This window comes from Molossus molossus, unplaced genomic scaffold (assembly GCF_014108415.1).
Source record: "Molossus molossus isolate mMolMol1 unplaced genomic scaffold, mMolMol1.p scaffold_m16_p_22, whole genome shotgun sequence".
Lineage (NCBI taxonomy): Eukaryota > Metazoa > Chordata > Mammalia > Chiroptera > Molossidae > Molossus > Molossus molossus.
In genome coordinates this window covers 21,415,325-21,557,957 of record NW_023425358.1, presented here as the reverse complement: position 1 = coordinate 21,557,957, position 142,633 = coordinate 21,415,325, and the positions used below count along the sequence as shown (strand labels likewise).

The 142,633-nt window shown below is 45.5% G+C and overlaps 3 protein-coding genes across 14 annotated transcripts in view; 1 reads left to right on the top strand and 2 right to left on the bottom strand.

The window, feature by feature from the left end:
* The window catches only part of THOC5 (THO complex 5), a 36,998-nt gene extending 6,456 nt beyond the window's left edge, over nt 1-30,542 (bottom strand). The window contains exons 1-18 of one of the 2 annotated variants that reach the window (XM_036276416.1): nt 30,432-30,533; nt 29,455-29,571; nt 28,022-28,153; nt 25,966-26,109; nt 24,954-25,067; nt 24,727-24,824; nt 20,885-21,031; nt 17,785-17,899; nt 15,848-15,980; nt 12,859-12,936; nt 11,909-11,949; nt 11,567-11,666; nt 9,135-9,243; nt 4,068-4,169; nt 3,396-3,492; nt 2,467-2,581; nt 1,460-1,563; nt 1,243-1,330 (exon numbers count right to left, since the gene is read on the bottom strand). In XM_036276416.1, the coding sequence (XP_036132309.1) occupies nt 1,243-1,330; nt 1,460-1,563; nt 2,467-2,581; nt 3,396-3,492; nt 4,068-4,169; nt 9,135-9,243; nt 11,567-11,666; nt 11,909-11,949; nt 12,859-12,936; nt 15,848-15,980; nt 17,785-17,899; nt 20,885-21,031; nt 24,727-24,824; nt 24,954-25,067; nt 25,966-26,109; nt 28,022-28,117 (1,681 nt within the window). In that variant the 5' untranslated portion in view covers nt 28,118-28,153; nt 29,455-29,571; nt 30,432-30,533. Of the gene's footprint in view, nt 1-1,242; nt 1,331-1,459; nt 1,564-2,466; nt 2,582-3,395; nt 3,493-4,067; nt 4,170-9,134; nt 9,244-11,566; nt 11,667-11,908; nt 11,950-12,858; nt 12,937-15,847; nt 15,981-17,784; nt 17,900-20,884; nt 21,032-24,726; nt 24,825-24,953; nt 25,068-25,965; nt 26,110-28,021; nt 28,154-29,454; nt 29,572-30,431 lie in introns of both variants that reach the window. The other variant, XM_036276418.1, reaches the window with a different exon arrangement.
* A 1,168-nt stretch (nt 30,543-31,710) lies between these two features.
* Nucleotides 31,711-47,763, bottom strand: NIPSNAP1 (nipsnap homolog 1). The gene is made up of 10 exons (XM_036276441.1): nt 47,641-47,763; nt 40,305-40,432; nt 40,072-40,117; nt 39,727-39,821; nt 36,497-36,567; nt 36,221-36,361; nt 35,870-35,901; nt 35,457-35,551; nt 34,290-34,373; nt 31,711-32,846 (listed from the first exon to the last, which is right to left on the bottom strand). The coding sequence occupies exons 1-10, from the start codon at nt 47,736-47,738 to the stop codon at nt 32,782-32,784; spliced, it is 855 nt and encodes a 284-aa protein (XP_036132334.1). The 5' UTR covers nt 47,739-47,763; the 3' UTR covers nt 31,711-32,781.
* A 15,723-nt stretch (nt 47,764-63,486) lies between these two features.
* NF2 (neurofibromin 2) lies at nt 63,487-140,329 on the top strand. Of its 11 annotated transcripts, none has more exons than XM_036276423.1 (17): nt 63,487-63,963; nt 92,269-92,394; nt 94,478-94,600; nt 96,270-96,353; nt 107,070-107,138; nt 108,233-108,315; nt 110,414-110,489; nt 111,769-111,903; nt 115,065-115,139; nt 118,195-118,308; nt 121,001-121,123; nt 121,934-122,151; nt 123,448-123,553; nt 125,066-125,193; nt 127,807-127,972; nt 129,398-129,442; nt 139,930-139,988. In XM_036276423.1, exons 1-16 carry the CDS (start codon nt 63,850-63,852, stop codon nt 129,431-129,433), a joined length of 1,776 nt encoding a protein of 591 aa, XP_036132316.1. In that variant the 5' UTR covers nt 63,487-63,849; the 3' UTR covers nt 129,434-129,442; nt 139,930-139,988. The 11 variants fall into 11 exon arrangements, with proteins under 11 accessions (XP_036132316.1, XP_036132317.1, XP_036132315.1 ...); XM_036276430.1 differs by lacking the exons at nt 63,487-63,963; nt 129,398-129,442 and adding exons at nt 80,056-80,140; nt 80,264-80,339 and having other exon boundaries at nt 139,930-140,325; XM_036276424.1 differs by lacking the exon at nt 139,930-139,988 and having other exon boundaries at nt 129,398-130,267.
* The last annotated feature ends 2,304 nt before the right edge of the window (nt 140,330-142,633 follow it).

Sequence of the window (142,633 nt, the reverse complement as noted above, 5' to 3'; positions counted from 1 at the left end):
AATCAATCAATAAAAAAAATTTTTTTAAAGCAAACACACAAATTCTAAATAGTAATCACCTACCAGGAGGGAGGGCATAAAGTAGGATTGGGGGGGCCTCAAATGTATCTGAAATACCTCATTTCCTCAGAATATATATTTTTTTGTTCAGATAGAGTGGGAGGGAGAGAGAAGACAAGAGAGAGAGAAACATCGACGTGAAAGGGACACATCGAGTGGCTGCCACCCGCACAACCCAACCAGAGCCAGGGACAAACTGCAACCAAGGTACGTGCCCTTAGCGGGAACTGAACCCGGGTCTCTCTGGACCGCAGGCCGACGCTCTAACCGCTGAGCCAAACCGGCCAGGGCCAGAATATTTTTTATTTATTTATTTTTAATCTTCACTCAAGGATATTTTTTTCTTTATCTTCAGGTACAGTGGGAGGAAGAGAAAGGGAGAGAGAGAGAGAAACATCAACGTAAGAGCGACACATGGACCGGTTGCCTCCTGCATGACCCTGAGCAGGGCTGGGGACAAACCGCAACCCAGGGACCTGTCCTTGACCAAAATCAAAACCATGACTCATTGGTCCACAGGACGATGCTCTACTGATGAGCCAAACTGGCCAGGGCTCCTCAGAATATTTTTAAAAACACATGAAGAAAAAGAGAAGGAAAGAAAAAATGACAAAGTCCCTTGACCCTGTGGCCATAGTACCAAGCCTATGGAGGCTGAGGCGGTATAATAGCATCTCAGAGAGTATCTGGTGGCTCAAGCAGGAAGCCCTGGCACATCAGATGCCAGGACACCTGTGAGGAATCAGTTTTTGATGCCTCTAAAATGAGTGCAGAAATAGCAGAGAGGAAGGTCCTGCCACACTGCACTTCACAACCTGAGAGGAACATATCAGCCCTTCTGTGAAAAGGAGGGAGAACGAGTATCCAATTCTAGACAGCAGTAAAGCCAAGGGCTAAGAGCTCAGGGTCAGAGGTATGTGATTAAATCTTAACTTCCTCACCTATAAAATGGGAATATGACCACCCCTAGGACTGTCATGAGGATTAAATGAGATCAAGCACTGTATGTGACTATGTTGCAGATCGAGTCCTCTCCAAACAGTGGTGTTCACATTCATTACTATTTGCTAAATCCCTGCAGCAGGATTCCAGACCTTTTGCTTCTTTGGGTAACTCCCAGGAATGTTTTCTTCTCAGCCACTCCCCTTGCCTAACACCACTGTTATCAGCAGAACAAATTACCTGTGCCCCTTTCCACGAGTGCCATGTAGTAGAGATTGGTGTCCCCAGCCAGTCCTGCCTCCACAATATCTTTGGTGAAATGCAGCTCCTGGAAATCACCAAGGACAAGGAATGAACTACTGGCTCATCTAGTCAAACCTCCTGCCCTTCTTCTGGTGGAGGGGCAGGAACTGGAGTCCCCAGGACAGCAATGATGACCTGTCACTCCTCTACCTACCATGTAATCTTCATGGGGGATCGTCGCCCACTTCACCAGGCGAGAGACAACCTTCGCAGGGAAGAGGTACTGGCAATCGCTAGTAACTGGTACAATGCCATGTTCTAAAAGAGAGCAAGAGAGGTGGCGTCACAGGTAGAAATCAGGTGCCACAGCTAGGTAACTAGCATCCTCTAGAGAGCTCAGATGGCCCTAGCAGATGTCCAGGTACACCTGGCACTCAGTAGGTGCCCAGGTCAGCATATGCCAGGAATGCAAGCACAACGTGACCTTCACCTAGGGCTACGTGCTTGTGACCAGACCCAGCACCAGCATTCATGGTGTTTTATCCTTAATGCAAATGATGGTCAGCAAAATAAGAACCCCCGGCAGCTAATACCAGTGACAGCCTCTGCAGTAGTGACTATTAATTAGATCAAATAGCCGAGAGGGCTGTGTTTTCATAGCTGACCTTGATGGAGGAAAAGACTGAAGTGTTCTGTGTCAGTTCCTCTAAGGGAGAAAGGCTGGAGAATTGCTCCAGCATAAATTCCTGCTGGCATTTCAATAAGCAAATATGCCAACACAGTAAACACTGTCCAGGATGACAATCATCCAACCTTGAGACAAAACTAATTCAGCAATGCTGATGGGGAGAAAGACCTGATGGACAAACAATGCTGCCATGGAGAGAGAGGGTCCATATGGAACACAAGACTGAACCAGAGGGGCAGGGTCTCCAGATGGGTCCTGGAAAGCCAATGAGCTGCTCCTGACCAACCTGTGGCACCAGAAGGCTTTGGGTCTCCTCTGTGGGCTGGAATAGCCCTGATGGAGAGTGCAGGTCTCTGCTTGGATGGATCTGCAGCTCTCTCCAATGGCTTGGCCAATATCTCTGCTCAGCAAGAGACTGAAATCCAGCTCTCTTTAATTCATTGTCAGGATTCAAGACATCTAAGTGAAGAGCTAAGTTGTTTTGTCCCTGTGTTCTATGAATAGCTCTCAAGCCACAGCCCTTACCAGCTTACCCAGGGACGCAAACTGTTTGTGGAGAGCCAGGCGGGACTGCACTCTGGTTTTCAGCAGTTTCATGGTGGCCTCCATGTGGCTGGAGCTCAGCGAGTGGTCAGCAATCACCGTGTGCTGTGGATGACAGCAAGGGGCACACCTGAGTGCTTCTTGTCCCTTCCTCCAGGCACTGCCTCTTTCCTAGGACCTGCCTGCCTGTGGCAGCCAAGATCACCCATGCCCTGAGATGGGCATTTTATGGGAAAGGCAGGGTTTACCTGCTGTGACAGGCCAGATGCTGAGTCCCAGCAGGAACGACACAAGTTGCTGGGTTCTCAAGAGGCTGTAGCCAGCTCCTGAGAAAAGGAAAGCTTCTGCTAAGGTGCCAGATCCCCTGGGGTTCTGCTTATACTTCATTTTTGGCCTCTTTGTACTCAAGACCAACGGGCAGCAGAGCCTAGAGTTGTGCTGCACCAAGAGGAAGGACCTGTTACTTTAATCCAGAGGGTTTCTAGATCAGGGAGAAGGCAAAGGAACCTAAACATTCATAGGACTTGGACATTTTAGTGTCCCGAGTAGAGGGAGGATAGATCACATCCCCAACAAAAAGCATGCTGCTAGTTTAAAGCCCCCAAAAGCCATCAGAAGCCTTTCTGGAGTATATATAGGTAGAGCTCTCCAGCCCTTCAGCTAAATAGACGGGCCCAGCTGGTGTGGCTCAGTGGATTGAGCGCAGTACTGTGCACCAGGAGGTTGCTGGTTCAATTAATTCCCAGTCAGGGCACATCCCTGGGTTGCGGGCTTGATCCTGGTAGGGGACATGCAGAGGAGGCAACCAACTGATATTTTCTCTCATTAATGTTTCTATCTCTCTTTCCCTCTCCCTTCCTCTCTCTCTGAAATCAATAAAAACATATTTTTTAAAAAGAGACAGGATCAGTATACATACCTGGGGCTGCTCTTTGGGAAAGTGGAGGCCACCCAGCTTCTGAACCCACAAATAGGGGTGACCTAGTTCAAGTACATAGTCTCTCAAAGTCAGGATGCTGCATAAAAGAATAAAATGATTTTATAAGTCCTTTCTGCAATGGTCCCAGGATATAGCCTTCCTCCTATCCACCCCAAACAGGCCGATCCTGCACGCTCAGTCATGCTTATAACCAGGCTGCCAGCAAAGCCTCTTGACTTCATCGGTTTCCCACTATAAATTTCATCTCTGCTATGTTCACTTTTCTTTTTTCCCCTTGATATCCCTCAACTCATAAGCAAATTTCAATAAAAAAGCAGTGTGTTTGATCTCCTTACCAGATTACCAACTTACAAAATATTTTTAAATGTTTTTAATTCTCAGAGAATTAAAATGTTAAACATTTTTATTATAGCATGTGTTCTTATCATATTCCCTAAGTTCTGATCCACCCTTTCCCACCTGTCTATGATCTCCATATGCCTCATAAGCAGGAAAGGTCATGTGTTCCCTTCTCTCGATACAGCATTCTCCTCTGGTCCCCCTACCCTCGTAGAGACCGCTGACCCTACCAGTTATCCAGCATTGGACTTGAGCCACAAGAGCAACTCAGAAGCAGATAATTGGAGAGAAGAGGAAACACTGCTGACTCACCCAACTTTATCAAACTGGTACTGATTGGCTGGATTCGGAGTTTTCTTTCCATGATCCCCAGGATACAAACAGCTCAGGACTGAGTCAGGAGAGAGCAAGTCACTGAAAAGGGAGAAGACTGCAGTGAGAATGCCGTCCAAGCACCGTCTCCAGGCAGACTCGGGCATTCGGGGATGGTAATGCCACCTCTCACTGATGATCAATGCCACCATTTATTATGACTATTATTGTTATTATTTTATTTTCTTATCTTTATTGTTGAAAGTATTACAGAAGTGCCACCATTTATTGAATGCTTTCTGCAGGCCGGACCCTTTAGATGCTTAAGGTCATTGGGTCTTCATAACCCTATGAGGTAAGGGGTATTATCATTTCCATTTTATAAAGGAGAAACTCAAGGCTTTAAAAGATATGATCTGTCCAAAATCACACTGCTAGTAAGTGCTGGAGCTGGTATTTGCACTATCTAATCAAAGATAGTAGCACATTTACCCACTAAATTAAAATAAAATATCTATTCTTTCAAGGCTTATGTGGTGACCAGGGCCTTACCTAAGGGGAACAAAGCCCTATGACATTGGAAACAGAAATAAACAAACTTTTTTAAAAATCCTCACCTAGGTTATTTTTCTATTTATCTTCAGATAGAGTGGGTGGGAGAGAAAGGGAGAAAAAGAAATATCGATGTGAGAGGGACACATTAACTGGTTGCCTCCCGCACAACCCCAACCAGGACTGGGGACAAACCGCAACCAAGGTAGTGCCCTTGACCGGAACTGAACCCACAACTCATTGGTCTGCGGGCCGACGTTCTACTGCTGAGCCAAACCGGCCAGTGCAGAAATAAACATAATTTTTACAGGAGCGCAGAGATTCCTTTCTACCCCAGAAAGTGTGCAGCTTTGGTATTGTGTCTATCACTTTGACCAAATTTCATGCTACTAACAAAAAAGGTCCCCTTTATATTTTCAGAAAAAGACAATACCACATACACTGCAGACAAGGTGACCCAGCACTATAAGCAGATAGCGATGCCACTGCCACCCACCTGGAATGGTTAGGGCACAGCCCATAATTAAACGTGACAAGCAGAGAAGAGACTGGAGGGTGGGAGTTGGAGGAGATAATAATGGAGTAATCTAATCACAAGGACAACAGGGCCCATTCTTTCCCGCAACCAGCATAGAGTTCTCCATTTTTTCAGGAACAGCATCAGGAACAACTCAGGCAGAAGAGCTGATCCTGCAGCTCTGAATCCCATCCTGCTGCTCTGAGCCCCCGGCATGCCTTTGGGACTCAATACTGGGGCAGTGGCAGCTTTTGGCTCTTCTGTTTTTCTGTCCCTCCCAGAGTCTCTCTGTGTCCTGCCTCCCAGCAAGGGTCTGTTCCCTTTCACTGCCTCACATAGAAAACTGGCTAGAAAATAAACAAGAATCACCAGTCTTTCGGCCAATATTTAGTCACTATTACCAACAGAATAAATCAACCAAAATAAAACAGAACAGCTAAAACTGCACACAATAAGAGTTTCTAATCAACAAAAGTTGATGGAAGAATCAAATCTTCTTGACAAGCCCTAGCCAGTTTGGCTCAGCGGTTAGAGTGTTGGCCCGCGGACCAGAGTCCCAGGTTCGGTTCCCGCTAAGGGCACGTACCTCAGTTGCAGTTTGTCCCCACCCCGGTTGGGGTCGTGTGGGTGGCAACCACTGGATGTGTCTCTCTCACACCGATGTTTCTCTCTCTCTCTTCCCGTCCCTCTCCCTCCTGCTCAATCTGAAGATAAATGCAAAAATGTCCTTGGGTGAGGATAAAAAAACAACCAACCCATCTTCTTGACAAAACTTGTATCTGTAACATGCATCTCAAGACAACTGACTTTGGTAAAAACAACAGCCACAAAAGGGGAAGTTATGTATATAATCATAAAACTACAACACAGCCCTGGCTGGTGTGGCTCAGGTGGCTGAGCGTTGTCCCATGTATCGAGAGGTCACAGATTTGATTCTTGGTCAGGGCACATGCCTGCAACCCTATTAGGGGATCTGAGAGATGAGCAGGCATCATGCTTGATCCCCAGTAGGGGGTGTGCAGGAGGCAGCCGATTGATGTTTTTCTCTCATATTGATGTTTCTCTCTCTCTCGCTCTCCCTTCCTCTCTCTAATAAATCAACAAAAACATATTTAAAAAAAAAAAATACAGCCCTGGTTGGTATGGCTCGGTAATGAGTGTCAGCCCTAGCACCAAAGGCTCCCAGGTTCAATTTCTGGTCAAGGGCATGTACCTGGGTTGTAGGCTCAACCCCTGGCCCCCGTCTATCTCTCTCACATCAATGTTTCTCTCTCCCTCTCTCTCCCACTCCCTCCCTCCCATCCACTCTCTCTAAAAAAAAAAGCATAACCTTAGGTTAGAATTAACAAAAATGAATAAATAAATAAATAAATAAATAAATACACCACCCAAACAAAAAGCGATTCAATTAGTCAAATCTTCATTATAAAATTTTAATAGAAAATGAATTTTAAAAACTTTGGTAAAATAAAATTGGAAAATGATTAAAAATAGTTTAATGGCTTAATGAAAAATTAATGAATTAAAACGCCCCAATGGAGATCATTCTAAAAATTATTTCTTGAGGAAAATTCAGCAAGGCTGGTATAATTCTGATTAAAATGTTTATATTAAGAACATTAGCCCTGGCCAGTTTGGCTCAGCGGTTAGAGCGTCGGCCTGCGGTCTGGAGAGACCCGGGTTCGGTTCCCGCTAAGGGCACGTACCTCGGTTGCAGTTTGTCCCCGGCCCTGGTTGGTCGTGCGGGTGGCAGCCACTCGATGTGTCCCTTCACGTCGATGTTTCTCTCTCTCTCTTTTCCTCTCTACCTCCCACTCTATTGGAACAAAAAACGGAAAAATGTCCTTGGGTGAGGATTAAAAAAAAGAACATTAATTCCCTAGTGAATTAATAAACTCTGGCAATAGTCATTATTATTAACATTGCATAAAACAGAGATAGCCCAGGTTTTCTGATTGAAGCACTCAACAATGCCTATGACACGGTCCTGCCCGCCCCTCTGTTCCCCTCCAAAAAAATCAAAATGCAATTTTATCAAGTCTCTAAATCTAACTACAATTTATATGAAATATACAGGGATGGCATAACCCATAAAATTGTACTGCAGGGATGTAATTATCAAAATCTAATTCTGGAGGAAACAAACCTAAGAGCAAACAACACACTTTCTCAATAAATCAAAAGATGGCAGAGATATTCAGATGAAAAGATGGCTGAAAGCGTCCCCCAACTGCAACATATGGACCTTATAGAGATCCTGAGTCAAATCCAAACTGTAAAAACAACTGACAAAAAAAATGAAAAAACCAGGAAATTTTGAACTCTGACTGACTACTGGGTAATATTAAGGAATTAGTGTAATATTGTGATGTAAAAAAAAAAGAAGATAAAACTATACATCAGGCTGGTGTCTACAGGGGCCAAAGCAGCCTGAACTTGAGTAAAGGACTCTGGACTTGGAGTCTGGTGCTCTAGGCCCAGGGCTTCCATGATCAGATGCCCCCTGGACCTGTTTCTCCATCTGAATAAGGAGATGCGCTAGACAACACCTGAAGGCCCATAAAGATCTAATCATGGTTTTCTCCCTCTTTGGGGGCCAGGGCCCACCTGGCAATGACAGCAGTACTGTACAGTGGTGCACAGGCCTGTTTCTTCACCTTGCAGAGCTTTTGTAAGAGTTAAATAAGTTGATGATGATAAACAGTTGTCATTTACAAGGTACTTCACCTATGCTAAGCACTTGACCTGACTCTTTAAAAGCTCCTAGAAGGGGATATTATAATTAACAACCACAGAATGAGAAAACTTGGCTAAAGGTGCACACAGAGCTATAAGTGGCAGACGCGGACTCGCCAGAGCTTATAACCAGTTTGCTGCACTGCCTGAATCATTGCACTTACACAGCTTAAGGAGATGAAGTTAAGCATGCTCTGAGGTCAGCCTGCAACCCTATTAGGGCATCTGAGAGATGAACAGGCAGCATGCTTGTGACAAGATCTGCCCTGGCCAGAGCCCTCATGGAGCCCTACTGGACTGACAGCTCTGGTTGATCAGTGTCACTGGGTGCTCTGAATAAGCAAACTCTGGGCTCCCTCTGCTGGGGTCAGGGGGAATGAAGTCGATTTCATCCAGAGTGCCCACAGGTGGTCAAACACTCAAACACAGGGACCAAGGCCATAGCCTGAAAGGGACGTGAACTGTAAGTGCTAGGTAGAAAATAAGGGGACACCATCAGGCAGCCATTAAAAGGGCCCCTGCCCCATTAGGCACCAGACTTGTACCTCCTTCAGTGGTCTTCCTATAGCTGACATGAGGACTCAGTGGGACCAGGTAAGGGCAGGGGCAGAAGTGGTGCAAGGCCAGGGCAGTGTTCTTGTAAGAGAGGCTATTTCACTCTTAGGCCCTCTAGGTCCTCCCTTCTTCCTGCTTCTGGCTGTGGAACAAGATTGCCATGATGAGGGGCTTCCTAGGGATGCTCGACCTATGTCTATCATTACCGTGCCTCTGCTCACCTCTTCAAAAATCCCACAGGGTCCACCACAGTCCTTCCCTCACCGCCCAGGTAAGAACAATCTGGGATTGAGCTGAGTTCTAAAGTAAAAACCCCAGCACCTTTGGACAAAAAGAGAAAGGAAAAGAGAGTGGCCTAAATCTGTCAACCTGATAACGTCTGCCAAATCTCATTTTTACATTCACGTTCTTTCCACACTGGTTATAAAAAGTTGGTACTCTGTCCTACCTACTCAACTTCCAATATGCTCTGGTCACATTCATCATCTGCTGTGTAGGAGGAGGACTTCACCAATTAAAGTCGGTGAGTGATTTCTAAATACCAGTGATATGCCAGAACTTCTAGGCCAAGTGGACATGACAACAGAAGTCAAAGTAGCTGTGAACCTCTCAGAGGCAGATGAGAAAGAAACTGAGAGCAGCCCAGCACCAATGTTCTCGTCACAGCCCCCTCCCTTGTCCCACTCTCTGCAACGCCTGTTCAATACCCTGCACTGATGGGGGTGATCAGCTCTGTTGCGGTTGTCACTTTGGCTTTTACTGTCATGATGTTGAGGTTCATGAGATAGTAGAAAGTCAGGTGAAGCACACTGTCATCTGGATGGGGAGGAAGAAAAATAACTATGAGTTAATCATGAGTGCAGAGTCAATAGTTTTATAGAAAGGGCAGTCAATGAGGCTTTAAGATATTTTACTATAAAAACAAAAACTCAATGAAAATTTAATGTTGAAAAAAAAAGCAGTTGTTTACAAATTTGCTACTACTCCCTCCAAAAGGTGGAACTCTATTTCCCTTCCCTTGAGTGCGGGCTGGACTTACAGACCCTGCTTCTAAGAAATACAATATGAGCCCTGGCCAGTTTGGCTCAGCGGTTAGAGCATCGGCCTGCGGTCCGGAGAGACCCGGGTTCGGTTCCCGCTAAGGGCACGTACCTCAGTTGCAGTCTGTCCCCGGCCCTGGTTGGTTGTGCGGGTGGCAGCCACTCAATGTGTCCCGTTCACATCGATGTTTCTCTCTCTCTCTCTCTGTTCCTCTCTCTCCCTCCCACTCTACCTGAACAAAAAAATGGAAAAATGTCCTCGGGTGAGGATTAAAAAAAAAGAAAGAAATACAATATGAAAAGGAAGCAATCAAGCCAGGCCAGTGTGGCTCAGTGGTTGAGCATCAACCTATGTACCAAGAAGTCGCCAGTTCGATTCCCAATCAGAATACATGCCCAGGTTGTATGCCAAATACCCAGAAGGGGGCATGCAGGAGGTAGCCAATTGATGTTCTCTGTCATCAATGTTTCTCTCTCTCTCCGTCTCCCTTCCTCTCTCTCTAAAATCAATAAAGGGGGGAAAATTAAAAAGAAAAGGGAAAAATCAAGTGATCACCAAGTAGATCCAGGTTTACAACGCAAGTAATAAGACACAATGATACCATGTACCTCTTACATGACATGATAATGATGACGACATCTATGGTCTTCCTCCCCCAATCCAGAAACCTCAGTCTAACCAGAAAAAAACACTAGACAAGCCCAAATTGAGAGATTTTCTTTTTTTTCTTTTATTTATTTATTTATTTTTTAAATTTTTTGGTATGTGCCCCTAGCAGGAACCAAACCCTGGACTCTCTGGTCTGCAGGCTGACGCTCCAACCGCTGAGCCAAACTGGCTAGGGCTAAATTGAGAGATTTTCTACATACTAAATAGAACTTGTGTTCAGAAGTGTCAAGGTCATAAAGGACAAGCAAAGACCGAGGAACTGTCACAGTCTGGAGAGGACTAAAGGACATGACTAAATGCAATGTGAGATCCTGAACTGGACCCTGGAAGAAGTAAAGGACATTAGAGGGAACACCAGGGAAATCTGAATAAATCCTGTAGTTTAGTTAATAGTGTTGTACCAATAAAACTAACACTAGTTTTGATAATTTTACTATGGTTAAATAACATGATGAAATTAGGGGAAGTCAGGTGAAGAACCTATGAGAACTCTCTGTATTACCACTGCAACTCTTCTAAGATTAGTTCAAAACAAAATGCTCTTTTTTAAAGACAAAGAAAGGACCAGTGTGTAGAGTATGTTTCCATTCATGTAAAAGATATCATGGGAGGGGATATACACTTGTATAAAAGCCTCTAAATGCATAGACTATTTCTAGAAAATACACAAAATCTGTCATGACAGTTGTATGTAAGACCAAGGACCAGCCCTTGGTTTGGCTCTGCGGTTAGAGCGTCAGATTATCCTCATTGTTTTGCATGGAGTTTGATTGTTTTTTTTTTTTCCTAACTCATACAATAACAATAGACACATAAGGGATACTTGATAAAACTATGCCTCTTTCTCAATTTTAAAAGTCAGATACACAGAATAAGTTGTAAGAGTATGCAGGAGTAATTTGACCAATGTGCTTAATTTAGTATGTGTGAGTAGGATTTTTTGTTCTACAGAGAATATATATTTTGAAATTGGTTTGGTATGGATAAAGGAGCGTGTGATAAAGCATTCAGCAGTGTAAGAGTTGACAGTCAAATGTAAGTGTCTCTCTCACCCAGACTCCCAGACTCTGGTTCTTGGACTTTCTTTTTATCCTCACCCGAGGACATTTTTCCATTTTTCCAGAGCAGGAGGAAGAGAGAGGAAAAGAGAGAGAAACATCGACATGAAAGGGACACATCAAGTGGCTGCCACCCGCACGACCCAACCAAGGCTGGGGACAAACTGCAACCGAGGTACATGCCCTTAGCGGGAACCGAACCCAGGTCTCTCTGGACCGCAGGCCGACGCTCCAACCACTGAGCCAAACCGGCCAGGGCGGAGGCCTCTTTTAATATCATCCTCAGCATCCTCAGCTTGCTGGACCCTGTGCACCTGCAGCTGGCTGAACTTGTAAGTGCTATGGGATTCCCAGAATAAGGGGAACCAGACCTTTGCACTTCAGGTCCAGCATGACGGACAGCGGGTGCCTCTTCAGCATCTCCTTGCGTTTGTCATCCAACTGAACTCCCAGCGTGGGTCGTCGGCGTTTCTGGACAAAGGAAAGAATGAAGATGATGAGCACTGGTCATACAAATCTCTCCCTTCCTTCTCCCTACAAGCCAAGGCCTCAGCACTGCTGCTTGGGACCTGATGCTTCAGCTATTCAGCTGCCAGGCTCCCAGCAGCCCTTTCTTTCAAACCTTTCTTCTGCTTCTAGGAAGGATGGCACCTGCCAACTAGCAGGCCCCAGTGCAGCTGCTTGGCACGCCCACTTGAAGAAACTGCTCTCACCGTGGTCTGCTCCTCCTCAGCATCCGAGTCGCTCTCGTCATCTGCAGCCACAGAGAGAAGACATCGAGAGTGGAGGGGGTTCCCAGTGCTCCCTAAAGCACCTCAACCCAGGATGTAAAGGGGCCCAGACTCTGTATCATTTGTAAATAGTTTTTAGAATAAGTAGTAAATTAATTTGCTCCTGTGTATTCAGTATAGAAAACATGCTGATGCAAGAAAAATAGAAAAGAGAAATGACCTATAATCCCACCACCAATCTTTTAGTGATTTTTGTTTTTTACAAGCCTCTCCTCTGGTTGTGGTAGCAATAACAGTAATATAAATAACAATAACAGCAGCTCATACAATTTGAGTGGTTGTTATATGCTGAGGATGATATTAAAAGCTTTTACATTCATGACCTTGTTTAATTCAAATAATTCTACTTGAGGTATTACTATCCTCTTTTGACAGGAGATAAAGCTGAGGCTCAAAAATGTTAAGAAAATTCCCTTGCCATGGCCGGTTTGGCTCAGCGGTTAGAGCTTTGGCCCGCGGTCTGTAGAGACCTAGGTTCGGATCCTGCTAAGGGCATGTACCTCGGTTGCAGTTTGTCCCCGGCCCTGGTTGGGTCGTGTGGGTGGCAACCACTCGATGTGTCCCTTTCACGTCGATGTTTCTTTCTCTCTCTCTCCCTCCCACTCTATATGAACAAAATATCAAAAAATGTCCTCGGGTAAGGTTAAAAAAAAAAAAGAAAAGAAACTTCCCTGGAATCAGTGAGCTAGTGAGGGGCAGGCTGAAATCCAAAAGCAGTGCTTTCCCTGTCTATGCCTGAACATAAGGTCAATCACCCTGTTAAACATAACTAGCGCAGCTGATTTCCAAAGGACCAGTACTTCCCTTGGGTGGTGAGCATCCCTGGAACCAGCTAAAGAAAACTTGGAGGAGGATCCTGACCAGCACATTACCTTGGGAGTCCTCGTGAGGCTTAAACAGAGCCTTGGCTTCGTCCACACTGCCTTCGATCGCCACAGACAATGTCTTATCTGGGAGCAAGAAAAAGCTTTGTATGATAGCCACTGAGGGAAGGGGCTAAGTTCACAAGCAGGCCAGCTCTGGGACTGCACTTCTGCCTTTGTCACAGCTCCTTACTGACTGGGATGGGAGGACAAAAGCCCTTTCTCTAGATGAAGAGAAAGAGGTAAGAAACTTAAGGGTTTTTTTTGCATCGTTTACTGAGAACAAAGAACCCAAAGTGTAGATTCCTGGACAAGTATCAGCTGAGACTAGTGGTGAACACCTGTTTTCAGGCTTATACCAAGGTACAGAAATCCCAGCCTCAGGCCTAATGCTACATGGTACTCCTCTGCTAAATGTCTTAAAGGTTCTCATGCAGAAGCTCCTAACTGTCACATCCCAGAAACAACAGCTTTCACCTAAGTGCTCATTCTCAATGCCACATTACACTAAGCACTTGACTGGCACTGGCACATTTAACTGGGAAGCAGGAAGACAGTGGGTAGAAACTTGAACCCTGAAATCCAGTCTTAGGCCTGAATCATGGCTCCAATTCCAAAACATATGACCTGGAGGGTTATGGAAAGTGACAAATGATAGTTGCCCTGCCCAGCCAGTGTGGCTCAGTGGACTGAGCATAGTCCCATGGACTGAAAGGTCCCAGTTCGATTCCCGGTCAGGGCACATGTCCAGGTTTCAGGCTCAATTCCCAGTATGAGGTGTGCAGGAGGCAGCCAATCAATGTTTCTCTCTCATCGCTGTTTTTATTTCTCTCCCCCTTCTTCTCTCTCTAAAAAAATCAATAAAAACATATTTTTAAAAATGACCCTAACCAGTTTGGCTCAGCGGTTGAAGCATCAGCCTAAGGACCAGAGTCATAGGTTCGATTCCAGTCAAGGGCATGTACCTCATGCCCTTTGGTCCCCAGCCCAGGTCGGGGTCATGTGGGAAACAGCCAATCAATTTATCTCTCTCACATTGCTGTTTCTCTCTCTCTCTCCCGCTCCCACTCTATCTGAAAATAAATGGAAAAAATATCCTCGGGTGAGGATTAAAAAAAAAGAAAGTTAGCCCTAGCCAGTTTGGCTCAGCGGTTAGAGCGTCAGCCTGCGGTCCAGAGAGACCCGGGTTCAGTTCCTGCTAAGGGCATGTACCTCAGTTGCAGTTTGTCCTCGGCCCTGGTTGGGTCATGCGGGAGGCAGCCACTGGATATGTCCCTTTTATGTCGATGTTTCTCTCTCTATATCTCTTCTTCTCTCTCCCTCCCACTCTACCTGAGCAAAAAATGGAAAAATGTCCTCGGATGAGGATTAAAAAAAAAGAGGTCACCAGTTCAATTCATGGTCAGGGCACATGCCTGGGTTGTGGGCCCAATCCCCAGTGGGGGGGCATGCAGGAGGCCGCCAGTCAATGTTCTCTCCCATTGATGTTTCTATCTCTCCCTCTTCCTTCCTCTCTCTAATATCAATTAAAAAAAAAAAAAAATTAATCTCCCTGGCTGGTGTGGTTCAGTTGGTTGGAATGTTGTCCCATACACCAAAAGGTCATGGGTTCGATTCCCAGTCAGGGCACATACCTAGGATGCAGGTTGCTTGGTTACAGGAGACAACCGATCAATGTTTCTCTCTCTCCCTCCCCCGCCCTCTAAAATCATTAAAAACATAAAAATTTTTTCAATCTTCACAACAACCCTATAGGAGCAATACTATTATACATTTTATACATTTACAGATGAGAAAATCAAGGCTTAAAGAAGTTTGATACAATAGCCAGGAAATAGATAAGCTAGGTCTACTCAACTTGAGCTGGCATCTCAAGTGAAAAGCTAAGAGGCCTGTTCCATGCACCAGGCCTGATATCTTCCTGAGTGATGCCTGGGCCTGCCTTTGTGGAGCCCCAGGTCTAGGGCTGGGAGGTCAGACAAACCACCACCCCTCCTGCTCCATTCAAAAGAGTATACAGATTACAGATAGACACAGAAGCCTAAAATGAATTGCCCAATTGTATTAAGGAGAGATGGCAAACTTCCTCCAAGTGGCAGATCACTTAGACAATATTCCTAGGTAGCCGACCACTAATCTCTCTCTCTGACAACGCTGCATGAACCATCACACCTTATCCCAAATAAGATGGATGTCCCCATCAACCACTGGCAAACTTTTGGGTAGTATAGTCCTAAAATTCTACAATAAAATGAGAAGGAAAACAGGTTGGGATTCAAACATAAAAGAAAAATTACTCACCCTGTCTAGGGGGCTGGGAGGATTTCATATGAGCTGATGATGGAAACAGGAGGGAGAACAAAGGGAAGGGAGAGGACCAGAAGGACCAAGAAGACATAAGAAAAGAGACAGTAATGTGTCGGTGCCTATGGCTGGGAGGAGAGGCATGCACTGGTAGGGGTGGGGAAGAAACTTTAGGAGCTGGGTGAAAGCTGCAGTAAAGCAAGAGGCAGGGTCTCTAAAAACTTCTCAAAACCCTAGTGGAGTAAAGGGCTCCCTTTAAGCTTAATAAGGACACATCCTTTCACTGGGTAATTCAGCATAATGACATGCAGCCCGTTTGGGGCGTGGAAAAGCCTAGGAGAGCTGGCTGGGATCCATGTTCACAAAACCTTCTCTCTGAAGCAGAGCAAGAGGCATCGATCCACCTGCCAAGCGTGCTTTGTGCTGTCTAGGCATTGCACCCAACAGCCGACCAGCCAGGTTCATCAAAATTTCAAAGCCATCCATTCTGAAATGCCCATCAGGTTAGTCCAGCCTCAGGCCAGCTAGTCAAAACAGCCATGCTGGGTGATGCAGAGGGGAGGCAGTTTTTGTCACCTGAGGCTTCGGAGCAGGGCCTGGAAGCTTTACTCAGCAGGCAGTGCTTCTAAATGACTCAACCAGCCACAGTTGCTGCTCCCACAGCCCCTCATCCTCACTCGGCCCCCATACTTACCACAGGCCTGCCCATATGCAGTGGCTTGGACAAAGAGGACATAGAGGGGAGGTGGCAGGTGTCTGGCTGTCTCATACTGCTTGTGAGCCTGGTCGAAAGGCATGAACAGGTACTCTTGCACCGGGAGGGAAGCCTGCATGCAACAAAAGGATTTTTATTTTTCCATTTTAGGCAGTCCACATATGAACATGTGGCTGTTTAGTTATAATATATCGTTTATTTATCTAAGTTATACATGATAAGCAAACAGAACAAATAGGTAGATAAAAGGTCAATATAAAAAGAATCCATTGTGCCCAACCAGCGTGGCTCAGTGGACTGAGCATCATCCCATGGATTAAGAGGTCCCAGTTCAATTGCTGGTCAGGGCACATACCTGGGTTGCAGGCACAATTCCCAGTAGGGGGTGTGCAGGAGGCAGCCAATCGATATTTCTCTCTCTCTCTCCTTTTCTCTCCCTCTCTCTCCCTCCCACTCTGTCTGAAAATAGAAAAATATCCTCGGGTGAGGATTAAAAAAAAAAAATAGAGTAACAATATCAGGTGTTAATGAGGATCAGGAGCAATTAGACCTTTCATATAAGGAAATTTCTGTAAATCAGTACAATCACTTTACAAACCTAAATATATACACAGTACATTTTTTTAAAATATTTTTTTTCTTTATTAATTTGAGAGAGAAAAGAAAGGGGGAGAGAGAGAGAGAGAAACATCGATGAGAGAGAACATCAACTGGCCACCCCCTGCATGCCTCCCACTAGGGATTTGGCCCACAAGTTGGGCATGTGCCCTGACCAGGAATCGAACCGGCAACCTCTTGGTGCATGGGTTGACTCTCAACCAGTGAGCCACACCAGCTGGGCCACAATACATTTTTTTTTTTTAATCCTCACCCGAGGACATTTTTCAACATTTTGTTCAGATAGAGTAGGAGGGAGAGAGAGAGAGAGAGAGAAACATCAATGTGAAAGGGACACATCGAGTGGTTGCCAGCCACACGACCCAACCAGGGCCGGGTACAAACTGCAACCGAGGTACGTGCCCTTAGCAGGAACTGAACCCGGATCTCTCTGGACTGCAGGCCGACACTCTAACCGCTGAGTCAAACCACCCAGGGCCACAGTACATTTTTTTAACAGGAAAAATTAAGTGCTGCCCAAACTCTTTTTTTTGTTTCCTTTTTGTCCCATTATAAAGTGCTACTGGGGATATTTCTGTTAACAATTCTAATTCTATGCTTAGAGTTGAAGGAAGGAAATGTAGATCTTGCCAAATCCCAGAAAAGAGAATTTATAATTTCTCTAGGGTCCTTTTGCAAAGTTCCTTCATATTAATCATATACCCTGCTTCATTGAACTATAAGGATTTAGACTAAATCTGGTTTCACAAAGAAAACAAAATCAGGTCACCTATATAGAAAGACCTTACATTTTACAGGTAGAGTCAGGACTTTTCTTCCTAGGGTACCTAATGCTTTCAAATATGAGTCAAATTCTTTTCAGAGTGTGTAGATCTGAAGATCTGCCCCTGAGGTAGTCAGGGGGATGCAACAAATACCCACAGAAGCACAATTAGATGCCTAGAGACTTCAGGGGCTGGTAAAGACCATGCACGGGGTAAACTAAAGAGTTTGCAAAAGTGTTTTATCCGGATGAGACTCTGGATGAAAAAAAAGGCCCCAGGTAACTCCATGTATACATTCCTGAGTCCACCCAGCCAGCTTTTCTTCTACCCAGAACACACCTTATCGTACCAGCTGGGTAGGACTTCAGCCAGGACCATCCTCACACTAACTCTAAGACAAATTAGGGTAACAGACCTGGCAAAACCCAAAGGAAGACATGGCTGCTGGCAGCTCAGGTCAGCAAGGTCTCAGTGGTTCTTTAGTAACGGCAAAGCCAAGGCTGAGGGTGTGAGAGTTTAGGGAGAGACCCTCACCTGCATGATGCTGTTCAGGCGAGGCTGGAGGCTGCTCAGGTACTCCTTCTTCACCTCGATCTCCTTAAGGATCTTCTCCTTGTTGGACAGGCACTCTCGGTACTTCTCTGCCAGCCTGTTGGGAAAGGACAAAGCACTGTCACTAGATGTTCTCCACAGATAACCTGTCACATCTGTTCACTGTCAGAACTCACCTAATAATTAATGTCTACCTAACACTTATTATGTGCCAGGCCCTTTGAAGAACTCTTTATAAGCATCACAGTATTTAATCCTTATAAAAATCCTGGATGATAGAGGCTTTTCTTATCCCCAAAGGAGGAAATGAAGGCTCAGGGAGGTAAGTAACTTGCCCAAGGTTATCCATTTAAGAGCAAGAACACAGCTGGGGTCCGGCAGGCGTGGCTCAGTGGTTGAGCGTGGACCCATGCACCAAGAGGTCACTGCTTCAATTCCCACTCAGGACACATGCCCAGGTTGTGGGCCTAATCCCCGGTGGGGAGCATGCGGGAGGCGGCCATTCAATGTTCTCTCTCATAGATGTTTCTATCTCTCTCTCCCTCTCACTTCCTTTCTCTGTAAAATCAATAAAGGAAAAAAAAAGAACAGAGCTGGGCTTTGAATCCATGCCTGTCTGGCTCCAGAGACTCTGTCTATAAACTTTAGGAAAGCCCTGGCCGGTTTGGCTCAGCGGTTAGAGCGTCGGCCTGCGGTCCAGAGAGACCCGGGTTCGGTTCCCGCTAAGGGCATGTACCTTGGTTGCAGTTTGTCCCCGGCCCTGGTTGGGTCGTGTGAATGGCAACCACTTGATGTGTCCCTTTCACATCGATGTTTCTCTCTCTCTCTCTCTCTCCCACCCACTCTATCTGAATAAAAAATAGAAAAATGTCCTCGGGTGAGGATTAAAAAAAATAAACTCTAGGGAATACCCGTGTCATCTGCTTCATTTCTTGTCTCTGGAGGCATAACCTAAACTTTCACAAACATGTGGACCTAACAGCTACAGGACCAAAACGAGGCCACAAAGTGGCCTGAGTGGGGCAGGATGGGAATGGATTCCAGACCAGTGCCACAGGAATGCAATACTCCCAGTTTAGCTTGGGCCCGGGCACAAGGGAGTGACAGGCCAGTCCTCTTTGCTAAAAAACTGGCAGGAGCCCTGGCCGGTTTGGCTCAGTGGTTAGAGCGTCGACCTACGGTCCTGAGAGACCCGGGTTCGGTTCCGCTAAGGGCGCATACCTCTGTTGCAGTTTGTCCCCGGCCCTGGTCAGTCATGCGGGTGGCAGCCACTCGATGTGTTCCTTTCACATCGATGTCTCTCTCTCTCTCTCTCTGTTCCTCTCTCTCCCTCCCACTCTACCTGAACAAAAAAATGGGAAAATGTCCTCGGGTGAGGATAAAAAAAAAAAAAAACTGGCAGGAATTCTCTAAAAACCAGACTTGGTGCTTATTAAATTTATAACATGAGTCAAAGGCACAGAGTATATTCTATAACAGAAAAAGGCAAGGGATAAAAACAGCTGCTTGTCCAATGAACAACAGAGCAGATGTGCCAACCAAAACCCTAGAATTCTTATACAAATATAAAAGGGAAAAAGTTACCATAATGATGCCTGGGCTGGTGTGGCTCAGCAATTAGAACATCAGCCTGTGGACCAGAGGGTTGTGGGTTTGATTCCAGTCAAGGGCACATAGTCATCCCTCACTACTTTGCGCTTCGACTTTCACGGCTTCACTCTATTGCAGTGATACAGTGAAGCTGCGAAAGTCGAAGCACAAAGTGGCAACGGACGACTGTATATAAATAAAGAATCCTACTTCACGGAAATTCATTTATCACGGTAGAGTTTGGAACTGATTAACCGCAATAAACGAGGGTGGACTGTACCTGCATTGCAGGTTCGATCCCCAGCCCTCGGCCTGGGTTGTGTAGGAGGCAACCAACTGATGTGTCTCTCTCACATTGATGTTTCTTTCTCTCTTTCTCCCTCCCTTCTCTCTTAAAAAAAAAAAAAGTTACCATAATGAAAGAGATGCAGCCATTAAAAATTAGGTCTGCCCAGCCAGTGTGGCTCAGTGGTTGAGCACTGACCCACGCACCAAGAGGTCACCAGTTCCATTCCCAGTCAGGGCACATGCGCAGGTCATGGGCCCAATCCCCACGGGGGGGCTTGCAGGGGACAGCCAATTGATGTTCTCTCTCATCGATGATTCTCTCTCTCTCTCTCTAAAAATCAATAAAGAAAAAATAAATAAAATAAAAATTAGGTTTGCATGGTCGGTGTGGCTCAGTGGTTGAGCATCAACCCATGCACCAAGAGGTCACTGGTTAGATTCTAGGTCAGGGCACATGCTCAGGTTGTGGGCCAAATCCCCAGTAGGGGGCATGCAGGAGGCAGCCAACTGATTTCTCTCTCATCCATATTTCTATCTCTCTCTCCTTCTCCTTTCTCTAGCTCTCTAAAATCAATAATAAAAAAAAAAAAGTCTACTATGAAAAATAAAAAAAAAACAACCATATTCTTAGAAAGACCTCGACTAAATTACACAGTATAGACATTCTATTTATAGTTGACACCCAAAAGCTCTTTATTAGTACAAGAAAGTTTTACATGTAAAGGCTTGCCCTGAAGCATTATTTATGATAGTAAGAATGGAAACAACCTAAAAGTCCAATCCAATAAGGGAACAATTATATGAATTAGAATTTGTCTACACACGAAATGTTGTACAACCTTCTAGAATAATGTTTACAAAGCTTTGAAATACCACAGGGATATTCTTATAGGCAGGAGGAAAAGGCAAAATCAAAATTAGATTTATGGTACAAAAGGTATTTAGGTCTCCAGTGTTAAATTTTTAAAAGGATTACTCCAACTTTCTGTTAACAGTCTTATGCAATTCCAACCCCATTCTTGATGCGGCTGGTGAAATTTGAACCATCAGATGTGAAGTAATCACAAAATAGGATTTGGTCTTAGAGACTATTCTGCTGATTGCACAGAGCTTTGCTGTCTGGCTGGGGATCATAACAAAGTCCTATCCCCCATGGTTAAAGGTCCGAGTCTGCACAAAAAGGTCAGGAAAAAGAAAACACCACCTTTTCCGCTGCTCCAACTCCCAATCCAGACGTGCAAGGGTTTGCTGATGAGGGTCTCCCATGGTGATTTCAGCCTTGCTAATATCTGGAGGAGCCTCTTTATAAAACTCCTCTAAACTGACCAGATCGATTTCTTCATGCTTTGACCTACAGACAAAAACAAATGTCAAGCTGCTGTTCTTAGGAACCCAAACTGTAGCTTAAGCAGGCCCATAGTTCTTCCCATGTATGCTCACTTAGCCCTGGTCTACAGCTACCCAGGGACATGAAATCCAGTCTTTTCAGCAAATGCTCATTAGTAGATGTTTCAGTTGAACAGAGGTATTTGGTGATATGCCACAGGATTCTTATCCATGCTGTCCAACCTTCTTATGCATGAATTAGCTAAAGACCTGGAAGGAATGCTTATCAAACCTACAGATGTGTCCAAGTTGAGCAAGAGAGCTAAGAGCTTAAAAAGTCAAATAAAAACAGTATGGTCTAGACCTAGACTCTCAGGTTAAAACCAAGAAATATCATTTAACAAGAACAAACATAAGGGTGTGCACTTAAGTTCAAAACATTAACTGCGTAAGCATGGGGTGGGGAAGATCCAGCATGGCACAACCAGAGAAAAAGATCTAGAGGCTTTCATTGTTGCATGTACAGTGACTCATATGTATAAAAGAAAAGAAATCCAATACTCTTTATTGCATTAATGTAGTAATGCAGAGGTCATGAACAAATGATGGTACTAACAACAGCTACCATAGATTAAGCACCCACTGCATGTCATCCTTACTTCACTCAATTCTCACAATAACTCTGAAATAGAAATTTTTATCTCTATTTTTCAAATGAGATGGAGGTTTCCATAGTTAAGCAGTTTTCCCAAGGTCACACACAGCTACTGAATGACAGAGCTGAGATATGAATCCAGGCTGTCTCACTCCAGGGCCCACTGTGGCCACTGGCCTCTCCAGGGGCCCAGTTCCACCGTATTTTGGGTTTGTCAGCTTTCAATTGAGCAATGGTTATAGGTCGGGGCAAAACATTCTTTTACTTTGTTTTTATATCTTTTTTTTTAATCCTCGCCCGAGGATATTTTTCTATTTATTTTCAGATAGAGTGGGAGGGAAAGAGAGAGAGAAACATCGACATGAGAGGGACACAATGACTGGCTGCCTTCACATGACCCCAAACAGAGCCAGGGACGAATTGCAAATGAGGTACGTGACCTTGGCCAGAATTGAACCTGCAACTCATTGGTCCATGGGCTGACGCTCTACCACTGAGCCAAATCGGCCAAGGTCTATACCTTTTTTAAAAAAAAAAATGTTTTTATTGATTTTTAGAGAAAGAGGAAGGGAGAGAGATAGAAACATCAATGTGAGAGAGAAACAACAATTGGCTGCCTCCTGCACACCCCCTACTGGGGATCGAGCCAGCAACCCAGGCATGTGCCCTGATCAGGAATCAAACCAGGACCTCTCAGTCCATGGGACGACGTTCAATCCACTGAGCCACACTGGTCAGGTGCACTTTTTTTATTTTTAAATAGTTTAAGACACATAAGATGTTCCAAGAGTACTGAGAGAGCCCTGGCCAGCATGGTTCACTGGTTAGAGCACCAGCCTGCATACCATAGGGCTGCAGGTTCGATTACCAGTCAAGGGCATGTGCCTCGGTTGCAAGTTCGATCCCTAACCATGGTCGGAGTGCATGCAGAGGCAACTAATCAATGTGTTTACATCAATGTTTCTCTCTCCCCTACCCTCCTCCCTTCCACTCTCTCTAAAAATCCATGGAAAAGCCCTGGCCGGTTTGGCTCAGCAGTTAGAGCGTCGGCCTGCGGTCCGGAGAGACCCGGGTTCGGTTCCCTCTAAGGGCACGTACTTCGGTTGCAGTTTGTCCCTGGCCCTGGTTGGGTCGTGTGGGTGGCAACCACTCAATGTGTCGCTTTCACGTCAATGTTTCTCTCTCTCTCTCTCCCTCTCACTCTATCTGAACAAAATATCGAAAAATGTCCTTGGGCGAGGATAAAAAAAAAAAAAAATCCATGGAAAAAATATCCTCTGGTGAGAATTAACAACAACAAAAAAGAGTAATGAGATATTATTTCCTCCACATACCCTTCCACTGGGTTCCTCCAATATCTTATCTAAACAGTACAAAGTCAAAACCAGAAAAGTGACAATGATACAATACTATTAACTCAGGTACAGACCTGATAAGGATTTCCTATTAGTATTTAAGTATTAATATGTGATAAATTTGTGGAGCAGATAAAGATGCCTCTCAAAAATCAGCATCAGCCCTGGCCAGTTCGGCTCAGTGGTAGTGTGTCGGCCTGCAGACCAATGAGTCCTGGGTTCGATTTCTGCCAAGGGCATGTACCTTGGTTGCAGTTCATCCCTGGCCCTGGTCGGGATCGTGTGGGAGACAACCAGTCAATGTGTCCCTCTCACGTTGATGTTGCGTTCTCTCTTAATCTCCCTCTCTCTCTACCTGAAGATAAATAGAAAAATATCCTCGAGTGATGAATAAAAAAATTAAAAAATTCACTAGCCCAGGCAGTATGGCCCAGTGGTTGAGCACTGACCCATGCACCAAGAGGTTGCCAGTTCGATTCCCAATCAGGGCATATGCCCAGGTTGTGAGCTAAATTCCCAGTGGGGGGCATGCAGGAGGCAGCCAACTGATGTTCTCTCTCATCAATGTTTCTCTCTCTCTCTCCCCCTCTCCCTTCCTTTCTCTCTAAAATCAATAAAGGAGAAAAAAAATACACTAGACCCAATGTCTATTATGTCCACTCAACCAAGTTTATTACAAATAAAACCTTTCAGTTTGCACAAACAGGTCTGACCAAGCAGGAACACGTTCCCTTCTCTTCTACTCCTTCCCAAGAGGCATCATTACATTTTAAAAAGAATACTACCAAACTCTAGTTTGTTCACCTGAAGGCATCTAAGCAGCAAGAAATTCAGGTTCCAAGTCATTTGCAAAAATGAACTGTTGGAATTTTAGAGATGAAAACTGGGCCAAAGGTTAAAAGGACATGACTGGAAATGAGTTGTTCCTGCACACGAAATCAAACTGGTAATGAATGTAAAGGCCACTAGGGAGAGACAAATGCTTCCGAAAAGATGCAGAGCTCAAAACTCAAAAGGGTCAGCCCTGGCTGGTTTGGCTCAGCAGGTAGAGCGTCAGCCTGCGGACCAGAGAGTCCCGGGTTTGGTTCCTGCTAAGGGCACGTACCTCGGTTGCAGTTTGTCCCTGGCCCTGGTTGGGGTCATGTGGGTGGCAACCAGTAGATGTGTCTCTCTCACATAGATGTTTCTCTCTCTCTTTCTTCCCCCCTCTCTCCCTCCTGCTCTATCTGAAGATAAATGCAAAAATGTCCTCAGGTGAGGATGTAAAAAAAAAAAAATCTCAAAAGGGTCAGACAGGTTTCTGAGTTTCTTTGTACAGCCTGAAACTCCAACTTTCCCACTTGAAGTGATCTATTCACCCTTTTCCCTGCTCTCCACAATCATCTGATTTTTTTTTTCCTCACCCGAGGACATTTTTCCATTTTTTATTCAGATAGAGTAGGAGAGAGAGAGAAACATTGACGTGAAAGGGACACATCGAGTGGCTGCCACCTGCACGACCAACCAGGGCCAGGGACTAACTGCAAATGAGGTACGCGCCCTTAGCAGGAACTGAACCCGGGTCTCTCTGGACTGCAGGCCAACGCTCTAACCGCTGAGCCAAACTGGCCAGGGCTCATCTGATTTCTTTTTAAGGAGACTAGCTCACACAGAGCTATGTAGAAAAAGCAGTTACCAACAGATCATCTTGCTCTGTCCTCCAAAACTCACTTAAACTCCAGACATTTTGTGATCTCCTTCTGCAGGTGCATCACCTCATACAACAGGTTTTGGAGCTGCAGGTGATAGGCATCTACTTTCTGCTTGGCCTGAAAGGAGGACAAGGTCAGAGGTGAGTAGAGCAAGTCAGGGTGGGGCAGAGCAGAGTGACAACAAACTCAGAAAAAGGGGTTTAGGAGATAGAGAGAGAAGGAAGATTAAAATGTCTTAACTCCTACCTCGTGGGTCTGATCTCTTCCTTTCTTCAACCTGATGTGGGCCAATCGATTAAGCTTCTTTAGAGTCATGAAATGCACACAGCTCTGGATCCTGCGATCTTCAATCTCAACTGACTACGGGCAAAGAAAAACTGGTAAATACCTCAACAAGTGCTGGCTCAGCTTCCTTCAGCTCCAAAATAAGGCACAGGAAGGAGCTCAGGACCATGAGAAGAGTCCAAGAGAAATGAAAGTATGGCTGTACAAGGGAAATGCTTAAGGTTCTCAGGGCAAAAAAGCAATTTCTGCTTGAACCAAAGTAATAGGAATTAAACATGGAGCAACTTACAGTCAACGCACAATCGTTGGCCCTACATATTGCACACAGAGATCCTAATGATAGCAGCACCTTGCTCTGCAATTTGACTTCTATAAGTAGCATTATAGAATAAACAAAAATAGCAGAATTATAGCTGTTAAGCTTGACTACCTTTAAGAGATAAGATATAATAATCTTAAATATATTGGCCAGTATAAGCACAAATAAGTGAGATTCCTGGAAGAGTATGGGCTGTTTTGTTTTGAACTTGTCCATCTAGTTTGTAGTTACACTGTTTAGTTTCTCTGCTCAGAAGCCTGGTTTATTCATTTAGGATTAATAATTTCATTTTTGGTCTCTATGATTCACTTATATATATCCATCCTTATAACAGCGAGGGAATTTAAATGTATTGTCATTTCTCAACACCTAGCAATATGCTTAGCACTTGATAAATATTAGTTGGATAAATTATCAAATTATAGTTATGAAAACAATTAATTATCCTGTACTTTCATTACTGTAATTTGTGACTGACTGGTGATGAAAGGTTCCAATAAATTAATAGATAGGTCTCTAGAGCCCTCAGACCCCAACTACCTATTCATGGCTAGGATAGGAGACCAAGATTAGGAAGGGCTCTCTTTGGTAGGTGCAAAATAGGCCCATCAGTGCAGATCCACCAGGTTCATGTTCGTCCAGTCCATTCCTTACCACATCCTTGCCTCCCCTGCTCTTCAGGTCCTGGATCTCTGCCATGAGCCTCTGCAACTCCTGGCATGTGTACTTGTATAGCTCATAGTCTCTTCCAGGGTCCCGCAGGTCCACCTCAGCCTCCTCACTGTAGTATTTACCTTCCTGTTAAGAGGCAAGAATAGAGGCCTTGAGTAGGGAGATAAAGTCTCCCAGTCAGAACCAGGGACATGGGCTGAGATCAGTAATAATGAAGTCCCAAAGCAGGTCTCTAAAGTATCTGGTCCTTAAATCAAATGTTTTTCTTCTTTTCAAAATGGAAAATAATTCCTCTCTTCAGATTATAAAGTAATGCATGCTTAGTGACAGAGATTCAGAACATAGTGAGGAGTATCAAAAACAAAATAGCCCTGGCTGGTTTGGCTCAGCGGTTGGAGCGTCGGCCTGCGGTACAGAGAGACCCAGGTTCGGTTCCCGCAAAGGGCACATACCTTGGTTGCAGTTTGTCCCCGGCCCTGGTTGGTTGAGCGGGTGGCAGCCACTCAATGTGTCCCTTTCACATCGATGTTTCTGTCTCTCTCTTCCTCTCTCCCCCTCCCGCTCTATCTGAACAAAAAATGGAAAAATGTCCTCGGGTGAGTATAAAGAAAAAAAAACAAAATAAAAAATTGTCTGTAATTTCACTTCCCAGCCTGAAATAACTCCATTGTTAATACTGTGGATAAATACAAATTTTTTTTTTTTTTAACAAAATGAGATCATATTATCCAAGCTGTTTAGTGCAATTTTCCATCCCAATAAATACAGATCTCCATCAAAATGGTTTTATGATAGACAGTCTAATATATAAACCAGAATTAATTTAACCAAATTCCTATAGATGGATGTTCAGATGGTCAAATCAAGTTTTAGCAAAGACTAAAATACCATAATTGGTTTCCTAGCCTTTGGAGTAAACAGAACACATCCCTTTAACAGAGAGTTAATTACACTGTATTGCATATTTGAAAGCTACTAAGAGGACAGATCTTAAAAATTCTCATTACAAGAAAAAAAATTTTTGTAACTATATATGGTGACAGATGTTAACTAGATTTACTATGGTGACAATTTCACATCAAATATCAAATCATTTTGTTGTATACCATTTTTTTTTTTATCCTCACCCGAGGACATCTTTGCATTTATCTTCAGATAGAGTGGGAGGGAGAGAGGGAGGAAGAGAGAGAGAAACATCGACGTGAGAGCGAGACATTAAGTGGTTGCCACCCACATGACGCCAACCGGGGCTGGGGACACACTGCAACCGAGGTACGTGCCCTTAGCGGAAACCGAACCCGGGACTCTCTGGTCCGTGGGCCAACCGCTGAGCCAAACCAGCCAGGGAATTTGTTGTATACCTTAAACGAACATATTGTATGTCAATTATAATTCAATTACAAAAGAAAGTGAGAATCAATGCCCCCAAAAGGATAAGGCTCTTCATTAAACTTGATTTCCTAAGTCTGAGGAAAGTATCCTTTTTTTTTTTTAATTTAAGCTGGTATGTTTCTCTATTCTAATTTTAAAAACAAACAAAAAACATAACCAACCGAATAATCGAAACAGTTAAGTAATAAATCAGCTTGACAGATTCAAGAACAGAGAAACAGCAAAAGGAGAACCTGCTGACCACATGAGTTCTCAGACCACAGAAGAGGTTTTGCAGGCTTGTGACTCTGGTACTGTCTCAGTAGCAGACCAGAGATGGCACATCTCCAAAGTTCAAGTAGAGTGCTGCAGATGGATTGCCTCCTTCTGATCATCAGGAAAACTGGAAACACACACCAAACTTGAATGCATTCTCTGTTCAGTCATTAATCATATCTAATATAGGCTTGTTGGTTCTTGCGATGCTGCAGCTACAATTGATGTGAATACTCAGGCTTTGTAGAGCAAAGTAAATTCTGGGAACCTTGTTAAATGGAGGCCACCTGGGAGGTTGTTCCTGTGACCTTCAGCTGCTACAAACCCACAGCCAGGTGCGTGGCCACAAGCTGTAATTTCTCAGCAGCATGGCAGCCCTGGCTAATCTCACCTGCTCAGTGTCAGAACGATTACGCTTCCCTTCAGCTGGAGCTCCATCACTTCGAATCACTTTGGGTTTCCGTTTTTTGCTCGATTCTGATGACATGGTTGTTTGGTGAGGTCAGGAAGAAATAGTAGAAACCTGTTAAGAAGAGAAGGCTTTTGAGATTTTCCTGGAGTTATAATACTGAAGTCTAACTAGCAGTTCTGGTCATTTATACCCTCAGTAACTCAAGAAAAGACTCAACCCTTCAGCCCTGGCTGGATTGCTCAGTTGGTTGGAGCATCATCTCATACACCAAAAGGCTGCAGTTTTGATTTCCAGTCAAGGTACATTACCTAGGTTGTGGGCTTGATCCCTGGTCATGGTAGGCAACCAATACGATCATTTCTCTCTCTTTCTAAACATATCCTCAGGTGTGAATTAAAAAAAGGACAATCGGCCCTGGCCAGTTTGGCTCAGCGGTTAGAGCGTCAGCCTGCGGTCCGGAGAGACCCGGGTTCGGTTTCCGCTAAGGGCGCGTACTTCGGTTGCAGTTTGTCCCCGGCCCTGGTTGGTCGTGCGGGTGGCAGCCACTCGATGTGTCCCTTCACGTCGATGTTTCTCTCTCTCTCCCTTCCTCTCTCTCCCTCCCACTCTATCTGTACAAAAAATGGAAAAATATCCTCGGGTGAGGATAAAAAAAAAAAAAAAGGACAATCGTCCAAAGCCGAAGTTAAATCCTCTGTATAAGAGGGGTGCGGAGAATCATCTCTCAGCCCGTCCAAAATAAACTCATCTTCTTCACTTCTACCCCCTTTAGAGGTACCACCAACCACACCTCTGATCCAACTCCTCAGCCTGGCATATAAGCACATATCTAATACTACTGATTGATCCCTGTGTGCTAGACCTTGATCTAGCACTTTATGGGTATGTTCTCATTTGATCTTTACATACACTTTTCAGATAAGAACAAGTACCATTTTATAGATGCGAACACCGAGGATCAGAAAGGTGAATGACTTGCCCAAGCTTACATAGCTTGTATGCTAAAGCTTGGGTTCCTCTGATGCCACATAAGTGCTCTTAACAACTACATCATTGTGCCTCCTAGTCTTGCCACCATCTCATCTGGGGATGCCACCAACTCCCTGGTTAACTCTAAAGTTTAAAAAAACAGAGCCCACGTTTCATGGTGCTTTTAGGTCACAAAGCATCCTCCCTCTGCGAACTCTCCTGATTGTCACCACAGTCCCCTGAGGTGTGCAGCACTATTCCCCTTACCCCAACAAATCTGTCACCAACAATTACTGAGAGAGCCAATAGCTCATAGTAGAGTCAGAGAAGCCCTAAGTTGAAGTCTCCACTCTACTATGTTAAGGCTGAGTCCTCCGACAAGTCACTGCACTTTCCTCTGGGCCTGTTTCCTCACAGATCAAATTAAGAGTAAAAGTCCCTACCTCAGGGGTTGTTGTGGACATTAACATAGGAATGTCCTCCACTGGGGAAGGTGATGAAGATGATCTGGGAGTGGGGCTTTAGATGGTACATGCGTGATCTTAAATGACGTTGAACACCTGAGGAGAAAGTTATTCTCTTTTCAATTCTTAGAAACTTCTGATTGCTTCAAGGGGAGTCTCATTTCCCTAGTTTAACAGCTATGAACACCAATGTTCCTTTGTTAACAAAAGGTCTCTATCTCAGAGCCTTAGACAAGGAGATCTAGCCAGAATGATTAACAATGATCTCTTTTCCTTTTGAATATATTATTTTTTATCATTACCTTCTGCATATGACAACTAAAAGAAGTTTATGATACACTTAACTTTTTTCTTTTAAAATAAATTTAAACTTTAAAAGTGACTCAATTAAGCCCTGTCCGGGCGTCTCAGCTGGTTGGAGCGGCCGACCTCACGCGCACGAACGGGCTGCGGTTCCATCCGGGTCCGGGCGCGTACCTAGGCTGTGGTTCCATTCCACAAGGGGTGTCTAAGAGAGGCGACCCACCTGTGTTTCTCTCTCATATCTGTGTTTCTCTTTCTCTCTCTCTCTAAAAAATCAATAAAAACGTATTTTTTAAAAAGTGACTCAATTAAAAACCTTTAGTAAAAAGTCCTACATAGTAAGTTGATTCGGCCAAACTCACAAAGGTAAGAGCCACAACGGTAAGACCTGAAAGGCTTAAACGTGAGAAACCATGCCTTGGCTAACACAATAAACCATGTCTGGCACACAGAAGCGCACAACAATCTGAGCTGTTAACACCGACGCCGCAGTCAACATTTTCCACACGAGGAAACAGCGCGCAGCGGCCGGGAACCCCGGGGAGTGAGGAGGAGACTCCGGCCCGAGGATGCCCTGCGGCCGGTCGGCACCTCAGTCCCAGAGCACCCGGCCTCGCCCTGCCCCCCTTCTGCGACCCCGATCTCCTACTCACCGCACGGTGCCCCGGACCTGTGCCGGCGAGCGACCCAACTCAGGCAGCCCGGAGACTGTAGCCCGCGCACCATAGAGAAACAGAAGGAAGGAGCGACCAGCCGGAAGCGAGGCGCGGAGGCCGGAAGCGAAGCGCAAAAGCCTGCGACGGCCGCCTTCGGCCCAAGCAGGCAGCGGCTGGGTGACGTGGTAGTCTGGCGCCGTGGCAACTGGCTTGTCATCACCCTCACGCCGCCCTCTGAAAGCAGGAAACTGAAGCTGCGAGGACAAAGACTTTTAAAGTGTTTTCTTTACTCTTTCCCCAGCGTCTTAAGTCTAGCAACTAATAGGCTCTCTGCCAAGCATTTGTTGAATGAGTGGGTCTTATGCCCAAGATAATACAAGAGTGGGGTTCTCAACGTGTGGGTCGTGACCCCTTTGGGGAATCCAGTGACCCTTTCACAGGGGTCGCCTAAGACATAACAGTAGCAAAATTACGGTTATGAAGTAGCAATGAAAATAATTTTATGGTTGGCGGTCGCCACATGAGGAACTGTGTTAAAGGGTCACAGCATTAGGAAGGTTGAGAACCACTGGTGGTAGTGTCAAGCCCTGGCCGGGTTATTCAGTTGTTTAGAGCTTGGGATAGCCAACGTTATGGGATCCATCTTGTTTAGGGTACATTCAAGAACCAACCAATGGATGCATAAATATATGAAGCAACAAATCGATGTTTCTCTCTCCCTGATATCAATACATTAAAAAAAACAAAACTTGTAGATGTGGTAATGTCAAGATTTGGACCCCTGTGGACTTGCCTCCATAACCTGGATTCTTAACCACCGTCATATTCATCCTAACATCCCACACTGGAAGGGGGGGTAGGTAGCAAGTAAGGAAGGGCATTAAACCAATCTTCCATGTGTTTTACTCATAGGTGCATCAGTAATTCCCCATCTTGGACCCTATTTGCCTAGGGGTGTCACAATTCTAATGCAGCATTTGACAGCTTCAAATGTTTTATAACTCTGGTAGGAATTATACAGGAAGGGCTCAGGGCTTTTGGTATAAATCCTTATCTGGAGGTAGAAACAATGATGTCCTGAATCCCTGGTTATACAGGCAGTTCCTTCTGCTATGGGGGAGGCCCTCCCTGACAATAACTCAAGGAGCACAATACCATACAGGGAGACAAATCAGTAGTTTGGACTGGGAAGCTGGCCCTGCCTTGGGCACATACCAAAGTTCCCTGAAGATGAAAAAAAGGCACCATGGTTTATAGTAAACATTTAATTGGTTCCATCAGCAATTCCAGCACAAGTTTTCCTGAAAGGGAGGCAGAATCAATCTACCCAGAGGTTCATGAAGTATGGGGTGGAGGGGTCATTGAGGAGGCCCCCAAAGTCACTAACCCACTCCACACACCCAGGAGCCCAGTAGAATGAGGGTTGGGTTGACCAAATGCGAAGAGGGAGAAAAGGGATGCAGAGTATGGGAAATACAGGCCTTGGCCCATATCTTTGCCTACAGAAAGGAAAAGGGAGGGCAGGATTCCCTGCGCAGAAGGGCTGGAACTACATATTCATATGTTCAACCTCATTATGTAGAAGTAAACAGATGAGTCTCTTTCCAACTATCTTGCATTAGGAACTCCTCCCAAGTGGTCTTCTGTCACCTCTATTCTATCTTCCCCATTCTGTATTTCAAGTCCTGCAGTTCAAACTCAAGTTCTGAATTCTAAGTTCTACCTTCTGGGTTGCTGGCTCTGGGTTGTTCTTCCTGTTCCATTCTGCTTCCTAACCCCAGATCCCTTTTCCTAGCCTTTCTGGGTTAATTAGGTGGATCTCCTGCTGACTTTGCTAACTTGAGGGTTTTCCTTTACTTCCTGAGGTGGTTCTAGGCCTTTCCCTAGCAGGAAGAACTTGGTACAGCGAGTGGATGGCTTAGTGAAGACCAGTGAATTGCTGAGAGCCTGGACTGGTTTGACCTCTCCCCTTCCCACCCCACCTCTAACCACTAGACACACTACCTTTTGGGCAACTAATGCTAAACTGAGGTTTTCCATGGTGATAACTGGGGACTGGTGGCCTTGAGATGAGGAATTTTAGGGGGAAATATGAGAAGACATAAAAGGTGGTTGTTCTTCAGAGAAATTAAAAACTGCTTCCAGCACAGGGGAAGGGATGGGCAGGGCAGGCAGAGCTGTAAGTCCTCAGAACTCTATCATCCTTCAGCTCCCCATTGTCTGAGCGGAGCTCTAGCCCCAAGAGTCCTCCCAAATCTGAGAAAAAACCAAGACAGCAGGACTGGGAGCTCCACTGTCCGTGGCTGCCCTGAGGGAGAAGGGGAGTGAGGTGGAGGCAGCAGCGGCATCACTGGAGAGGTGAGATCTTCAAAGGGATCATGATCCGAGACTCCATGTGTCGCACCAGGGGGACTGCAGAGAGAGGAAGGGGTCACAGAGGTGAATGAGGCGAGCTAACCTGGAAACTAGCTTTTGAAGAGGGAGAATGCGTGGGATACTGAGACAGGAAATGCCCCACTGCCCTTCTGGAATGGCCCTTGGAGAGCAACAGGTCTTCCAAACTAAACTATGGAAGAAGAGGGGACTTAGGCGGTGATGAAATGTAACATTTAAATTTTTTTCATAATTATATATATTATTTTCCTGAGTTTGTGAAAATAAAACAACAATAAAAAGCTATCATAGTAAAAAGTAATTTCACAGATACTATTGCTTAGGACAATGCTATGTAAAGAACAAAGTAGGGAGATGTAAAGAAAAATACCAAGAAAATAATTGTAGCAGTTGTCTACTGGTAGGACAAAAGCTCTGAGGGGGGCCCTGGCAGGTTTGGCTCAAAGGTTAGAGCATCGGCCCACGGACTGAGAATCAATGTGTCTCTTACAGCAATGTTTCTCTTCCCCTCCCTCCCTTCCACTTGGGGGAAAGAAAAAAAAAAGTCAATGGAAAATTATATCCTCGGGTTGAAAAACAGAGTTAGTTCAACTGTCTCATTTTACAAATGAGGAGGCTGCAGCCCATTTGTCACCCAAAGTCACCAAGGAGGTCAGACTCCATCCCACTCAGAGCTATTGGAACATTGCTGTGCATACAAATTACCTACAATTCTTGTTAAAGCACAGATTCTGATTCAGTGAGTGGGAGAGGGGTTGAGATTCAGCATTTCTAAAGGTTCCAGGGGATGCTGACACTACTGTCATTTGGGACCACACTTTGAAAAAGGAGGCTCCTGTTAACACCTTCAGGAGTTGTATTCTCCCCATACTAGTTGGTTTAAGTGTGGAAGCCCAATTGTAAGCTCCTCAAGGGCAGGGACAGGCTCCTCTTCATTCTGGAACCCCAGCCACCACCACAGTCCCTAGTATACAGCGAGGGCTCAGTCAACAGCTACTGAATCCAGGTGGTTCTAGGAGGCCCAGAAAAGTGACAAACAACTTGTTGGAAAGTATTTGCTGCATGCTTTCTCTGTGCCAGAATCTGGGTGAAGCACTTTTCATAAATTAGCTCCTGGAATCCTCCCTCCAGGTACTATCACCATCCCCATTTTATAGATGAGGAAAAAGCCTCAGTGAGGTGGAGAACCATGCCTGAGATCACAGGGCAGACTGAACTACTCCACGTATCTGAAGCAGGGACCTCCTAGTTGTTATATCATCCCCTAGATCACTCACTTAGGACTGCCTGGATCATGTGGAATGTGCCACCAGGATAGAAACCCAATAACTCATTGTCTTAAAAGCAAGTTCCCCATCACTGGAAGTAATCAAGTGAGGCTAGATTCCATCCTCAGATAGAGCTCCTAGCAGATGACCTCCAAGAGCCCCACTGACCCCTCCCAAAAGAGGAGGTACTCACCTGTGTAGTAGACATTTTCATCCCAACCCCTCTTTCTCCAAGCAGCATTTCTAGTCTCTTCCCGAGACTGCAGGTCTTTGTAGGCTGTGGGAAAGGCATAGCCTCATTCATTGGGTACTGAGAATCTGACCCTGTACCCAGCACAGGGCTCTCCTCTCACTGCCCCACACCCTGCCCTGCTGTCTTCCTCCCCGATGCCTCAGACTATCCGTAAACACTGTCTACTTTGACAGTCTCATCCAATCAGTACATTCTCTCAGCCTCCAGACTCGTTTAGCCAGTGCCCACTTAATCTCCACTTGGATGTATCAGCATCTCAAGTGTAACACTTTCGAGAACCAAAATTAAACTCCTGAACTGGCCAACCTGCTCCTCCTAGGGTCTCAGTGACACACAGCTGCTCAAGCATGAGTCTGGGAACCCTGGAGTCCTCCTCTTGCTCCACATAGACAGTTCATCCACAGTCATACTGGTTCCACTTCCAGACTAATTAGTCTGAACTTGTCAGCATCCTCACTGCCACACTTTGGCCAGGCCACCACCTCTCCTGCCTGAACTAGTGTAACTGTCTCCTGGTACCCCACTTCCTCTCTTGTTCCCCTATAAAGTGCTGTTGGCATAGCACATAGCAGCCAAAGGAATCATATTAGAACACACATCAGGCCATGTCATGCTGCTTATAATGCTACAGTAGCCTCTGGCTGCATCTAGGATAAATCCCAACTTGTCCCCATGGCTGCAAGGCCCAGCCTGATCTCCACACTCTTCCCCACTCTCTCCACACCAGCCTCCTTTGCACCCCTCAAAATCCTGAAGGTCTTTCCTGAGCTCGTGGCCTTTGCACACATTGTTCCCTCTACTTGGAATGCCCTTCTCCCCTCACCATTCACGGCTGGCTCCTTTTCATCCTTTGGCTGGGCTTACATTTTTACCTGCTCGCAGAGGCCTTCTTTGTCTATTCTAGTCAATGTAGGTTCCTATGCTTTTCTTCTTCATTTCTCCCTGTCGCTCTTATTCATAACAACCTGAATTTACCTTTATTAGTTTAAGTCTGAGGTGGTGTCTCCCTCTGTTAGAACTAAAGTGCCCCAGGGTGCTAATGTATTTGCATTGTCTACATGGATAACAACGATGTAAGAAAGGGGACTAGAAGGCTCCCCAGCCTACCCCAGAGATGGTGCACAACGTAGAGCTCTCCTATCTGTGAGAAGAAGCCGCCTACTGCCTCCTGGTTCTCTTGTCGGTACTTGATGGCCCGAGCCCTGCGAGGGCAGAAGAGTGGGGGGAGAGGCCAGAGCTGGTACAAAGGGCCCCCTGAGGTGTCCTCAGGCTGCCACAGCTCAAGGGAGAGGCCTGAGGCAGGGCCCCCAGCTCTCAGATGGTCGGGGAATGGGGTGACGGAAGTACAGCTGCTAGCTGGATGTTCTTCCAGGGGATCCTCTAGAAGATGCTCACCTCTGAGTTGGATCCTTCTATAGGATCCATGAGGGGCAGAGGTTGCAGGGTTCCCTGCCATATGGCACTGGGCAGGGCAGGTGGGCAGGGTGTCCCCAACCCAAGCCCCTGGCACTACCACTCACCAGTTGTTCCCCCACTCGATCATGGTTCCTGGCTGAAAGAGAACCAGAAGAGAATTGAATGAGCCTCACCTAGGATTGCCAGCATCACAGCTGGGGGAAGATGGGAAACGACATGTCAAGTCTCCCCAGCTCCAGGGGTCACTTGGCCTTATTCAGGGGCCCTGACTCGCACCTGGGTGTGCATGTGCACATAGGTGCGCACACCTGTGTTCTGAGCCCAGAGGGAGGGAGAGGCCAGAATCCCCAGTCTAGGTGCTAAGGCACAGGGCCCACCCACCTTGGGGCACCTGTACAAGCTGTACCGTAGCACCGAAGGCGGGAGCAGACAGGGATCTGGTGGGAGGAAGTCACCTTGAGCTTGTATGTCCTCAGCTCATAGATGTTGGGACCTGCTCTGGGCTGTGGCTCATTCCAGAAGCTGAACTCAAGAAGCATCTGATTTCTCCTGGACAGCAACATCTGGCTCCGCTCCTTTCGAAACTCCAGGTACTCCTGCAGGTATGGTGATGAGGGCATGACAGCTAGGAAGCACTACACCCTTCCCCTGCAGTATGTCCCATGGGGTGGTGGACAGAGCTGGGCCAGAACCAGTAAGCGAAGAGCTTTGAAAAGTGGATACCAACACACCTTGTTGTTCTTTAGCTTGTTCATGCAGTCCATGAGGGCTGGGTAGCCGCCTGAGAATCGCCACAGGTGCACTGTTGTAGGGTGAGAGATTCCAGTCAGGGGGCCCCTGAGCCCCTGCCCTGCTGACCCCCAAATTAGCTAAGTGTGTATATAAGGGGGTGGTCTCCAGCCTGGTTCTGTTGTACCAGGACCCTCTTGAGTTTCCTTTGCCTTGATGGGGGGCAGTGCTGAGCAGGGGATGACCCCAGACACACACCCAGAAACCTAGGTTTGAGCTCCAGCTCTGCCAGGTGGCCTTTGGTTCCTCTAGGTTTCGATGTCCTCATCTTGAAAATGGCAATAATGTTCCCACCCAAACTTCCTTAAACAGATGGAGACCCAAGAGATTGAGACAGGAGATGCCCCAGGAGCCTGGGGACTGCAGGCAAGAAGGAAGTTTACTTTTCACTGAAAGCTCTTGTCCTATTTGAAAATTTTATTATAGCCTCTGTACTGGGTTAAATATTTCCCCTATCCCCAAGTTCATGCCTGCCCAGAACCTCAGAATATGACTTTATTTGGAAATATAGGGTCTTTGTAGGTACAATTAAGCTAATATTAGGTCATATTGGGTTGGTTTTAAATTCAGTGATTAGTATCCTTATGAGGGAGATTTGGACAGAAACAGAGAAAGGGTACCAAGTGAAGAGAGACACAGAGAGAACGCTCTGTGCCTAAGGAGGCAGAGACTGGAGTGATGTAGCTACAGGCCAAGAATTTCCAGCAACCACCAGAAGCTGAAGAAGGCAAGAAAAGATGCTCCCCCGAGAGCCTCCAGAAGGAGTGTGGCACTGCCCACACCTTGATTCCAAATTTCTGGACTCCAGAACTTGAGAGGACAGATTTCAGTTGTTTTAAATTACCTAATAGTTGGAACTTTGTTATGGCAGCCCCAGGAAAGAAATACATCTTGAAATGATAAAGAAACATAGTCACTGTGGAAGCGAAGAAAGGAAACAGTCTTATCATCCTTAGGAGAAAAGAAACAGTCTTACCGTCCTTGGGGGAAAGGAAACAGTCTTACCGTCCTTGGGGGAAAGGAAACAGTCTTACCGTCCTTGGGGGAAAGGAAACAGTCTTACCGTCCTTGGGGGAAAGAAAACAGTCTGCCATCCTTGGGAGAATGGCTGGGACACGGGAGGAAAGCTCCCAAAGGGTCAATGGGCAGGCTAGAGCTGAGGGTAGTTAGCTAACTAGCATTTTGGAAGCTGAGACTCTTGTTACTTCCCATCCCCAGCCTGTCCCTCACCTGCCTTTTGACTCCATCTGTCCCTTGGTTTTTCCCATCTGCAAAATTGCCTGACCCTAAGGTTTAAAGGCCCTTTCCAAGGGGGAAACAGCAAAAGTACTGTATGGACAGAAGTCTATCAAGACCAGAAATGCTGACCTAGGGAAGAGGAATTAAGTTAATACTGGGGGCAGGGGACCAACAGGGAAAAGTTACAGGCAAGGCATTCTAAGCCCATGAGAAGAAAGAATTTTCTAACAATGAAAGTGTTTCCTCCAGAAGATAGACTAGTGGTTCTTACAAATTCATTAAAATGTAGATTCCTGAGCCCTTCTCCTCAAGGATGTCTCAGAGGGTCTTCTCCCCAGCTGATTCTCAGCAGGAGATAACACTTCAAGATACACAAAATGTAGAACATGCTTTTCCTCAAAGTTCATTTCCCAACTAGCAAACACTTAGGAGAATCCAAGGGATGCTGCTGGAGCTAAGTTGTACCTAAAATGGGAAAACTGCAAGGGCTAGAAATGAAGACAGTTTGCTTTTCTCTCATCTACCTTTTGATGTATCAATGACTGTTACTGAAATAGAATAAATGATTAAGAGAATCTATCTGCATATCAGATTTATTTATTTTTTCCCTTTATTGATTTTAGAGAGAGAGGAAGTGAGAGGGAGAGAGAGATAGAAACATCGATGAGAGAGAACATCGATTGGCCGCTTCTTGCATACCCACACTGGGAATCCGGCCCACAACCTGGGCATGTGACCTGACTGGGAATTGAACTGGCAACCTATAGGTGCATGGGTTAACGCTCAACCACTGAGCCACATCAGCCAGACTATCACAGATTTTTTTAAAGACACAGTTATCAGAGCTATGAAAGGATGAGATAGGCTGGCTTAAATGGTAATGAGCTTCCCATTGCTGGGAGTGTTCAAGGGAAGCTTAGAGAACCTTCTTTTGGGGTAGGTTCAGAGGAGTTCCCTGTGCTGTGTAGAGTCTAAATCAGCACTGTACAAAAGGACTTTTGACTACAATGCAAATGTTCTATAGCTGTGCTGTCCAACACAGGAGCCACGAGTCACATGGGTCTATCAGCGGGCACTCCAAATATGGCTGATGTGACTAAGGAATTGAATTTTTCATTTCATTTCATTTAAACTTAAATAGTTACATGTGGTTAGTGGCTACCTTCGAGGACAGTGTAGATCTAAATGCCAAGGCCCCTTTGAATGGCTGAGATACTGTGAGTCCATCAAACCCATGTGTGGCTCCTACCAGCTGGTGCCAACTGAGGTGGGTAAGTTGGGGTGGGAGGGAGCATGCTGAGGGATAAGGAACCAGTTCAGACAAGTGCCCCTTTTATTCCATGAATATGTGCTGCATACTGGAGATTCAGTGGTGAAGAAACACAGGCAGAGGCCCCGCCCTCCCAGGACTCACCACCTACATGGGGAGACAAACAAGTACACTACAGGGTACATGATCAGGGCTGTGAAGAGGCAAATCCTGGAGGCTGGGGAACCAGGAGAGATACCTCACCCAGCTTGGGCAGAAGGAATCAGGGAATGATGTCTATGCCGAAATAAGAGATAAGTACAGGAATAAGCCAAGGAAAGTGGGCAAGGGAGAAAGACTGCTTCAGGCAGAGGAAACATCAGGAACAACAGTGTGGAACAAGAGGGCGAAACTGTCGCAGGTAGGACAGCACAGTAAGCAAAGAATATGTCCAGAGACAAGGCCAGAAGCTGGGCAGGAAAGGACTCGCAGAGCCTCATGGGCCCCCCAAGGGCAGAAGGGAGCCACCACAGGTGTTTGAGCTGGGGAGTGAGCCGATGAGGATTGCATTTAGAAAGAACCCTCTGTATGCTGCTGTGGAGAGGGAGTGGAGGGCAGCCAGGTGTAAGAGGTACCAGGGGCCTGGGGTGGGCGGCAGTGGCACTGGAGAGGTGGGCACCTCACCTGCCTGGTCCTGCTCCCCATACCATGTGTTCCAGTTGCCCACGAGCGAGCAGGGGTAGTCCTCATCCAGGTGCAGCTTGGGCAACACAGCCTCCCTGTGGGAGGGGCATAGAGATGGGAGAGGGCTTATACCAGCTGCCAGGGCCCCTGAGATAAGTGTTTCCACTCAGGCCCTCAGGGCTGGGTATCAGTCTCCCCATCTCTAAGATGCAGATGCTGGACAAGACATCCTTAGGACTCCTGGCTCTGAAAATTATGTCCCTGGATTTCTGTAAGGAGAATGGGGCTGGGATACTGTCCCCACCCAAATAGGCACTGAACAGGTGGATGGAGGAAGATGCTCACGTCAGGCTGTTGTAGGCATCCAGATACTCGGGCTTCACATTGTGAACTGCAATAGAGGATAGAGAGTGGGAGGTGAAGCAGGGTGGGTGTGTGTCTGCGGGGAGCTAGGGTGCGGGGAGCCCAACAGGGCCAAGGCTCCCAGGACAGCTCAGGATATCCCAGCCCCTCTCATCTCCCAGCCGAAGCCTTTGGGGCCCTGGGACAATGGGCTGGTGGGTGCAGCAGCCACTCACACTGGATTTTGTACAGGCTGCTGGTCTCCTTCTTGGACAGCAAGGTAGAATGGGCGTCCTTCCGAGGATCTACCTTGTGCACAAATAGCGAGCGAAACCAGCTGCCTTCATTGTCCTTGGAATAGAAGCTGCAGGACAAAGGAATTCAGAAGGATATGCAGAGATATGGGGAGCCTCAGCCCTTCCATATGCTCAGACAACCCACTCCCCTAGGCTGGACCCACATTTCTGGGAAGAGGGCCATGGAATCCCATGGCAGCTCCAGAATGTAACGTCACTGGAGACAGCTGAGCAGACCTGGTCCCTTCTACAGAGATCCTGGCTGCCCAGTTTGCTTCCTGAATCATTGAAGAGCCTCAGGAGGCCAAGAGAGGCAGCCCCACCTCCCATCTCTCTCTCTCCAGCCGCCCTGCCTCCACTTCACCCCCTTCCAAGGGGTTCTCCACTTAGGCACACAACTGCAGCCCCTTTCCAAGAGGCAGACAAACCCAAACCCACCTACTGGAAGTCCAAGGTCCTTGACAGTCAAACCTATATTGTCAGCCTCCCCACAAGTGTGTACCCGGCTCTCCAGGTATGCTCCTCCCTAAACACACCAGGCTCTTTTACTCTGTGCTTTCTTTGCAAGTTCTGTCCCCTCTGACAAGAATGCTGCAGTCACTGCCCTTCCCAGTGCTCACACTACACTTGGCCTGTGCCCCTTCCCAGTCCCCACAAATGGACAGCCAAAGACAAATAAGCTTTGTCTCTGAGGAGGTCACAGCCGCTGGAAGAAATGAGCTTTGGGACACAATTACAGCTGGAAGTCTCTGGGAGAGCCCAGGTGAGTGAGCCTGAATTTAGCCTCTGGCAATCTGGGCAGTCTCTCCAGAGGAGATGATCTGGCCAGTCTCCAAATCTCCATGGCTGATTTGTTAGATTGAGGGAGTAAAAAGCACTGCAAGGCAAGATTCATTCATTCATGCAGCCAACACTTAATTGACAAATATCTGCCTTGTGTACCTCGCTAGGGTGCTGTGAGAATGAATGAATGAATGAATGATGTGCCTTGTTCAGAGCAGAGGGACCATAACTGCATTCCCCACACAAAGTCCTCGCAGCTTCTAGCCAGGCCTGAAAAGCAAGTCTCCCGCTGGATGACTTCTGGCAGTGGAGGCCATGTTAGCAAGTCCTCCCCTTTTTCAAGCCTTGTCTGTGGCTAGAATAAATGTCTTGTGAATTCAAAATATTACATTTTTTCCCTCAAAAATATGGAGCAACCACTGGGACAGATGAAATTTAAACAGCATCTTGGCCTGGTGGTTGAGCATTGACCAATGCAACAAGAAGTCGCCAGTTCGATTCCCACTCAGGGCATATGCCCAGGTTGTAGGCTAAATCCCCAGTGCAGGGCATGTAGGAGGTGGCCAATCGATGTTTCTATCTCATGAATATTTCTATCTCTCTCTCTCCCTCTCCCTTCCTCTCTCTCTAAAATCTGTAAAGAAAAAAAAAATTTTTAAACCATCTTAAGCCCTGGCTGAGTGGCTCCATTGGTTAGAGTGTCATCCTGCACACTGAAAGGTTGCAGGTTTGATTTCCAGTCAGGCCACATACATATGTTACATGTTCAATCCCTGGTTGGGGCATGTTATATGAGGCAAGCAGATCAATGTTTCTCTCTCATATTGATGTGTTTTTTTCCTCTCTCTCTCTCCCTCCCCCTTCCTCTCTCTCTAAAATTCAATTAAAAAACATATCCTTGGGTGAGAATTTTTTTTTAAAAAGTATCTTAAAATAGTGATCCAGTCCTGGCCAGTTGTGCAGTGGTTAGAGCATCAGCCTGCAGTTCAGAGAGACTCAGGTTTGGTTCCCGCTAAGGGCACATACCTCGGTTGCAGTTTGTCCTTGGCCCTGATTGGGTCATGCAGGTGGCAACCACTCGATGTGTCCCTTTCATGTCGATGTTTCTCTCTCTCCCTTCCTCTCCCTCCCTCCCACTCTATCTGAACAAAAAATGAAAAAATGTCCTCGGGTGAGGATTTAAAAAAAAAACAAAAAAGTGATCTAGTTGAACGAGCACAGAGAAAAGTGAGTAAGAATATATCCCAATAGCTCTCCAAAAAGGACATACAAATGGCCAAGGGACATATGAAAAAAATGCATAATGTCACTAGTCATCAGAGAGATGCAAATTAAAACAACTATGAGTATCACCTCACACCTGCCAGAATGGCTGCTATCAACAGATCATCACACAAAGTGAGGGTGTGGAGAAAAGGGGACTCTAGTATACTGCTGGTGGGAATGCAGACTGGTGCAGCCACTATGAAAAACAGTATGGTGTTTCTTCAAATAATTAAAACTTGATCTGCCATTTGACCCAGTGATCCCACTTCTAAAAATATATCCTAAGAAGCCTGAAACACCCATCAGAAAGACTTTATGTACCTCTATGTTCATAGCAGCACTATTTACAATTGCTAAGATCTGGAAATGGCCCAAGTGTCCATCAATAGATTAGTGGATTAAAAAGCTGTGGTACATGTACACAATGGAATACTATGCAGCTGTAGGAAAGAAAGATCTCTTACCCTCTGAGATGACATGGAGGGACCTGGAGAGTTTTATGCTAAGTGAAATAAGCCAATCAGAGAAAGGCAAGTATCACATGATCTCACTTATTTGTGGAATATAATGAACAAGGTGGGCTGATGAACGAAATAGACCCAGAGACATAGAAAGGAGTATGGTTCAGACTGTCAAACCTCAGAGGAGGGGGTGAGGGGGATGGATGAGATGAAACAAAGAACTTATATGCATGTATGCATAACCAATGGACATAGACAACAATTGGGGGGGTGGCGAGATGGGGAGAAGGGTGTCTGGGGGAGGGGGAGGCATCTGTAACAAAAATAAATTAATAAAAATTGGAAGGGCCCTGGCCAGTTTGGCTCAGTGGTTGAGTGTTGGCCTGTGGACCAGAGAGTCCCAGGTTCGGTTCCCACTAGGGGCATGTACCACACAAAAAAAAAATTGGAAGAAAAAAAAAAAAAAGAATTCATCCCAAACTGTTAATATTGCTTACCTGGGAGAGGGGTGAGGGAGATGGTTCAAGTTTTTTATTCATTATAATTTGTAAAGCTAAAAAATATTGTTTTAAGTGTTTCTGAATTCATAGGCCTTCTGTTATCGTGCATATAAAAAAACCAAAAATACAATTATCACCAGATGGGTGGTGTGGTCTATGAAAATTATTGATCAGAATAAGGGAGTCTCACTATAGATAACATTTGCTGATGACATCCTCTGTGCCAGGGATCTGTGATTGACTTTTCAGTAGCATGATACCACTGAACTGTGTATTGATGTTTCAGTGTGGATACTATCAGTGTCCCCATTTTCGAGACGGGAAAATAGAAGGGCAAGGAGTTTAAGGAACTTGCCTGAGGTCAAATAGCAAGTCAGGGGCAAATCTCAGGCAAGGACCAACCCAGAGCTCTTTCTGTTAAAGCCAGCCCCCACCTTGGGTCAGGCACTGACCTGCAGAGCACAGGTGAATTTCAACAAAGCCACTGCCAGAGTGGATGCTTCTTCTGGAAGGGGTGGAGGAAGGGAGAATATCAGCTCCTCCAATTTGTCAACCAAGACCTTTGCTCCAGAACTGGACTCCAAGTAATTTATTAACACCAGTACTGACCAAGATAAACAGCCAAGTGGCCAGCCCTGGAGAAAGAGCTTCGCATCTGGAGTGCTGGGAAGCGGAAGAGAGCTCCAGGAACTCATGGGCTCCCATGTCTTCCCATCACTCTCTAATCTTTCCTGTCTATGGGCTTCAGTTTCCCCATGTGTCAAAGGAGCAGGGTGGAACAGCCTATCTGGAAAGATCTTTTCTAAAGGTAAAACCCAAGAAGGGACCTGTCCAAGATCTTAGGGCAGGATCTGAACTGGAATCCAGCATTCTCAGACTTGCATTTCTAATTTCATTTTCTCAGTGAAATCACATTTTCTTATCCTTGAACTCCCCTTGAGCTCTCTAACCTTTCTATTTTTTCTAATATACCTTCTGTTTGTTTGATTATGTGACTTGTTTATTGCCTCCTCGCTAGAAGTAGCCCCATGAGAACAGGGATGCTGTCTGTCCTATGTAGCCCTGCTGTCTTGCCCATGCCTGGAACAAGCTGGGCACATGGCACATGCTTAGTCCGTGTTTGGGGAATAAAAGGAGTAATCAGGGAACTCAGACAGAGCTGCAAGAAAATGGTGAAAGGGCCCTGGCCAGTTTGGCTCAGTGGTTAGAGCGTCGGCCTGCGGTCCGGAGAGACCCGGGTTCGGTTCCCGCTAAGGGCACGTACTTCGGTTGCAGTTTGTCCCCGGCCCTGGTTGGTCGTGCGGGTGGCAGCCACTCGATGTGTCCCTTCACGTCGATGTTTCTCTCTCTCTCTCCCTCCCACTCTATCTGTACAAAAAATGGAAAAAATCCTCGGGTGAGGATAAAAAAAATAAAATAAAAAGAAAATGGTGAAAGGTGGAAAGCAAGAAAACTTTTTTGAGATGGGGAGGAGGGTGTCTGGGGGGGGAGACATCTGTAACAAAAAAAAAATTAATAAAAGTTTTTTTAATTAATAAAAAACTTTTTTATGTAGTCTCATTAAACCATCCCAGAAATGCCAAAGATTCTGTTATCAAAACTCTATTAAGAATGCCTCTTAGTCCCTGGCTAGTTTGGCTCTGCGGTTAGAGCGTTGGCCTGTGGTCCAGAGAGACCCGGGTTCGATTCCTGCTAAGGGCACATACCTCGGTTGCAGTTTGTCCCTGGCCCTGGTTGGGTCTTATGGGAGGCAACCACTTGATGTGTCCCTTTCACATCGATGTTTCTCTCTCTTCCTCTCTTTCCCTCCCACTCTATCTGAACAAATAAATGGGAAAATGTCCTCAGGTGAGGATAAAAATAAAAATAAAAATGCCTCTTAGACCTAGGAAAACACAATATAGCTTTGTTCAATCTGCGGGAAGGATCTGCCCCAGCTGGACCAGTTCAGCCCTTCCACAAAAACACCTCTCATATTTCCCCCTCAGCCCTTTCATCATTTTCATATGAATATGTCTTGTCTCCCCAAACACACTGGAAGACACTAGCCAATATCCTCCTATCCCCTAGGATACCTATAGCTTTTAGCGTCAGAATTGCTCAATATTTGTCCCAGATGAGAACTTTTCAGTAGATGACACATTTACACTCTTACTAGTTATTACTAGCCTTTGCCCATGAAACTGCTCCAGAATGTTTTATTTATTTGCTAGGAAGCTGGGGTCTATGCACATTCTGAAACATTCTTGTTTTAAGTTAGCTGACTTTAGAGAGGGCCACATTTCTGCTTAATGTTCCAGAAGCATGTCCCTAGAAGACACATTAGAAGAACTAGCACTAAAGATCTGTTAACCGGATTACTGGTGCAGTGATAACGATAACTATTGTTTACTGAACACCTACTATGTGCTAAAAGCTAATACTCACAATATGTTTTTGAGAAAAATGAGACTTGAAGATGCTGCATGCCTTATTCAAGGACCGTTAATCAATGACCAAGAGGCTTCCAATCCTGGTCGATCTGTTTTCAAAGCCCACAAACCTGAGAGGCCAAAAGGGCTGCTGCTGTCCCTCCAGTGACTTCAGAGAGGTGGAGTAGACTGAGTGAGGGTGAGTGGGGGTGAGTGGGGATATTTGCTAGTATCAAAGGTGGGACCAGGGAGTAAGTAACCGAGGGACCTGGTAAGTAGTCATCCATGTGTATTCACAGCAATCCTGCAAAATACACCTAGCAGGGATCACCATCCCCACTTTACAGAGAAGAAAACCGAGGTTCACAAAGGTTCAGTGCCTCTCATCCAAGGTCACTGAGCAACTGAGGAGCAGCAGGTGGCCTCTGGATATTTGCCCTACAAATGGCTTCTACCACCAACTGATTCTGTAACCTTAGGAAATTGAGGTCCTTTCCCCAGTCTTTATCTCTTCATCTAGAAAATAAGGGGCTCATAGAAGATGATCTCCCCAAGGCCCTTTCTGCCCTAATATTATGAGGGGTCATACAGAAATTGCTTGAGATATAGGCTTGAGCAAGAAGCAATATCTGTTGTGTTTCACCAGGGACCATCAGTCTCATATCATGGCCTTTTCAATCCTCAACAACTCTATGAGCTACATACTATTTTATCACTCCCATTTTAAAGATTAGGAATCTGACACTTCAAGAGGTCAAATGACTTGCCCAAGGTCAACCCACCAAGAAAGGCTGAAGTTAGATTTGCTAATGGCAGGCAAACTCTAGGCTCTCTCCATATCAGCTTTCTCCCCAGATATTGGGCAGTCAGGTGGGGGTACATGCTGGCTCCTCTTTCCCAGCTGCCCCAAAACCCACTGCACAGCACTCTAATATCTAATGGCACATGGAGAGGTCTAAAAAACTGCAGCTTCACAGCTGGGCAGTTGGGCAGGAAGGACCCCTACCTCCTTTCCACAGCAGGGGACAAGTGTGTTTATTTCTTACCAAATGTTCTTGAGCATACACTGTCCTGAACCCTGTGCCAGGGGCTGGGAAAACAGAAAAACGAGGTGCCAGTCTAGTAGGGGAGACAGGCAAGTATATACAGGGTGGTAAGTGCAGAGATGGGGGAAGTACAGGGAGCTGGAGCAAGAGGGAGGGGCAGCCCAGGACCAATCAGGGAGGCCAAACCCTGGCCCAGAGCAGGGCCCAAACAAAAGCCCAGCTGAGGGCATGGTCCAGCAGCCTTCCTTTCCCAGGAGGCCACCAGTTGTGGTGCAAAGAGCACTGGGTGTCAGGAGACCAGGGTCCAGACCCAGTGCTGCCACTGAACGGCAGGGGGAGTGACCTTGGGCAATTCCCATCCATTCTCAAGCCTCCTGTGCCCACCTGTACTGTTCAAGGTCTGGGCAGCAGTGGCTCTTGGGAATCCTTCATTGTTCTCCTTATGTCTATCCCAGAGAACTTCCAGAGGGGGAAGCTGCCTCTCCTAGAAGCCCTCAGTGGATGCTATCTCACGATCACCGCAAAGGCCTGAGGAAAAGGCCCTCTTCCTGCTCCAGGGCCCAGGACCTGCCCCTCCCATTCACCCAATCTTTCATTCTCTGCCACGAATCAGGCACCCACTAGGACAAAGACCCTGCACATACCACCTTCCTCATTCTTGCGCAGGGCTCTACTCCTGGCCTAGATTTTGCCCCCACCTCTAACCCAGAGATTCCAAGACGGGGTCTCTGCCCATCTCCAAGCCCAGACCCTGGCCCCCGCCCCTACACCTTCCCGTGCACGCCGCCCCTACCCCGCCGGGCTCTCACCGCGCCGCAGACGCAGCCGCAACGTCCGCGTTGCTGGGCCGAGGGCCCCCCAGCAGCAGCCGCGCCGCTGCAGAGATGCTGCACAGCCGCGGAGCCATGTTGGAGAGAAGCAGGTTGGAGGAAGGCCCCGCCCCCGAACCCCGCCGCGGAGGAGCGTGAGTAAGTCCCGCCCCCTTCGGCTAGCCCGCCTTCTTCAGCGCTCGGCCAGGTGGGCGTTGCCACCATGCATCCCCCAATTCCACAGAGGCTGGGTGGAAGGAAGTCGAGGTTCTTTTCCTCTGAGCTGTGGACCACTGCTACTGACTTACTCTGTGACCTTAAGAAAGCCCTTTGCCCATTCTGGGCCTCAGTGTCCATTTCAGTAAAATGGGAGCGCTGAACAATGATATCAGGGGTTCTTAACTGGGCAGTGAAGGATGAGAACCAGAGTAAGCCCCGTGAAAGTGTACGTTTTTCTGGGGATGAGAGGAACCACAGGCAGTGTTTATCCCACTGTCAAAGAAACAAAGCCCCTAACAGTTGACTGATGCACAAGACTCTGGGCCGCAGGGACGCTCTCTCTCCATCATCTCCTTTCCTCTTCCCATCCCCATTTACCATTTCTGCCTGGGCCTCCTGGGGTCCTCTACACTCTTCCTGCCCTGTCCAGTTCTTTTGTCTGCTTTACAAACTAATTCCTGCTCAGCCACAATCCCCCAGATCACAGACCTCAGCAGAGGCAGAGAGCCTGTAGACCCCACCTGGGGGCCCAGGGACCTAATGGCTTCCAAAGGGACATAGAAACATGCATGCACACACGCTAGAAAAATGGCCACCACCGACAGGTGGCTCTATCCTGGTATGCTTGCAGTTGGGGAATGTAGGGCAGGCTCTAATTTTTATTCCTTTAGCAAATATTGAATCTGCCTGGCTAGTGAATGTGCTAAGCTCTGAGACACCAAAGGTAGGCAGAACAATAAGCTCCCAGCCTTTTGGGGACTTAAGGGTGGTAGGGGAGACAAAATCCAATTGGCACTGACTTTGAGCCCCTCCAGAGCAGGTAGGCACCTTAGGCCTTTCTCCCTTCACTGCTCCTGCCTGGCACCTGAAATATTTATTGAATAAGTGAAGAATGTAACAAAAAATATTTTTGCCAATTGCAATAGAGGTTGTGAAGTATGGGGAGCTATGAGGACTTATAATGCGGATGAAGAGAAAAAAGGAGGTCCTATATAGACTTTGAGGGTCAGTGATGACTTCTATAAGAAAGTGAGGCTCGCCCTGGCCGGTTTGGCTCAGCGGTTACAGCATCGCCCCGCGGACCGGAGAGTCCCAGGTTCATTTCCCACTAAGGGCATGTACCTCGGTTGCAGTTTGTCCCCAGCCCTTGTTGGGGTCGTGTGGGTGGCGATGTGTCTCTCTCACATTGATGTTTCTCTCTCTCTCTTCCACCCTCTCTTCCTCCCGCTCCATCTGAAGATAAATGCAAAGGGTGTCCTCAGGTTAGGGAAGGAAGGAAGGAAGGAAGGAAGGAAGGAAGGAAGGAAGGAAGGAAGGCTTATACTATGACTTTCTTCCTGTGTTTTCTAAAGTTGCTACAATTAACATGTATTATATGTGTGATTTATTAAAAAAAGGAAACTGTATATCATTATGATAAATGGAAAACCTGAATAGATTGCCATAAACAGGTAGAACCATCAAATTAGCAATGAAAACAACAGTGTGGCTGCTGCCTTGTAACTCAGGCAGAAGGCTGTGAGCCTGAGGTCTGCTCTCTGTGTTAACAAAGAAGAGCATGGAGAAGGGTTAGAGACAAAGCTGGGCCTGGTCGCTCCTTAGGGTTATCAGAGGGACCAAAAGGGAATAAGCTTCTCATTCAGTCAGGGTGATTGGAGGGTTCCCAGTCACAGCCACTTCAGGAAAAGCCCAGATGAGTACATGGATGTGCAGCAAATAAGGTGTCACTGGTATCATGTGGTGGAGCTGTCCCTCCCTTAGGATCTGAATGTGGCAGGCATGGAGGGGTGGAAGTGACCACCTCCCTCATCTCACCTGACTTTGGACCTAAGCTTTAAAGGATGAATAGGGAGAGTTTGCCAGGAGCAGGGATCAAAGCAAGGAGAACCTTAAGCAGAGGAAGCAGTGTGTGTACAGTATGTGAAAGGGTTGCCAGGAAGAAATGGGTCCAAATTGTTCAACACGATCCAATATAATTAAAGGGTGGAGATTATGTGGAGGCAGCTTCTCACTCAGTACAAGGAATACTTTTCTAACAATGGTGTGGGCAATCTTGATGACCTGTCACTGGATATGCCAACAGAGGCTGCATAGCAACTCATTGACCATATGATAGAGGTCCTCTGGCAATGAAGCCACAGGAAGCCAAGACCCTTGGACAGGGAGACAATGGTCCTCCTGGTCTAGACTGAGAGTCCTCACCAAATTCTTGGTGTTTCTGGCTGCCTCTGCTGGGGAGAAGGAGGGAGGGCTGATCTGATCTGCAGCCTTCTCACACTGGTCTAGGCATTTCCAAAGAGGGTTTTCCCATCTCTCACCAGTCAAGTGGGGCAGGAGGATCAAATGAAGTGGCTCCAGGAGCATGCTCCCACCCCTGATCCAGAGCGATGGGAAATGGGTGTCCCTCCCCATGCCACATGAACCACAGTGTGGCAGCTCACATTTTTTTAAAAAAAATATGTTTTTATTGATATTTTGAGAGAGATAGGAAGGGAGGGAGAGATAGAAACATTGATGTGAGAGAGACATCTATCAGCTGCCTCTTGCATGCCCCCTACTGGGGATCAAGCCCACAACCTGGGCATGTGCCCTGACTGGGAATCGAAATGGCACTTCTCAGTTCATGGGACGATACTCAGTCTCCAAGCCACACTGGCCGGGTGGTAGCTCACTTGTTATGCAGCTTTGAGAATTCCATCCCCACCCCAGCTAGAATGATCAACTCATCCCAGTTTACTGAACTGCCTTAATTTTATTGCTGAAAGTCCCCCATCCCAGGAAACCCCTCTGTCCCGGGGAAACCGGGAGGTTTGGTCATCCTAATTGTGGCCCTCTCCCTCTCTCCAGGACACACACTCACTCCATCCCAGAATCTTTTCTTTGCTGAACTAACTCCATTTACCCTGCTCGAAAGGGGGCTCTGTTCGTGGTTCTTGGTGATGTGCAATGCCAGTTAACTGAGCAGCTGGTTTGAATGGGTTCCTGCCCCATGGACCATGCATTCTGGGCAGCAAAGCAGAGAAATGTTGAACAATTCTACAAATAAGGAATCAGGCCATTTACAATTACTGTGGAACAAATTACCCCAAATTTTAGCAGCTTGAAACAATAAACATTTATTATCTCACATGGTTCCAAATGGGTCAGGAATTCAGGAGTGATTGGTTAGCTGGGCTGATTCTGGCACTGAGTTTCCTGCAGTGTCACAGTCAAGATGTCAGCTTGGGCTGTGAAGGCTTCACTGGAGCTGTAGGATCGACTTCCAAAGTGGGTGCTCACACACCTGGCAAGTGAGTGCTAGATGTTGGCCAGGGGCCTCATTTCCTTGCCACATGGGCTTCTCTAGGCACTGTGTGGGGGTCTTCACCACATAGCAGTTGGCTCCCCCCAAAGCAAGTTATCCAAGAGAGACTAAAGTGGAAACTTCAAGAACTTATATAACCTGGTCTTGGAAGTCACACTCTGTCATTTCTGCATATCCCACTGGTTATATGTGTCAGCCCTGCTCAGTGTGTGTGTGTGGGGGGGGGGGGGGCTTTACAAAGGTGTGAATACTAACACTCAAGATCACAGGGGTCATCCTGGAGGCTGGATACCACAATTAGGCTTTGCACTAGGCCCAACTTAATTATTAGGATTGAACTCAGCTCTTCAAGTAGTTTCCTATGAGCAGGCCTCCCCAGCACTATTGTTTTCTGTCCTAGGATTTTTCCCTCCCCTTTCTCTCTGAGGTTCCTTCCTGTCCACCACTGAGTCTGTGACATCTCTTTCTCCTGCACCTGTCCATCCCTCCCCTCTCTGCAGAGGGCTGACCCATCTCTTCTCCCTCTCTTCCTTCCCAAAGCTGCCCTCATGGAATCTGCCTTCATAATTCATTGCCAAGGCCTTTTGCCCAATTTGTGAAATGAAACGAGAGGAGCCAAGGACAAAGATAAATGGGCAGCACTGGGTGGAGGGGAGCAGGCAGGTTCATAAGTGTAAAATATGGACGAACCTGCCATTATCTATTCTCTAGGACAAATAGATCATCACTGAATGGGCTGCAGAATAGCAAAGAGACAAATTACCCAGCTGTGGCAGTGTCACCCACTCCTTATTGATGGGCTTTTATGCTTGGGCCCAGCTGCTCTCAGAATTGCATTGCCCAGCTCCTATGGGACCCCAAACAGGAGTGACAGGGACAAGACAGCTTTTCTGTCTCGGCTGGGGCATGAGCCACACTGCTAAGTCCCAGTCTTTCTGTGGTATACATCATATGCAGATACGAATTATGTGACTTTGACACAATGCCACATAAAGCCATTAACAAAGTGCTGCTTCATGTATAAATTAGAAATCATACAAACATCAGAGAAAGGAAACATTTTAACTCATTAGGTATGAAACAATTTCAAAGCTTAGGGACGGAATGAATTATACACTGTGTTTATTCTACTGCCACAAGGTGGTGCCACTGTAGCCGGGTAAACAAATTACCATACTGCATCATTATGGAGCAAATCACACTGTTGTTAGCATGCTTTGGACTCTCACAATTGCTTTTTGCGACTATTCAGCTGTTATTTTCCCATTCACAGTCATTTCAAACCACTTTAAAGAGATATAACAACATTTTTAATTTTTATTTTTTATTGTTGAAAGTATTACAGATGTCCCCCCCTTTTTCCCATTGACCCCCTCATTCCCGCTCCCACCCTCAATAACAACATTATTCATGGATTCACAAGGTAGTGATGCTAGTGCTGTAAAACAACCCCCCTCCACCCGCCCCAGTCAATATCTTTGGAGTGGACATTGGACACGATGAAACACCACTAAGAAGACTGAACCACTTCTGTGACAGGTGGTGCTGTTAATTGAGGAGTGTGCCATAGGGTAGAGATAATGCTGAAAATATATAAAGCAGCATCAAAAGCAAAAATATGGAAGATGGTTATAGATTTATGAGCTGTGTGAGCTCATTTGATCACCTACTTTACATTTATTCCTGTGGGGGGACAAGGCTCTTAGAATACAAAGTTTTGAATCAGGTGAAGTTTACAAAAGGCATCCTTCCTGAAAAATGTAACTTTCCTGGACCTGTCCAGCTATCCTGGCATAAATATGGCTCCTGAAGCCTCCTCCTGGAAGAGGAGTGTTATGGGTTGAATTGTGTCCTGTGAAATAATAGAAATTATATATTAAGTCTCTACCTACAGTTCCTGGCACAGAATCTTAAAACCCTTGTAATTCACTAAGTGATAAGAGTACTAGGAACATTTTTTGTTAAAATATTTGGTCTTTGACCCTGGTTCATGACACAGAGCTCCTAAATCACTTAGAATTTTCTGGGTGATAGGAACATCTTTTGTTCTAATGAGGTGATGCTTGGTGGGATTCTGGATGGGAGCTACTCACCAGAAAGACTAAGTCATCACTAGAAACTTGGAACTTTTAGCCCCACCTCCTAGAAGGGGAGGGTAACTAGAGATGGAGTTAATGATCCGTCATGCCTACATAGTGAACCTACATAGTAAAAGCCCAAAAAGTATGGGGTTCCAAGAGCTCCCAGGTTGGTGAACATACCCAAGTGCTTGGAAAGTGCTGCACCCCAACTCCACAAGGACAGAAGCTCCTGCTTCCTGGATCCTTCCAGACCTTGTCCTATGTATCTCTTCATTTGGCTATTCATCTGTATCCTTGATCATATAATAAACCCATAAACCCAAGTGTTGCCCTGAGTTCTGCGCGACGTTCTAGCAAATTATCAAATTCGAGGAGAAGATCACGGGAACCTCAATTTATAGCCAGTCAGTCAGAAGTACAGATGACAACCTGGACCTGTGATTAGCATCTTAAAGGGAGGCAGTCTCATGGGATTGAACCTTTAACCTGTGGGTTCTGCACTAACTCTTGTTAGTATCAAAATTGAATTGAATTATAGGACACCCTGCTGGTGTCACAGAGAATTGCTTGGTGTGGAAAATCCATGCATTTTGTTTCAGAAGTATTATGAATGTAAGAGTAAAGGAGAAACATGAGAGTGCTTTCCCATACATGTCTCCTAAAAAAAAAATTGATTTCCTAACCTCAGTACATCAGAATGTGACCTTGTTTGGAAACAGTCTTCTCAGAGGGAATCAAGTTAAAATGAGGTCATTAGGGTGGGTGGGCCCTAATCACATATGACTGGTGTCTTTATGAAAAAGGAAAATCTGGCCCAGCCGGTGTGGCTCACTGGTTGAGCGTTAACCCATGCACATGCCCAGATTGTGGGCCAAATCCCCAGTAGGGGGCATGCAGGAGGCGGCCAATTGATGTTCTTTCTCATTAATGTTTCTATCTCTCTCTCTCTCTCTCTCCCTTCCTCTCTCTAAAAATCAATAAAGAAAAAAAATTTTTTTTTTTTAAGAAAAGAAAAAGGGAAATCTGGACACAAAGATAGACAGACATGAACCGAGGGAAGAAGATGTGAAGACACACAGGGAGAACGCCATGTGGAGGTTGCAGTAATGCTGCCATAAGCCAGCAACCATCTGGGGATACCAGAAGCTAAGAAAGGCAATGAAGGATGCTCCCCAACAGGAGCCTGCCCCTGCTGGCACCTTGATCCCAGACTTCTGGCCTTCAGAACTGTGAGATAATACATTTCTATTGTTCTAAGCCACCCAGCTGGTACTTTGTTTTTTTGTTTGTTTGTTTGTTTGTTTTTTTAATCCTCACCCGAGGATATTTTTCCATTTTTTGTACAGATAGAGTGGGAGGGAGAGAGAGGAAGGGAGAGAGAGAGAGAGAAAAACATCGACGTGAAGGGACACATCGAGTGCCTGCCACCCGCACGACCAACCAGGGCCGGGGACAAACTGCAACCGAAGTACGTGCCCTTAGCGGGAACCGAACCCGGGTCTCTCAGGACCGCAGGCTGACGCTCTAACCGCTGAGCCAAACTGGCCAGGGCTGGTGGTACTTTGTATGACAGCCCTGGAAACTAATACAGAATGTCAGCTCAAGACCCAAAGTTATCTACTACAGTAAAAAACACAGAAACAGCAGCAAATTGCAAATCAGGCACAAGCATGAATTTTAGGCCAGAAAACAGTCATTTCTTAGTGCCTTCTGTAGACAAGGACCTTTGTTGTTGGAAGACAATGGGCTCAGAGCTAGACACCTGGGCCAGGTGACATTGAATGAGTTGTCACTTTCCTGAGCCTCAGGCTGCAGAAGGCTAGAACCTTAATTTGCTTGGTTTCTATCTCTATCCCACTCTAAAGAGAATGTGGTGCAGCTTATGAAAATACATCTAGAACATTAGTCCAATCATGAAAAAACATAAGACAAAACCAAACTGAGAGACTTTCGACAGATACTTAGTGGATACTCTTTAAAAGTGTCAAGGTCACCCTGAAGGTTTTGGCTTAGCAGTTGGAGCATCAGCCTGTGGACCAAAGGGTTGAGGGTTCAATTCCGCTCAGGGGCACATATTTGGGTTGCAGATTCAATCCCCGGCCCTGGTCCATGTCGTGCAGGAGGCAACCAACTGATGTGTTTCCCTCTCATTGATGTTTCTATCTCCCTCTCCCTCTCCCTTTCTTTCTCTCTAAAAAAATCAATAAAAACATTAAAAATAAATAAATAATTAAAAATAAAAGTGTCGAGGTCATGAAAAAGAAGTCCTGGATAACATCTCAGAACAGAAAAAGACAGTAGTGGAAGCAGTGGTGAAATTTTAATAAGGTCTTTACTTCAGTTAATAATATTTGTATCTGTTAATTTCTTGATTCTGATCATTGTACTATGATTAAGATGTTAACATCAGGGGAAGTTGAGTGAAGGACATACTAGTAGAGAAACTCTACCACTTTTTCAAACTTTAAGTCTAATATTAGTTCAAAATAAAAGTTTAAAAATTATATATATATATATGAAACACTTTGTTATATAAAGTACCTAAGAAAACTAAACAAAAAGCCTTTAAGTAAGGGCTCCATAACCATGTAAAAAGAAATATAGCTAGTGCAAAAAAACACGGTACTCGCCTCCTCCCACAACCACATCAGAACAACCATCATTCAGAACCGCCTGCCATGGAGCTGAATGGAAGTCCTACAACTACGGAATTAAAGAAGAAACCACATCGAGACTGGTAGGAGGGGTGGAGGCGCAGACGGGCTTGTCCCACACCCAAGTATGGCGGATAAAAATCAGGAGGATACCTCAGCTGTGAAGGTCCTCTCTGAGGAGTGAGGGGTCCTTGTCCCACACCAGGCCGCCAGCTCAGGGTTCTAGTGCCAGGAAAAGAAGTCCCCAGGCAGTTCCTCTTAAAAGGCCGGCACAGACTTGAATTCACTCCCTCTGAGTTCCAGCCCAGAGGGATGGCAGCTAGAAAGGCACCAGAGACAAACGGGGAAGAACTGAGTTGTTTGGCATCAGGGTGAGAGCTGGAGAGGCAGCCTGGACAGATGTGCTGGCAGAAGTCAATGTTCCTTTGGTGAGCCCTTCCCCCATGAGTTGGGCAGATGGTGGCATATCTGGGACTCCAGCAACCTGGCTCACACTATGTGCCCCACCCTGGTGATTCCCTGAGGCCCTGCCCCACCCAAGCTGTTTCCAGTGGCTTTACCATAGGATTGGCCGTTTTTTGTTTTTTTTTATTCTCACCCGAGGACATTTTTCCATTTTTTATTCAGACAGAGCAGGAGGGAGCGAGAGGAAGAGAGACAAAGAGAAACATCGACATGAAAGGGACACATCGAGTGGCTGCCACTTGCATGACCCAACCAGAGCCAGGACAAACTGCAACCTAAGTACATGCCCTTAGCAGGAACTGAACCCAGGTCTCTCTGGACTGCAGGTCGACGCTCTAACCACTGAACCAAACCGGCCAGGGCAGATTGGCCTGCTTTGACTCCCACTTCAGATTTTCCTAAATTTTCTGAAACAAGTAGCATCTGGCTACAGCAAGCCCAATACCTCTCACTAAGTAACCCCAGGCCTCGTACTAGAAGCAGCCAGCCTTGGTTCACAACTTGGCTTCGCCTGGCCACCTCCAAGCCCAGCACAAGAAGCAGCCATCAGCTGATTGCTTTGTAGCTCATGCCTGGTGGCCCCAGATAGAACACAGGCAGTGGATGACCTTGCCCCAGAGCCAGCACACCCAGTGGACAGCTTCAGACCACATCGAAGCACCACCACCCAACCACCTCCACAAGTGACACACTCAAGGAATGGACTCAGTGGGTACCAGAGCCCTACTGAAGTAAGTCTTGCTCTGTGTGGTGGGCCCCTGAACAGCTGATCATCCAAGGTAGTCAGAGGTCAGTGGTCTGTGGGTATAGCCAGTCCTTGCAGCTTATCAGCCTGAGTAAAACCCTCCCATTGATGTGCCAACATCAATCAAGACTCAATTACAACAGAAAGGTGTAAAGTCCACATAAGGGGTGCACCTCGAGGGCCCAGCTGGGTGACCAGGGAGGCTGTGCCACTGGACTGTTCAGGACACCTACTATAAGAGGCCACCCTAGGAAGCCTAGGAGACATAGCAACTCTACTTAATACATAGAAAAAAACACAGGGGGGCAGCCAAAATGAGGAGACAAAGAAACATGTCCCAAATGAAAGAACAGAGCAAAACTACAGGAAAAGAACTAAACAAAATGGAGATAAGCAATCTAGCAGATGCAGAGTTTATATATATATATATATATATATATATATATATATATATTTGGCATGTGCCCTTAGCAGCAACCGAACCCAGGACTCTCTGGTCTGCAGGCTGATGCTCCAACCGCTAAGCCAAACCAGCCAAGTCCAGATGCAGAGTTTAAAACACTGCTTATAAGGATACTCAATGAACTTAGTGAGAATTTCAAGAAACTTTGTGAGAACTTCAAAGAACCTAGTGAGCCCCTCAAGAGCATAATAAAGGTCTAGTCAGAAATTAAGGATGCGCCCTGGCCAGTTTGGCTCAGCGGTTGAGCACTGGCCTGCGGACCAGAGTCCTGGGTTTGGTTCCTGCTAGGGGCACATACCACACACACACAAAAAAGAAATTAAGGATGCACTAACTGAAATAAAGAACAGCCCTGTCCAGTGTAGCTCAGCAGTTAAAGCATCAGCCCGTAGACTAAAGAGTCTTGGGTTCGATTCTGATCAAGGGCAGGTACCTCAGTTGCAGTTCATTCCCTGACCCTGGTCGGGGTCGTGGGGGAGGCAACCGATCAATGTGTCTCTCTCACATCGATGTTTCTTTTTCCCTCCATCCCTCCCTCCCACTCTATCTGAAAATCAATGGAAAAATATCCTCGGGTGAGGATTAAAAAATAAATAAATAGCCCTGGCCGGTTTGTTTCAGCGGTCAGAGCGTAGGCCCATGGACCAGAGAGGCCCAGGTTCGGTTCCCACTAAGGCAGCAGTTCTCAACCTGTGGTTCACGACCCCTTTGGGGGTCGAATGACCCTTTCACAGAGGTTGCCTAAGGCCATCAAAAAACAAAATTACAGTTATGAAGTAGTAACAAAAATAATTTTATAGTTGGGGGTCACCACAACATGAGAAACTATATTAAAGGGTTGCGGCATTAGGAAGGTTGAGAACCACTGTGCTAAGGGCATGCACCTTGGTTTGTCCCAGGCCCTGGTTGGGGTTGTGTGGGTGGCAACCAGTCCATGTCTCTCTCACACCTATGTTTCTCTCTCTGTCTTCCTCCCTCTCTCCCGCTCTATCTGAAGATAAATGCAAAAATGTCCTCGGGTGAGGATAAAATAATAATAATAATAATAATAAAATAAATAAATACAAAAAATTTTTTAAAAAGAAAGAAAAGAATAATTTACAGGGGCTCAATAATAGAGTAGGTGAAGCCAAGAAGCAAACCATCGATTTGGAATAAAAGGAAGCAAAAAACACCTAATCAGAACAGCTAAAAGAAAAAAGAATCCAAAAAATGAGGATAGTGTAAGGAGCCTCTGGGACAACTTCATGCATGCCAGCATTCGCATCTTGGGGGTGCCAGGAGGAGAAGAGAGAGAACAAGAAATTGAAAACCTATTTGAAACAATAATGACAGAAAACTTTCCTAACTTGGTGAAGGAAACAGACATATAAGTCCAGGAAAAACAGAGTCCCAAACAAGATGAACCCAAAGAGGTCCACACAGAGACACATGATTATCAAAATGCAAAAGGTTAAAGACAAAGAAAGAATCTTAAAAGCAGCAAGAGAAGCCCTGGCCGGTTTGGCTTAGCGGTTGGAGCGTCGGCCTGCGGTCCAGAGAGACCCGGGTTTGGTTCCCGCTAAGGGCATGTACCTCGGTTGCAGTTTGTCCCCGGCCCTGGTTGGTCGTGCGGGTGGCAGCCACTCGATGTGTCCCTTCACATCGATGTTTCTCTCTCTCTCTCTTCCTCTCTCTCCCTCCCGCTCTATCTGAACAAAAAATGAAAAAATGTCCTCGGGTGAGGATAAAAAACAAAACAAAAATAAAAGCAGCAAGAGAAAACCAGTTAGTTACCTACAAGGGAGTTCCCATAAAACTGTCAGCCAGTTTCTCAAAAGAAACTTTGCAGGCCAGGAGGGAGTGGCAAGAAATATTTAAAGAAATGAAAAGCAAGGACCTACATCCAAGATTATTCTGTCCTGCAAAGCTATCATTTAGAATTGATGGACATATAAAGAGTTTCCCAGACAAGAAAAAGCTAAAGAAGTTCATCACTACCAAACCAGTATTATATGAAATATTGATGGGTCTTCTTGAAGAAGAAGATAAAAAAATATAAACAAGTCCTGGCCGTTTTTGCTCAGCGGTTAGAGTGTTGGTTCGCAGACTAGAGAGGCCCGGGTTTGGTTCCTGTTAAGGGCATGTACCTCGGTTGCATTTTGTCCCTGGCCCTGGTTGGGGTCGTGTGAGTGGCAACCAGTCGATGTGTTTCTCTCACACTGATGTTTCTCTCTCTCTCTCTCTTCCTCCCTCTCTCCCCCGCCACTCTATCTAAAGATAAACGCAAAAAAAAAAAAAAAAAGGTCCTCCAGCGAGGATTAAAAAAAAAAGAACAATAAAATGGCAATAAATACATATGTATCAACAATTGAAACTACAAACAAAATGAGCAAGCAGAACAGAAACAGACTCATAGATATAGAGAACTTTTTGTTGGTTGCTGGATGGGAGGAGGTTGGGGGGGGGGGGATAAGGAAAGTATTGAGAAGTACAAATTGACCCTGGCTGGTCTGGCTCAGCGGTTAGAGCATTAGCCTGCAGACCAGAGGGACCCGGGTTCGGTTCCCATTAAGGGCACGTACCTCTGTTGCAGTTTGTCTTCGGCTGTCCTGTGCATTGTGAAATGTTTAACAGCATCCATAGAGGACAAGAGTGCCCCTAGTTGTGACAACCAAAAAAAATCTCCAAACATTGCTAAATGTCTCTGGAGGGACTAAATGTTAAATCAGGTGAGATCTGGATTACAACAATCCCAGAGAATCAACCAACAGAATGCATAAATAAGTGGAACAACAAACCGGTGTTTCTCTCTCTCTCTCTTTCATCAATCAATCAATTTTCAAAAAACAGTCCTGGATCCAAATTGCATCTCTACCAGTTAAGATCTTGGGTAAATTAACCCAGAGACATGGAGGTGGGGTACAGGCTGACAAGCCTCAGAGGAGGGGTCGGGTTGTGGGGGAAGAGATAAACCACAGAACTTACATGCATGTATGCATGACCAATGAACATAGACAACAAAGCTGGGGATGGGGCAGAAGGGAAGGGGAGGAGGGTGTCAATGGGGGAAAAATGAGAAACATCTGTAACAAAAACAAATTAATAAATAAAAAATTAAAAAAATAAAAAGTTCTTGGGTAAATTACCTCATTTCAGTCTTACCCAGTTTCGTCATGTATAAACTAGGGATATAATACTTACCAAATAGGGTTTTGATAAAGATAAAAAGAAAGCATGCAAAGCACTTTGCAGAGTGCCTTATGTGGTAGCTATTAATATTGTTCCCATAGTTGAGACTATAGTATTACCTCATGTTCTTTATTTAGGAGATAGTTATTAACTGGTGTTTGTATGCCAGATCTTTTTAAACGAGCTCCACCTGAATTGTTCCTTCTCAAATCTTTACCTGGTAGGTAATATTATCATCTCTGTTTATTCTTGGTGAATAGCACTTTTAATGCCAGCATAATATTCCATCACGTCTGTTTTTACTCCTGGACCTAGTCTCCCACAGACCCACAGATCTACCTGGATATCTCCCTAGGAACGTTTAAGAGTCTCATGCTCTATGGACTGAGTTAGCCAGGCGCTCCTAGGAACGTTTAAATTCAGCATGTTTGGCCAATTAGTTCAGTGCCTAGCACCTAGTAAGCTTTCCATAAAAATGAGCTATTACTGGCCATCAATGTCATTTTTAGCTCCTGCTGTCTGATTCACCTCCACTTGCTACTCTTCAGTGGGTTTCCAGAGTCTCTTATTTTTTGTCAGCATTCTTGGCCCTGGGTTAAAATCCTGATTTGTTGTCCCTTTGGGGAGCCCATGGGAGAATCCAACCTAGTTCTCTGCAGGGAAGAAATGAAATAATGAAAATCAAGTTGCTCTACCCTGGCCAGTGTGGCTCAGTTGGTTGGGCCCTGTCCATGGCACCAAAGGGTTACCTGTTCAATTCCTGGTCAGGGCACATGGCCAGGTTGTGGGCTTGATTCCCGGGCGGGGGGGCGTAGAGGAAGCAGCTGATGATGTGTCTCTCTCATATAGATGTTCCTTTCTCTCTAAAAATCAATTTAAAAAATCTTAAAAGAAAGAAAATGAAGACACTCCCATGCCAGGACCATTTTTCCTAAACAGTTTGGTGGGGAGAATTTGCTAGCACTAGACAGGACATAAAGTTTCCCAATAGCAGCCTCTCTGTGCGTGCCAGGAAATGATGCCTGGTGCCTGGATGATGCTTCATGGCACGGCAGGGGCCTGTGGGGAAGTGCCAGATTTATGCTATTAGTATAGTTTTAGCAACAGTGTTGGCTGAATACTCCAGAATTGTAGTTCATGATTCTTGGGGCTACAACAGGAGCAATTTGGCAGCCACAACCAGAGAAGCAGGGTGACGCAGTGGTAATACCAGCAGGTTCTGTATACGATGGATCTGGGTTCTAGTTCCAGCCTCACCTTCCACCATCTGGGTGATAGCCAGCTAGTGCTTAGTCATGCTGAGCCTCTTTCCTCCTCTGCAGAGAAGAGGTGATGGCTAATATTTCTGGAGTGCTTACTACTCAGTTAAAACAGGACATTGGCTCTGGCCCGTTTAGCTCAGCAGAGCGTTGGCCCACAGACCAGAGAGTTACAGGTTGAGTTCCTGCTAAGGGCAGGTACCTTGGTTGCAGTTAGTTCCCCACCCTGGTTGGGGTTGTGTGGGTGGCAACCGACCACTGGATGTGTCTCTCACATTGATGTTTCTCTCTCTCTTCCTCCCTCTCTACCTGAAGATAAATGCAAAAATGTCCTCAGGTGAGGATTAAATAAATAAATAAATAATAAAACACATTACATTGTCTCTATTCAACACTTAAGAGCTATTTAAAAATATAATTTACTCCTGCCCTGGCCAGTTCGGTTCAGCAGTTGGAGCATCGGCCTGTGGACCAGAGAGTCTCGGATTTGGGTCCTACTAGGGGCAAATTAAAAAATATATATATATATATATATAAAATATATATATATAATTTATTCCTTAAAAAGTTATACTCTCACACCTCATACACACCCCAGTTATAACTTTTGATGACATTTAAAAAAATAATACATGGATATGGTTCGAAATAGAAATCATAAGAATACAAAGAGAGAAATGTTTTCATTTTGACCGTTTTGCATCTACAAATACAAGCAGGCGCATAGGATTCAACCTAGTAAGAGCCAGCCTCGGTTCTAAAGCTTTATATTAACTCGCTTAAATTCCTCAACAACCCCAGGAGGCAGGTACAATTATTACGCCTTCCTCGGTAATAACTATTTCTCCTGAAGAGAAGCAGAAGGATCTGAGGGAGTGTGTCCGCAACCTAAGTGGCCTCCATGAGTGAATTTAAAAGTTTGCGAAACAGAGGTCAGCAGATGTAATTATTAAGTGCCAAACTGGATTATCCGCCGGGTGTCCGAAACCCGATCCCTGGGGCGTCACACTCGCGGTACTTGAACCACGAGGACCGGGGAGGAACCCCGCTCGCGCGCCCTGTGGCCAGTCTCTACGTGTTTTCCCAGGAAAGGCGCGCCGGGATCCGCCGCCTCAACCAGTCTTGCTGGAGTAGGTGTAACCCTAATAACAAAAGCGTTCGGAGCGACTGCCGCTATAGCCAGTCAATGCCGAGCCCCGGCCCGCGCCTCCAGGTAGAGCGGAACTTCCAATTGGTGGAGTTGTTTCGAAGAAGGCGGACAGAAAGTGAAAGTTCCGCCTTCCTCGGAGCTCGAAGCCAATCGCTGCGTCTGAGCGGTAGCCGCCGTTTAGGTTGCGTTGTGGGGAGTAATCGAGGGCCTGAGGGCGGGGCAGGGAGCAGGCCGGGGGCTGCGGGGAGGGTACTCTTCCCGCGGGCGCGCGGAGCGAGGTCGGTGACAGCCACGCGCGCACGTGCGCGCCTGGCTGCAGCGCGGCCCCGAGACCTCCGTCAGCCACTGAGAGGCGCACGGCATCTGGGCCGGCGCCGTCTAGGGACTCCGTCCGTGGGTGACCCCAGCGTCCCCGGCCCGAGTCCCGGAGCGCCGGGCCAGTTCCATCCCGTCGGTTCCCGCTCGCGTTCCCTCCCCACGTCCGTCAGGGCCCGCCCCGCAACTCCCCTTTTCCGCTCCCAGGGCAGGGTCCTCGCGGCCCATGCTGGCCGCTGGAGGCCCGCACCACCCAGACAGTTCCCGTGCCAGCCGGACCGCCACCATGGGGGCCCTGAGGCCTGTGCAGCTCCTCCAGGGGGGCTAACAGTCCCAGAGCGCAGGCCCCGGGACGCGAGGGTCCCGGGCCTGAGCCCCGCACCATGGCCGGGGCCATCGCTTCCCGCATGAGCTTCAGCTCGCTCAAGAGGAAGCAGCCCAAGACGTTCACCGTGCGGATCGTCACTATGGACGCCGAGATGGAGTTTAATTGCGAGGTAACCGGCCGGCAGCCCGGCAGCTCCGACGGGCTGCGGCGAGGTGGGAGCCTGGCAAAATTCCCGCTCCTGGGGCCCTAGTGCGACGCCGATCGATTGGGGTGCCCCTGCCATGGTGACAGATGAGGTGGAAACTGGAGGGGTTCTGTTTGTATCATCTCTGGGCATAGGTAGAGATGGTCAGAACCGGAAGGAGCCATCTAGGCCCAAATTCTCATATTAAAAATAAATTGCTGCCTTTTTCAATAGGGAGTTTGGGTTTGGAAGCACTTCCTGAAAGTTTTCATTCATTGTTACAGCAAGAGTCTGGAAGCATGGGTGTTAGCAAGTTCTAGTTTTCAATGTCAGGCTTAAGCTCCAGCTCTATAGAGTTTTTACTTCATTAGACAATATTATGTACCCCAGGTACATAAAAAGCATTTTGTTTTATTGGAAGTCTGTACTTGTTTACCTTTGCCAAAACTTAAATTTTCCGGGGGGAGAGGTGGTGGGGGGCGAGACCTTTTGAGGAAAAAGATGGTATCTTATACTTAATTGTTCCATAGTTTGCATAATATGATCAGTTATCATTTGTTGAATACTTTCGAAGTGGCAGACATTCATACATTTACTTTCTCATAACCCAATGAGGTAGGTACCCCAAACCATTATATCTAATAAATGGCGAAGTGGAGTTTTGAATCAAGCTCTTGGCCAATACAGTGCTGTCTGTCAAGTAATTTAAGCCTTTGCTACTCAATATGTGGTCTGTGGACCAGCAGCATTGGCAGCAGTGACCTAAGTCAGGGGTTGGCCAACTTTTTCTGTAAAGGGCCACATAATAAATATTTTCAGCTTTGCTGGCCATAACGTCTCAGTTGCAACAACTCAGTTCTTCAGTTCTACCCTTGTAGCACGAAAGCAGCTATAGACAAGATTAATTTCCAGCTTGACATTGTGAGGCACTCCACTGACCTCTGTAAAACTGGTAAAAATTATTTAAAACAACAACAACAGTAATGTAAACCCTCTGTAAATGGTAAGGGCAAACATCAAGCAAGGAAATATCTATTCAACAGAATACGTAAAGTTCAGTAAGGAAGGTGAACATTTGTGGCATTTGAACCAAGACCTCTACAGCCCTCTGCTTCCAGTTCAGCAAGGTAGAGATTCTGCTTCAGGCTGCTGCAGCTCAGAACACAGGGCTCCCTCTTGCCTTAGCAGCGCCCAGTCTGAAGGCTTTCTTCCCAGGAGGAGCAGGACTTCAGTGCTTTTCATCCTACTCAAGGCTACTTGTTGCTCAGACTAAGTGGGTGAACTTGAAAGATGGGGCTTCTTTCTTTCACCCAGCTCCTACTTATGGAATGGGAGCTGTGCCCTGGGCATGGTACACTGAGAATATTGAGCCATAGTTACTCTTTCCCCACATAGCTTGTGAGATGGTGGTTCCAGACAGGTGAGGTAAACTGAAAAGACCTATTTAAATATATATATATATATATATATATATATATATAATTTCTTTATTGATTTTAGATAGAGAGGATGGGAGAGGGAAAGAGAGAGAGAAACATTGATGAGAGAGAACATTGATTGACCACCTCCTGCATGCCTCCCCACTGGAGATGGAGCCCACAACCTGGGCATATGCCCTGACTGGGAATCAAACTGGTGACCTCTTGGTGCATGACGCTCAACCACTGAGCCACACCGGCTGGGCAGGAGAAGCACATTTTAAAACCCTTAATTTCTAGCCCTGCCTGGTATGGCTCCGTGGATTGAGCGTGGACTGAGAGGTCCTTGTTGGATTCCCGGTCAGGGTACATGCCCAGGTTTCAGGCTCCATCCCCAGGAGGGGGCGTGCTGGAGGTGTTTCTCTCTCATGTGGATGTTTCTCTCTCATGTGGATGTTCTGAACTCTCTAAAACAAACAAATAAAATCGTATTTAAAAATAAAACCCTTAGTTTCTCATCTCTTGTCAAGGTAGTGACTTCATTTGCAACAGAGTATGGCTTATGTTTATGCCTCAGGGTACTCAAGAACAGAAGTTTTGGTGAAAGGCAATTGGGAGGGGATTTGTGAGTTGCATGAAGATACAGCCTAGACTATAGGCCAGCTAGTTTGCAGGAGAGAATCAGGGAATATAACAGCTAGGAATAGCCCTCCTGGGTCAGAACAAATATCAAACACTGATCTCAGAAACTGTTCTCTCAAAAGAGCCACCTTTTGATTAGATTACTTTGTAGAGCAAGTTATGCCCCAGAGCATTATTGAAAATAATGTAACAATATACCATAATTAGTGTAGTTTAACAGCTGGGTGTGATAAGGGAAAAATAGAGTCCTACTAAAATCTGTGGGCATACTCAACACCTGGGTGGCATACCCAAAGATGAGCCTCCCTAAAGAGCCACATCATAGGCCTTCACACTGTGTGAGGGAAATAGATTTCACTAAAACAATTCATCTAGTCTCTAACAAATAAATAAGCAAATAACAATAACAAGCCCTGGAGAGGGGACACCAGTCCCATGAGTTGCTATAATATATTATCTAAAATGTCTAGTTTCTAACAAAAATTCTGAGGTATGCAAAGAAGCAAGGAAGGCTAAAAACAAGTGACCTCAATGCTGGCCGGTTTGGCTCAGCAGTTGGAGCATACACCGGTAGACCAAAGAGTCTGGGGCTCAATTTCGGTTGAGGGCACATGTACCTCAAGTTGCTGTTGGGTCCCCGGCCTTGGTCAGGGGTTGTGCAGGAGGTGACCAGTCGATGTCTGTCTGTCTCTCTCTCTCTCACTCTCCCTCCCTTCCACTCTATCTGAAAATAAATGGAAACAAATATCCTTGGATGAGGATTTAAATAAACAAACAAAAAACAAGTGCCCTCAAATAGTAATTTAAATCCACATAAAAGAAAAACAAAGAGTGCCCTGGCTGGTTTGGCTCAGTGGTTAGAATGTCTGCCCATGGACCAGAGTCTCTTGGACCAAAGAGTCACGGGTTCGATTCTGGCCAAGGGCATGTACCTTGGTTGTGGTTTGTTCTTGAAAGCCCTGGTTAGGGTCCTGCAGGAGGCAACCAATCTATCTCTCTCTCTCTCTCTTCCTCCTTTCCTCTCTCCCTCCCTCCCTCCCACTCTATCCAAAGATAAATGGAAAAATATCCTCGGGTGAGGATTAAAAAGAAAGAAAAAGAGCACCAAATAAAGGTAATTATATAATTATAAAAATATAAATACATATTTTTCTCCTCTTAACTGATTTAAAAAGCAATTATATAAAACATGCATATAATATACTGTTGGGACTATAACAGAAATGTAATGTATGTGTAATATACTTGTCAATAATAGCACAAAGGAGTGGGTGCGAGCAAAGCTATAGTGGGCTACGGAAATAACTATATATGGTAAAGTAATAACTATAACAATGTATTGCCAGGTTTGTAACTTTAATAGGTATAATATATATAACAATACTACAAAAAAGGGGGGAGAGAATGGAGCTATGTAGGAGTAATATTCCTATATATCACTGGAATTAAGCTTGTATAAATCTGAGGCTGATGTTGATAAATCAGGATTATATGGTAGACCCTGGAGTAACCACTAAAAACAAAATTGAAAAATATAGTGGAAAAATTATGTGCCCTGACCGGGAATTGAACCTGCGACTCTTTGGTGAGCAAAACCGGCCAGTGCTAAACAATCTTGAAAAGGAACAAAATAAAAAGACTCACACTTGCTCATTTCTAAACTTACTATAAAACAACCATAATCGCCCTGGCTGGTTTGGCTCAGCGGTTAGAGTGTCGGCCTGCCAGACCCAGTCCAGAGAGACCCAGGTTCGATTCCCGCTGAGGGCATGTACCTCAGTTGCTGTTTGTTCCCAGCCCTGGTTGGGTCGGGAGGGTGGCAACCATTCGATGTGTCCCTTTCACGTCGATGTTTCTCTCTCTCCCTTCCTCCCACTCTATCTGAACAAAATATGGAAAAATGTCCTTGGGTGAGGTGAGGATTAAAAAAACAGCAACAACCATAATCAAGACAGTCATATAAATCAATGGAATAGAATTGAGAATCCAGAAATAAACCCCTGTGTCTTTGGTTAGCTGATTTTTGACAATGGTACCAAGACCACGCATTGGAGAAATAAATAGGCTTTTCAACAAATAGCGCTGAGATAACAATATAGCCATGTGCAAAAAAATGAAGTTGAACCCTTACTTCACACCACATACAAAAATTAATCAAAGTCCTAAATGTAAGAATTAAAATTAACACTCTTAGAAGAAAACATAAGGATAAAACTTTATGACTTTGGATTTGGCATAGGCTTCTTAAATATGACACCATAAGCATGAACAACAACAACAAAAATAAACTAGACTTCATCACGATTAAAAACTTTTGTGCTTCAGAGGACACTGAGAAAGAAAAAATAGCGAATCATGTATGTGATAAGGGTCTTACATCTAAAATATTTGAAGAACTCTTTAAAAAATTTTTTTTCCTTTATTGATTTTATTTATTTTTTTGTTTTTTTTATTTTTTAACTCTTTTTTTTTTTTTATCCTCACCCAAGGACATTTTTCGATATTTTGTTCAGATAGAGTGAGAGGGAGAGAGAGAGAGAGAAACATCGATGTGAAAGCGACACATCGAGTGGTTGCCACCCACACGACCCAACCAGGGCCGGGGACAAACTGCAACCGAGGTACGTGCCCTTAGCGGGAACCGAACCCGGGTCTCTCCGGACCGCAGGCCAACGCTCTAACCGCTGAGCCAAACCGGCCAGGGCTTTTAACTCATCTTTATTGTGGAATGTATTACAGATGTTCCCCCCTTTTTTCCCCATTGACCCCCTCCTCCCCAATACCGCCTCGCTTCTGCCTTCTCCACACTATTGTTGGTGTCCACTGGTTATGCATATATGCATAGAAGTTCTTTGGTTTATTTCTTCCCACCCACCCTTCCCCCTTCCCTTTGAGGATCATCAGTCTAAGAACCAATTTGTACTTCTTAATTCCTTCATCTTTTTCACCCTTCTCCCCAGCCCCCACCCATCTGACAAGCAAATTTCTCTGTATCTATGTTTGTTTCTGTTCTGCTTGCTCATTTTGTTTGTAGACTCCATTGTTGATAGATATGTATTAATTGCCATTTTATTGTTCCTATTTTTGTTCTTCTTCAAGAAGACCCTTCAACATTTCATATATAATACTGGTTTGGTGGTGATGAACTCCTTTAGCTTTTTTTTGTCTGGGAAACTCTTGATATGTCCATTGATTCTAATGATAGCTTTGCAGGATAGAGTAATCTTGGTTGTAGGTGGTTGCTTTTCATCACCTTGAATATCTCTTGCCACTCCTTTCTGGCCTGCAAAGTTTCTTGTGAGAAATCAGCTGACAGTCTTATGAGACCTACTGTGTAGGTAACTAAATGCTTTTCTCTTGCTGTTTTTAAGATTCTCTCTTTGTATTTTACCTTTGGCATTTTGATGATGATGTGTCTTGGTGGGGACCTCTTTGGGTTCATCTTGTTTGGGACTCTCTGTTTTTCCTGGACTTGTATGTCTGTTTTATTCACCAAGTTAGGAAAGTTTTCTGTCATTATTGTTTCAAATAGGTTTTCAATTTCTTGTTCTCTCTCTTCTCTTCCTGGCACCCCCATGATGCGAATGTTGGCACTCTTGAAGTTGTCCCAGAGGCTCCTTACACTATCCTCATTTTTTGGATTCTTTTTTCTTTTAGCTGTTCTGATTGGGTGTTTTTTGCTTCCTTATATTCCAAACCATGGTTTGCTTCTTGGCTTTACCTACTCTACTATTGATACCCTGTAAATTATTTTTTATTTCATTTAGTGCATCCTTCATTTCTGAATGGTCCTTTTTTACGATGTTGATGTTCTCACTAAGTTCCTTGGAGGTCTCCTTAAGTTCCATGAATGTCTCAACAAGTTCCTTGAGCAACCTTATACCCAGTGTTTTGAACTCTGCATCTGATTGATTGCTTATCTCCATTTTGCGTAATTCTTTTCCTGGAGTTTTGTTCTTTTCTTTCATTTGGGACATGTTTCTTTGTCTCCTCATTCTGGCTGATTCCCAGTGATTGTTTCTATGTATTAGGTAGAGTTGCTATGTCTCCCAGGCTTCGTATGGTGGTCTATTGTTGTAGGTGTCCTGTAGGATCCAGTGGCACAGCCTCCCAGATCACCCCAGCTGGGCCCTCAGGGTGCACCTCTAGTGTGGACTGTAAACCTTCTATTGTAATTGAGTCCTGATTGCTGTAAATCCATTCAATGGAAGGGATTTACTTGGGCTGATCAGCTGCAAGGACTGGCTGTGCCCACAGACCACTGACATCTGACTACTTTGGAGGATCAGCAGCATAGGGGCCCACCACACAGAGCAAGACTTATTTTATCAGGGCTCTGGTACCCATGCTCATTGAGTGTGTCACTAGTGGAGGTGGTTGGGTGGTGGTGTTTCAATGTTGTCTGAAGCTGTCCACTGGGTGTGCTGGCTCTGGGGCAAGGTCAGCCACTGCCTGTGTCCTGTCCGGGGCCACCCTACATAAGCTACAGAGTGATCTGCAGATTGCTGCTGTTGTGCTAGGCTTGCAGGTGCCCAGGCAAAGCCAAGTTGTGAACCAAGGCTGGTTGCTTCTAGTGCCAGTCCTGGGGCCACTTAAGGAGACGTATGGGGCTCGCTGAGACCAGATGCTACTTGTTTGACAGATTTTGGGAAAATCTGAAGCAGGATCCAAGACAGGCCAATCCTATGGTAAAGCCTTTGAAAACAGCTTGGGTGGGCCGGAAAGTTGGGTTGGGCGGGGCCTCAGGGAATCACTAGGGTGGGGCAACTGGTGTGAGCCAGGTTGCTGGAGTCCCAGATATGGCGGCCTCTGCCGCCCCAGGGAAGGGCTCACCAAAGGAAAATCAACCTTCCCCAGCACCTCCCAGCACTCCCGTCCAGGAGAAAACTCCCTCTCCAGGCCCCATCCGGAGGCCAAACAGCCAAGCTCCTCTCTGTATGTCTCCAGCGCCCCTCAAGCTGCCTCCCCTCCGAGTTTAGAGGGAGAAAATCCAAGTACCGCACTCTCCCTCAGCCTCAGTTCCCGCTGGATTTTCCAGCCAGAAGTTATGGGGACTTCTCTTCCCGGCACTGGAACCTTGGGCTGGGTGCCTGGTGTGAGACGGGGACCCCTCAGTCCTCACTCCTCAGGGACGCCGTCCCAGCCAAGGTGTTCCTCCTACCAGTGGGTATACCCGCGCCTCCGCCCCTCCGCCCCTCCTACCAGTCTCGAAGTGGCTGCTTCTTCAATTCCATAGTTGTAGGACTTCCATTCAGCTCGATTTCAGACTATTCTGAATGATGGTTGTGTTGTAGTTTAGTTGTAATTTTGATGTGGTTGTGGGAGGAGGTGATATGGTGTTTATCTGCTCCGCCATCTTGACCGGAAGTCCTTCATTGATTTTAGAGGAAGAGGAAGGGAGAGGGAGAGGGAGATACAGAAACATCCAGGAGAGCCCTGGCCGGTTTGGCTCAGTGGTTGGAGTATTGGCCTGCGGACTAGAGAGTCTCGGGTTTGGTTCCTGCTAGGGGCACATACCAAAAGAAAAAAAAAAAAAAAAAGAAACATCGATGAGAGAGAACATTGATTGGCTAGCTCCTACATTCCCCCCACTGGAGATTTGACACACAACCTGGGTATGTGCCCTGACCAGGAATCGAACCAGCAACCTCTTGGTGCGTGGGTCAACGCTCATCCACTGAGCCACACTGGCTGAGCTATGAAGAACTCTTATAGTTCAGTAATAAACAGGCAAATAACCCAATTGAAAAATGGGCAAGGGATCTGAATAGACAATTTTCCAAGGAAGATATAGACATGGTCAGTAAATACATGAAAAGATGCTCATAAAAAAACACAATGAGATACCACTTCATCACAGTGAGAGCCAGCTGCTAGGATGACTAGAATTAAAAAGGCTGATAGCCTGGCTGGTGTGGCTCAGTGGTTGAGCATCAACCCATGCCCCAAGAGGTTATCGGTTTGATTCCTGGTCAGGGCATATGTCCAGGTTGTGGGCCAGATCCCCAGTGTGGGGCATGCAGGAGCCAGGCAGTCGATGTTCTCTCTCATCGATGTCTCTCTCTCCCTCTCCCTTCCTCTCTCTCTAAAATCAATAAGGAAAATAAATAAATAAAATAAAATAAAAAGGCATATAATAACAAATGTTGGTGAGAATGTGGAGAAATTGGGATCCTCATACACTGCTGGTGGTAATATAAAATGGTACAGCCATTTGGAGAAGTCTGGCTATTCCTTAAATAGTTAAACATAGAGTTGCCATATGATCCAGCTATTCCATTCATAGGTTTCTACTCAAGAGAAGTGATAACATGGCTACAGAGAAACCTGTACAAAGAAAGCTGGAGTTTATAAAGGTAAAAACCACAATCTCGAACAAAAGAAACTTCTGTTGGTACTTAACATGGTATGATGGGTAGTTCAAAAAAGATTGGTCTGGTCCATGTGGTGAGATTCTGAGGTAAGCCTCCCCATGGAAACAAAGAAGGGCTAGTTCCAGGATGTACTTCTATGGCAAGCAAGAAAGTTCAAATCCCATCTAGGTTTGGATGTGAATGCCTTACTTCTTTAATGATTTCCATTTTAGGGCTCACCACCCCCATATTACTCCATTTTAAATATTCTGGTTCACAGAGCCAGAGGTGGAAACAACCCAAATGTCCATCAGCTAATCACTGTATAAACAAAATGTGGTATGTCAATACAATACAAAGTATTTTTCAATAAAAGGAAATTAAGCCCCAACACATGCTACAACATGTATTGTAGCATGTATTGAAAACATAAGTGAAAGAAGCCAGTCACAAAAAAACACATATTATTATTATATGATCTTTTTGTATGTTCCTGTCCTCGAAAGAAGAGACATTGATCTAAGGAGACCTCATTGACAGGAACGGTGCGGCCCCAGCAAAGACAAGAAATTCTGTGACAATATTTATAGCTTTATTTTTTCTTTCTTTTTTTTTTTCATCCTCACCCAAGGACATTTTTGCATTTTTCTTCAGATAGAGCCGGAGGGAGAGAGGGGGGAAGAGAGAGAGAGAAACATTGATGTGAGAGAGACACATTGACTGGTTGCCACCCACACAACCCCAACTGGGGCCAGGGGCAAACTGTGACCGAGGTACGTGCCCTTCGTGGGAACTGAACCCGGGACTCTCTGGTCCTCAGGCTGATGCTCTAACCACTGAGAAAAACTGGCCAGGGCAATATTTACAGCTTTAATACATCAAGTAAAAGGCAGTATGACATACAGGGCACCCCAACTCTTCTTGTCATTTAGTGTATAGTTCCTTTTTTCCTTAGCTCTGACCTTTTTAGACTTTGGTACTTTTTTAGGTTGTGTAACAATTGTACAGTGTGAATAGAATGAAATAAATGTACGCAGAATAGGGAAAAAAAGTTGAGGATAGGGGTATCTATAGAGATAGAAAGTAGATATGTGGTTACTTAGGGCTGAAAAAGGGGGTGTGGTGATGGGAGTGATAACTAAAAGAGTACAAGGTTTCTTTTTGAGATGATGATGTTCTAAAATTGTGATGGTTGCACAGTTCTGAATATGCTAAAAGCCAATGAATTGTACACTTTAAATAGGTGAATTTAAGGTATGTGAATTGTATCTCAATATGATTATTGTAAAAAAGCAGCCTTTTATAAAATTAAAAATGATAGACATGATTTTGTTCCAATAAAACTATTTATAGACATTGAAATTTGAATTTCATATAATTTTCACAAGTGATGGGTTGTTATTAAAATTTTTTTCTCAACCATATAAAAATGTAAAACTCATTCTTAGCTCTCAGACTGCACAAAAACAGAGGATTGGATTTGTCTTGTGGGCCATAGTTTGCTGACCTCTGATCTGTTGCTATTTGATAAACGTTGTGAGAGACTGATGTGTAGGGAAAGGAATTTTTGTATGACTCTTTTTCAGCCAATATTTTGCCATGAAAATCTCTTATTAATTTTCCCTCTTTAAACAGACCCCAGACCCAAAGATGGCAGCGATGGCAGGGTTTCTAAACCTTTGACTGGATAAATCCTTTTGGTTGGGGACTATCCTATGCATTGTAGGATGTTTTGCAGCATCTCTGGTCTCTACCCACTAGATGCCAGTAGCACTCTTTACACAGCTCTAGTTGTGACAACCATAAATGTCTTCAGACATTGTCAAGTGTTCCTGCAGGGAAAACATTCTCCCCTTTCCTATCCTCCCCCCACCCCCCAACCTCCACCAGCACATTGGGAACTATAGAAAGGGATAATAGTAGTGATATTCAGAGAGGCAGAATGATGTCAAAGTATAACATATATAGTATAAAATATATAGTATATTGACAATATTAATGTACACATAAGTTACCTGAAGATTTTGATAAAATTCGGATTCTTCAGTGAGCCTGAGAATTCTGCATTTCTAACAAACTCTCAAGTAATGCTAATGCTCCTGGTGCAGGGACCACAAGGAGTAGCAAAGCAGCTAGGAGAAAGTGCATAGACTTTGAAATAAGACCTGGGCTTCACTGAATTCCAGCTAAACTACTTAAAGCTTGGATAAGATGCTTAAGCTCTCTGGACCTAAGCTTCCACATTAGTAAGATGGAACTAATATTACTGACCCCACATGATTGTTACAAGGATTCATGGAATGCACAGCGCTGGGCAGAAAGAAAGGGACTATAATTGGCATAAAGTAGGAGGCTTCGGCCACCATGCTCCCTGGCATGTTGTGATTTGTTAAACTGTTGCATTTCATTGAACTTCAAATTTCTAGTGAAAATACCTGTTTGTGAATGATGTTCAAATATTCTGTTGAAAGTAAGGGTAGTTTGATCTATGATGATTGAGAGAACTCCGCTTTGGAGAAGCAATCAGTCTTACTCTCCTTCCCTATTATTATTTTGTACATGAACTAAGCATAGTGCTAGTGTAAGGAGATGGCCTGTGTGTTTAAAAAAAAAGAGGAGAGATGGTACTTGAGGAATTCTTGGCTTTATTGGGTCAAATGTAGGTGGTTTTCTAACAAGGAGTCATTTCAGAACCAGTGGTAGTTAACATATGAATTATGTTACTTATGTTAATAAGTTCAGACTTTTTTTGCTGCAGAGATTGGGGGAAAATCTCTTCCTTGTACTACTTGCTGCATTGCACAATTGGCTCCATGCTTTGGAGGATTTTTCCACTTGAAAGATTTGATATTTGTCATTTTGAGCAAGTGTGCTGAATGTAATTTGCCAGGAGGCTAAACGGTTCTGTTATTTCTTATCTAGGCTGGAATTTTACTCTAATAATTCAATGTACCAGGAAGAAGAGCCAAGTATGAAAAATTTCTCAGAATTGAGTTGTGAGAGATTCTGATACCATCTTTTATTGAAAATAAAGCCTCCTTTAGTGCGGATTGATATCCCAAATGTTTTCACTTACCCAAGTGGGATTATGATTGGCTTAAATGCCAACATACACCTGGACATAAAGTTGTCCATGACAGAAGGAACTTTTGAAAGGGGAAATCAGAAAAATCAACTGGTATTTTCAGTAAGATGTTAAATGTTAGACACCTAAGATTAGGCAAATGAGTTCCTTCTGTAATATAAACTCCAGGAGGGCAGTGTTTTGTTGCTTACTAGTATGTAGTAATGGTGGTCTACATGAGGGCACTGAGAAACTTTTCTTCTTATTTTAGAAGAAAGACTGTCTCTGCCTTACTGTTGGTCATTCCCATGGGGTTTAAGCAATGCCCATGGGTGGCGCGGGTGCTGCATGGACAGTCAAGGGTGAATGATGAATGCAGTCATGCTGTGCTGGTGAAGAGTGAAGAAGGAAGCAGAGTGCATACTGACTAGTGCTGCCGTCCACTGGACCCCACATGTGCCCTTTTATGGGAGGAAGAGCTAGGGAATATATATGCCATGTATCATGCTAAGTGTTTTAAACTACACTATCAGTTGATACAATGGAGACGCATTTATTTATTTATTCATTCAACATGTTTATTGAGTACCCCCATGGGCCAGGCAGAGAACACTACTCAGCAGTAATCAAAACCTGGTTAGGATGTCGGTGCTGTCATTGGCTTCATTTTTAGAGGGGGAAATGGAGGCTCAGACAGGGTAAATAGGCTCACTGCTTAAAGTCTCAGAGGAGCCATTGTTTATTCTTTTTTTAAATTAAAAAAAAATTTTTTTATTGCTTTTAGAGAGGAAGGGAGGAGAGAGAAATAGAAACATCAATAAGAGAGAACATCAGTTGGGCGCCTCCTGCATGCTCTCACTGGGGATTAGGCCCACAACCTGGGCATGGGCCCTGAGCCACACCAGCCAGGCGCCATTGTCTATTCTGAAAGAGAAAGAATAGGGACAGGCAGGTAATGGGAGAATAGATGTGCACAACATTTAACTCAGTGATGGCCAGCAGTTGCTTATTTGAACCTCTCAACAGGGCTTTCAAGTAAATTGAGTAAGTCTTAGCTTAAGCTCCAGTTTCCTCATTGGGGCTGCTGAGGCAGCACCGCCTAGAGGTCACAACCAAGGTCTCAGGAGCCCAATCCCTGACTCTGCCTCTAACCATCTGAGCTACTTTAGACAAGCTTCTTTTTTTTTTTTTTTTTTATCCTCACCTGAGGATATTTTTCCATTTTTTGTACAGATAGAGAGATAGAGTGGGAGGGAGAGAGAGGAAGGGAGAGAGAGAGAGAAACATCGACGTGAAGGGACACATCGAGTGGCTGCCACCCGCACGACCAACCAGGGCCGGGGACAAACTGCAACCGAAGTACGTGCCCTTAGCGGGAACTGAACCCGGGTCTCTCCGGACCGCAGGCCAACGCTTTAACCGCTGAGCCAAACTGGCCAGGGCTAGACAAGCTTCTTAACTCTCTCACATACCTATGTAAAATGGGGATTGTAATAATTTTTCCTGAATATTGTTACAGAGATTAAAATTGAGTTTTTATTGGTAAAGTACTTAGAATAGCACCTGGCACAAAGTAGGTTCCATATAACGGTTCTTACATAAAAGGAAATAAGTACAGGGCCTCATCATCTTTGCTTGTTGGGGGGGGGTGTATTTTCCTGGTTGCTCCTTCCTTAAAGCTCTTTTCACACTGCTGTGCTTTCTTTAAAAAAAATTCTTTTTTCTTTATTGATTTTAGAGAGAGAGAGAAACATCGATGAGAGAGAACATCGATTAGCTGTCTCCTCCATGCCCCCCACTGGGAATCGGGCCCACAACCTGGGCATGTGCCCTGACTGGGAATCGAACTGGCGACCTGTTGGTGCATGGGTCAACACTTAACCACTGAGCCACACTGGCCAGACCACACTACTGTGCTTTCACATAGGCTATTCCCTTTGTCCAGAATGCCCTCCTCACTTGGCTCCTGGTATAAACGTTTTTATTCTAGGCTCTGCTCAAGTGTCCCCGCTTCTTTGTGCTCAAGACCACTACACAGCTACTAAATGATGGGGTAGAGATTTGAAGCCAGGTCATCTGTCTTCCAGGCCCACCTTCTTTCTACTAAACTATGTATACTACCCAAATAGGAAGCTCCAAGTAGAAAAAGGAGAGAAAATGTTAGAAACCTATTTGGTAAGTAGGAAAAGGAAATAAGAGCCCTGGCCAGTTTGGCTCAGCGGTTGGAACGTTGGCCTGTGGACTAGAGAGTCCTGGGTTCGGTTCCTGCTAAGGGCATGTACCTCAGTTGTGGTTTGTCCCCGTCCCCGGCTGGGGTCGTGTGGGTGGCAGTCAGTCTGTGTGTTTCACTCTCTCTCTCTCTCCCTCCCTCCCTCCCTCCCTCTTCCTCTCCTTCTCCCTCTCCCTCTCCCTCTCCCTCTCTCTTCCTTCCTCTCTCCCTCCCACTCTCTCTGAAAATGAATGCAAAAATGTCCTCGGGTGAGGATTAAAAAAAAGAAAGAGATCTTTCAAAGAACTTTCTAATTGAACAGCTATCTGTCTATGGTATTTTATTATTGCATTTGATGTAAGATACCAGTTCAAAACCATTTTGCGAACTTGCCAGTGGGCTTAAATTTTTGACTGGTGAATGACGTGACTTACAACCCCTGTTGCATTGCCTTGGTGTTTAGTTTGTCCTTTTTTTTTTGGTACACGCCCCTAGCGGGAACCAAACCCAGGACTCTCTGGTCCACAGGCTGATGCTCCAACTGCTGAGCCAAACCAGCCAGAGCTAGGTTGTCTTTTTTAATGAAATAGACATTTTTCATAAGTGAATCCTTTTCATTTGCCATTATCTACTTGGATTTCCTTGCTGCTGACCTAAAATGAAACTTATTTTGTAACAGTTAAGTATTTTCTTTTTAATTTTTTTTTCTTTATTGATTTTAGAGAGAGAGGAAGGGAAAGGGAGAGAGAGATAGAAACATCAATGAGAGAGAACATTGATAGGCCGCCTCCTGCATGCCTCCCGACTGGCATCTGGCCCATAACCTGGGCATGTGTCCTGACCAGGAATCGAGCCAGCGACCTCTTGGTGCATGGGTTGATGCTCAACCACTGAGCCACACCCGCCGGCCGGACCAGTTAAGTATTTTCTAGTTGCATATTTAACATGATTTGTGCTCAGAATGTTCTTCCCTGTATTCAACCTGGTGTCTTCTTATAATATTTTGTGTCTACATAGACATCAGTTGGTTAACGTTTCTATTCTGAGATCCTTTCATGTACTTTGAAAAGTTAGTTATCTAGCCCGGCCCATGGACTGAGAGGGCCTGGTTCGATTTTTAATCAGGACACATGCCTGGGTTGCCGGCTTGATCCTCGAAGTATCTCTCACATCGATGTTTCCATCTCTCCCTCCCTCCCTCCCTTTCTCTCTAAAAAAAAAAATCAATAAAAACATATTGAAAAAAAATAAAAAGAAAAGTTAGTTATCTAACTTCCTTAAAGTCCACCGCCCTCTCCATCCCCTTCTCCCCACTGCAGTTCAGTTTTGGAGCAGCCTGTAATTAATGCATTGGAGCACAAAGAAAGATATTAAGAGGGAAGGTCCCAGCTTTCCAAAGTGTTCATAATCTGGTTAGAGAAACAGGACACACATGAAAAGACAACACAGAGGAGTCTGTATATATATCAAATGAGGGTGTGTTACTGTTGAGAGGGAAAGGGGAATCACCATGCATTGGAGTGAATGGGGACACTCCCTCCAGCACCCTTACCCCTGGCTTTGAAGGCAGATGTTTGTTCACAGATTCAGGGGAAGAATGTTATGTCAGTGAATCAGTGGAAGTGGCTTGAGCAAAGGCAGTAGATGGGAATCCTGTGGTTTGAGGAAGGAGAGGGGGGAGATGTGTTTGAATTGGTAGGCACAGCCTGGTCAGATTAAGGAGCTTGTATTCATTAGTTACAATGGGAGCTTTGAGGTTTTTCCTAGGAGAGTGATTTAAGGTGGCTGGCAAGCGGAATGATTTGGAATGTTTGGGAGTGAGGGGGTGGTGGGAGAGATTGGAAACAAGGAGCCCTATTAGAAGATAACTGCTTTGGACCAAGTATATCACACTGAAACCCAAGCTAGCTGGGGTTGGAACTAGGCAGCTAGAAGGGTTTAGTGAATACCAAAGGCTTGGGGACTTAGGAGGACGAGACCATGGATTAGGGTCTACTGTGACCAAGAAAGAGAAGACCTACTAGGCCCAAGATTTAGGAGGTACCAAGGTCCAGAGCTAACCCTGAGGTTCTGATGCTACTCAAACAGGAGTTGGGCCCAGGAGGTCAGCACACTTTCCTGTATCCCATCCCAGTACACAGTCAGAGTATTAATTGTGTTAAACCCTGAACTGGTGTTTGATTCCCTGGCTTCTTAGGCAGAGCTCCTCTGTGTAACCTTGGGCACATCTGTTCCCCCTAGGCCTCAGTTCTTCATCTGAAAAATGAGAAAGAACTTGATTTCAAAAGCCCTCAGCTTTAATTTTCTATTTTAGGTGATCTGGGCAGAAGAAGCTCATTGCACAACTCCCTCTTTCATATTTCCTTCTTAGGTAGGAAGTCATCTCAGGATTTGAGCATGTAGGTGTGAGAAAAATCTTCTAGAGGACAGGAAGAATGTTGCTGAGGGAATAGGAGCTGGTAGCCTGGTAGACGAGGTAAATTGGCCTGGGTAAAGCCCTGTCACTACCACCTGCTCCCCAAGTGATCTTGGGCTTAGTTTTCTAAACCTCAGTTGCCACATCTGTAAAATTACAAGAATAATAGTATTTTTCTTATAGGATTGCTTTAAGGCATGAATGAGGTAGACCTTTACAGGCACTTAGTTCAGCGTCTGACCATAATAATAAGCACTTGGTAAGTATTAGCTTCTTATAAGTTAGGAGTGTGGGAACTAAGAGACAGGGTCTCATGCTAGAGGCACTGGGAATTTTTTCCTTTAATCATCTCCTTCATTTTCTTTGAACCTTCTTCAGATTATTCAAGCCTTTGTGATTGTAGATCTTCTAGCCTATAATTAGTCTAAATATGGTGAGCTTTACCTTATTCCTGTTCAAGGACCTATTTTATAATGTGATATATAATTGATCTCTATTTAGCTTGGTGTCCATTGTGATAGCAGGATTCTTTACTGATTTCTGCCATTTAAAAAAAAAATTAATTTCATGAAATTTATAAAACTTGTTATCTGTGGAATTTAACACAGTTTTATGAATTAATTCCTTGTCCAAACACAGAAATCAAATTCTAACAAAATTATTTTGTTTCCCTTTTTCCCCCTGATGAATGCCAAAGCATCTCTTCTTCCCTGACTTTTCACTCTTCTTGGTTGGTGTGATTTCTTTAGGCTTTTGGGAGATCTAATGGGACATATTCAGCTTCTTCAGCAACAAGCAAATTCCATGAGGCTCAGAAACACAAAAACAGGCCCTCACTTGTAACACCTTGGGCTCCGGCAGAGGGAGGGCAGACTGGACTGGAACTGTGTGGGGACACTCGGGATTTGGAGGGCACTCAGAACTTTTACTGAGTTGCGGCCACGCAGGACAGTGGCCACCTTACTCCTTCCCAGGGCTCTGGGGAGAGGCGGTGGCCCCTCCCACGGAGATTCAACCCCACCCAGGTGGGCCATTGAAATGCTAATTTATGCCATTCTTTTTTTTTTTTTTTTTTTTATCCTCACTCGAGGCTATTTTTCCATTTTTTGTACAGATAGAGTGGGAGGGAGAGAGAGGAAGGGAGAGAGAGAGAGGAACATCGACGTGGAGGGACACATCAAGTGGCTGCCACCCGCACGACCAACCAGGGCCGGGGACAAACTGCAACCGAGGCACGTGCCCTCAGCGGGAACTGAACCCGGGTCTCTCTGTACCGCAGGCCGACGCTCTAACCGCTGAGCCAAACCGGCCAGGGCTAATTTATGCCATTCTTTTTTTTTTTTTTTATCCTCACCCGAGGACATTTTTCCATTTTTTGTTCAGGTAGAGTGGGAGGGAGAGAGAGAAACACAGAGAGAGAGAGAAACATTGATGTGAAAGGAACACATCGAGTGGCTGCCACCCGCACAACCGACCAGGGCTGGGGACAAACTGCAGCCGAGGTACGTGCCCTTAGCGGGAACCGAACCTAGGTCTCTCAGGACCGCAGGCCGACGCTCTAACCGCTGAGCCAAACCGGCAAGGGCTATGCCATTCTTATTCTCTATTCTTTTGTCTCCAGTGTATCATTCTGAAATTTTCTCTTTTCTTTGTTTTTGATGACTTCTCAAATTATTCATGCTAGTTTTGCTTTCTTGTCTAAAAATATTTTTGTCTCTTGTTTAATTTTAATTTTAGAAGTTAAAGCATTTGAGGTCTTAAAAACCCAGAACTAAGTTTTCTCAGAGCTGCTAATCTTTTTAGCCAACCGATGACGAGACTTCTTTGGTTTGTTACAGGATGATGCATTCCATCCTCCTGTCTGTGCTTTGTCTAATTGATATTATAAATCCACATGTTTTAATACATTTTTACCAAGTAAAACTTTATTACCAAACTGTGCGGTCCGCAGGAAGAAAATCTTTAATTAAATCTTGAGTCACTCAAGGTGCTATCCCAGTTTAGGAATCACTCCAGCACCACTAGGTGGGGTCAGAGCACACAATTTCTTAAAGGCATTGGGCCTTTTCCTTCTTCCAACTTCTTTTCGCTTCATTGCCAATTTTTTTTTTTTTTAATTCTCACCCGAGGACATTTTTGCATTTATCTCTAAATAGAGCAGGAGAGAAGGGGGAAGAGAGAGAGAAACGTTGATGTGAGATAGACACATCAAGTGGCTGCCACCCACACTACCCCAACCGGGGCTGGGGACAAACTGCAACCGAGGTACGTCCCCTTAGCGGGAACCGAATCCGGGACTCTCTGGTCCGCAGGCCGATACTCTAACCACTTAACAAACCGGCCAGGGCATTCATTGCCAGATTTGGACCCAGCTTTGGAAAATTCACAAAACTTTTCTGTTAGTGAGTTACATTGCTTGTTGCTTTCCCATCCATCTTGCCAGTTTTAGTCTCCTAGTTTTAGTAATTTTGATCATTTGACTTTCATCTAAAACTTAAAACTGAAGCCCAGAGTAATTACTAAACTTATCTGAACTGGTCTGTGATTTAAAATTCACTAGCAGTGTATTTATTTAGTATCCTACTCATATTGATTTGAGATTAAATCAATCTCATGAATATGTTTTAAAAATCTTCAGCTTACAGTAATTCTCGTCCATCTATAGAAATTTTTACCAATCTTATCCACTCATACCTATACCTTCCAATGTTGTTCAAGTCAGTGTCATTATCATTAATGACCATGAAACTCAAATCAGAAGGTTAAGCCAGAAACAGAAACAGAATGCTTAAAATTTCCAGGCTAGGGTCTGAGTTTGGCACAGTTTGATTTACATGAATGGATTATGCTCCAGCTCTGTTGTCCTGGGAACTTTTTTCGAAGAAATGTACTTTTAAATACAAACTACAATTTTTGTGAAGGGCAAGAGGAGTTAGGTAATAATCATGGGTTGTATTTCATAGTCTGCTAATTTTGCCTCATGACTAGGTATTTGAAATTTAGCTTTGTGTCTATCTGCACTGAGTTTCCTATTTCCTATTTGTAGGACTGGATAATTTTTATTCTCAGTATTTCAAGCAATGTAATCATTGATAATTGCTGAATATCAATAGCATGCTTGGTGCTAAAAAACTTCTATTTTTTAGCAGCATTTTAATTACCATTTTTGTTACATTAGACAGTTCATTATTATAAGTCAACTCTTGATTATTCGGAGAAAGGAACATGATAGCAATAGCAGAACCTGAGTAAGGGGGAAAAATGTAGAATGCACACATAAATTAAATGTTAAGTGTCATTTATATCTCTGAAAATGATTTTAAGATATAGAATGAGATGTTAAAGGATTCAAAGAAAATTATTATAGCATTGAAAAAAGTACTGCATGGTTTATACAAAACCATCTCAAGTTCATAGACTCAGTGTTAATCCTGAAAGACCACTTGCTGATTGTGTAAACTGAGACTAAAAGAGGTTAAGTGACTTTCCCAACACAGCGGGTTTGGGTGTTTTATAGCTATTTGACAAGGCTGTGATTGCTCTCATGTTGTGAGCTAAATTCTGAGGACAGAAATTGTCTTCTTTGCTTTGGGGGAATTGTTGTTTTTATAGCTCTGTAACCGTGTTGTTTCTTTTTGCTTTGTTATCTGTCAGTGGACTTTGAAGCACCTCATCTTCTTTTTTTAATCCTCACCTGAGGGTATTTAGAGGGAGGAAGGGGGAGAAAGGGATTGAGAGTGAAACATGGATTTGAGAGAAAAACATTGATTAGTTTCCTCCCATACACATCCCGACCAGGGATCGAACCTGCAACCCAGCTATGCACCATGACCAGGAATCAAATCTATGACCTTTTGGTATATAGGACAACGCTCCAACTAAACCAGGTCTCATTGTTTTTTCATAGCAGCATAAAATCTGGGCATTGCATGGGGCATAAGAGATTGTCTGACGAAGAAACTGGGGCCCAGTTGAGCTTTGTGGCTCACCCAAAGTTACAGGCTTGTGTGTGGTAGAGGGAGGGAGTTTAGAATGCAGATCTCTCTGAGTTCACTGCTGCTGCCATAACCTCTCTCCACTTCAGCAGGAAACAAGTGAGAAGCTGCAAGCATAAGGACTATCCCCTCCAAAAAAAACTATAATTCATTTTGTTTTGAAAGACATACTAGAGTTTAAAACCTCCATTTTGTGACTTCCAAAAGTACTATGATTTGTTTTTTACTAGTCTCTTATTCTGTGGAAATTTTTCTTACTGGTTCTTTGTGATTTAAGTTTCCTTGCCAAAGTATTTTTAGAGAGAGGATATCAGTATCTATCTCCAAAGGGGGAAGATATATATCTTAAGGCCCAATTATGCAATTACAATTTTAATAAGGAGTATCATAAATTCTTGCTTCATTGCAATAATTACTTAGAAAACTGTTCTACTCAGAAGCCTCATCTAGTTATCATCATCATTATCAACATCATCAGCCAACCACAAGCCTTTATGGAGTGGCCACAGATTATGCAGCACTTGCTTGGGTTGTGGAAGACTTAAATTAGCCCTTGCTTTCAAGGAGTTTGTGATATGCAGAATTGGAAGGAAGACAGGAATCTTGGGGAAAGGCAGAAACCTTGTTTTTCTGTATATCCTGATTCATTTACCTGGTATTGTTTGTTGGGAGGAGGACAGCGGTGAGATAAAGGGATGAATCTTAGAAAGGTCTTGTTATAGATAAATGGAAGCACATAGTTTTGCTGACTTGGTAAGGTACAAGCTGGGTTGTAACAAGGCAGGGAAATTGGTGGAAGGAGGGAGGAAGTAATTTCAAGGTGGAAGGTCTTGAAACCAATAATTTAAATAGATTTCGCATACTAACAGGAATGATTGGAGGACTGGGAGAGGAAATTACTTGTTATGGTTGATTATGACAGAAATTGACAGGACGAGAGATGGGAGATGGGATTTTTTTTTTTTTTTGCAAAGAGGAGGCTTTTGGTTTGTGAGATTTTATCCAGATTTAGATGAGTGACATAGGGGATTGTGATTGGTAGACCAGAGAAATGAATTTTTTTTTTTACTAAAATCCTGTTTCTATTTGGAGGTTCCCCTTTCCCCTCATGTTGAGAAAAAATGGCTGATTAGGAGTGGTGTATCCTTTCATTGCGATAGAAAACAGCAGGATGGTTTTGTAGTTTAAGCTCATAAGATGCAAGAACCTGTTTCTGTGGTGTGGTGATACCACACTGAGCTGGGGTGTGCTGGTCTTACACCCGCATTACTGCACTTTTTTATCTTCTTTGATGAAATAATATCTTAATAGAACTCATTATTAACTTCCCATACAGCAAAATCCTTTTTTATAACACTTTCCATTGTGTTTACCTTGTATATCAAGATATTCGGCATCTACATTTTTCTGAACAAATAAAAGTTGTATTTGGGTTTGGATCTGGTACATGAGCATCTTAAATTCTCAAGTCTCCTGTAGCAAGTTGGTTCTTGTAGGCCAGCCATGACTGCGAAAGTCAGTTAAGCATAAACACTGAGAGGGGTCACAGTCATCCTCGGTTTTCCATTTCTGAAATAATGGCAAACACGTGTTGCATGTCCTGAGCCTGGGGGTGAGGGGGGCACACTTCCTTCTCTTGCTGTATCTGTAAGGGCACTAACCTTATGATCATTTTTATGGCAAATTCTAGGGCCACTGGTGAGTTAATTAGAAGTCCTGGGAAGCGAGAGCTGTGTTTGTCAGTTCTCTCTCATCTTCTGTAGAATAGACAGCTAGTCAAATAGCATTCCTGCCCTGGCTGGTTTGGCTCAGCGGTAGAGTGTCGGCCTGCGGTCCAGAGAGACCCGGGTTTGGTTCCCGCTAGGGGCATGTACCTCGGTTGCAGTTTGTCCCCGGCCCTGGTTGGGCCGTGCGGGTGGCGGCCACTCGATGTGTCCCTTTCATGTCGATGTTGCTCTCTCTCTCTCTCCCTCCCCACTCTATCTGAACAAAAAATGGAAAAATGTTCTCGGGTGAGGATAACAACAACAACAAAAAACCAAATAGCATTCCTTGTGTGGCTGGTAAACTTGTCCTCCAGACCTCTATGAAACAGACTTTTGCTTCTCTGGTAGCTTTTTCCATATTTGAGTCTTCTCTGTAAAGCTGAAGTTTCCCTATGGCTCCTAACGTAGGCATTTCACATATGGCAACCAGATTCAGTTCTCTTTCTTCAATAAAGTTGTTCTTTTCTAGCTGTGGCCTTTTCCCATTAGAAGTCTGGTTTCCTACTTACCCTGCACGGTTGTATTAGTAAGTTAAAGGGCTTCAGTAACTGCATGGCCCAAAGAAAGCAGTGGGAGTAAAGGCTTCAGAAGCAAAAACAAATGGTAGTTTTTTGTTTTTAATTGATTTTAGAGAGAGAGAGAGAAACATCGATTGGTTGCCTCCCATATGTGCCTGGATCAAACCTGCAACCTGGGTATGTGCCTTGATGGGGAATCAAACCCATGACCCTTGGGTGCATGGGAAGATGCTCCAACCAACTGAGCCACCCTGGCCAGGGCAAATGGTAGTTTTAAGGGTTGCGATTCTAAACCTAGCTAATTGTAAGATGACTGTCATGGATGTTATTCATAAAGCTTCCCTGCTTAGTAGACCTCAATCAGCCCTGTAGGTTATTGGTGCCAGTTGCTTCCTACAGCAGGAAAGTGCTGCATTCCAGCTACATTTCTGCTGCGGAGGGTAAGTGCTTAGTGCTATTTACTTAAAACATTCCAGGTTGATAAATTATAAGCACTTCACTCTGGGTAAAGCTCATAAATTTAGCCCCTAGAAAAAAATAACAAGCTGACAGCACTTAGTCCTGTTTATAAAGTTCATACACATCTATCTTTGATACAGGCACAAGTATATATCTATGAAATAGCACTGCAGACTGTTAAAGTAATAGAGAGCACAGCCACAAAGCATGAAGCATCATACTTCCAGACTCACTATCATTAGCCCCTACGCTTGAAGGGCATCTTGAGGACAAGGTCTGCAGAGTGGGAGCTTACATGCCGTGGAGTCCAGATTTGTTCTCCTTCCTGCCTTTCTTCTCCCTGCAAATCACCTCTACTTTTCTTTTTCTGTCTGCAAAGTGAGCATCTGCATGTTAGGCTCCCTCTTCACTAGGCTGAGATGAGGCAAGGAGCTGTTGTGGTGGTGTATGTGCAACAGTTTGAACATTTTGACCAACTAGAAAGAGATGGTCACATTGGGGGTTTAACCCGTTTAATCAAAATCAGGAGCTATTCTATTTTTGGCAATCTGTACAGGAAAAATGACAAAGGTCTTTAAGTAGTATACATGCAAAGCCCAAAAGGCTTATTGTGCAATCAGGTGTCAGAAAAGGAAATATTTTAATAAAAAATAAACATGAGACTCATCCCACTGGTCATGGCTTCTCAGAGACCTGGCAGGTATTGTTATGGGATGCATGGCTGCTCAGAACCAGTGACTGAACCTCATGGCTCCTAGTCAGCTGGAGAGCTGTCACATGCATCAGGGTGAGGCTGCATATTCAGGACTGCATTGAACATTCAGTACTGCAGATAGGATAATCACACTGCTTGTCAGATACTAGAAAAGTGCAAAGAACATTCCTTCACTTTGCAACAGCTTGGACCCAAGTGGCAGACATGCTGTCCCCTCCAGCTGCCCTGACCTCCCTTTCTTAGTCCCTTTACCAGAGGACCAAGTACCACTTGGTTTTCAAGACCCAGCTCAGACAGCATCTCCCCACTGAAATCCCTCACCCCCCAAGCCTGAGTTGTGTTCCCATAGCACTCCGTTCTGTTAGCATTTACCAGGTTGCATTTTCATTATCCATTTACCTGTCTTCTCTGTCAGACATGAATAGGGACAGTGTCTTGTCCTGAATTCATCATTTATCTATTGTGCCAAGCACAATGACTAGAACGTAGTGGGTGCTCAATAATTGTTTGTCAAATGAGTGATAGCATGGTTAGCTCAATGAGAATTGATGGTGCCCTTTCTGATCTGTCATCCATCATCCATGGAGTGAAATAGGACTGGGAGACTTAAACAGTGCCACTTGAGAATATAAGGAGTGGAGGCAGGGTTAGAATGAATAATAACTACCCTTTATTGAGTATTTACTATGGGCAGGGCACTCTCTTAGGCTTTTTAATTGTATTAAGGCACTTAATCCTTAGATCAATCTGCTAGACAGGTTCTGTTTATTCCCAGTGGGAAGTATAAGAAAGTTCAATAGCCCTGGCCGGTTTGGCTCAGCGGTTAGAGCATCAGCCTTTGGACCAAAGAGTCCTGGGTTTGATTCCGGCCAACGCCATGTATCTTGGTTACAGTTCGTCCCTGGCCCCGGATGGGGTCTTGCGGGTGGCAACCAATCGATGTGTCTCTCTCACATCGATGTTTCTTTCTCTCTCTCTCTCCCGCCCACTCTGTCTGAAGATAAATGTAAAAAAGTATCCTCAGGTGAGGATTAAAAAAAGAAAGTTCAATAACTTGCCCAAGGTTGCAGAGTGACAGAATAGAGATTTCTATTAATGTTAGATAACCATCCTCTATCTATGCTCTTTAGACTGGTTCCTGGAAAGAATTAAGTCCTAATGTCCTGAAGTATCCATCTTATATAATGATTTGACTTCTTTCCTGCATCCCTAGAATGGTACCAATTATAATCTATCCTTGTGGGAGAAAACAGTCATTCAGATAACTTTCTGTGTTCTGTGGTTACATGAGAGATGCAGTTTGTTTATAGAAAATTGCCTTTAGGCCCTGGCCGGTTTGGCTCAGCGGTTAGAGCGTCGGCCTGTGGTCCAGAGAGACCCGGGTTCAGTTCCCCTGTTACTTTAGCTTTTGCTTGGACACGTTGGGTGTTTACCAAATATTTGTTGATCAGCACATAGGATGTGCTCTGTAATGCTTGTTGAAAGAATAAATGAGAGGTAGCAGAGGCATTAGTTCACATTGATCTGTAAAGGAGAAATATCAGGCTTTTCTGAGAATGGGTTTTGTTCTAGAGTGGGAGACGAGTGTTGGGATACTGGTTACTTACTGGAAAAGGTGGCTAGGGACTTCTAGTGTAGAGGAACCCCACAGGAAAGGAAAAAATGTGTTTGAGGAACTGGGGGTTACCTACCCAATCACTGTGGAAAAGGTCAGTGTCTGCTTTAGGAGGCTGCCAAAGAATCTGTTACTCAGTTTCCTTATTTATACAAAAAGAAGATGGATCTATAGTAGGTAGACCCAGTAGGTAGACTTATTTCCAACTCTGACTTTCTACAAGTCTTAAAGTCAAAGTTAAAAATCTAAGTAGGGCTTTTTTTTTTTATCCTCACTCAAGGACATTTTTCCATTTTTTTGTTCAGATGGAGTGGGAGAGAGAGAGGGAGGGAGGGAGGGAGGGAGGGAAGAGGGAGGGAGGGGGGGGGGAGAGAGAGAGAGAGAGAGAGATCAACATCAACGTGAGCCCTGGCCGGTTTGGCTCAGTGGTTAGAGCGTCGGCCTGTGGTCCAGAGAGATCCGGATTCGGTTCCCGCTAAGGGCGCATACCTCTGTTGCAGTTTGTCCCTGGCACTGGTTGGGTTGTGCGAGTGGCAGCCACTCGAGGTGTCCCTTTCATGTCGATGTTTCTCTCTCTCTGTTCCTCTCTCTCCCTCCCACTCTACCTGAACAAAAAATGGAAAAATGTCCTCAGGTGAGGATAAAAAAAAAAGAAACATCGACGTGAAAGGGACACATCGAGTGGCTGCCACCCACATGACCAACCAGGGCCAGGGACAAACTGCAACTGAGGTACATGCCCTTAGTAGGAACCGAACCCGGGTCTCTCTGGACCGCAGGCTGACGCTCTAACCGCTGAGCCTAACTGGCCAGGGCTAAGTAGGGCATTTTGAATCAGTGTGAGAATTTTTTCCCTTCTCCTCACTTTATTGCAAGCTCCATGGGAACAAAGACATTGTTTCTGCATTCAACAAAAATAGTTTTGCATTTAAAAAACAAAGTGGAAAGGAATACAGGAAAATTGCATTAATACTATATTATGTTTGAGAATTTAAACTCCCAAATCAGGAAATTCACTCATTCTCTTTGCAGCCTTCCTTTAGATGCCCCGCACATCCCATTTGCAGACAGCCCCTTTGTGCCAGATCCGGGCCTGGCCATGGCTGTGAGTTACGGAGGATTTGGAATTACCTTGATCTTCTTGGCCCTTGGGTGTTTACTTCTCCAAGTTAATGTCTGTTCTTTAGTGTTACATTGTCTTGTAGCAAGGTAGTCGTTTATAATTTATATACTGTATACTGGCTTAAAATAGAGACAAAAGAGTAATCAGTATCCTGAAGCTTCTAGTTTTCTAAAATAACATTTCTTCGGTAAAGTCTGCCTGTAGGAATTAAAACCTACCATGAATTAAAAACCTTTTGTCCTGTTGTCAGACTGGGAAGTGGGTGTGCCAACAAACATTATTAAACCTTACAAAAGGGGAAGGAGATCATCTTTTTAAAATAAAATTTGTCTTTTATTCTATGCAAAATAATTTCTAAAGACTTCAACCTTTATAGTGTTCCAGTGGCCTCACTAAAGTCACAGAGGGGACAGGGGCAGAGCTAGAAGGACCTATAGGAGACACCGCCCCAATGAAGGACAAAAGCCATTACATATCTCAGCCGCTTGTTTGCTGCAGTTTTTTGTTTGTTTTATTTTTTTGGTATGTGCCCCTAGTGGGAACCGAACCTGGGACTCTCTGGTCCGCAGGCTGACGCTCTGGTTTCGCTGAGCCAAACCGGCCAGGGCTGCAGTTTTGGTGTCTTTCCATCTAGGTTGCTCCTTTGCTCTTTGACTTTGACCACAAGCGTGGAAGAGGGATGGGCTTTCCTGTTGAGGACTGCATAGAGAACGCACTGTTCATTCACATATATTAAAACTAGAAGACCTACTTGAAAAATCCTCTGTAGAATCAGATTTTAGCAAAAGGCAAGCAGATACTAGAAGCCTAATTTTTTCCTTTTTGTTTTTATACCAAGTCTCTAAACCCTATTTTTTTCCTCATTCCTTTTCATTTTGCACCTTCAGTGTGCCAGGAAGTGGGTGAAGATTTCTAATGAGGGCAGGACAGATGTATCTGCAGTAAAGTGGTCTTGTTCTTCTGGTGTCTGGAGACATTGTATTTGAACCCAAGATTATTCTTACTGTGACCACTGACACTGATGTGTCTCATATGCTCGTAACTGTATCGGTGCACATTTGAATGTCTACCTGGTACTTGGGGGGCCTGGTGGGTAGGGGTCGAACAGCACTTAACAGGTAGCATGGGATCATCTTGGTGATTTAACTTGAAAGCCACAAGGTGGCAACATTTGCTAAACTGCTGGGCATTTTCTTTCCCTATTAAGATATTGAACTTGCTTTTCTAGCTACAAGATTAGAATAGCTGAAGAAAGGGTTTAGCAGCCATTGCTTCAGGTCCTTTTGAAAGTGAGGCTATAGAATAAGTGCACTGCAGTGTATTGGTGTCTGTTCATCCCCTGGTTCAGACACTAAGAGTTGCTCCGTGTAACTGTGGGCATGTTGCTGCTCCTTTGGCATCAGTTATACATTGTGATAAGAGAGACCTGTGATTGGACTGAGTGGTCTCTAATATTTTTTCTCTCCTCGATTTATGACTTTGGTTACAACTTCTTTTCCTATGTTGCTTAAAAAATAAAAATTCTGGTAAAATCATCCTTGAAATTAAACAAACACTAGCCTTCTATCATAGGGCAGGTTCGTGATTAAAAAAAAAAAAAAAATCAGTGACAAAATCTCAAGGAAATTAATGTCCCTGGAAGCTAGCCACCTCCGTGGGTTAACTCAAGAAGCTAGACTCTCCTAAATGAAGATGCTTATTTACCAGCTTTCCTAAATTAGCTTTGGGGATATTAAGGTCTGTAAGGAACTGTCCAAGGGAGGTATTGTGTATGCTTTGCAGTGATTAAGCCATTAAGCTCTAATTGGTATTTCCCCACTCATTGTTTTGTGTAGGAAGCTTTACAATTATTTAGGAATTCTGTGCTCATCAGCCATCTTAGTGTCATCTCCACATTGTGGAATCTGAGAATAGAGAGTGTAGAGACAAGGGTTTTATGTGAGCAGATTGTGACTTTTGTTCACAATGTTTTTCCCTCTTGGTTCATTACATTGCAGATGAAATGGAAAGGGAAGGACCTATTTGATTTGGTGTGCCGGACCCTGGGGCTTCGAGAAACCTGGTTCTTTGGACTGCAGTACACAATCAAGGACACCGTGGCCTGGCTCAAAATGGACAAGAAGGTTGGGCTAGAACTGGATGAAACCAGAGGGGCTGGTGTGTGCTCTGGTTCTTCCCTGAATGTGTGCCCAGCTTATTTGTTCATCATGGGGCTTGATGGATACAGGGTAGAGATAGGGGCTTTCTGCTCCTCACAGGCTCTCCTAGGCAAGCAGAACCAACCACGATTAAACTGTTGCAATCCCTGGTTTCTTTACTCATTGTCACCAGGCTGACAGCTTCTGGCTTTATGCTGTTCAATTTATTGAGCCACTAGTCAGGCTTTATGAATAAAAATTACATATATTTATAATATATGTCTTTGAAAGATTTTCTTGGGGCTCACGTGCTTTATGAAAATTTAAGTCTTTTTGAGAAATGCCGTGGCCCAACTCAGTTTAATCATTAATGTGATCCAAGGAGTAAAGAGTGCCTTCATCCCTGTGGTGGAGGAAGACTGTCCATTTAGTCCTCATGATTTTCTGGAGTTTCTGAGGCCTGAAGTGGGCTCCCGGCAGTTCTGATTTGGCAATGAATATTGCCTAGGGAAACCGCCCTCTGTGTGGGTTCATATGTGCACACAAAGACGTACTTATCTACTTACCTGCCTACCCAACCGTGAAGATGGTTGAGAACAGGACCATATGTTTTGTCAGTAACTCCTAAAAGATACCTGAATCTCAAAGTAAGTCAGTGTCTAATTCTTACCCCAAATCGAATCCCCTGCAATTGCCCGCCTGATTTATTATCTTATTTTTTATAAGATTTTTTTTCTTTTTTTTAATTGATTTTTAGAGAGAGGAAGGGAGAGGGAGAGAGAGAGAGACATAGAAACATCGATGAGAAAGAACACCAATTGGCCACCTCCTGCATGTCCCTCACTGGGGATCGGACCCCCAACCTTGGCATGTGCCCTGAGTGGGAATTGAACCTGCGATCTCTTGATGCTCGGGTCAATGCTCAGCCACTGAGCCACATTGGCTGGGCTGATTTATTATCTATTACATGGCATGATAAACAATAAAAGCATCCTGTCTTTTACCAGTATGACTCTAAACTCAAGTGTTCAAATTATTTACATATGTACACACGTTAGAATCTCTGCTAGTTATAAATTTCATATGGTAATTCCCAATGATCATGAACCTCAAACTGCCCTCTATGTGCCAATGTCAGCAAGATTGTCCTAGATCAGGTTTGTTTTGAATCTCTTGGGTAGCACCAATTGGAATTTGGTCAGGAGCGTGGAGAGTTATCTATCAAAGGCAGCAAAACTTTTTGTATCTTTTTGTGATTCTCAGCAAAGTAAATTTTAAATCATATACCATGGCCAAATGGATATTAGATTGAGGGCATCAGGAGCCACGATACCTGCTGCTCAAAAGAAATAAATTATGACACATGTTAATGGAGACTTGGAGCCTGTCACATGGCATGTTTATGGCCTGAAATGAAATTCATTCTGGAGAGCAGATGGTTCAAGCTTTTCAGTGGGTGGATGAAATTGTTAGAAGATTAAAGGCAGTGTGGTTTACTGATTGTGCTCATATTTTGTGGGGCATCTCTAGAGGTTCCTTGAAACAAAGAGTTGTCACGATGGACACGTTTTACTTCTGTTGCTTAGTTAGTGTTTAGCTGATTTCACAAAGATTTAGTTCATCATCTTAAGCTCTATTCCAATATGGACCTAAATGTTGGGGGTTGGCAGCAAGAAAAGAGAATAAAGAAATATTCCACTACTTCAAAAAATTAAGAAACGTTCAGCCTACCATTCAGGGTAGTGCCCAAGACCTTTGAGTAATACTACATTTGTAATTTTTAACTATCTCTGTGGCCTTGAGAAAGTTGTGCCTTAATCTTAGCGGCACTCACCCTTTGGGGATATTAATTAGCTTGGTTCAAAAATGCCATTTGAAGTGAGTATTTCCTCTTGTTATAGAGGGCTTTGTGAGTGCTTCAAACTGAAGAATCACAACCTTTGGGAGATGTGATGAATTTAGAGGGAAGAAAATATTTATACACTTCCTGTGAAAGGTTCTTTGATAATAGCATGGGGGGAAGCAGTGCCAACATAGCTTGTTTGTCTTTTGCTCTGTAATTCTGCAGGTGCTGGATCATGATGTTTCAAAGGAAGAGCCAGTCACCTTTCACTTTCTGGCCAAATTTTATCCTGAGAACGCCGAGGAGGAGCTAGTTCAAGAGATCACACAACATTTATTCTTCTTGCAGGTACAGTGGTCTATGCTATCCCCCTAATATCAGGAAAACTCAGGCATGTTTGCAGAGGCAGCCTGGATGAACCCCTAGGAGCTGACCAGAAAAGCTTCACATTGTGAGAATGTTCCACTTCTGGGAAGTCAGTCCTTTTGTCTGTCATGGAAAATGTCTTTAGAATAGAACTCGATTTGAGAGATGAGAATTGGTGTCAGATGAAATTGCAAAAGTGTGATGGTGAAAGAATGGGTACAAGGAGCTACCTAATTTGAAACCTCTTTGAAGATAGATCCTGTTTTCTTTTCACTAAATTGAAAATACTCAATAGTTATTGCAAAGGAAGCCGAAAGAGGGTCTTATAAAGAATAGTCTGCCCCTCCCCCTCCCCCCTGCAGGTGTGGTTCAGTTGATGAGGTCGACCCATGCACCAATAGGTCACCAGCTGGATTCCCGGTCAGGGCACATGCCCAGGTTGTGGGCCTGATCCCCAGTGGGGGGCATGCAGGAGGTTGCCAGTCGATGTTCTCTCTCATCAATGTCTCTATCTCTCTTCCTCTCACTTCCTCTCTCTCTAAAATCAATGAAGGAAAAAACATTTTTTTAAAAAAAGAAGTGTGTGTGTATAAACACACACACACACACACACACACACACTCACTCCCCCAACATTTTCTGCTCAAAGGGAAGCGCTTTCAGTTTTTCTGTAGTGTGGCTTTTTTCCTCTTTGAAAAGAAACCAAAGGATTAGAAAGTCACACTGCTTTGAAAGAAACCACATAATGATCTCCTAGGCCCCAGAATGTCCTGGTGTTATAGAGATGGCTTTCTTGTGAGCACTTGGAAGCAGTGCCCATCCCTCATGCGACTTTGGCTTAATTTTTCCTCACACTGAAATGTTGGAACAGCTTCGTGGCTGAGCAAGGCAAAATTTACTACTTTTATGAATCTGGTGACTGTTGACATCTGCGAAAAGAGAGTTGGCTTTCCTGTTATGTTTATTTCAGTGTGCCCCCACTTCATGTGGCTCTCTTGCCTTTGTGTCTGGAATATCACTCAGTGCACCATTCTAAGAAATTAAATGCAGGGAGATATGTTAATTCAGCATTGTGGCTTAAGAATTATGTTTCCTGGACCTCACGTGTACTTAAAAGTTGAATCGATCACACTTTATTGCTTCCTTTTTACTTAGAGCAGGCATATTGAAAGTGGTGGTTTTTTCCCCTGCAGTCATAACTCAGTGGCCTTGCTTGCTGCCTTTTATCTTGTGTTAAGACTTAAAAGTAGACCCCATTTCCTCTAGTGCTGCGTGTGCTCAGCAGGGGTTGAGGCTGCAATCACCATCAGAGCTGCTCCTGACACTTCTCAAGTTCACAGCTCTCCTCTGTCACAGCCCAGATGTTAGTCTTTGTTTTAACCATGAAGATTGTTTTTCCTCTTCAGCATCTGATTGTGCACAGGAGAGAGAAGGGGTTTTTATGCATGGCCATCTTACCAATAACTTCTCAGTGCCTGAACTCCCAACTTGTCTGCAGTAATAAAAAAAAAACTGTACCCTTTGTCAGATAATCATTAACAGGCTGGTTTGGCAAGCCCTCATTAGAACACCCTGCAGCTATTTGCTATGACCAGCCTGCACAGCTCACTTCCACACACGTGGTGTCTTGTCTCACTTGTTGTCCCTTTAGGTAAAGAAGCAGATCTTAGATGAAAAGATCTACTGCCCTCCGGAGGCTTCTGTGCTCCTGGCTTCTTACGCAGTCCAGGCCAAGGTAGGCTCAAAGAAGAAAAAAATCATTTTCCGGCATTAACATGTGTCACAGGGTTACTCCAGTCACCTGTTTCTTGGGATTTTTCAGACTTCAGAGAGACTTCCCCCAGCAGGTGAGAGGGAACTGGGGGAGCCAAGTATCATTGTCTCACTATATAATCTTGTGAGTGTGTATGTGTACAAATAAGTATATATAGCTGGATACATTTTCTTTGTAATCTCATTGTGCACGTGATTCCTTACTTTTACTGAACCAACCTCCCTTTTTATTAACCAGGGAAAATAAACTTATGATCTCCAGTTTGGGTCAAACATGGCTTTTAGGTCAGAAAGGCCCAGATCATCATTCCAAACCCATCTTCTGAGGACCAGCAATCCTGTTCTGTGGGGACCTCACCATACCTTAGATTGCCCGCTTTATCCACCCTTGATGGGCATGCCATCTGTTTATGGCTGGGCACTGCAGGCTTTTTGGCCCACTGTGTGCAGTAGAGCTGTCTGGTTAGCAGAAAGCATTCCCAGAGAAATCACTGCGGATTGAGAATGGCAGGAAAGGAAGACCACTGATCTTGTGTTTTTGTCCTCCCTGTTTTTATAAGACCAATTACAGGGTCAGCCCAGGGGGCTTAATGTCCCTCGGATTTCTACTTCAATCACATGCCACTTTCTCTTGGCCCCTCTGCTCACTCACTGCCTTTCACCCCAGCATTAGAAGTCCCAGAATTAGGACACCTTGATTACTTTTGTGACTTTGTATCATCTTTTGTTATTATTTTCCTTTTTAGTTAGAGGTGTTCATAACACCATTTCCCTGTTGTGTTACAAAAATTAATAAGACCCTCTTAACTTCTTAGCCTACTTTCTTGGATAGCTTAATGCAATTTCAGATCAAAGTCAGGAAATAACTGGCCTGTCATTTGGAGGGGAAAATAGTCTGTGCATGCTAGTCAGACAGACAGCAGCACCAGAGTCATTTGATGACTCGTAATCATTTGATGACTGGTCTAATGGTTGCTGAGTATTCACTGGCCTGAGTGGGGGGTGTTGACTCTGTCACAGTACAGACACTAACGCAAGTACCTGCCCTGGGCGATTTGCCCAAGGTCTTTCAAGCAATCTTGGGGTAAAGCTAAAGGCAGAATTCATAGCTTTGGGATTACATTTTGTGCCTCCCCTATTCCACTGCCCGGAAACATGAGTAATTGAAAAAACAGAAAATGGGCCTTGATTCAACTAAAACATATGCTTCCTTTTATGCTTTGATTAAGAATATTAATAACAGGGAAAATGTGTCCTTTCAATCAGTATCACCCTGACAGTGATGAAGCAGTCATTGTCACTGTCATTAAATCCGAGCACTTCCTGGCCCGGAACTGAGTTCCTTTTTAGCACGCTTTCTCCCCAGCTAAGAGGAGACCCAAGCTCTCAAGGACGCTACCTGTGTTTGAAGGGCTTCAGTTTCAAAGGCGGTGTTTTCTTTGCATGGATTTTGGGCTACAAATTCAAAGGCCACCTGTGGAAGAAAAAAACCTTTCTGGGAACCAGCAGATGTTTGCTTAAATGATTTCAGTGTAGGAAAGCCCTAATTTGGGTCCTGCTAATGTAGAGATGAAAGTCATTTACAGAACACATATGTGGTTCATATGGAGGGGGATATTCTGTTTTTTTCCGGTGTAAATTCTCAGGATCTCACAAATAAAGCTAATCTATGACTTTAAGTCTGTATTTGGGAAACGAAGGATTATTATAACATGCTCCCAGTTTCCAAGACTGCTGGTTGATATTAAAAGGCTATCTCTGATTACAATATTAATAAGATCATACATGCCTGTAGTGTTTTACAGTTTTACAAAGTGTTATAACATGAATATTTCGTGTGATACCCAATGTAGGCTTTGCCATAATCCATGGCTTGAAAATACTATGCCTGTTTTATAGATAACAAATTTAAGGTTCAGAAAGAAGTAATAATTTGTCCAAAGTCGCAATACTTTATATTAATTATTTTTTTAAAAAATGGAACTTGTAGCCCTGGCCGGTTTGGCTCAGCGGTTAGAGCGTCCGTCTGTGGTCCAGAGAGACCCGGGTTCGGTTCCCGCTAAGGGCATGTACCTCGGTTGCAGTTTGTCCCCGGCCCTGGTTGGTTGTGCGGGTGGCAGCCACTCGATGTGTTCTTTTCACATCGATGTTTCTCTCTCTCTCTCTCTCTGTTCCTCTCTCTCCCTCCCACTCTACCTGAACAAAAAATGGAAAAATGTCCTCGGGTGAGGATAAAAAAAAAAAAAAAAAAAAAAAAAAAAAAAAATGGAACTTGTAGCCCACTTCTTGATGGACAGGATTTGAAGCAGATCAGAACTAGAGAACAGAGCCAGGATGAGAAACCTGGTGTCTGATTGCCTAACTCAGTGCTTTGCTCTTGCCCCTCACTGATAATAGTGCTTGAGGGAGGTCTCTGGGCAGCACACACTGCCATTCACTAAATCCCAGATTCATTTACATGGTCACATCAGTCCAAACTTTTCAGTAAATCATACTGGTTCCTTCCATTATGTTCCGTTTGTTTTCTTCCACAGCCTTTCTGAAACAGAAAGGAACTTCAGAATTGTGGAGGAGAAAGTGAATTGAGCTCATTAACACATGGAATGTAATTATCCACAAATGTATTCATTGCAGTGTTTTAGCTGTTTGAATGATATAGACACAGTTAATTCTGAAGCATAAAGAAACAATTACCCTCAAAGTATAAATACAAATATTAATCATATGGTTCAGTTAACAAGAACCACATTTCTTGGTTGGAGTTTGAGTTACATTTGAATCAAAAGTATGGGCTGGTTTTTTGGTTCAGTCACATGGCATAGCAAACTATCTTGCAATGTTTTAAACCACCTGTTAGATTTTATTTTATTTTAGAGAGAGAAAGAGAAAAAAACATCAATCAGTTGCTTCCTGTTCACTCCTGGACTAGGGATCAAACCACAGGAATAGAAATTGCAACTGGGGTATGTGCCCTGGCTGGGAATCGAACCTACGACCTTTTGTTGTATGGGACAACACTCCAAACAACTGAACCACATGGGCCAGGGCTAGCCACCTATTATATTTTATATTGAAAATTTGGTGTTTGAAAAATATTCTAATTAAAAATGACTTTGGGCCCTGGCCAGTTTGTCTTAATGGTTAGAGCGCTGGCCTGCGGACCAATGAGTCATGGGTTCGATTCCGTCCAAGTGCACATACCTCGGTTGCAGTTCGTCCCGGGCTCTGGTTGGGGTCATGCAGAAGGCAGCCAGTCGATGTGTCCCACTCACTTCGATGTTTCTCTCTCTCCCTTTCTCTCCCTCCCACTCTATCTGAAGATAAATAGAAAAATATCTTCCAGTGAGGATTAAATAAATAAATAAATAAATAAATAAATAAATAAATAAAAATAAAAATGACTTTGGGAGAAAATGGTATATAGTTTATCAGTCCTGCAGTGCTGGCCTGAAGACTCCTAGTGTTAAGAGAGAGAAAAGAATGGTGGGAGAGGAGACGATTGTTTCTTAGTGTTATTTTATACAAAATAAGGACAGAGTGCCAAAAGGCAGTTATCCAATTGGGAGTATGTAAGGTATATGTAGAGAGTGGTGAGAGATGAGGCTGAGGATGTCAGTAGGGGGCCAGATCCTAAAAGGTTTTAACTTTGTCCTATGGGTCATAAAGAACTTGTAAAGGGTTTCTGTTTTAGACAAATTTTTGGTGGCTTAGTGAAGGACATGTTGGAAGGAGAGAAAGTTTGAAACAGGGAGACCTGTTAGCAGACTGTAGTGGTTACCCTGGTGAGAGACTATGAGGTTTACACCTCGGACAGTGGTGAGTTGGGAGGGAGGAGACTAACTTAAAAAAATTCAGGAGGTAATAGTTGATATAAATGATGTTATACTCTGCATATTTTTGTTTGTTTGTTTGTTTTTTATCCTCACCCGAGGACATTTTTCCATTATTTGTTCAGATAGAGCGGGAGGGAGAGAGAGGAAGAGAGAGAAAGAGAGAAACATCGACGTGAAGGGACACATCAAGTGGCTGCCACCCACACGACCAACCAGGGCCAGGGACAAACTGCAACCGAGGTACGTGCCCTTAGCGGGAACCGAACCCGGGTCTCTCAGTACCGCAGGCCGACGCTCCAACCACTGCGCCAAACCGTCCAGGGCATACTCTGCATATTTTTTTGCATATCTTTTTACAAAATATTTTTTCCACTCAACATTGATTTTTAAGATGTATCTGTGTTTTATTTATTTATTTACTTATTTATTTATTTATTTATTTTTTATCCTCACCCGAGGACATTTTTCCATTTTTTGGTTCAGACAGAGTAGGAGCGAGAGTGAGAGAAACATCGATGTGAAAGGGACACATCGAGTGGTTGCCACCCACACAACCCAACCAGGGCCGGGACAAACTGCAACCGAGGTACGTGCCCTTAGTGGGAACTGAACCCGGGTTTCCCTGGACCATAGGCCGACGCTCTAACTGCTGAGCCAAACCAGTCAGGGCAAGATGTATCTGTGTTTTATGTATAGATTTAACTCATTGATTCTAACCACTTGTATGATAACCAGTGGTGAATAAACCTAGTTTATTTATCCATCCCCCTCCTGAGGAAGAGGTAGGTTTAGTTTCTACTTTTGCCCCTGTTATAAACAGTGCTTTACTGAACATCCTTTTATATAATTCCTTGTATAAATGTGGAAAAGCTTTTTCCTCTTAAGGTAGATTTCTAGAAGTAAAATTGCACAAATATCCCTGAATATAAAGAACTCTTAAGTTTATAAGAAAAAGACAACAAGGGGCCCCAGATAAAAAAAGAAAAAGAAAAAAAAAAGAAAAAGACAACATGCCGTGGCCAGTTTGGCTCAGCGGTTAGAGCGTCGGCCTGCGTTCCGGAGAGACCCGGGTTCGGTTCCCGCTAGGGGCACGTACTTCGGTTGCAGTTTGTCCCCGGCCCTGGTTGGTCGTGCAGGTGGCAGCCACTCGATGTGTCCCTTCACGTCGATGTTTCTCACTCTCTCTCCCTTCCTCTCTCTCCCTCCCATTCTATCTGTACAAAAAATGGAAAAATATCCTCGGGTGAGGATAAAAAGAAAAAAAAAAAGAAAAAGACAACAGAAAAATGGGCACAAAGAGTATAAACAGGCACTTTATAGAAGAGGAGACGCTAATGATCAGAAAATACAAAGAGATGTTCAATCTCACTAATCAAGAGAGAAAAATTAGAACAACAATAAGGTAACATTCCAAGCCCATAAGACTGACCAAGGATTAATAAATCTGTAGAGGCAATAGAAGCATTGTTTAAGCTCATTTACTTGCTGGAAGGGACCGTGAATTGGCATAACTTCTGTAGAGTGATGGGTGAGGTAGGGGCTGGTCAGATGAGGAGACACACCCCGAGTCCCTGAAATTCCACTTCTAGTCCCACTCCAGAGGGACTCCTATACAATGTGTCCTTGTCACTGAAAACTGTCAGAATAGATAGACCTATCTCATTTTTTAAAACTACTTTTCATAAAAAGGAGGGACTTTGGATTGTTTCAATATCTTTTTATTGGCAGATATTTAAGTTTTTCTTTCATTATTTTTCTATGATTTAGATGGATGTAGTGAATGTCCTTGAATATGAACACATGAACAATATTTGTCTGATAGATACCAAGAAATGGCATGACTGGGTTGAAGAATAAGAACATTTAAAATTTAGCCTTGGCAGGTTTGGCTCAGCAGTTAGTGTCAGACAACAGACCAAAGGGTCATGGGTTTGATTCCGGTCAAGGGCATGTACTTGGGCTGCAAGTTCGATCCCTGGCCCCGGTTGGGGTTGTGCGGGAGGCAACCAAATCTATGTGTCTCTCTCACATCGATATTTCTCTCTCTCCCTCCCTCCCTTCTACTCTTTCTAAAAATTCAATGAAAAAATATCCTCAGGTGAGGGTTAATAAAACAAACAAGAAAGAACTTTTAAAATTTAAGTAATGCTAGCCCTGGCTGGTTTGGCTCAGCGGTTGGAGTGTTGGCCTGTGGACCAAAGAGTTGGTTCCTGCTAGGGGCACATACCAAAAAATAAAAAAATAAAATTTAAGTAATGCTAAGTAAAAGAAGCCTGGCATGAAAGGCTGCATATTGTGTGATTCCATTTATATGAAATGTCCACAGTAGGCAAATCCATAGAGACAAAGTAGATTTAGTGGTGGCCAGGTGGCGTGAGGAGGAAATTAGGAGTTACTGCTAATGAGTATGGGATTTCTTTTTGGGATGATGGAAATATTCTAGAATTAGATGGTGGGATAATTGCACAACATTCTGAATATACTATAAACCACTAAATTATATGCTTCAAATGGTGAATTGTGTATATATAAATTTTATCTCCATTTTTAAAAAATGGTTGGCCAAATTGCCCTTCAAAAGTGTTACCCTAATTTAGTTTCTAAGAACAGTGTGTGAGAATACCTGTTTTTCATATCCTATGGATGCTATCAGTCTTTTACATTTTTGCTAATCTGACAGAAAAAATAGATTTTTTAGTTTTCATTTTCTTGTTTACCACTGGGGCTAAGCATCTTTCTTCATAGATTTACTTTCCTCTGTGAGTCAGGTGTTTATGACGTGCCGGTTTTTCTACTCTATAGTTTATCTTTTTCCAGTTGATTTATAGGAGCTCCATATATGATGGGTATTAACCTTTTATCTTTTATTTATGTGTCAGGCTGTCAATCTTTTTCCTTTTAGTTTTGAGTGACTTTTAGAATGACTTCACCCATCGTTATTATGCACACCTTCTTCTTTATTTTGTCCTGGTGTTTTGCTGGATTTTCATTTATGGTTTAAGTCTTTAATCCATCTGTATTTTGGTGACTGATGTATGGTAGGGATCTAACTAATTATGTTATATATGTTGATTAAATCTTTATGTTTTATGAAATCCTGTTCAGAGCATTTGGTCTAATTTTCCATACAGCCCTGGCCGGTTTGGCTCAGCGGTTAGAGCGTCAGCCTGCGGTCCTGAGAGACCCGGGTTCGGTTCCCGCTAAGGGCATGTACCTCGGTTGCAGTTTGTCCCCGGCCCTGGTCGGTTGTGCGGGTGGCAGCCACTCGATGTGTTCCTTTCACATCGCTGTTTCTTTCTCTCTCTCTGTTCCTCTCTCCCCCCCCACTCTACCTGAAAAAAAATGGAAAAATGTCCTCGGGTGAGGATAAAAAAATAATAATAATAATAATTTTCCATACATACAGGTAGAGGAAAGTATGTAACATCCAGAAGGATATTGAATATCTTTAACATAAGAATTGACTCCAAGAATCCCATAAATGGTGAACTCCTTTCTTGAATTTAAATTTATTTGGTTTATGTCAGGGGTGGATGCAGGTTTTGTGGGGCCTGAAGTTTATATAACTTAAGGAGTTTTTTCCAACACAAGAATACAAATTATGAGTATAATGTTAGGTGCAGAGACGTGAAACTCTAGCTTCTTGGCTTCACAGTAAATTCAGTCCTGCTTATATATTATTAGAATGGTTTTGTACATAAAAGGCTGAGAACAGCCATCTCCATCTGTGGTGTGGTATGACTTCCTTTTATATTCACCAACTGCCACAACTTAAGGATTTTCTTCTTTCGTTTTCTGAAGAGACATTTAAGAGCCAAAACATACATCAAGGTGGCTTTAATGTTGTAAGTGGAGTTAGCCCAGTGGAAAGCTCTTTCCGTGGAGTCTTTGCTGTTGCTGCATTGCTCAGATGTAAACTATTTGATCCGTGGAGTAGCTGGGAGCTCAGTATGGTAATGTGGATCGTTAATCTTATAGGCCTTTGGAACCTGAATTTACAACTTTAACTTTGCATATCTGCTTACTTTTACATTAGAGTTTGGTCAGCACTCTTTTGAGAGGCTTGCAAATGCAACTAACAGGGCTTTCTTTAGCATCCTACCCCTTCAAAAATCAGAGGCAGCCAGTGACTAGTGTCATGATAAACAATGTAGAGGTTAACAATAATACGTGTCATTAACTATGAGCCAGGCACTAAGCAAAATGCTTACCCGGATTGTTTTACGTCATCCTTATCACCCACTGTGAGGCAGGCCCTATATGACCCTTGCTTTCCAGACGAGGAAGCCGAAGTTTAGAGAGAGGGCGCCTTACTCAAGGCTTTAGGGGGATACTCTGGAGCGTCCACTTCAAAATCCTCCAAGACCGGTGCTCTCATTAGACAAATTAGAAAACACTTAAAGAAGTGACACAACTTGAATTTTTATCTTTTCTTTTTTTTTTTAATCCTCACCCAAGGACATTTTTGCATTTATTTTCAGATAGAGAGGGAGGAAAAGAGAGAGAGAGAAACATTTATGCGAGAGAGACACATCGACTGGTTGCCACCCTCACAACCCCAACTGGGGTGGGGGACAAACTGCAACTGAGGTAGGTACGTGCCCTTAGCGGGAACCAAACCCAGGTCTCTCTGGTCCACAGGCCGATGCTCTGACCGCTGAGCAAAACCAGCCAGGGCGAATTTTTATCTTTTAACATCGGGTTGTATTGAGTGCTGTGTGTCAACCATAGTTTTTTAAACTTTATGGGTACTCTTTCATTTAATCCCCATAAGAGTCTTATCAGATAAATGCTGTTATTTTCCCCATTTTATAGATGAGAAAATGGAGACACAGATTTTCCAAGGTCACAAGTAATAAGTGAAAGAGCTGGGATTGAACCTTAAGCAGCCTGCCTCTCGAGTCAGTACCATTAAAGCTCAGAGTTACTGACTTATTACATCTCCAGGCCTTTCAGGGATCAAGACAAACCATGTTCCTTCAAGTTTTTAAAATGGAGAAACGTATAAATGGGGTTACAAAATCTGTGACATATTTTAAGTGTTTACATTTGACAAATTAATTCTGTTAACATTCAAAAAACAATGCAATACCATTCTGCTATTCATAAGATAATTATGAGATTCATAAGAAATATTAATTCATGGGGTTTTTATAGTAGGGTGGTATGGGAATGAGGCACGATTTAAAGTTGATGACGAGCCCTGGCCGGTTTGGCTCAGCGGTTAGAGCGTCAGCCTGCGGTCCACAGAGACCCGGGTTCGGTTCCCGCTGGGGGCATGTACCTTGGCTGCAGTTTGTCCCCGGCCCTGGTTGGGTCGTGTGGGTGGCGGCCACTCGATGTGTCCCTTTCACGTCGATGTTTATCTCTCTTCCTCTCTCTCCTTCCCGCTCTATCTGAGTAAAAAATGGAAAAATGTCCTCGGGTGAGGATGAAAAAAAAAAAATAAAAAAAAAAATAAAGTTGATGACGAACATCTTTCAGTCCCGTGAGTGTCTGTTGTTGGGTGTATGACTTCATTTGGAAAACACCAGGAGTCCAATTTGAGGCTCTTTGGGAATAACGGGGGGGGGGGGGGGGGGGGGGCGGGGGCGGGAGGACACGTCCTGACCCAATTTAGTGGTATATAGAGCCAACAGCTTGTGCTTGACCTTTCTTTTGTTTTTCTAGTGTTGGTGGCTAAAAGGATAAATGTAGAAGATTCTACTAAAATACCAAGCTTTGTTTGTTTGGGCAAAAGAAAAGCCACTGAATGCTGATTGATAAGAGATAGTCTTTTATTTATTTATTTATTTATTTATTTATTTATTTTTATTTTTTATCCTCACCTGAGGACTTTTTTTTTTCCCCATTTATCTTCAGATAGAGCGGAAGGGAGAGAGGGGGGAAAAGAGAGAGAAAAACATCGACATGAGAGAGACACATCGAGAGGGTGCCACCCACATGACCCTGACCGGGGCCGGGGACAAACTGCAACCAAGGTACATGCCCTTAGCGTGTTGAACCTGGGACTCTCTGGTCTGCGGGCCAACACTCTAACCACTGAGCCAAACTGGCCAGGGCAATTGTCTTTGATTTTATATTCTCTCTGTTTTATAGTTACTTTCTGTTTAAAAATGCTATCTTTTTAAAAAAATTGTTATTTCCTGGTCAGACCCACGTTTTCTAGGAAAGAAAGGGATTATTTTTCTTAAATTAGAAGATAAATCTCCAGGTTATTATCCTGGAAGAATACATTAAAATGCAGGGCCCATTTCTGGCCCTACTAGTGACTTACTCTGCAGCTTTAGGAAAGCAAGTTAACCTTTTACTTGTTTCTTTGTCTGAATGACAAATATGAATGACAGTGCTCTGGCATCACATTTTTCCAAAGCATTTTTCAGAGTTCTGAATGAAAGGTGTTAAACACATTGCCACTATTATTCCCAGCTCCCACCTAGCAACTGGTTCCAATTACCAGCCATTTAGAAGCATTTGTAGGTAAGGCTCTTACCACATCTTGCTAATCACAACTTTCACAGTTGTGTTTTGTTATTTTATTTCAAAAGCTAATGTTTTGGTAGTGACTGCTTTCTTTGCCAGTTAGAAACACAGCTCCCTTTCCATACAAATGTCACGTTTTTATTAGCACATCACCCATAGGGATTATGCAACTCTGTTTATAGATATAATCAGCTTTGTATTTTCATTCAAGGATAACAAACTTAGCAAGGTTGAAATCTTGACTTGTCATCTGGATTGAATTGCTCCCTGGAGCTGGCAGGGAATTGAGACTGAGTCTAGCCCTTCAGAAATGACAGTTGTCTTTAGAATCTCAATTGCTTGCTCTCCCTTTCTTTTTCCAGTACGGTGACTATGACCCCTCTGTTCACAAGCGGGGATTTTTGGCCCAAGAGGAATTGCTTCCAAAAAGGGTAAGAAATCAAACTCCCTGTTGGGAAGACACAGCAGATGTGTGGTGTACAAGAAAGCTAACCAAGGGACTTGAAGGAATAATGGAAGTAACATGGCAAGAACATTATTATAAGTACTTTGTAATCAATTTTGAATAGAGTATGGAATCTCTGTTAAGAAAATTAAAAAGCGCCTGGCTGGTGTGGCTCACTGGTTGAGTGTCAGCCCATGCACCAAGAGGTCACTGGTTCAATTCCCGGTCAGGGCACATGCTCAGGTTGTGGGCACAATCCCTAGTGCAGGGCATGCAGGAGGCGACCAATCCATGTTCTCTCTCATCGGTGTTTCTTTCTCTCTTTCCCTCTCCCTTCCTTTCTCTCTAAAATCCATAAAGAAAAAATATTTTTAAAAAAATTAAAAAGCAGTGGTTTATGGAATTATTTGGGGGTTGCCAGGACTAGTATGGCCTGCAAATAGTCCTTTCTTTAAAGGTTGGTGAGTGTCAGTGATTCCTAAGAAGAAGTTGGAGTGGCATGTGCTTAGCCCAGGGAGCTGAGCTGTTAGCAGCTGCATGGGGTGGATAGAGGAGATGAGTTAGGGGTGGGCATTGTAGTTTTTAATCCTTGGTGTTGTTCCTTAGCCACAGAAACAGGCCCTCCCTCCCTTTTGCTGCTTCTGATTTTATAGCTCCACTCATCCGTCACATGTAATAAAGGCCTGCTCCTCACCTTCCCCTGACTTTCCCTGCTCCTTTGATGGCTTCTGTGCAGGTAGAGGCAGCAGCACACACAGCCTGGCCCAGCTGGCCAGCCCGAGATTAGTGAGCACTGCTCCTGACCGAGGTCCTCCCTCTGGGACCTACAACCCAGGAGAGAGAGGCCCCTGCCAGGCAAGGCATGCACCAAGGCCTGGATAATGGTGCAGCTTTTCGAGTTATGACTCAAACGGAATGATGCTTGTTTACATGCCCACCCCTGTGTGTGACTGTTTCCCTGTATGTGGCTTTTTAAAAATAGCTGTGCTGTTTTGTCAAAATGATGCATAATTAGAAAAATGGCAAAAAATACCTAAACTTTCTGTGTGTGGGATTTTATTTTGTTTTATATTTTGGTAGGTGATAAATCTGTATCAAATGACTCCAGAAATGTGGGAAGAGAGAATCACTGCCTGGTACGCAGAGCACCGAGGCCGAGCCAGGTGAGGCTGCTTCATTTTTGGTTTACATTTCTTTATGGGCGTTTTTGTTTCTTTTTCTTTAAGAACTACAGAACTAGGACATGCTTGTTGAAAAAAGTGCATTACTGAAGTATGTAAAAGAAAAGAGAGCTGGGAGTAATGCTGGTGGTGTTCAATTTTGTCTCTATCCTTTTCCTACTGCTGTGGGCATGGGTACTTACTACCTGTTGGGATATACAGACCTGTATTTGTTGGTAATTTAGTTTCATTTTAAGAATTCTGTCCACCTGGTGTGGCTCAGTGGTTGAGCATCGACCCATGTACCAAGAGGTCGCCGGTTTGATTCCTAGTCAGGGCACATGCCCAGGTTGTGGGCCAGATTCCCAGTAGGGCGCATGCAGAAGGTGGCCAGTCGATGTTCTCTCTCCTTGATGTTTCCATCTCTCCCTTTCTCTTTAAAATCAATAAAGAGAAAAAAAAAGAATTCTGTTCTACAGATATCCCATAGCTTTTTTTTTTTATCCTCACTTGAGGTCATTTTTTAATATTTTGTTCAGATAGTGTGGGAAGGAAAGAGAGAGAGAGAGAGAAATATCGACGTGAAGGAGACACATCGAGTGGTTGCCACCCGCACAACCCAACCAGGGCCGGGGACAAACTGCAACTGAGGTACGTGCACTTAGTGGGAACTGAACCCGGGGTTTCTCTGGACTGCAGTCTGATGCTCTAACTGCTGAGCCAAACTGGCCAGGGCTTTTAAAAAATATATATTTCTTTATTGATTTTAGAGAGAGAGGAAAGGAGAGGGAGAGAGAAATAGAAACATCGATGAGAGAGAACATCGATTGGCTGCCTTCTGCATGCCCCCCACTGGGGTTCAGGCCCACAACCTGGGCATGTGCCATGACCTCTTGGTGCACTGGTCAATGCTCAACCACTGAGCCACACCAGCCATGCAAGATCCCTTAGCTTTTACACCTATTTCTCTACTGATGGCATTTGGAGTAGGTCTAGGTTTTTCATTTTTACAAAATGTTCTGCAGTGTAGACCATCTTATATCGTTATATAATGCTATGAGTAGTTCTGCCCATAGATTCTTTAGAAGAGTTGCGTAGTCAAAGGATGTATTTTGAGTTTTGACAGGTGCCACCAAATTGCCCTCCAAAAAGGTTGTGTCTGTTTACAAGCCCATCAGCAGTGTATGAGTGTCTCCATGCCCCCATTTTCTCCCTAACACTTGTTTTTAATCAATCTAATTTTATCATCTAAAAAGTAAAAAATTACATCTTAAATATTAATCAGCATTTCCCTGATCACTTTAGGAATTGATCATTGTTTCACTCGTCTTTAACATTTTTTTCTCTTCTTCAAATTAACTTCCTATCACATACTTTTTTTTTAGTTTTTAAAAATATGTAACAAGCATACATTTGGCATTCTCTCAGGCTGAATTTTTAAAATTAATTTGAGAGCATTTGAGATCGGAGCGTGAGAGAAGGCGGCAAGGTCAGGAGACTTGAGTTAAAATATTTCAATACTATACCTGTTGGGGAGTTTATTTTTGCAAGTCATTCCTACTTCAAGAGCTTACTTTAAATTTGAATTATAACTTAGAAGTAGGTGATCTGGCTTGGGTTTTACAGACCACGTAGCTCTTACCCTAACCTCCAACACCACCCAAAGAAAGAAAATCGGGAAGGTAGCTCCCAGGTAGCTTGTAGACAGAGCTGTTTCATTTCCAAAACCTTCTAGGTGAAGAAAGTACACAGTTAGATAAAGCAACAACTCAAATAAAAATTGAATATTCAAATCCATTTGAGGGGAGAAGATAGCTTACCACATGTTTGAATTACGAGACGGGTTTCGCTATTGACCAAGGGCGAAGCATGGAGTTGAAGCCAAGAGATGCTCTAATGTATGTGTTCTCTTGTTTTTATGGGGATGGGAAATTCTTCTTGACTTTGTTGTATTGAATAGACTCAGGGTTCAGAAGAGCTTTCCTGGTGTCTGCTCTGTATGGCTCGCGTCTTCTGTCAGGTTTGACCACTCAGCTTGGCGTGCGCCTGTCCTCCAGTTTTCTCATTTAGCTCCAGTGAGTGTCTTTCATTTTTCCCACAGGGACGAAGCTGAAATGGAATATTTGAAGATAGCTCAGGACCTGGAGATGTACGGCGTGAACTACTTTGCAATCCGGGTATGTTGAAGCTTCTCCGGGTTCTATGTTTATAAACAGAGACGGAACCAGGGGCAGAGTGCTAAAATGGGTTACTTTCTCATTCCGGATGGAAGACTCTTGAACGGTTCAGTGGTGAAGAAGAGAAGGGGAGAGAGTCTTATAGCTGTATTTTCTATTTTTGGATTTCAATTAGATCCTAGGTAATTAAGTGTCAGTTGAGCCTCGGGGGGCCTTGGGCTGGTCCTGCACAGAGTAGAAACCTGTTTGAATGCACCGAGAGCAACATTTGATTATTCTGGCTCTGTGAGATCTGGGCCCACGGGAGCACCTATAAGTACTTTCTTCCCCAAGGGCACAACGAGAGCCAGCAAGCAAAGCTGCTTTTATATATCACTGATTTGTTTGGGTGTAGACTCTTATTCTCACTAGCAGGCTAATTGGTTTTCTATTCAGACCATTAATAGTCCACCGTCCTCTGGGAACCCATTGCTTCAACGTCAGAATGGCATTTGTTTTCATTCCGGGGTTGGGCCTTTCCAGTCTTTCTCCCAAGGGTCCCTTGCTGGATGCAGTGTAGTAGAGGCAGCTCCTTCCAAAGGAATTCCTGTTAATTTGCTAACGTATTTCATTGCTAGCTCCAAACTATAGATGAGTAGACGTTAGAACAACCATCACAGTGTGGTTGCTTTCCTTTTTGGGATCCCTATAAATTTTGTATTAAATTTGAGTACATTGGAACATGTTTAAATATTTTAGGGTATCTATCAACCTGATTTGTTTTCTAAATACAGATTTTTAAATGGATTACTTTGCTTAAAATAAAGCACAATGACAAGTTATGTTATGTCATACAGTAAACAGGTACCTAAAAGATTTCTCATAATAATGCTGAAGGTTATTTTCTAAAGTTTTATTAATTTGTATTTGCTAATTGTTTGGTTTCTTTAGGATCAGACTACTTTAACACATTTCTGTGATTTTGTCTATGATAACCTGGTTATTTAATTAGAAGTTAACAGTGCTTAGATTGCTGCTACTTTAGCTATCAAGCCAGTGACAAGAGCCTCCAGTTGTCCCTCCATGGGACACATGAGTCACAAGAATGGTATAGTTTTGTCTCCACCTGCCCCAATTCAGGAAGCCAGAGGCCCTCTGGGTTACAAGACAGCTGTGACTGCTGTTGGGACCTGTTGAAACTTGTCATATGTAACATTGTGTGCCAGGTCTTTGGGGAAGTTGAATAAAACCTCGAGCCTTAGCTAAAGCTGACAGTGGCTGTTCTTTGTTGAATCTACAGAATAAAAAGGGCACAGAGCTGCTGCTTGGAGTGGATGCTCTGGGACTTCACATCTATGACCCTGAGAACAGGCTGACCCCCAAGATCTCCTTCCCATGGAATGAAATCCGAAACATCTCATACAGCGACAAGGAGGTAGGACATGTCTGGGCTGCAGATGCGCCAGTGGCCCAGCAGAAGGTCTTTCCATCTCCTCCTTGCTGAAGTGTCCCCGCCACTCTTCTCCTGTTCACAGAAAAGTCTTTCCAGTTACCTAATTCCCAGGCTTTGGGTTTTTGGTTGTTGATTTTTATAGTATTTACAGAATAGTATTGGCATTCTATTTTCACTAATCCCCCCCCGCTGACTAACAAGAGACTGGGAAGCTCAACCTGTCCGGACTAAACCCCAAAGAACAGTAAACAAGCCAAAATGTAATCTTTTCTTATTACTTGCCTTTCTATTTCTGGTGAGAAATTATCTTTGTGTTTTAAGTGTGGTACATATTAAACCCTTTCTCTGTGTCCTGGGCTTGCACATGTGGTGGGGATGTGTGTTGTGCATGTATCAACAATGAGAATAATTGTTTAAATTACTTAAACACCCTAAGTTAGAATTCAAATATTTTTATATAGGATGGTGACCTTTCCCAAATGCTGTAATACTACGTTCATTTGTTTGTTCATTCATTTATTCTGTGTTAATTTTAAATATTTTTTTTATTGATTTTAGAGAGAAAGGAAGGGAGAGGGAGGGAGTTGGAAACAACCATGAGAGAGAACATTGATCGGCTGCCTCCTACATGCCCCCCATTAGGGATCGGCCCACATCCTGGGCATGTGCCCTGACCAGGAATCGAACCCGCACCCTCTTTGTGCATGGGACAATGCTCAACCACTGAACCACACTGGCCGGACATTCTGTGTTAATTTTAAAGGAATCATTGAACATCTGCTTTGTATTAGGTTTCGTAGGGGAAGCAAAGATGTAGAAAATCCTATCTTAGCCCTCAAGGAAGTTATAGTGAAGTCACGATTGGGCTGCAGTGTGAGGGATTGATGACAAGGGCAATGGTGATATAGTGCCCTTGCACATACCAGCATTTTCACCCTGACTCTCCTTCAGTCCTCACAAGAACGCTGCTGTAAGAGCAGGGGCTGTGTTTTGGTTATCTGTGTCACATCACAGGAAGCAGAGATGTAGAGAGATAAGTCCCCGGAGTGGAATCGCAGGGGCTGAGTTCCAGGTTCCCTGAAGCCACATCACAGGGCACTAGGCAGAGGAGAGCAGACCTGCACAGTGTTCAGTGGCATACTGGTGCTGCACAGCCAGGACGCACAGACAGTGACAGTTCATATTGCTTACAGGGCCCCCTCCCCTATGCAGACTTCCTGTTTTCTCTTTCCTGGTAGCAGCTCAAGGGAAGGAACACCAGGCTCCTGGTTTCTAATACATGGTTGAGATCTGCTTGGCCATGCTTGATGAGACAGATTGAGCTTCTTAACTAAAAACATTCTGGCTTTCAAATTTTTGTAAGTAGCCCAGCAGATGAGCATTTAGGAATTTATTTTTTAAAGTACTTAATTTGAAAGCTCCACATGACTTAAAGCAGTACATGTGCCATGGTATGATAGTTTTTCATTTCTAATTTTATGAAGTCTGTTTACTGCACATCCACAAATTTCTGTGCTAAAGGCTCCCAAAACACTCGTCCTTCCAGAACCAAAGGATTAAAGTCTCCCTTAGTATGGTGCGACAACTACACTCTAATATAGCCTCTCCAGGGGCAAGGCGCCATCACGTTCCATCACGTCAATAACTCGAGCAGTAAGAAGACCCCAAGCTGACTCGACATAATAGGAAGTAGTCTCAGTAGTTATGTATGACAGCCGTGCTGTCAAAACAGAAATGTTGGTGTATTTTAAGTGATTCATTGATTCTCTGTGCGGCCCTAGCGTGGTGCAGAGCCTGCGGTCTTCCCACTACTTGTGGTTTCCCACTGACAGCTCCGGGACTTGACAGCAAGGCCAAAAATAAGCTTACGAAATTCACAAATAGCAGCCTACACAAGAGCAATACTGCTTCTAAGTTAAACTTGACCAAAAGCTAAACAAAGGATTATTTTCTGTCCTTATTGTGCTAACTCCTTGTTGGACAATATACATGAGAAAGAAATACCCAAGAAGACATCTTTCCAAACGTATTTGTCTGCCTAGCAGACGTTTCTTGGGAACAGATATTAGATATCCATTTTCCTCTTTTAATTAATTAATTTATTTCTGTTACAGATGTTTCTTCTTTTTCCCCGCAGACACCCTAGATATCTATTTTTCAAGTGCATCTTTGAAACCTAGGATCTGTCTGGTCTCATCAGGAATAGTTGAAAACAGTGGTTGCCATTTGTTCTTTATATGTGGGCCTGCTTATTGGTCTGGCCCTGGATTCTCCCACTAAGCTACCATCCTGTCCTTATCATTCATCTTTCTCTCCCCTTTGATTTCAGGAACTATGTTTTCCTCTTCCGCTACAGTGTATTTATTTTCACACTTGACTATATTCCTTGTGTTATCAGCTTTCATCTAATAATCCCCATGTTTAGAAATCTGAGGTGACTCCCTGCAGGCTGTCACATCAAATCGAAACCCCTTTGACTATCTACTCCCAGCCCACCTCACCACCCCCAGTCATCCCTGCCTTCCTCCCAATCTAAGCCTGTGGTATTATCTTAGTCATGAAAGAGCTAATAATGTCACACGCACACGCACACGCACACACACACACTGCCCATTTGCCCATCTCTGCCTCATTTGTATTGCTTTCCTTATGTAGAATGTCCTTTCATCCTATTTTAACTTCTCTGTTTAAGTCCCCTCCTACTTATGGTAGGTCTACTCTGAATCCCCCAGGATATTTGTGATTTGTGCCCCACAATGAGGCACTGATATATGATGTAATTTCTTGAGTAATTGACTATTGTTAGTCTAGTTCCACTACGTTGTGAGCCTCCTAAGTCAGGGCCATGACTTAGACTCTGGCGTGGCCCTCCCCGTGTTAGCTTGAAGTCAAGGGTTTATATTTCAGGTTTCTAAGCCCAAGATGGTGCTGAGAGCACACCCCTGAACTTCCACAGCCCTAGACTTGGTGTCCTCAGACTCACATAATTCACCTTTGTTTAGTGCCTGGGCACCAACAAGCAGGACAAGGCACACCTTGTGCTGGATCTGGGCTAGTATGGTTGCTGCTTTTGTGTAATTCCCCAGTTGGTGGTAACATTCTAGGCCATCAAACTGAAACTGTTTTCTGCTTCCTTCTTTCAGTTTACTATTAAACCACTGGATAAGAAAATTGATGTCTTCAAGTTTAATTCCTCAAAGCTTCGTGTTAATAAGCTGGTAAGTTGAGATCCTGGTTTTTATTACTGATAGGGATAGTTTTTCTGAGAAATTGAATGTCCTTGTTGAAAGAATATCAGAGTGACATCTTGGTACATGCTTTTCTGATAGGCCTTGAAAGACTCTAGCTTAACCTAAAGAGTCAAACCTAAATTCTAGGATGAAGACTTTTAAAAAATTATTTGTATTGAAGTACTTTATACATATAAAAGGATAAGTATAATGTGCATATATAAGCTATAAAGAATGACAAAAATAAATATCTATGTACCCTCTACTCAGCTTTAAGAAATAGCACATCCCTTGCCCTGGCTGGTGTGGCTCAGTAGATGCAGCAGCCTGAGCACCAAAGGGTTGTGAGTTTGATTCTGGTCAAGGGCACATACTTGGGTTGCAGGTTCGATCCCTGGCCCTGGTCAGGGCACATTCAGGAGGCAGCCAATCGATATGTCTCTCTCACATTGATGTTTCTCCTCCTCCCCTTCCTGCCTTCTACTCTCTAAGATTCAATGAAAACAATATCCTCAGGTGAGGATTAACAAAAAAAACGAAAAAAAATAGCACAACCCCAATACCGTTGAAACTCCTAATGTTAGCTAGTCTCCCCCTCTCTCTTCCTCAGGAGTGATCATCATTCTGAGCTATATGCTCATTATTCTCTTGCTTTTCATCAGAACTTTATTTTTGTGGCAAAATGAATACACTATTAAGTTTTGTATAAGTGCTTGCAACTGTATTCTCTGTCACTCCCTTTTTTTCAATCCTCACCCAAGGATATTTTTACATTAAATCTTCAGATCGAGCTGGAGGAAAAGAGAGAGAGAGAGAGAAACATCGATGTGAGAGAGACACATCGATCGGTTGCCACCTACACAACCCCAACCAGGGCCGGGGAGGAACCACAACCGAGGCACATGCACTTGGCCAGAATCGAACCTGAGACTCTTTGGTCCACAGGCGATTCTCTTATCGCTGAACCATACTGGCCAGGGCTCTGTCACTACCTTTTTACACATTATTTTTTATTTATGTTGATGCTTAAAGGTTATGATCCCTGCCCAGCCAGTGTGGCTCAGAGGTTGAGCATCGACTCATGCACCGAGTTCGCCAGTTCAATTTCTGGTCATGGTACATGCCCAGGTTGTGAGCCAAATCCCCAGCGGGGCATGCAGGAGGAGGCCAGTTGATGTTCTCTTTCATCGATATTTCCATCTCTCTTCCCTCTCCCTTCCTCTCTCTAAAATCAATAAAGAAAAAAAAATTTTTTTAATGATTATGATTCCTTAATTTTCACAACTATGTAGTATTCTATTATGTGGGTATATGTTTTTCCTTTTCTTTTATTTGTTTTTTGTTAATCCTCACCCGATGATATTTTTTTATTGATTTTTAGATAGAGTGGAAGAGCGGAAGGGAGAGAGAGAAACATCAATGTGAGAGACACATCGATTGGTTGCCTCCCTCATGACCCTGACCGAGGCCAGGGATCGAACCTGCAATCCAGGTACATGCCCTTTACTGGGAATCGAACCTGAGTCCCTTTGGTCTTCAGGCTGTTGCTCTAACCGTTGAGCAAAATCAGTAAAGGCCTTTTTTTTTTTTTTTAATTCTCTCCACAGGATGTGTTTCTTATTGATTTGAGAGAGAGAGAGAAACATCAATTGATTGCCTCCTGCACATGCCCCAACTAGGGATCGAACCTGCAACCTAGGTGTGTACCCTGACCGGAAATCGAACCCACATTTTTTTTGTGCATAGAATGATGTTCCAACTGACTGAGCCATCTGGCCAGAACTCTATTTTCATTCTCTTATTAATGGACAATTAAGTACCTTTCATTTTTGTGCCATATTAACAAGGCTGTTACGAACATTCTCGTATCTGCCTCTTGGTGTACATGGGCAATATTTTCTCTAGAGCCTAGAGAATATGAACATATAGCCCTACAAGTGCAGGGCTGTAGTGTATGTCTGAATTCAAGACTATGCTATGTTCTTTTCCAAAGAAGATGAATTAATTTACAGATCTAATAGCAGCAGGTGAGATTTCCTTTTGCTTTATGTCCTCAACAACTGTATTATTAGGCTTTTAAAATTTCCCCCAATCTTGTGCCTATATAGTGGTATCTCATTGTCATAAGTAATTTGCATGTTTATATTTACCAATAAGGTGGAACATCTGTTTGTATATTTATTGATCATTCTTATTATTTCTTCTGTCAAATTCTTGTTTCATATCTTTTGGCCATTTTTCTTGTGGATTGTTTTCTTTATTGGTTATATCTTCTCTCACTTTGTGGTTATATTTCCTCTTTTTTATAATGTATTGAGAAAAAATTCTTAATTTTTTATTTATTGATTGATTTGAGAGAGAGAGAGAAATATCGATTTGTTGTTCCACTTATATATGCATTCATTGGTTGATTCTTGTATATTCCCTGACTGGGGATTGAAGCCGCAACCTCCATGTATGGGGACAACGCTCCAACCAACTGAGCTACCTGGCCAACGCAAAAGTTTAATAAATTTTAATGTAAAAAATGTATACATCTTTTCCTTAATCATTTGTGTCTTGCTTGACGTCTTTCCTTATCCTATAATCATAAAGATGTTCTCTTAGAAAGTTTCAAGGGCTTGATCTTTGCATTTAAGTTTTTAATTCTTCTGGAGGTAGTTTTTGCATATGGTATAAGGGAAGGATTCAGCTTATTTCTTTCCTCATGAAAAGCCTGTTGTCCCAGCCCAACCTATTCAGTGAGCTTCCCCTCCTCCCTGACCTGCAGAGCCACACCTGGACTTAGAGTGAGGTGCTTCCAGAAGACCTGCAGAGTGTCTTCTGTTTCTCTCTTCACCTGTGATTTTTGTCCCCTGGCATATGGGGCACCTTCCGTTTACTGTCTCCAGAGCTGAGAGCACTAGACGCCGTTAGCAGGGTGCTTCTTTCCACGCTGTCCTCATCAGGCTTCCTGCTGCCCACAGGGCCTGCAGAGCCGGTGAGCTCGAAGCAGTGCAGTAAATGTGTGGGTTTAACATTTCTCCTGCTTCCGTGGCCATAGATTCTTCAGCTGTGTATTGGGAACCATGACCTTTTTATGAGGAGAAGGAAGGCGGATTCTTTGGAAGTTCAGCAGATGAAAGCCCAGGCCAGGGAGGAGAAAGCCAGAAAACAGGTGAGCAAAACCATGTTTGGACTGCTGTTACCACCTGGTGGTCTTGGCCTGGGAGGTAAGGAGTCATTATGGGCTGACCAGAGTCCTTTGGTCATGATGACACATAATCTTAGTTTATCTCTTTTGGATCTTTCTTAGCTGATGCCCAGCTGGTGGGGTGTCAGCTCTTGAATTGAGGAATAAACTCTAATAGCATATCTAAAAGAAACATCTTTAGTTTGTTATTTCTCCACTTAAGTGAAGTGGGAAGAAATAGCCCAGCCTGCCTGTATCCACCCATTCATCCCTCTTTCATCTATATAGCTAAGCTTTTTTTTTGCCTGCCTGTCTCCTTTGCCCAGCCTTCTCCTTTTCTAATTAGATGGTGATAAAATGCATGGCAGCATTTCAGTGCTGCTGCTGGAATGCTAATTAGCCTCTGGCTGCACTTCCCCACTGTAGGTCAGCCCAGGCGGCAGGCACATCACCCGCCATGGGAGGTGCTGGGAGCGCGGATCAGCAGACTGGATGATCTGCATCATTGTCTTCTACTCATAGACCTTTTCGACTCACCGAAATCCACACAACTAATCTGAGCCTCACGGCTGAGAATATTAATTGTGATCATGGACAAACTACTAGATAGAGTAGCAGCAGCTGCAGTCGGATGCCCTTAGGACTTGCAGGCTCGAAGGTGTAATAATTAGTCTGTGTGCAGCTGTCTCTGATTTGGGTACTCCGATGAGGCTGGCTCCCAGCCTTGAGTTTCAGAATGAAATGCCCAGTTTGATCCAATTCTTCTAACTCTCCATCTCTTTGCTTTCTGAGGTGACAGGCTATACATGTGTTCTTTGGGATGCTTTGGTGGCGGGGGGGGATTGGTTGGACAAAGAAATCCTCCTGAGCCAGCACAGTGGCAATGGTGGCAACTTTTAGAAGAGCCACTTCTGACTGTTTTCAGCAGAGCAAAGCTTCGAAGTGAGAGATCTGAAAATGACAAGGATGTATAGGCCTCGGGGCTTTGGCAGAGAAGAGCATGAACACACCCCAGACCTGCCCCCGCCAGTAGGACAGCAGAGGCACGCCCCTGGCATGTGGCAACTGCAGGTCAGGGGCTCTGTGGCCCCTGTACAAACAGTGACCTTGGAGCCAGCTGTGAAACTTAGTATGTGACGCGAGTGAATGACTTAACTTCCAGACCCGTTTTCTCATCTATTACATGGAGCTAATGATACCTCTTCTCTGTCTCAGATCAAAGGATACATTGAACCTGAAAATCTTTAAAAAAAAATTTTTTTTTCTTTATTGATTTTAGAGAGAGTAGAATGGAGAGGGAAAGAGAGAAAGAAACATCGATGAGAGAGAACATCGATTGGCTGCCTCCTGCATGCCTCCCGCTGGGGATTTGGCCCACAACCTGGACATGTGCCCTATCTGGGAATTGAACTGGTGACTTCTTGGTGCATGGGTAGATGCTCAACCACTGAGCCACACCAGCTGGGCAACCTTGAAAGTCTTTACAGCTTAAACCACTTTGCGAACAGGAGGTCTCTTATGGGGGCGGGGGCCTCGGGGAAAGTGCAGTGCTGGGAATGGAAGGGGATTGCCTGGGCTTTTTTCAAGTGGAGAATAATGGACATACAGTTATCTGCCTAATGGAAACTGTAATATGATGGAAATTAGAGAACAAATTGGCCAAGCTTTTCACTGACCTGTAAGAGGAAAATTGGAGAAGAATTTACAGTACTTTATTGCTTGTCTTTGCATTATTCCTTAGACGTGCAATGTTTTTTTTTTTTTGGCTTAGTATTTAGAAAAAGTAGCAATCTTAGAAATATTATACTTGGGAGATTGAAGCAAGAAGTAATTAATGTGCTTTAATTATTTAAGGAAGAAAACAGTGTAGTGGTCACTTCTGGCTTCTGCTTCCTGAATTCAGTGAGTTCCATAGGATCAGAGACTAGTGCTTGTCCTGTGCTTGTTCACCTTATTAAGCTCAGCATGTGGCCTAATTAATACAGTGATCCAGATGGCAAGAGAGGTGGCGGCGGCTTTGTACTGTTGCCTTAAGGATGGGGGGCTGTGCTCCCCGCCTGACTCCCTCCTGTCGCAGACCTGGCTCAGGAGCTGCCTCTGCATGAGGCTGAGAGTCTGTGCTGCGGCTGCCGCGGCTCCCCCTGTGAAACACAATGTGTGAACTATTGATGCATCACACAGAATGATTCCATCTTCTCCGTGGGTCAGGGACAGGAGTGGAGCTATTGTTGATGAGATTAGAGGTGTGGGAGAGGTCTGTGTAGATTAGAAATAGCGAGGTGGCTCATCCGACCAGATGAGAAAGCTGTTTCTGGGGCTCCATCTCAGGGAGAAGGAACCTGCATTGTGTGCGGTCAGTCCCAGAGCAGAGCCGTGTGAGGTGTCCCAACAGAAAGGGATTTGGGCAAGGTAGCTGTTCAGCACAGGTGTGTGAGGACACCTCCTGTGATCCAGGTAGACTTGGCTTGTTGTTTGTTTGTTTACCACTAGATGCTTTTTCAAGGAGCATAGTTTTCACCTCTACAGCTGGTTTAGAAGGACAAAGGGTGGTCGGTGACAAGAATGGCCACCAGAAGAAAAGGGTACCCAAAGGGGACACTGGGCTGTCTTGGATTCCTGTGGCACTGTAGGTGGTGAGCCCCGTGACTCAGTGACTGCTCTCATCCCCCCCCCCCAGATGGAGCGGCAGCGCCTCGCTCGAGAGAAGCAGATGAGGGAGGAGGCTGAACGCACGAGGGACGAGCTGGAGAGGAGGCTGCTGCAGATGAAAGAAGAAGCGACCATGGCCAACGAAGCACTGGTGATTCCCGAGGGGTCTGGGCCCCAGAGGCTGCCTGGGGTCTTACTCACTTTGCTGGAGTTAGACCTCCTGAGGACCACAAATTAACGACATTTGCTTTGACATTTCAGCTTAAAAAACAAAAAATCAGTGCCTTTTTTTCCACCTGTGCTGGCAGAAGCACATTGAGGTTGTATTCATGTGCAGACAGACCCCTCACCGAGGGATGCCTTTAAAGCAGGGCCACCCCACTTCGGCATGCCAGATATTGGGGCCAGACCGTCCTTTGTGGTGGGTCTGTCCTGTCATTGAAGGATGTTTATCAGTGTCTCTGGTCTCTATCCAGTAGATGCTGGTAGCACCACCTTAGCCCTCATTTGTGGCCATCAAAATGTCTCCGGACATCGCTACATGTCCCCCAGGGACAAAGTCTCCACCAGTTTGGAACTGATTTAAAGGGAAAGGAGAACAGAGTTAAGTTGGTTTTCTCCCTCATGAAGCCTCAGTTTAGTGGGGACTCAAAAAACGTGCTTTCTTTTTTGTTATTAATTTATTTTTGTTACAAATGTTTCTCCTTTTTTTCTCCATTGACACCCTCCTCCCCATAAAACATGCTTTCTTGTTGCTCCCCATGGATGGAACCTGACAGGCCCTTCTGAAAAGTGGAAAGGTGTGACTTGTCATCTGTTGCCAGGGTGTCATCTGAGGGACACTCAGTGGCAGGGTCCAAGGAAGCTGAGACCAGTTCTTGCTGACCGGAGTGTCTGAGCTCAGATCTGGCGGCATCACAGGCATGGGACCCCCACTCAGCTGGCGGCGCTCTCTCTCCAGATGCGGTCTGAGGAAACGGCTGACCTGCTGGCGGAGAAGGCCCAGATCACTGAGGAGGAGGCAAAGCTCCTGGCACAGAAAGCTGCAGAGGCTGAACAGGAAATGCAGCGCATCAAGGCCACGGCCATTCGGACAGAGGAAGAGAAGCGCCTGATGGAGCAGAAGGTGCTGGAGGCCGAGGTGTTGGCGCTGAAGATGGCTGAGGAGTCAGAGAGGAGGTCAGAGGTGGCGGGGTGGGGGTCCTGGGCACTGGGCACTGCTCAGTCCTCACCTGCCCTGAGGCAGAGCTTGACTGCAGCTGTCCTCAGGCTGCTGCTTTGTCTTCTGGGGAGGGGACAGGCTCCTTCTTTGCTTGCCTGGTGCTTAATCTGGTGTGGGGCTGGAGCTATCAGAAGGGACCCAGGAACACAGTTCTCTTGTTGAGTGGACCTCTGGTCATGCTTGTGCTGTGATAAGCCCTCATCCCTCTGAAGCCACATTGCAGGAAAGCCCTCAAGCACGTCCACAGACTGCTTTTAGCTGAGGAGATGTAAAGAGCCTTTTCTTACATTTAGAAAATGAGATTCTTTTCCCCTTTTGTAGGAGGCATGTGGGGAGACAGCAGCTATTTACCTTTAACGTAGAAACTAGACACCCACTTCCTGCAGGTCCTCCTTGGTGCTAAGGCTCCTAAGGCAGGTGGGAGGGGAGGGCCTGGATCCTCTCTGGCCAGGATACCCCGGCTCACAACTAGGCAGAAGGATGGAACTGCCATGTGTGCTTTTCAAAGATTGTTCTAGGCTCTGGATTTTTCTGGTCCTACAGCCTTCAGACAGACGCTAGCACGTTCCCCACGGCATTTGGCCCTTTTCACTCAGCTTTCGCCACCAAGGTGTAATCACTACAGTCCTCCACTTTTTGTCAGTCTGGGAATATGGTTCCTTGTTTTCTGCCCTGTCCTGGGAGAGTGACACATGATGGGTTGGATCCTGTGTCCTACAGGACAAGGACCTGCACCAAAGTGTGAGGTCCTCAGCAATGGTACCTGAGCAGGTGGGCCCTTAGCTGGCAGTTGTTTGTTTTGTTTTGTTTTTGAAGAGAGGCTGTGAAGTCAGTTCTTACACCTCCTGCCCTTTGTGATCCAATATAAGACCTTGATCCACTGGATTCTTCCTTTGCTCATCGCACCCTCACCCAGAAATGCTGCAGAGAACGCCTGTAGCCCCTTCCCCAGTGCTCCTCTGCCTCCACAGTCGGCAAAGGTTTGCCCTTGACTCTTCCCACTGCTTCCCTGCTCTTCCAGTTTAGATTTGCCAGTTGAAGTAAACAATACCCAGGAATGTTGTCCGTGGCTTGGAAGTTCCGATTTCATGTAAATGTCCCACCCGCCCTCTACTGTCCTTGTTTGTCTGATCTGGTGCCATGCTCAGGGTTAGCCCAGGTCCCTCCTCTCCAGGGAGAGAAGGGGGACAAGGGATCTCTTTTTCTCCACCTGTCATTGTCTATGGAGGTGACAGATCCTCCTTTCCTTGCAGGGCCAAAGAGGCTGATCAACTGAAGCAGGACCTGCAGGAAGCCCGCGAGGCAGAGCGAAGAGCCAAGCAAAAGCTCCTAGAAATCACCACCAAACCCACATACCCGGTGAGCTTGGATGGGGGCTGCCAAGACCTGCTAACTTTCCCTTCCAGCCCTTTGCTTCACCTGGGGGTGCCTTCCGGGTGACTGTTCAAGCAAACGCACGGTACAGCCAGTGGTGCAGAGGGTCTGCAGTTAGGGTCTGGGCAGAACACCTGGCCTGCCGTTTGGCCTTGGACTAGTTAGTTACCTGTCTGGTTGCCAAGATAACAAGCAACAGGACCTTGTAAAGCTCTTAAATTGTCCTCTTATTCTATTTAATATAGTCCAAATTATTCTCAAGAGAACTTACTCTCTAGCCTCTTAGCACCAAACCGAATGTAATCTTTAGCTATCAGTATATACTGTTAACCATAATTGTAGCTCTGGGCAGGGATACCTTGTATAACTCATGTGAACCATTGCCATGCAAGAACCAGCTTCCAAACTCAATTTTGGGACAGGGAGACAGACTTCAATTAAATAAGGTCACAAAATGGATAAAGAGGTCTCTTTTTTTTCCCCCTGTGTGCATTCAGTTCAGCAAACTTTTTGCACTCCTGTCTTGTTTCAAATAATACCAGGCAGATGGGGAGTCTTTATACAAACAGGGTGCACAGGTGCCTGGAGGAGAACTTAGCCCAGCCTGAAGGGGTAGGAGGGGCTCAGTATGGTGCCTGAGCTGACTGTTGAGGGCGAGTAGGAACTAGCCAGATGGAAAAGAGATAATAAGGCATTCCTGGCAGGAGACAGACGTGCGCACGCACAAGCGCCCGCACTGCACGTTCACGCCCACTGCACAGACCGCACACAGCAAAGAGGCGCACAGGGCACAGGGCATAAGCTGCCCAGGGTTTGAGGTGGAGGGAAATGGGAGCAGTTTCCTATTGACATCTGTTCTGATTATCTGCTACCATGCAGCAGGCCACCCCAAACCAGCCATATAGCTCAAAACATCCTTGTATTATTCTCTCTCCTGGCTTGGTGTGTTGATTGGCCAGTGGTCCTTCCTGGGGATCTCTGAGGTGTTTGCAGGCAGATGGTAGCTGGGACTGGAATTGTCTGAGGGCTCCTCTGGGCTGGACACCACAGATGTGTGTGTGTTTTTAAAACACACATTGGAGCAAGCTTTATCCACTGCTCTAACAATAAATAAATAAATAAATCCTGGAGGACATCATCCATATCAACTTTTTAATCATATTTTGTTGTATGGAGGGACTATAGTCCATCTAGCTAGTCCCCAGTGGATGGGTAGTTAGTCTGTTTTCTTTTGCAATTATGAACAAAACTGCACAGAACATCCCTAAACACAAAGATTTGCATGTACATATGGCTGTAGCGATAGAATAAATTCTCATAAGTAGAACTGTGGGGTCAAAGAAGACAACTGTGACAGAAGGCCATGGCGACAGAGGGTCATCGTGGTGCTGGGAGGCACCCATTGCCTTTATGGCCACCGGAGGGTCGGTGGTTAACACAGCAGTGTCCCTCTGTTCTTGTAGAACCTGAACCTAATTGGAGATTTCTCATTTATAGCCCATGAACTCAATCCCAGCACCATTGCCTCCTGACATATCCAGCTTCAACCTCATTGCTGACAGCCTGTCTTTCGACTTCAAGGATACTGACATGAAGCGACTGTCCATGGAAATAGAGAAAGAAAAGTATGTATTCTCCCCACCCCCATGCCCTGCTTGGGCACCTAGTGAACCAAAGTGAGTTGGTCCAGGCGTGGGGAAAGTGGGGGGTCACTGCCACAGCCTGTCACATCCTGCAAAGGTTTGCTCTGTTCTCACAGCCTGGAGGAAGAATTTCCGAATCAGAAATAAAGGACTGCAGACCAGCATTCAATCTTCCAGGATAAAAATGATACTTAATTGGTGACTTGGAGATTATAGTGGCTCAAAACCCCCCCTAAAGTATGGGACTGGCTGTCAGGGATCTCCGAGTTGGTCAGAGAGCTGTTCACATGGTAACAGAGTATGTTGCTAACGTGCTGACATGGTGGTAGTAGAACATGTTCCTAGCTGTGTTCTCTGGTGGCTCAGATCTGTGGCATTCCATGTCTACAACAGGGTAAGAGAGAAGAAACTCAGGCTCAGGCTGAGGAAAGCAAACGTGCAGGTCAGGCCCGCCCTGCTTCATGGGGCAGCACGGAGCTGAGCCCCACACACCCTGTTCCCAGCAGCTTCTGCTGCTTTGTCTCCCTCCTGTGCTGTGTGGTCACTAGGCAAGGGTCTGAGATGGAAAGCAGTTCCAGTGCAGAGGGAATCTCACTGAGGTCCCCCCAGTTCCCAGCCAGAGGTAAATTGGCCAATTGGGCCATGGCTTGCCACAGAACAATCTCCATAGCTACCTTGTACGGGGTGCCTGGACATCAGGGTACTTTAGCTTTTATCCTATTTCATTCTCATTAACAAGCATCAAACTGACATCAAAGGTAGGTTTTAGTGTTCTTGTTTAAAAGTGAGAACCCAGCTTGCCCTGGCCGGTTTGGCTCAGCGGTTAGAGCATCGGCCTGCGGTCCAAAGAGACCTGGATTCGGTTCCCGCTATGGACACATACCTTAGTTGCGGTTTGTCCCCGGCCCTGGTTGGGTCATGCGGGTGGCAACCACTCGATGTATCCTTTTCACGTCAATGTTTCTCTCTCTCTCCCTCCCTCTCACTCTATCTGAACAAAATATCGAAAAACGTCCTTGGGTGAGGATAAAAAAAAAGAGAGAGAACCCAGCCCAGCCAGTGTGGCTCAGTGGTTGAGCATCGACCCATTTACCCAAGAGGTCGCCAGTTCGATTCCCAGTCAGGGCACATGCCCAGGTTGTGGGCCAAATCCCCAGTGCGGGGAGGGGCATGCAGGAGGTGGCCAATCGATGTTCTCTCTCATCGATATTTCTGTCTCCCTCTCCCTCTCCATTCCTCTCTCTCTCAAATCAATAAAGAAAAATGAAAATGAGAACCCAGATTTAGAGCGTTTAATGAACTCACTCTCATCACACAGTTGATGAGGGACAGAACCAGCATTCAGCTTCAGCCTGTCCAAGCCTCTGTGCTTTCACCTGTATACTATCCTTGGGACAACCCTCTCAGGACAGTGTCTCCTTGGAGCCCAGGGTGGGCAACCATGAACTGGGCCCTGGCTCTTAGGGCTGTCACACAGATGTATAGAACCAGAGTCTCATCTGTGATGTCTTCTGTTGGAGTTCCCCTTCCAGCCATCCACCATTTTCCCAAAGTACTAATAGCATTCTGTGGCTGTGATGAGGGTGAGGCTGCATCTGTCTGTGTTCTGCTTTTTTTTTTTTTTTTTTTTTTATCCTCGCCCAAGGACATTTTCCCATTTTTTGTTCAGATAGAGAGGGAGGGAGAGAGAGGAAGGGAGAGAGAGAGAGAGACATCGATGTGAAGGGACACATCGAGTGGCTGCCACCCGCATGACCAACCAGGGCCGGGGACAAACTGCAACCGAAGTACGTGCCCTTAGCGGGAACCGAACCCGGGTCTCTCCGGACCGCAGGCCGACGCTCTAATCGCTGAGCCAAACTGGCCAGGGCTGTGTTCTGCTTTTTTATAGTTTCTATTTTCTTCCTTGTTACCCACACACAATAGACAGAGTCCATACATTAACATGGGAAGCACTACAGAATGTTCCTTGGTGTTTGTGTGCATGGGCCATGCCCTTTTAGTCGGACACTTTCAGGATGGTTTCCCGATTTCCACCATCATAGATACAGCATGGATTTGTAGGCAGTGGTGGGAATTTTTTTCTTCCTAGTGTTGGCTGATTGTCAGTCATCTTTAGGAGATGACATCTCAAAATAAGTAGGGATATGGCTACCGCCTGTCAGAAGACGTCACTTGAATGGAATTACTTCTCCGAGAAAGGTTGAGGCAAGAAAATTGTTTTTGGATCCTAGGAGGCTTATTTCATATGCTGTGTTTTGTTGTTGTTGTTTCACAGAACTAAAAGCTGTCTATTTCATCTGGTACTTATAGAGCACTTTATGAGAGCTTACAGCAGGTTAGAAGAGGGATTTCCTCTACTTTCTTTTATTTAATTCTGGCCACAGCCCCGCGATCATTATTCCAATTTTATGGGTGAGGAAACAGATTCAGACCAGTTAAGTGACTGGCCCAAGCTCCCATGGCCCGTGAGTGGCCAAGTAGAGACATGAACCCCAGGCTTCAGACCCCAAGTGGCTTGTAGGTCTGGAGCATCTCAAGGCTGTGAGTCTCACTGTTGGCAAAGCTGTGATGCACAATATACTCTTCCCGCAGAGTGGAGTATATGGAGAAGAGCAAGCATCTGCAGGAGCAGCTCAATGAGCTCAAGACTGAGATCGAGGCCTTGAAACTTAAAGAGAGGGAGACAGCCTTGGACATCCTGCACAATGAGAACTCGGACCGGGGCGGCACCAGCAGCAAGCATAATACCATTAAAAAGGTACCAAGTCTCCTGTCTTTTGCTGATCGGGATAGTCATTAATGAAATGTGAAATCAGCATCCGGTTTCCTCAGTAGCCAAGGCATTAGACTGTTGTCATTTTTAATACGTACTTAGTTGAGGAAATTTTTTTGACTCCTGCCTAAAAGGGAAGTTAATCTGCCAATGACTGAACCCATTGGCTTGAAGGAAAGAGAGCTTTTAACACAAGCATTTCATGATGAAATGAATCACTGTTACTGGATGGGTTTTGATCCATCATTTAGCAGTAAAGCAATTCTGTCTTTTAAGCCAAGGGGAGTTCTGCCCAGGGAGCTGCCTTACTTAATGAGAAAGCAAAATGAGGTGGAGGCTGTTGAGAATAGACTCTCCCTCTAGTCTTTTTGTTGGTTTTTTTTTTTTTTTTAGTGGCAAGGACTATAAAGTTCTGTTCTTGATTTAGAAGCCAAATGCTCAATTTTTAACTTTTTTCATACTTACAGGGAAGTATCTACAAGAACCCTAATGTTTTAAAAGATGAAATTTCATTTATGTTGCTAACAGTTGCATACCTTTCTCCACTGATATTTTGAGCTTTTAGTATTTGAGAGGACATTAATTTCCATCCTAAATATCAGCCCAAGAATATACTTCTCTGGTGTTGAGCAAAGCGGAAAGGGCCTCTCTGCCACTTGATGTCTGCTCCTAACCGATAGCCCAGGGCCAGGTTAACACCTGTAAAATAGGTGTCATTAGGAGAAGACCATTCATTGAGTTAGATAACGATAGTTTAGATACATTTGATTTTTATTTACTCTTTATCTTTAGTCTTTAAAATAATCTCCCAGTTTAAGGAATATCTGTTTTCAGTGGTTAAGTTGTATCTGAAAACTGCCTGCCATCATTGATGTGCACACTTGGAAGCCCCCAATTCTATGTCCTGACTGCAGTTAGTATTGGCAGTGGATAGAGAATTCCCTTTAATCGCATAACCCAGAAGGAAAGACCTTTCCACATTCCACATTCTTCTTACCGCTGGCTTCTGTCATTTACTGCATTTCCCTTCCAAAACAAAATTATTAAACAATTAGCAAGAGGGGAGCTGAAACGAGGACTCAGCCAGTGAGCAGAGAATTAAAATGACTGGGCCAGTGAGCCAGTCAGGCCTTGGAGGAGCTGTCCTAGACCCCTCCCTACCCCCCACTCATTCATCTGGGCACCAGGAGCGGTCTCGTCTCCGCTGCTGCAGCAGCGAGCTGGGCCCTCAGCCACAGGAGCCTGGACTGCTGAAAGCTGGAGAGACCGCTTCCAAGCCATGAAAACAAACAAGCGAAGGCACTTGTCACAATTTCAGGCCTTTCTGAGCATTTTGCAAATGGCACATGTGGCATTGTTGATATCACAGGGTATGTTTTTGTTTTTCTTCATTTTATTTTGCTGGTTTAGCCTCAAGCCCAAGGCAGAAGACCTATCTGCATTTGAGCCCTCAAAGTAGGTTATTCCCAGGTACTCTGTATGTGGTGATGGTACTGCCCTCTGTGATACTAACCCATGCATGAGCTTGCCTGTCTCTGTTCCCAGTCCACGCCAACCCCTCCCAAGGGCAGGTGGCACCTGGGTACTGGCCGCAGCATGCTTTGAGTATGAGAGCAGGTGTCTACCCTGTGGGGCCAGACCAGCCTCCAGGGGTCCAGAAGGCTGCCTCATTCTGAAGAGCATGTCAGTGGGGCTGTAGGACTGGTTGTCCTTCACATCTTGTGTCACTGTTGGTCTGGAGAAGGTCACTGCTTCTTGTCAGGTCTGTCTAAGTCTTTTGTCTTGGTGGCGTACTTCTTAGACAATAACCCTAGCATGGAGATGGGGCAAATTCGGGTGTTTTTAAGACTGATGTCTGTAACTAAAGATCAAGATCTTTCATGTGGTAACAGCCTTTGAAGACCCATGATCTCACCTGACAACAGCTGGTTGTGGAACGAAAGGGCTGCCCGTGCTCACTCATTTCCTTCAGAGCCTCCCCTTTCTGGACAACATTCACTTTCTTGTCAAGTAAAGCAAACAGCACAGGGATCTGATGTGTAGTCCGTCTCAGTGGACCGTCTGTCTGTCAGCACTCTAAAGGCCGTCTGTCTCTGTGATTGCAGGGAACTCCCAGCGGGACGGTGCTGTCGTGGGCACCCATGGCTGGACAGTCGGTGGTTGTTGAGGGAATTAACCGAATGATTGCTGCTTTCCTTCTGCAGCGGTTGTATTCTCCCAACATACCTCAGCAGTGGAGAGAATTTATTATGCCCGATAATGAAATAACATCCTGCCGCTGCTCCTCACCTAGTCCCCTGTAGTACCCAGTGAAGTCACCAATATCCAACCGTCACATAGGATGTGTCCTTTGGAGTCCTCACCGTGGTTTCTGCTACTAGAAGAATCAAGCTCGTTGGAAGCTTTCTACCAAAAAATAAGATCTGGCATAAATAGATCTTATTTGTGGTTGTTATCCAAGCAAGAGAGGTTAGCTATTAAAGTCCCAGATGGATCTCATTATAAGATGGATTCGAGCTGTCGGTGGTTCCAAGAACCCATGGCACGAACCCCAGTTTGTTTGTGACACTTTTACTTAGCGGGCTCCTGGTTCTTCAGCTTTCATACCACACGTTGGTGTTTGAACACCCCAACAGCGAGCAGTGCAGGCTCTGAGCGGGGACGGCCAGCACTGGGATGGGCAGGCCAGGTGGCTCTGTGACCCCATGGTACCCGGAGGACCCCAGATGGATGCACTTCAGTTTCCTGGACTGTGGCTAGCACAGGGGCAAGCAGAAAATCTCTTTATTTCAGCCCATGCTGTCAGACATGCCCGGCATCTGACTACTGTTCCACCGTGGTACGGTTTCATCTCTCCTCTTTCTTTAATGATCCAGAGCATTTAGATTCTTCAAGGGCCTGATTTTGACCATCAGTTCTCACTGAGCTGTTATTGTAGACAAATGAGGTTTGATTTGTAGTCAGATTTGTACTGCTGCTAGGACATACAGAAGCCTTTTTTTAATGTCTTAATGTGAACTTGTTTTCAAAGCAGGCTGCTAGGCTCCAGTTAATCAAGAATTCTGGCCGGTTTGGCTCAGTGGTTAGAGCGTCGGCCTGCGGTCCAGAGAGACCTGGGTTCGGTTCCCGCTAAGGGCATATACCTCCGTTGCAGTTTGTCCCTGGCCCTGGTTAGTTGTGTGGGTGGCAGCCACTTGATGTGTCCCTTTCACGTCAATGTTTCTCTCTCTCTCTCTCTTCCTCTCCCTCCCTCCCTCTTACTCTATCTGAACAAAAAATGAAAAAAAAAAAATGTCCTCGGGTGAATCAAGGGTTAATACAAGCAAAGACTTGGTTTTAATACAATTGAAGTTGTCTTAGCGTCACTAGATTAAGTAGTGGTAGTTTTTGCTATACAAGAAATGTGATCTACTTTCCATTTTTTAGACTTTGGCAGTCCCTGGGGCCAGGACTGGAGACTGGCCACCTGCCTGAGCTGGGGTGGCTCTGGGGCTGTGCCTGCTGCAGTCGGGCTGAAGTGAGCTGAGCTGAAGAGAAACACCACTGCAGGCTTTGGAAGTGTGGGCGCTTAGAATGTCAAGGGCAGAGAGCTCCGTCTAGAAAGTCTGGGATGAGAACTGCAAAGGCTGGTGGGGAACTGGAGAGTTTCCCATCCTGAAATTTCATTACTCTTGGTTCAAACCAGCCTGCGTTAGTTTTTGTTGTGTTTTTTAATTTTTTATTTATCATATATTTCTACAAGGAAGGAATGGTTCTCCTCTTTACTCTTATCCAGGAGTATTTCTTGGCTTCGCTTTCAGAATTGTTCTACCTCACCAAGAGGTCTCAGTGTCTGACCTGTCTCAGGGGCTGGGTTATCCGGGTTGCCATGTTCCCTTGGGAATGCTAAGAGGCAGTTCAGTCTGGTTAACCGAGGTGACCACTGCTCTGACACTTACTTTCTCTGAAATTCTTACTTTCCCTTAAGGCTCATTGTCCTCACCTGTAAAAAGTAAATAAAATGGTCCTTACCCCCAGGATTACTGCTGGGATTAAAGGAGGCAATGCACGGAAAACACTTTGTTCACCCCAAGAGCTCAGCAAGGGTTTAAAATATATAAAATATATATAAAAGAGCCCGGACAGTGTGGCTCAGTGAACTGAGCATTGTCCCATGGAGGTCCCAGTTCAATTCCCAGTCAGGACACATGCCTCGGTGGAGGGCTCAATCCCCAGAAGAGGGCATGCAGGAGGCAGCCAATCGATGTTTCTCTCTCACGTCAATGTTTCTATCTCTCCCTTCTTCTCTCTCTAAAAAAACCAATAAAAACATATTTAAATATATATATAAACAAAACTGATTGTGAACCTATGGTGAGGGACACACCACATTTATATACACAACTCGTGATTCACGTATCCACTAATTGTATTAATTTCTATGTGTCTGGAGGTAAAAACCTTTAAACAGCCGGAATTAACTTCACTGTTAACTCTGAGTTGGGCTTGCAAGGGTATATTTATTCCCTTCTTGCTAAGTCCTTACATTTCCACTTATTGGTTTGACATTTGAGCCTGGATCAGAGTGGCACCAGGGATCAAGATCAAAAGCCACCCTTGGGCTGGGAACCTAGATTTGCTTGCGAGGTTGGAGGGGACTGATAGCAACACTAATTCCTGGCATCTGAGTCTTTGGAGTGAGGCTGGGGTGAGGGGACCCAGGTGTCACGGGCTTGAGCTTCTTGCCTTCAGAGTCACCGTGCTGATGAGGTGCGCGTGGCCATGTGTAACACACATGAGCTGTGCAACCGTCTTTGGAGGTGAAAACGCAGTCCTGGAGCACACACACTTCGGGACCCGCTTCCACCCCTCTCAGGGGACAGGTTCACTCCCCAGTCTCGAGCTGGTCTGCATGCCAGCAAATTCATCATTGTTTTTGTGCCCACGGTCTCTGAGGGAGCACAGGATTTTAAAGGAAATCGACAGATGAGAAATCACAGGGGGCATAGAGCTTAGAAAGCTTATTTTATTAGTAAATGGTTTGCACCATCAAGGTCCAGCTGTGGTTTCTGCCAGTGGAGAAACAGAACTGAGGAGCCCTGACATTTCTCTGAGGCCTAGCCTCTCTTGGATCAGGAAGACATAAACGTCCAATGTCATCTTCAATTTGCGCGGACTTCCCTTGGAGATGCAGAGCTGGTGGAGTGAAGTAGAACACTTAACACACCCGGGGAAGTGATAAATCACAGGGCGAGATCCAATACGCATGAAAGGCGTCTCCCGCAATTAAAGCTAACGGCCAGAGCCTCCCTGGTGACCTCTGGTCTGCCCCGGCTGCCTCTGCCTCGAAGAGGGCTGCAGAACAGTCCTGCTGCATGTGTGCTAATGTGTTCCGCCCTCCCCTGACCCTGGTCATGGGAGCAAGTGGCTCTGCCTGCGTTGGAGACTGGGCATTGTCTCCTGGAGCACCCTCCGCCCTGACATCAAAGGCCATGCACTGGCTGCCCTGCTCCAGAACCTTCCCTTTGTTGTTCTTAGACCACTGAGAGGAGAGAGGAGGAGAAGAAAGGGGAATGGGAGTGGGGTAGGGGACAAGGATAAGCAAGGAGCACAGCGGCACCAGCTGTGGACACAGACCACTAGCTAAGAGGTAGATAAGAGCACAGCAGTGATCTGGACTCTTCCTGGCTCAGGGAAGCACAGGGAAGGCACTGGGAGGCGGGGGCTGGGGTCGGGAAGAGCACTCCTCCTGTGTGTGACTCCTGGCCCATCCCTGAAGGCCATTTTCACTTCACATTCACACACACTAAACATCCAGGTGCCTCTTAATTGTTTCAGGCTTACGGTTTTCTTCCTTGTTTCTGGTAGCTCTCTAGATAGAAGATTATATCACCTTCTTTTCCAAAAGACCACGACCCAGTTCGTTCTTGGTTGAGAGACTTGACTCGGTCAAGCAGTTGCCCTTTGGGAGGGATTGAGGAGCCGAGGAAGCCTGCCTTGCCCTCCTAGGATATTTTATAGCCACTTAGTGCCTGAGGACATTATTGGGCCTTATTTGATGCAGTAAAACATCCCATTTGGTCCCTGAGCACTGAAGATATGTTTCAGTGCAGCTTTCCTCCAGCACCTGATTTGTTACTGCAACAGTGGGAGGGAAGAGATGGGATGCAAACTCATTCTGCGGGCTCGAGGTTCCGTTCTCATGATCCCGGCCGTGATTTCCCTTCTGATATTGGCAATTTGAGATGACATCAGTATATCTGCATCTTTCTCCTCAGGTACTTGCTCAGGGTGCTCGTAGCTATCAGCCAGCCTCCCCCTGCCCAGTGAGGCGAATCAGGCTGATCAGTCCATTTTCCAGGTGGAAGAACAGAGTAGCAGAGGGTCCTGCCAGCATCACGGGGGCAGCCACCAGTGTCCCTGCATCTTGCTGCTGCTGAGGTCCTTAAAGGATTAATACACAAAAGAGACCCTCTGGGTTTTCCCTGGCGGATTTCTCTCGAGAGCAGATAAAGCAGCTAATACCAAATTGGATTTATTAATTGGAATGGACTTGGCCTTTCATGCCACCTCTGGTTAGGGATAAGTGCGTGAATAGCTCCCTCCCCACGCACATCCCCAGATGGCATTTGGGTGCAAGCTGTCACTGGCAAGAGGGCAGAGCAGCTTAATCTGGCCAGTTTACAGCAGCTTCCCGCCTTCACTGGCCCTGCCCCCTCCGCTCTGGTTTGAAGGGGAATGTTTATCACGCCCCCAGACTAAAGACTGTGTTGAAGTTGCTGCTGCTGGATTTGCCTGTCACCTTTCTGCTCCAGAGTCCGCTTTCACCCGGTGGATCTGTGTTTCCTTTTGTATCCTCGCCCTTCCCCCTCCTCCCTTTTCAATACGTGTGTAGTGGTGGAGGGGAAGTCTAACATGATTTTAGGGCTTGCATTTCAATTTCACAGCATTTTTATGGGACAAGCAGAGTCTCAGTGCCTGGAGTTATTAGGTTAGTATCTAAAATGGGTTCAGCAGTGTGGGTCTTATTGTTTAAAATGAATTAGGCAGCCCCCTCCCACCTTCCTTTCTCTTCCCTGGGGATGAGTGTATTGAGGTGAGGCCCCCAGAGACTAGTTGGAGGACTCCTGCTTAGTTTTGTTCTCCTGGCTTAATTGTAGAGCTTCCTTTCTCTCATCACTGATAGCCCAGTGGCTGTATGTCCTGCCCACCCCCAAGCCGCCCCTTTTGCTTTGGGAACCAGATTATCACAGTGCGGCCTTGTGAATCAGTTTGCTCTGTGTGCTGATGAAAGTGCAATTCATTCTTAATCAAGCAGTCTTGCTGCTGCAGACTCCGTGCCCGAATATATTTAGTTCCCTCCCACCACTTTGGGAGACAGTCCCCTGAAAAGGACTTTTAGAGGAGAGTTGGCAGTGCCCCCCATGCTGTATCTTTCCAGCAGGGGGCACCCTTGGGACCAATGCTGGAGGAGCCTTTGCTGCCGGAAGGGGGGGCAGGTGGGGAGGGACTGGTGAGCCTGCAGCTTGTCACAGGTACCCTCCAGGCCTCTGTCCCTAAACCCTGGGGCCACGTCTCAGGAGTGGGCAGATGCTTGTATCTTGTGGGCTGCCTGAGATCTCCTGTGGGCAAGAGCCAGTGAGTCTGCATGTGTCCTGCGTGCCTGTGTTGAGGAGAACCTGCTGGGTCCCAGGTCCTTCCTAGGGTTCAGAGGAGCCAGCCTCCTCCTTTTTAAGGAGACAGATGTGTCTCCTGAAGCTGAACTTGGGTGGACGTGCTCATTTGGTCACACCGCACAAAGTTCGGGTAAGCGTGATGAGGTCTAGCTCTGTCAGGCAGCTCCCTCTCCTGCCCTTTCACAGCCCGGGGACAGTCGCAAACAACTGACTGTTTGATGGAGAAATAAGCAGGAGAAGAGGTAACTCTGCCAGACTTGTGCCTGTCTATACCGGGCAGGAAGGAGGGCCGGGCCCAGCAGGTGGGTCCGAGCCCCCGGAAGATAAAAACCAAGCGGTATAGATCCGCTGTAGAGAAAGAGAAAGAAGTTTGTCTCTTCAGAATGGAATTGGATTGGTGACAGACTTGAACAGCCGGTTCAGTCAAGAGAGAACTTAATCCCTCCTGTATTATTCACGGCTTATTTTAATCAGATGTGAAGAGACAGCTGGGAGAGGAGCGGGGCAGCCCAGTCTGGGAGAAACTGTGTGTTCTTTCCGTCGTCGTCAGAGCTCTGGCCAGAGCACTGGGGTTGGAGCTGTGCGCAGGGCGGGCCGGGGGCTCATGGCTTCCCGAGGGAGCGTGCGCGACCGCCAGCTCTCCCCTGGTTGGCCCTTGTCAGGATTCAGCGCGTGGCGGACATGGTCACCCACTTGTCCTCAGAAGGATTCAAGAAGGTGGACCGGATTACACAGGTCCCAGAATGATGCAGACAGTGTCCGCGAGGCCCTGCTTCCCGAGGCTTTTCGGTTTCACCACCTACTGAAATTTGGAGGAGACCTTCCTGGACCACCTTGGACACATGGCGGTGTGTTTGGAGAGCCCATGCCCCATGCACGTGGGGAACTCCCCTCCCTCCTGGAGGTGCTGCCCCTCTGCAGCAGGTCTGGCTGAGGGGCATGGAGGGGTGCTGTTGGATCACCACAGGAAATGCAGGTGTGGGGGCCCACAAGACTGCCCTCTGTTCCCAGTGTGACACACAGAGGCGAAGCCTTATAGGATCATCTGTGGTACCTCTGTGTGCCAAGTGGGGAGAGCCGGGCCAGTTACCAAGCATGAAGATGGACCACACACAGATGTGGGCTCGGACCCCTTACGGTGTGAGGAGGGGCGGGCAAGCCAGGATGCTTGTTAGCCAGTTTTCATGAGTATACAAAGAAGGCCCCCGGAGACAGTTTATGAATCAGAGCTAGCTGTGTGCCATTTCCTCTGAGCCTTTCCTGTCTCTTTTATGCGTACCTGCTGCCTGTAGCTGTACAGTAAATGTGACAGTCAGTGAGCTCTAGAAAGAGCAGGTGGCGAAGATCCCACAGGTGAGGAGGTGGGAGGCTGAGCCGGCGCAGAAGCCAGAGTGCCCGAGGGGACGCCTCCTGGGCTCTCTAAAACCTGTCTGCCCCGGGGCCCCTGTGTCCCCACCTGGAGGAGAGGAGCCCCAGGCATCTCCTTGCTTACCCTCCTGTCACTACCTGCCTCCCTCATCTGCTCCCCAACACCAGCTGTGCCCTCCTGTGTGAGACTCGGAGCGCTGGCTGGCTCAGGAGGAGGACATTTTTATGTCCAAGATAAAGGTGGAAGCCGACCCAGGCCGAGGTGGTGACTGGAAGGGTTCCAGCAGCAGCAGAAGGCTCGTGTGCTAATTTCCTGTGACAGCAGGACTCCGGATGGAATTGTACTGTAAGGATGAAATACGGGGCGGTGGCAGCCAGGCCTGCTTGGGCTCCGCCCGGTGGCTCTGCCTGTACCTCTGGGAGATCGTACACCCTCCTCTTTCCGGGGCCGGGTGTCTGTGGCACTTCCTGCATGGCCAGAGTACTGGACTTCGCTCGGTACCTCCTCCGGGCTGGGGTAGAACTTCTGCTCATGCAGGGTAAGTGGCGAGGCTGAGCCACTGCTGGGCAGTGTGGGTGGGGACAGCGGAGGTGTCTGGCCCACCCGAAGAGGGCTTTGCATCCCAACGAGCACGTGCTCAAGTAACTGGCATCTGGCGCTGCTAGAGCTGCCAGAACCCTCCCCTCGCACCTCATGGGGACAGCCAGCACGCAGCTTGAGTAGAGGATCCAGGAATTCTTGGAGCCAACATTGTACAAATGGGCAGGAGGCTTGTGGAGGCCCCCACAGCCTGGGCTCCCTGCCTGGGGAACTGGCCAGGCCTCTTGGGGGCATCCACTTGTCCTGCCCAGAGGCCACAAAGGCCCATGCGGCACTGCCTTTGCCAGCACCTTCCACCCTGCTCTCTGCCCTGCTCCCCCGCTGGAAGGAGAGGAGCCAGAGCTGGGGGGAGGGGGGCACCGCTATTAGTAATAGCAACTGTTGAGCTCTGTGTGCGCCAGGCACGGTGCTGGGGCTTCGCAGCGTTTCCCAGTTACTCCACGTCGCCCTGTGAGGAAGGGGCTGCCGCCACCTCTGCTTCACGGCGGGGAACTGAGTGAGCAACCTGCCCGGGACCACATGCTGGGGGTCAGGCTGTCTGCATGTGGCTGTGTAGGACTGGGGGTAGGGCCTTGACCCCTACGGGTCCCCTGTCCCCTGAGCAGCGACATGAGGTCTTCTCCAGGAGTGTGTGAGAAACCTGAGCAGAGACTTTGGGTTTCACACCTTTTGATTTAAATTCTCCCCCAAGAGGATTTTTGTCCCAGTGGCTCTTTGGTTCTCTTTCTTCTTTCTTGCCCAGTTGCTATCCTGGTTCCCATTATCACAGAGCACATACCTCCTGGCCCTTCTCAGATTGCATTTAGGGAGAAACCCATCCAAACTCGGTTCCCTTCTAGAGGGAGTTCAGTTTCAGCAAAGAAATTAAAGTTCTCTCCATTCCCATCAGAACTGGGCTTTCCAAAGCGCTTCTGAAATTGGTTCCACTGAAGAAAATGGCTCAGATGCCTCCCTGCATTCAGCTTGTTAGTCGGGAACTTCAAGGCCAAAAGATTTGGCAGGATGTAAAGAGCCAGCTTTCAAGCGCCTCATTTTGAGCACACATGCCGTCTGTCTTTGATGGTGAAGTGGCTGATTTGGCTTCTTCCTCCCCCACCCTTTGGAGAGCCACAATGGCACTAAGTACTTTTGGACTCAGAGACTTCCAGAGGTCAAAGGAATGGCCCAGACGATTTAGCCTGCCCCTGTGGTTTAACTCCAAAGGAAAGAGGCTCAGAGAGGTCAGGGTGTCCCTGAGGCCACACAGTAAGCCAGCAACAAATTCGCAGCCAGGCCTTCTCAGCCCCATGTGGAGCGCTCACCTTTCCTCATCATGGCCTACGTCTTAATCATTCAGCAACCACTGAGTTCCTACTAGGTGCAAAGCACAATCGTAATGTAAGGGGTTCGGGGGAGTATGAGGATGAACAGCACGTACTCCGAGTCCTCCCTCCCTGAGAGCTCTGCTCTGTGAGGTCCCAGGGCTGGATATGAACACGGTCTTGCCCAGGTAGTTGATTTCAGGAGTAGGACGTGGGGAGGACGCCTGTGCCGGATGCTTCTGTTTGGGGAGATGCTGGGAAGTGGCCTAGAGTCAGGAAATGAGTTCAGCAGTGCAGGGGGTCGCAAACTCTAGTGCCTTGTCTGCCGTGCTGACAGCTCCTCCCTGGGGAGGCTTTTACAGTTCTGGGCAGAGCATTGCCCCCCCACCCCACCCCGGGCACTGTCTTCTCTGCCTGAACCAGCCCCATCTAGAAAGATGTTGCCTCCCAGCTTGTGGATGGAAGCCCCTCTCAGCTGCCAGGTCATGGGCAAGTCTGCTTTGGGGCCACCTGGGAACCCGGAGTGGAAAGGACCAGCCCTTCCTCGTCTGATGCAGGCCTGCTTTGCCTGAGGCCATGTCACCTTGCCCAGCGGTGTCCCGGGGATGTGAGGGCGGAGACCCTGAGCCCTGGGGAGGGTGAGCATCCCAGGCCGGCACCGCCGCAGACAGCACACCGCAGAGTCCCCGTAGAGACTTGTAGACAGGAATGTACTCGTCTATCAAAATGTCTAGGGATCTCCTGCCCTCTGTGTAAGGTGACACTGATGACATTATCCTGTTACATGCTTCTGCCCACCAGCCATCCCTCCTGGCATGTCATTTGTCACCTCCTACTTTGAGTTTGGGGCAAATCTGGAAACGTACGTGGGATTGGCCACCAGCTTCTTGAACATCATTTGAACCATCTTTCCTTTCACCCCAAACACCTTTGAGGTTAGCCCACAAGGCAAAGTGGCTTCCTGTAGCGAAGAGCTGGAATCGTGTCCCCTTCAACTTCTCTTCTGCTTCCTTGCAGCTCACCTTGCAGAGCGCCAAGTCCCGCGTGGCCTTCTTTGAGGAGCTCTAGCAGGTGACTCAGCCACTGCGAGATCTACCACTGCTGCTCCCGGCTCTGGCAGGCTGGGTCGGACACCGTGGGAACCATCGCAGGGGGCTGGCTGGGAGCGGCCATGGGAGCTCCGGGCTCTCCCCAGCTGAGTGCAGGGCCCAGCCCCCTTCATGTGCAATCGCCTTGAACTGTGACCCTGAAGAGGCTCCTCACAGGGTTCTAGTTCCTCACCTAAGTCTGTTTCTTAAGAAGTATTTGTCTTTCCTCGTCTAATGTGTCATCCCATACTTCCTTCATCAAAGGCACCCTGGGTGTGTGTCTTACTATCCAGTGCTGACCCCCGGCCCAGGCTGGGAAGTGGTTGTAGGGAGTGAAAGTGCCAGGCCCCTGGAGGCCGGGAGGCTGGTGCCCCCCCCCCCCCCGCCACCCCCTGGTTTCCAGAACACTTGTGTCCTCCACTGTGAGGCCCTGGCATGCGAAGAGGTGGGGCCCCCCAGGCCCAGAGCGGCCTGCCTGCTGCACATCGTCGGGGAGTTGCCCACAGCCCAGGACGAGCCAAGTCATGGGTCCTCAGCCCAGGCGCCCCGAGGCAGCGCTGTGGCTGCCAGGGGCGGGGAGCGGGCAAGGCCGCCCTGCCGGGGAAGACTTGGCGGAAGCTGTGATGGGCCGGCTGCCAGCAGCGGGGCTGGGAAGGCAGTATAGCTGTAGGAATTGGCACCATACGCTGCACCCACTGCCCCCCCAAACCAGGGTCCGAGGCGCAGGCGGCAGCCACTGGTCCCTTTCAGCCCCCTTCGGCCTTAGCCTCTCCTGCTGTGTTGGGCTGGGGGCTCCCTGGCCACGCTCTAGTCAGCACCTGGTAGCCCAGCCACGACTGGGGGCTCTGAGGCTCCGCTGGCCACCTGCCAGCAAATCCCCCCTAACCCACTGTTGTACCCGGGCCTCCTTTTGCGGTTGCCCTCGTCCCCCAGAGGGCCCTTTATTGTATTCCCTTGTGGCCATATGGGGTCCCTTTGTGCCCCTCCCAAAGTCAGTCAGCACATGACCCCTGCTGGCAGCAGGTCATAGACCACCCCTGTGCCCCACACTGGCTCCCTGGTTTGGGCCACTTTTCTCTGTGGCTTGGTGGTGCCGCTGTGACCCACGTGGCCATTCAGATCCTTCCAACGGGGCTGTTAGGCAGAGCAGGTGATAAGCCTTAACCAGTGAAAAGACACCTATTAAATGAAGACACGTGAGGGCCTAAAGCTATTCTGAGAGCACAGTGGTCTCTGAAGTCCTGTCTGAGAAACTGAGGAACTCAGAGATCCTGCCTGTTTGCTATGGTCAGGCTGACCTAACAGTGTCACCTTGCCCCAAGGAAGCCAGCCCTGTGTATCACCCCGCCCCTCAGGATACACAGGGTGGGACTCCGCATCTGGACACTTAAGCATGGGGAGTCCTCGGGCATTTGAAATGTAAGGCCTGGCATTGTGTTGAGGCTCTGTCTCCTAAGGCTCACCACCCATCCCCGAATGTCCACAGGAGTTCCTTCCCTCCTGACTGTAAATTTAACCCTTCACAGTGTCTGGGCCCAGGAGCATGGCGGTGGTTTATAAAAACATTGTCAGGCTTTTCTATCATATTATTTAACTGCCATGTGTGTGTCTGAAGTCTGGGAAATGCCAAGCTGTGGCCACAAGGGAGCTGGGTTGGTGTCTGAGCTGTGGCAGGAGCCCCCTTGGGCCCGGGGAGCAAACTTGGGAGGCCAGGGACAGCTCAGCTCTGAGGTGAGTGCCGGTGGGTACCTCCCAAGGCGCGTGGGCGCAGAGGATGGCAGACTCAGAAAGGTCTTGAGTCCCAGCAGGAGGAGAAAGAATGAAAGAGGAGCTTGTTTTTCAGAAACCTGTGACTGTGTTCTTTTTAAGTGAACATTTTTAGGGCTGGGAACTTATTAAATAAGGAAACCTCTCACCTCCATTGAGAGCAGGGCCCTTGCCATGATTATTTCATTACAAGCACTGCTGAGGGTTCTGGGCAGTTCACTGCCCAGCTGTGGCCGCGTGAGGTTGCGCTGTCAGCCCTTAGCGGTTCCACACAGTCCACCTTGTCCATCCTGACTGAGGCCTCACCTCAGCCACAGCAACGCCTGGACCTGTGGTATCGACTCCATTATTCATGTACCCCCAGGCCCCTCTGGACGACTTCCCGTGGCATTACATAACACTTCTTAAGTGGCTGTGTTTTGTAATCTTGGGGGCAGGCTTCTCTCTCTCTTTCAAATCAAAACGGCAAGTCCAGAGGCTGACAACCTTGGACAGTGCGAAATGTTGCTCACTGACAGGGCTGGAGCTTCACGGCCCCTGGGGGCGGCCTTGGCTGGGGGGCCCTGGGGCCAACTGTGGGCTTCCAGGGAAGCTCCATCCTTTGCAAGGATGGCAGACCCCCATCCTCCTGTGGGGCCTGAGTTTTGCCGCCTGTCAGGGCCAGACCCTGGAAGACTATTTTCTGTTTTGGGGGATTGTTGTAATTTAAGTGATTGTTTTAATAAAAAGTCTAAGCTGTAAAGTTTGTCTTGGGCTTCTTCAGTTTGCTTGTTGCCCAGGCCCATTGAGGTGGCAAGACCATTGGGCTTGGTGATGGGACCACCTCTTGGGTTTTGAAGAAACGGGGCCTTTGCCCTCCCTGCCTG

Bases quoted from the DNA above. Each gene is read 5' to 3' on its own strand.
- NIPSNAP1 (XM_036276441.1), bottom strand. From the start codon at position 47,738: ATGGCTCCGCGGCTGTGCAGCATCTCTGCAGCGGCGCGGCTGCTGCTG. The intron at 40,433-47,640 runs GTGAGAGCCCGG...TTTGTCCTGCAG, and splicing joins GCGGCTGCGTCTGCGGCGCG to CTTCTATTCCAAGGACAATG. The intron at 36,568-39,726 runs GTGAGGTGCCCA...ACCCTACAACAG, and splicing joins TGGGGAGCAGGACCAGGCAG to TGCACCTGTGGCGATTCTCA.
- NF2 (XM_036276422.1), top strand. From the start codon at position 63,850: ATGGCCGGGGCCATCGCTTCCCGCATGAGCTTCAGCTCGCTCAAGAGG. The intron at 63,964-92,268 runs GTAACCGGCCGG...ATTACATTGCAG, and splicing joins AGATGGAGTTTAATTGCGAG to ATGAAATGGAAAGGGAAGGA. The intron at 110,490-111,768 runs GTATGTTGAAGC...TTGAATCTACAG, and splicing joins TGAACTACTTTGCAATCCGG to AATAAAAAGGGCACAGAGCT.